Source organism: Thermobia domestica, chromosome 8 (assembly GCF_964235325.1).
Source record: "Thermobia domestica chromosome 8, izTheDome1.hap1.1, whole genome shotgun sequence".
NCBI classification, from domain to species: Eukaryota; Metazoa; Arthropoda; class Insecta; order Zygentoma; family Lepismatidae; genus Thermobia; species Thermobia domestica.
The window spans coordinates 102,141,870-102,286,048 of record NC_137461.1 but is presented as its reverse complement, the minus strand read 5'-3'; positions in this window follow the sequence as shown (position 1 = coordinate 102,286,048).

Here is a 144,179-nt window from a genome sequence, read left to right as displayed (position 1 = left end):
TATTAACTCTTTATTGAAAATAAACAGAATGTGTCCTAGCATTTTTAAAAATTCTCCTTTGTGTGTGTGTGGGGGGGGGGCGGAGGGCACTTTCTATATATGGAAAATTGGTAGTGAGTTGGTTTGTAAAAATGATCGAAAACGATCGATGTTATTTAAGAAAAAAATCAGAAACAAAAAATACAGTGCTTGGTTTCATATATCCATTGCTTTCTGCTATAATAATTGCTGAAGCTTATGTTTATTATATGGAGCGCCTACAGCACAGGGCAATCGACCCATAAAGTTCTGAGAAAAATAGGCATAAAGTTTGTACTGTGAGCTTAATTACACGGAAATTTGAAATTTGGATTGTACGCATAATTGTGTGGAAAATTTTACACATTTTTCCCTTTACGTTGGTCTACTTACTTAGATTTGGAACTTTGAAATTTCATCCTTTTTTCCACTGAAAAGTATTGATAACTCAACAAGGAAATAATTATACTATGATAATTTAATTGAAATTCATCGTAATTTGGCACATGGCAAACAGCAGTGTGGTAATTGAAGTTAAAGAAGGAGGGAAATTCCCACTCAACTCTAAACACTTTCCAGGAACCTCGTTCCCTTTCGCTTTCTAGACGGGGGAAGGAACTTGGTAATGGTATCAAACCTTCATGTGTAATTACAAAAATTAAATTTATAAACAAATAAGAAATCATCAGTTTATCAGGCTTTAATTAATAATTTATTCACAAGATTCCCTATCAAAGGCGTGGTAGATGATGGGTCGACATTGCCAACTGACATGGCCGATATGGAAAAGATGTTGTATGGTGATAGAGAGATGATGCTTCTTGCTAAGTATTTCAAACCTGACCAAGAAAAATCGTTATCAGACTTAAGTCTAACAAGTAGATTGTCGATGAGAAGTTGCAGAAATCGGGTAGAAGTATTATCAATTTCCACGACAGAGTGCGAACGGGGATTTCCCCTTATGAATTTACAGATGACTGATTTAGAAATAGACTAAGTGCTCAAACATTGTCTAACTTGTCGCTCATCAATGTTAATGGCCCACCGCTAGACATGCTCAAAGTAGACGAGCTAGTTATTTCTTGGCTGAAGGATGGACATCATTCCACTGCGGATGATTTACCGCCAAAAAGTTACCAACAGGAAATAAATCCGATTTCAGATTTGTTTTAAGGTGGAAAATTACGAGTTACGGAAAATGTATACTTGTATTACTAATGGATTATTTGTGTTATTCAACTTTGTGCCTAATATTTAGTAAGTCTCTTCTTTGCTTTAGGTAAACTACTTTGAATGAATCTTCATAGTAATTGCAATTATGCATATTTGTAACTTAAATTTAACGTGGTGTTATAGTGATTACACAAATTACAATTATGAGCATACTTTATGGAAATGCTCTCACATAGGGTACCCGAGCACCTTTATACCCTATGAACAACTGATTTTTCAAGACTTTTGTGAGAAAAATACTGTGAACTGAGAAACCGTAATCTTTTCCATATTGTACAGGGGTACTTTCCTGCGAATAGAAGTTTCTTTTGGAATGCGTTCAGAAATTAACACTTGCAAGAATACTCTCTTAGTACAAGTATATTTTAGGCACACACTAATTTCCCCCCACCTCGAACTGTTTCAGTTTCCTCACTGACAAACACTTTACCATTTTATATCGTAAAGGTCAGATCCACCGTTTTTGTAACAATGGTGCTTGAGCGATTGACTAGAAATTCAAACTCCGATTAGTGACAATTTCACTGTATTGTTTTATTACAAGTGTAAACTCTTTAGTCAGTTCAGAAGAGGCCGTGGATCGTGTTCAGAGTTGATGACGATGGATTTTGGTGAGTCAGAATAGGTCAAAGTGGATGAGAGTGTTTCATGGTGGGTGGTGGGTCAGAGTGGGTTACGGTGGGTGGTGGGTCAGAGTGGGTCATCGTGGGTGGTGGGTCATGGTGGGTCACCGTGTGTGGTTGGTCATGGTGGGTCACGGTTGGTGGTGGGTCAGTGGGTCGTGGGTCACGGTGGGTGGTGGGTCAGTAGGTCGTGTGTCACGTTTTCATTGACCCACGCCAACTCTGGGTGCTAACTCAGAACCAATTGTTTACAGCAATATGCGCCTTATTTCGTGTCCGTCTAGGAACACTTTGTTTTGTAAGTGAGATTTCAGTACTTGTGATTCCATGGCTACTAAATCAATACCAAGCATGGTGCAGCAAAATACACCAGGGCTTGTGCAGGACTGACTGCAGAAGACAAAGATGTTTCCATTTGTCTCATATATTCCATGTAATATCGGTGTAGTTCTTTTAAGTCACAGTACAGTGACACTTTTTAAAAATCTTTTTATGGACTAAAACTTTTCTGTTTGGAACTTCATCTCAACTTTGTAGGTTATCGTTTTTACATTTTATCTTTTTAACTTCATCTTGCACTTAGGTTATTCTATTCTTTGCTTCAGCCATGTTGTGTAGTAATATTTGAGTTCGTGTAATACAGACGATGTTAGCAGTTGCAAGATTTATTACAAGTTTCTAGTAGTATCGTAGACTTGGCGTAATTACCTGCACGTGTTGGTAAAGACGCCACTTTATAACACTTTTTTCTTTTACCTTGGGTACAAAATAGAAAGGAGTAGCATCATTGCCACAGTTTCTTCCACACAGAAAAGGCTACTCTGCAACGCACATGTCTTGTTCTTTGTGTTTCATGAAAATTAAAAATCCATTAAAAAAAGCCATAAAAAGCCATAAAAAATTCAACACCCTTAATACGGCGTATTTACTTGCAAGTACCTTAGACTAAGTGAAGGTCTCTATCTGTTTTTTCTTCTTTTCTGTGTGTAATTAGATACAGCCCAAGGCGAGGTTGGTGTCAGTGCTGGTGGGGTGGTCGAAGGGAGGGTGACCCTGGTTGCTGGGTGGACAAGTAACGAAAAAGGACAATAATACAGGTAGGCCTACATAGTAGATGGCCGAGAGGTCAAGAGGGTTTAATACTTTCAATCATTTACTTCCCTCCATCCAAGAAGTTCTTTCATTACAACTATGGAGATTGATATTCACAAATAAAGAAAGGTTCAAGCAACAAAGCCTGGTTTGTTCTGACGTTTGTTGACAGGCAGACGGACATAGCCATTCTACAAGGATGGTCAAACACGTTCTATCAATCCTTAGAAGAATAACTGCACAGGCGAATCCTTGAAGATATACGGATATCTTTCATTTTTGCTATCCACAAACACGGTTCATTTTCGTAGATTTTTATAAATTCTTCCAAACAGACACAACATTACTATTTACACCTATAGAGAAATGTCTGTACAATCAACACACAAGGTACGAGGAGCCTGTAAAGTACAACTTCGCAGTTTCTCAGAATAGTTTTTCACGTCGATCACATTGTTTTAAATAGTGCAACTAAACTGCGTAGTTTTCGCCCACATACGCTGCGGATATCCGCAAGGGTGCCCTTAATGTTGTGGTGATCATGAATGATTCGATCATTATGAACGAATAATGGCGTGAATCAAATGAATTATGATTCTTTCCACATATGAATTGATGCTTCCAATGAATCCTTTTTACTTTTTACTGAATTGCTTGTAGCGATTGAATTGAATTGCAAATCACAAACTGGTACCGGTAACTTGTGTAGGAGAATCGGTAGCGTTGTTTGTGCAGACGCAGTTGCTGTTTACCGGGAATGGGGAAAGAAGAAAAATACGCGTGTTCCTTTTCCTGGTTTCGTAGTTACAGAGAGAATGAGAGAAGCTGCTGCGTTGCTAGAAACTTAGTTTTTGCCTCAAGCCCTATTATGAAAGCAGGATGTAAAAATAATAACACTCTAAGTAGAGGAATAACATATTGAAACTTCATAATCGCCGCGAAGCTTGCAACGACTTTCCGAGACCCTCAGTCACCACAATGCAACACTGTCCGTGTCACGTGGCAAAGATGATACACGAATTTGCATTTCGTCACAATCCGCTTTATGCAGAGTCATTTGGCGTACGATTAGCGTCATATTAAAGGCATGACTACTGCAGGAAACATATGTTAGTCGAAGTCTTTAGTATGGCACAAATCACCCGTCAGAATGACTCTGCATAAGGCCCAATGAATTTATTAAGTCGCTCAGAAAAGAAGCGCAGTATTCCAAGCGATTCACATGATCGAATAACTCATTTGCGCAAAACAGATACTCGCAAACCTAACTGCTTCAATGAGCTAATCACTTCCAACAAATTCACTTGCGCGAAGTTATTGCGTTGAAGTCTAAACGATTCATATGAGCATATCAAATGATCGAATCATTTGAGTGAATCAGGGTAAATGAACCAATTCGCCGAAATGAATCATTTTGCCCGTCACTACTTGGCCTATAGAGTTGTTCCTCGGTGGAGATTTCCGGAACACGTGTGGCTGCTTTTAGTCGTCGCGTACTTCAGGATAGCATAGTTTAAAAGTCTAATAAAAGTCTGCTTGAATGTATGTATGTTAGAAACTCTCAGTTTGCGAAATTTCTATTGTGACAAGAGCAATCTGAGCAGTGGTTTCTATGATCTTTGTTCTCAAATATTCTCTGGTTTGAACTATTTGACAATATACCCTCACTTTTTTAGTGACTCTCAAAGTGAAAATCAATTAGTGTTACACATCTGACATATATATTGAAGTAACAAAAATCTTATGCTAATGGAAGCCTCGGATTGAGTTACCTAACTTTTTCAAGCAAGCCATCATCATATTGAATATACACACAGAAATGGAGTGGGTAAATGAGTCGATGGGCCAAGTTGGTCTGTTGACAATGGGTCAACAGGATGTGTCCCACTTCGACTCACCACCCACCGTGACCCATACTGACCCACTCTGACCCACCGACCTATTCTGCTCATTGCTTTGTAGACAGCATCTTCTGAAATACTAGTGAATTTGTCTACGTTTTATTTTCAAGGCCTTTCTTTTTCTTCTTTTTTCATTTGTTTCTATTGAAAACAAAACATTAGGCACTTTTCGATATTGCCATTTGCAATTGTAATAATAGCAATACGACTTACTACTTGGCTTTTGAGATACAGCCTGTGAGCTTTTAGAGGAGCTAACTACTGGAAAAAAAAAATATTTTTGAATCACCTGTAATATTTGAATCATGAGATATTCAATGTAACTATGTGTGCGTGATCACCCCAATTTGGACAGTCAAATGAAATAACTTTTGGTATATAGTTAGGCCCCAGTCCCAACTGGGAAATTATCATAGACATATCGCTTTCAATATAATACGCATGGTAAAGGAGAGTGGGGGTCCGATTTTGCGAGGAGAGTGGGGGTGCGAAAAATTGAGAATCTCACAAACCGTTTAACTTAAATATCTAAAATTCAGTATATTAACTGTTTATTAAAAATAAACATAATACGTGCTGGTTGGGGGGAGACTTTCTATATATAATGGAAATTGGTAGTGGGTTGATTTGTAAAAGTAATCAAAAACGATCAATATTAGTTGAAAAAGAAAATGAGAAACAAAACTTTGCATTTTATATCTACTGCTTTCTATTATAATAATTGCTGAAGCTTGTTTTTATTATATGGAGCGTTCAGAACATAAGGCAATCAAGCCATGAAGTTGTGAGAAAAATAGGCATAAAATTTGTATTATTTGTCAGGAAAGTAAATGTACACCTATTTTTCGAGTCTGGCATTCCTGCGCTCCATCCGTGGAGAGTGTGACAATTAAATCAATCAAATGTTTACTGAGGGGCAAAAAGAAAAATCTAATCTGAATAAGACATTGCAGAGGGGCACAAGCTGTAAATACGAATAGTGCATTGTGTAAATAAAGGACGACACCGAAAGAGAAAGCCAGAAACACCTGTTAAACGGAGAAAAAAGACTAAAAATTGTCGAAGCGGGAACATAAAACACAAATACAACAAATACGCAGACAACTAAACACTCACCACGCCATGATCTTGGTGTAGTGGTTAAGGTGCTGGCTTACGAATGCAACGGTTGCCAGTTCGAATCCCCACCAAGGACGTTTTTAAAATTTTTTGTTAATAATACATACAGCTCATGAGAAATGGTAAAAGAGGTTGTATTTAGTCTGTCGTAGCAATTATTATTGGTAATGTTTATTACTGATAATACTTATTGTCTTTGCGTATTGCTTTTATTCTTTTCTCCATTTCGAAAGAGAAGAATATCCGAACAAATGCCACCTAAATTCCTCTTATTTTAAATGTAAACGCCATTTGCAATTAGAAAAGAATAAAAATTGAACGTTCAGACGTAGCTCCAATAAGTAAAAAGAAAAACATGGAAGTGGAGGGGTTCGAATCCATACTCATGGTTATTAAAAATACAATTTCTACATGTCTTCACCTCTCGGCCACGTTTCTACGTTAGTAAGTAAGAGGCTCGTGTTTAGGTTAGGCTAGTCAATACATTTTGTAAAGAGGCCCGGTTTAGCTCTGACGCAGCACAGGTGCGAGAAGGGAGAAGGGAGCAAAACACTTTTTCTCTTTCCCTCTGTGTGTCTTTTTATCTATCTATCTGTATATATATAACGCTATTTGTGAATGTCATAACCACCCTAATTTTCAGCGGATTGAGACAAAACTTGGCACAAACATTAATTGTTGAAACATCTTGATGAGTTCGTTAACCAGGATAATCAGATGAAAATGTTCAAAATGGCGGCCATTCAAACTCTTAAAAAGTTCCAAGGGAACCAAATTTCGCCCATAAATAGGTATTCAGAAAGTTTGAATAACTTTTCCTCTTTTACTGAAATATTTGTGTGCAGGGAGTTATCCTCTTTTATTGAAATATTGGACCCGAATCCTGTAATCTGGAAACATGTTCCTGTAATGATATTTCCACCAAAGTGCATGCCGATGTTAATTTATTCGATGATCTGGAGACAATTTAGTGACCATTAATAAACTAAAAAAAACATACAATGGAGTAAAATTACTGAAATGATATCGTATTATACAGTAATTTCGCTGTGCAAGTTCAATAGTATAATAATAATAATAATAATAATAATAATAATAATAATAATAATAATAATAATAATAATAATAATAATAATAATTTTTCATCGGTCCTGCGCGGAAAGTGAGAATTAAATCAATCACATGTGTAGTCAAGGTAAGGAGAAAAGCCTAAACTGAATAAGACATTAAAGCGGGTCACAAGCTGGGAATAAAAATAGTGCATAGTGTAAATAAAGGACGACACCGAAAGAGAAATCCAGAAACAGCAGGTAAACGGAGAAAAAAGAATAGAAATTGTTGAAGTGGAAACATAAAATACAAATACGAATAGGGATGAGCACGAGTCGAGCCAAAATTCGACTCAACTCGAGTTCAATTCGAGTCGAGTCAAAGGTAATTTTCTTGAGTTGAGTTCCGAGCCAAGTCGCTGTTTTCGAGGTCGAGTTTCGAGTTGAATCGAGTTTGATAATGGCTCGCTCGCTCGTTCAGCTCGTTTTAACTCGTTTTGAAATAATGTCCTGATTAGACTGGAAAGCGAAAGTCATGAGAAATGTAAGCAGTAATATGGAATACTTTTAGTGTTGCTCACGACAGGGGTGCATCTCCTCTCGTAATATTAGTGCACCTCGTGGGGCAATTTTAGTGTATCTCGTATCGTCTAGATATGAGAAGACAAGAGTTTTTTTATTATTGCGAGATAGCCTTAAATGTCGTAATCAACAAAATAAGTATATACTGTAGTTCTTAAAATCAAGGCTGAGACCTGCACGGTCGAATTCTTGATCCCAAGCAGAAGACCAACCCCTGTAGTGATATCAACCGGCTCGGTTCGTATCAACTGAGCGAACAGCTCGAGTCGGCTGAGTTGGGATGAGCCGTCGGCTCGGCCTAATTGAGCCGATGACCTGAGCCGGCTCAGTTGGAACGAGTCATCGACTCAGCTCAATTGAGCTGATGGCTTGAGCATTCTCGATTGGGATGGGTTACCTACTCGGCTCATGTAAACCGGTTCGAGCCAGCTAAGTTGAAACTAGTCCGTCTTCACGGTTCGACTCAGCTCAACTAAGCCGATGGCTCAAATCGGCTCGGTTGGGTGAGCTGTTGGCTCGGCTCACTTCGCGGTCGGTTCGATAGTGAATGAGCTGTAAGCCGAGCCGCTAGAGCCGTTGAGAACCCTAAACCCGGTCCCAGCTGTTTTGAACATGTTTGACTGAAGCCTATAACTTTTAACAATTTTTGGCTCCAGCCCGAATACTTGCCCCTTCGGAACTCTAACCCAGAACGTGACCGATGTCCTTGCCTCCTGAAGACTTCTCGACGACCGAGATCGACAGTCAATTAGCTTTTACTATTCAGATACAAACCGTATATATTCTAATTATACACGGTGTTGATATAATAATAATAATAATAATAATAATAATAATAATAATAATAATAATAATAATAATAATAATAATAATAATAATAATAATGGCATTCAAAGTTTTAAACTTGCTCTAAAATTTGGCAAAACTTACTTAAAAGTAGAGATTTCGGGTAAAGGGTTCCGTACTTTGAATACACGCCTCTGCAACTACCAACATTTTAAACTAGAGCGTTCTATTGAAGTTTCATGTAGAAAGTATTCTACTGTATGTTTTAAGGAAAATAACTGTAATAAATATAACTGAATATCATCCAACAGTAAGGCATATAATAAACTAATTTTAAGGATATGCAGAGGTAAATATAAAAGCTTTGCTACAAAATACCTACACAGAACATAATTCAATAAGCTCTGAAATACAATGTAACGAAATAGCCTATGAGATTCAGTCTACAGAGCAATTGTTACTTAAAGAATGGACATTCACTATTTCGAGAATCGAGACAAGACGGGAAATGTTTACGATACTTTTCGTCTCGTCTCGATTCTCATATCCGAAGCGAGACGAAAATTTTGAGTTAGTCTTGTCCCGTCTCGAATGTAAAATGTTAATTCTCATGTTATTTTGTTTTAGAAACGAGATGAGAAATTCCTCTTCTCGTGGGCAATATTAAACCAAACAGAAATATTCTTTCCAAATGTAACGTTTCTGCTTGTAATGGTATGACCTGAGCGATAATTAGTTCCTAGCTTTTAATCTTCTATGAGATAATAATAATTATTATTAGTTTTTTATTATTATTACCATTATTATTCCTGAAGATTTGATAGTTCAAGTATTGAAACATCCGAGTATTCAAATATCTGAATATAATAAAACGTATATCATCGCCGATCAATTGCCATCAAAAATCCTAAAGTAAAAAAAAATTGCGACGATCATTTGCACAAGCATCTTGACCACTGAACTGCGATCGCTACGCGGTAAACGATTCGTCTTTAGTCTGGTTACGTTAGGTTTCTTTGTCTCCGCTTGCAAACTTGTATGTTATATTTCTTCGATTGAAAATGTCTTTCTTATTTCTTTTATGATGTCGGCAAAGTTTACATTAATAACTGGAGTTGTTCTTAAACCCTTGGTTCACAAGTTTGTTTTTTCTCCACACGAAAGTACGAATATGACAGATTGAATACTCATCTTCTCCATTTCTTTCAAAGCAGTCGCCATTACCTGGTCAAAGACTTATTTCCGCCACGATTCATATTAACCAAAATAAATTCATTTTTCGGTAGCGGAACTTTCACTTTCCGGATTTCGGAAAATTATGGCATTCAGTTAAACTCCGGAATTCAGAAGAATTCCGGAACTCGGAAAGAATCCGGAATTTAGAAAATTTCGGAATTGATAAAAACTCCGGATTTCGAAAAAATCCGAATTTTTACGAATTCCGGAACGTTAACGAAATCAAAAATTTCTAAATTCCGGATATTTCCGATTTCCGGAATTATTCCAAAACCGAAATTTTCCGAATTCCGGAATTTGTCCGGTTTTACTTTCGGCAGTCCGGAAAGTAAAAATTCCGGAATTGGCCATCCCTAGTTTATACACAACCTTTCAGAACAATAAGCAAGTAGCTGTCTACAAACAAACAAGTAATGCAAAGCATTTTGTATCCTCCAATACGTCATGTATTAAAATCCGACAGGAGTTTCAGAGCCTTATGAAGAGTCGTTTTGATGCGTGATTAGTTGCATACTAAAGAGTTCGACTAATATATGTTCCCTGCAGTAGTCAGGCTTTTAGTATGACCCTAATCATAACATCAAAACGACTCTGCATAAGGCGGTCAGTATCTAAACAGAAATTGCATGTATCTAGCTACTGGAAGCTGAGATATGAAGAATTGTATTGTGTCTTATCTTTTTGTGTCTTATGCAACCCTGCAAACCACTGAATATCTAAACGACTTTCGTTAAATCCAAGTTGTAGTACTCACAGTTACATCCATTTGTGTCCATATGACCGTGTTACTAAAGCTTACTATATGATAGCGTTAGTAAGTCTTTCTCTGCTCTTCCGTAAAGTTGTGATACGATCTACTACAGGATACAGAACCCATTATCAATTTAACCAAGTTGTTGTATTACTACACATCTGCTTCCGCCTCTGTCAACTCTCGTCAATCTCGTTGACACGACATATTTGCTTTTTTATACCTCTTTCTTCGTTTACTGAACTAAACAGTAACTATTCTGAAATATACTACTGCGCATGCCTCGTAGATAAATATTTTTGATGCCAATAGTTTCCGTTTTGTCCAAGGAATGTTCTTTTTCTTATTTCCAGCATGACCCTTTTCTTACATTATATGAAGAGCATGTAGGTCTAAATACCTCATTATATAGAATGTAGGTTTAACTCTTCCAGCAAAGAAGGAACATGTGATTATAGTATACAACCCACAGAAGTGATAGCTGGCAATACAGTGGTCGTAATCCCTAACGACAAAGGGGGTTAGCGGTGCCCTCCCCGCTGGTCTAGTGGCTAGCACGTGCGCTTTTGGTGTATGGTATCCTGGGTTCGATTCCCAGCGGGAGAGCATTTATGATTTTTAACTGTCCCCGATGTTTCTGTGTTCGTGTCTCTGTCGTTGTAAGTTATTAGGAAAAGCAAGTTAAACGAGTGAAGCAAGTAAAATTAGTAATAAGTAAGTTACTGAAACACGTTCGCAGAGTCAGTTAAAACAAAAGAAGGACAAACCATTGAATTTTCGCGCCGTCCATGCGAGTTCAAATCTATCTCGGCTTGATTTTCTATCCATTTGAGATAAAGTATTGTTTCTTTTCGCTACAGATAGTCACTCTTTTCGTATTTTTCGCCGTCCTTCACAGTTAAAGTAACTGACTATTCTTATTCTTTCTACGAATGATGGATCTTCTCTTTGGTTTCATGTCAAACATGCACACGTGATGAAAAGACGCTGTTGATAATAATAATAATAATAATAATAATAATAATAATAATAATAATAATAAATATTACTAGCTAACTCGTGTGTCTATTTCGAAAATATAATTTTATATTTTATGTGGAAATAAGTAAGGCTGGCTGGCGCCCCCCCTAATTTTTTCGATGCGCCTTAGGGGTCCACAGTGTCCAACGTTGGTCCCATGCCACTATCACCTCCTGTTCTCTCGATATAAGTTATCGACATTTTGCCTAAAGAGTGCTCTGCCGTGGCCCCATGACTCCCCATGACAATGACTCTTCGTTCATTTTGCAATGAAATCGCTTATTTTTCTGAGTACTATGAGTGCATATTGTCCAACGTTGCTCCTGTCACTCTACTATTTCCCGTTCTCTGGATTTAAATTGCTAATATTTTGTTTATAAGGGAGATATGGCGTTACAATCATTACGTTTCAAGAAGAATTGAGGAAAATATTGCCTTGCCACAAACAACACCTATTATTATTATTATTATTATTATTATTATTATTATTATTATTATTATTATTATTATTATTATTATTATTATTATTATTATTATTGTTTTGCTTACCATTAATGTTGCCTACCTTTATTTGCATTGCAATGTGTTACTAGAAAGCAAATCATATAACACTCCTCGCCATTCACGCTCCCGAACTCGAAATACATGATTTACAGTTCTCTGTGTTAGGGGAAAGCACATTTATTATATTATTCTTTCAAATAACACGTTCCCCAAGTTACTCCACTTTCAATGTGTAATTTCATATCATCACTAATAATCATCTTGTTCCGATAGGAAAATAACCCCCTCCTGCAAAAAAAAAAGGCCTGACCGTAGCGAAGGGGCATGAACCTTCTTTAGGCGATTAATCGGGTCCAATATTTCAATAAAAGATTATAAGTCCCTGCACACAAATATTTCAGTAAAAGAGGAAAACTTACTCAAACTTTCTGAATACCTATTTATGGGCGAAATTTTGGTTTCCTTGGAACTTTTTAAGAGTTTGAAGGGCCGCCATTTTGAACATTTTCATCTGATTATTCTGGTTAACGAACTCATCAAGATATTTCAACAATTAATGTTTGTGCCAAGTTTTGTCTCAATCCGCTGAAAATTAGGGTGGTTATGGCATTCACAAATAGCGTTATATATATATACAGATAGATAGATAAATGGACACACAGAGGGAAAGAGAAAAAGTGTTTTGCTCCCTTCTCCCTTCTCGCACCTGTGCTGCGTCAGAGCTAAACCGGGCCTCTTTACAAAACGTATTGACCAGCCTAACCTAAACACGAGCCTCTTACTTGCTAACGTAGAAACGTGGTCGAGAGGTGTAAGACATGTAGAAATTGTATTTTTAAAGACAAAAAGTATTATCAGTACTAAACATTACCAATAATAATTACTAAGAAAGACTAAATACGACCTCTTTTACCATTTCTCATGAGCTGTATGTATTATTAACAAAATTTTTTAAAAACGTCCTTGGTGGGGATTCGAACTGACAACCGTTGCATTTGTAAGCTAGTACCTTAACCACTACACCAAGATCATGGCGTGGTGAATGTTTAGTTGTTGGCGTATTTGTGTTTTATGTTCCCACTTCGACAATTTTTAGTCTTTTTTCTCCGTTTAACAGGTGTTTCTGGCTTTCTCTTTCGGTGTCGTCCTTTATTTACACTATGGACTATTCGTATTCACAGCTTGTGCCCCTCTGCAATGTCTTATTGAGATTAGACTTTTCTTTTTGCCCTTGAATAAACATTTGATTGATTTAATTCTCATACTCTCCACAGATGGAGCGCAGGAATGCCAGACTCGAAAAATATGTGTACATTTACTTTCTTGACAGATAATACTGTACGATTAAGTACATGTAAATTTTAAATTTGTACCGGATGCTTAATTATATGGGAAATTTTAGTTTTTTTTTCCTTTTTTCTTCTTTACGTTGGTCTACTTAACTTTAAGACTTTCAAGTTTTATCTTATTTTTCACTGAAAATTATCTGTAAGTCAACAAGAAAATAATTATATATGGATCAATGGGTCGTGGTCACGATCGGTGATGGGTCAGTAGGTCGTGGTTCAAGTTTCCATTGACCCACGCCATCTCCGTATACATAGCTACTATTGAAATATTCTTCTTCCAGTATGTAAACTGACTTTTGAATTACCCTATAGAATAATGCCCTTCTAAGATTAAAAGTAAGTTAAAAATTTTAGCCAAACAAGCCAAAGAATATTTTTGGAGGGCTTTAATCTCCCTGATCTTGCATTCTGGCTGAGGTTTCTGCAAGGTTACTCCTACGATCACTGAAACAAATGCTTTAATACAAAGAAATTAGTCTATTTTCTAGTAAAGTTCAAAGTTTCTTAAAAATAAATTTAAAAATAAAACACGTAATTTTTAAAACGTTTTAACTGGACAATTTTATTTCTGGCGAACATACATTTCTTCATGTGTCTTATGATGACAAATATCAAGTATTCTTTCTAAATATGTGCCGAAACCTTGAGTGGCAGAAGCTGTTGGGGTGTGAAGAGAAGAAGACCACTCACTCAAAAAGTTGCTGCCTTTCTTGAAAATTTGACTTATACCTTTGACACAGCTTCTTGGGGATATTTTGAATGGAGATGAGAAAATGGTGGTACATTCCAAGCCAAAACGGAGAAATAGCCATCCATTATCTCGCCGAAATGTGTTAAATCTTCATCCAGCACTGATTTTACTATGTAGTTTGCACAAATATGTTCATAATATATACATACACCAATGATAAAGCGAAATATTAAATCATACACAGTAGATCCTTTGACTGGATCTAAATTCCGTGTTCTGCAATGGGACATCTACAACATTGTTTTTGACGTGTTAGGTACGTTAAATTACATGTGTGATCCTGTTAATAATTGAGATGACCATACATGTTATACTCCATGAAGAAGCGTTTTTACTCCATAAGAGCGAACAACATCCGAAATGTAAAGGTTCAAGAAGTATCCAAAGAGTCTTAATTTTTGTTTACGGGTGAATATCGAAGATACATTCCTTCACGTTTTCTTAATGCTTGCCAACTTCGAAATCTTCTTTCTAAGCATTTATCGAAACGTCGAGTGGCGGAAGCTGCTGGGGAATGAACATAGAATACCACTCGGAACATTGAAATCTTCTCTTGATAATTTTACTCATACTTTTCTCGCAGCTTCTCTGGGTGCTTTCAACCTTGTTCAGAAAATGGTGGTCCATCCAAAGACAAAACGGTGATACAACCATCCATTTACTCGCCGAAATATTTGGGGGAAATTCACTTTTCTGATTTATTTGTATTTATATTGTCAGCGACGTAGTCAGCATATTAGGATAAAATTTCTAACGAAATACTAATAATAGCATACACAAGGGATCCGTTGGGTCAAACCTTGTGTTGTCAAGTGGAGCGCCAAACGATGACTTTGATTCTTGAGGATCAGTAACAAGAGTGATTATTATCGAAACAGAGATCAACCACACTTGATTATACGTGAAGGAATGTTTACATAACACAGCGGGAAACCAAAATATACAAAACAGAAAATTTCGTTTTTTTTTTTTTTTTTTTTTTTAAATGCTTGTAAGGCTGGTTAAATGAATGAGGGTTCCGCTAAACAGCAGTTGCCCAATGAAGCAACGCACTGCAGCATCCTCCTGATGCCATTGTAGGCTCTTCTACGTAATGTGGTTTTGGGGGGAGCTCTGTACATTTTGCCTATTTCTTTTAGTATATCATTTACAGTCTTATTCTGCTGTTTATGCCATTGCTTTACAATTCTGCATTGATTCTTTGACGTCATTATGCCATCGAAATCCGGAATCATGGACTATGCAGGACATCAATGACAGGACATCAATGACTTATCGATGGAGCGAAGGAGCCTTTCTTTTTCTATTTGAACGTTTTCACGATAAAGATTAAAGAGAGGAGGATACCAGTCATACCATGAAAGCTGATCATACAATTTTGTAGTTGTTTCCTGTACTTGTTCGTTCAGTTTGGTATAATACTTCTGGAGAAGTTAAGCTGCATCTTCGGATACCTCGAAGGACATCCCGTCAACAAGACTCGATAAAAGATGTTTTATGATGGAAGCAGGTGGAGGATCTGGATATTGTTCTAATACTCCTTTCACTTCACTACTCACATTATCTTCTGGTTTTATTACGTAGTAGTTCTCATTGCTACTTTCGCTTGTTCTTGGTTGCGAAGAAGGGACACTATACATAACTGTAGAAATGCTTAGCAATTTGTTCCAAACACCTCTTTTCGGCGTAAGCGGAAAAAGTTTATAATTTTTCTCCAAATATATGAGTATTGTTTCGTTGTTTGGATCCTTTTCTTTTGACGAGGAATCTTCATCCTTAGGTGTATTGTTATGCAGAATAAACTGACTCTTCAGTGCTTCATTTGTTTGCAAGATCCAGTCGTGCTCAGTCGGGTACATGTGAATGTATTTTTCGAAATTAGCTGATTTGTCATCTTCGCCACACAAGTCTTGTTGTGGACTTTCCCACGATCTGTACTCAGGCAACACAGATGTCGTGAATTCGTATGTGCAACGTGTCTTATCGCATAAGTCCACGCTGTAGCGAATGTAATTTTCATGCCAAGCGCCATGTTTTTGGTATACGGTATTTTGTGTTTCTTGTTCAATTGTGTGGCAAGAGATTCCAGCTAAATCCAGCATTGAACAACAGTGGTTCATTTGTTTCCTCTCAGATTCCCGAGACACATTGCTTTTGCCCGTGAAGTTTGGTGGACAGAGTGGATCATTTTGTATAGGATTTATGGTTGTTTTATGATTGTCTTGAGGTTTCAAAATAGCCGTAGGTTGAGCAGACATGGTTGTGTTGTTTGTTTCTGAAATTACGCTTGTTAAGCGATGTGATTTCACTACACGTCCGGCGATCGACTGTAAAGATCTTGGAGCTTGACTCAAGGCTGAGTTTGAACTTTTTGCACGTGATTCCATCGGTTTCTCAATTGCATCCTTTGTTAGAGATGGCACATTTTTACGTGTCGCTGCACATTCTTGTAATCTTGCAACCTCGAAATAACGGTGATGTAGCTGAGCAAATTTTGTCAGGTGACAAATTACTATTTTGTAGTTAACAATAACTTGTTGCAGTGCACTGAATGATGTTAGCTGAATTGTCTGTGGGAACCATACAACCCTACAGAAGGTTACATTGATATCAAATAAGCGAATTGAATGTTTGGAAAACACAAAAACAATGGTGCCGTCAGAAGTGTCACTGATGTGCACAGACTCCACGAGCAGACGCTCAGCCTCTGGGGCAAGATCGGTAATGTTCGCCGAAATATTCTGACGAAGACCTTCTTCTTCCGAAACCTGGTCAATTTCCTCTTTAACTATGTCTTCCATAAATCTTGTTAGGCGAAACGAGATATTAAACAGAAAAAAGATATGTGGCGTACGTAAAAACGTTGGTTGCATGTGTAAATCCTGTAACGTACAGCAAACGTATAACTGAAAAAGTATATTTTATACGTACTTTCTGTATAAGTGTTCCGAATAAACGTTATTTCCATAAGAACGAAAGAACTGCATGTAGGCGGTCAACATCTCACATACAAATGGACGTAAGTAACATATAACTGACGTATACAACATACGCATACGTGTGTAATATACGGAAGATTGTTAGATGTCAGACATCCTCCAACGACTTGATGTGACATCTAAGCAGGAAGAAGGTCAGTGCGTATGTAGGATATGGATAACATATGTTCCGTACTGATTTCTGTAGTAGACATAAGGATTCCATATATTTATACAATATTGCTGTCCGGATTATAGATTTTTCTCAGTGCGTCAAAGCGAGCTTTGTTGTAGACAAAAACAGTATATATGGGTTTTCTTGGGGTTTCCTCTTACTTTCGTTATTCTGTGATTATCAGCGAATTCATCATTATCACCTTCCTTAGCCTTGGTGCATTATTGTGTAAACTAGTACAAAGGTAATTTTCTACCTAACGATGAACTTTGAGACTTCACTCCGAAGATATATCAGTATTTTTAAAGCAGTATTGTGGGGTGGAAACGATGGCTCAGTGGTAGGGGCTTACCTCTGGTGTGGGGTCTCTGGTTCGATCGCCGGCCAATCAACCTTGTGGTGGACAACATCATGCCCGTGAGTTTCCTCAGGATACTCCCTTTTCTCCCACTTTCTCATTCCACGAATTTGTTTCATCTTCATTCATTTGCCTTAATTATCGTCCCTCTTAGCCTAAAGAGTATGATCGCCCCAGGAACAGAAGATAACTTGCATTCGTCAGTACTAACAAATACCTTGTGATGTGGCGTTCAGAGCACTGCATTTCATCTTCATCTCCTTCTCTCTATACTGCCTCCTGTACTATATTCATTCCAGTTTTGCATTCGTCTTACCTCAGCATCACATGGTAATAAATGTATTATTTTCTACAATATTGTTGTCTCATGCTTATATCATGCATTCAAACGAACTTCATTAGATGTTATTGTCACCCTTCAATCACCTCTCTGTGTATATATGTATTTAATAAATAAATAAATCTTATATACTTGTGCACCTCTTAGACCAGCCACATTAAACTGCAAACTACCTTTTCTATAAAGCACTTACCCGAAGAAAGGTCAAAACCCTTTAGCGGGACGACGGACAAAAAAAAATCTTGTGTTGAATTGACACACAAGTAACACATTAAAGTGGTAGTCATTTTGTGTTGTTTCAACACCTCAGTTTTTGCTGTGTACTCTCAAGATAAATTAAATTCTTTGTATGAGCACATAACTTCTGTTGCGAATTCTTGTGAAAATTATATAAGTTTCAGGGTGATGAAATATGATATTAAATTACCACTTCAGAAGTTCTTTATTACTTATTTAAAGAATGAGTCAGAAAAAACTTGACCAGTAACTTTGACCAAAAAAGTAGGTAAAGAAATGAAAAGAAAGGTCGTTTTAACACTTTAGTTGACTATAAAGTAAAAAAAATTAAACACACAAAAAGATATCATAAAGAACTAATTATGGAAAAATGCTCGTACATTACTTTTAATCCGCTTCATAAGAGTTCGCACATCTTCTGTTATTTGATTGGCAGCTGCAGTCCACTTGCGAGGAGAAGTTTTCAAGTCAGCCGCCTTCCCTTTTGATGTTTTCAATGTTCTTTTAATGTGGGCCCAATATTTTTCAATTGGCCTAAGTTCAATGCAATTTGGTGGATTTGCCTCTCTTCGAACTGCGACGATACCCTTTTCTTTATAACAATCAGTGGCTGCTTTAGAGTAGTGAGAGGTAGCAAGATCTGGCCAAAAGAAAACAGAGTTACTGTGTGACATCACAAATGGATACAAGCTTTTTTGTAAACACTCCTTCGTATAAATTTCGCCGTTAATTGTCCCTGTTGTGATGAACACCTTGCTTTTTTACCGCATGAACAAATAGCTTTCCAAATCAAATATTTTTTGGGATATTTGGATGCCTTCCGTTGTTTAAATTTATCCTTCACATATCCCCTCTTCAGTGCCACGTAGTACTCCTTTCCGGGAATTTGACTGAAATCAGCGACACAATAGATTTCGTCGTCCATAATGCAACATTCATGTTGAGTAAGGTATTGATCATAGTTTTCTTGCTCTGGATTTTCCCGTCAGTTGTTGCTTTTCGTCTCGGTTAGGTACCCTTTGCACTTTGAAAGATCGTAGACCTTTCCTTGCTTTAATTCTGTGTACTGTAGATTGGGACGCTTTGACCACACCAGCAACTGCTCTTTCCGATAAATTCGGATTCTGACGCAGCAATGCAGTAACCCTTTTCTCCAGCTTCAGTTGACTAGTCCCCGGTTTTCTACCTGAGCCAGGTTTTCTTTCAAACAGTTAAATCTTGTGTGTACTTTTTAATTACATTTTGCACAGTAGACCGAATCTTGTGTTGAATTAACCTTGTGAATCTTGAACCTTGTGAATGAATCTTGTGTAAAGTAGACCGAGGGTACTTTACGAGTTTGCTTAATTTATTTTAGGACATACCTGGATTTTCGAAGTATTTGTTCACAATTAGTTTTCGTTTTTATAACTGACTCATCGTTCTTTACCACACCACGCGCACTTCACAACTGACAATCTATTCGTGAGTAAGATCGGCAGTGTGTCCTTGCTTATGCACAGTGCTGCCAATGTTCATTTTATATACTAGAAAATATAGCGGGAGGAAAGCGGCCAAGTTTTTTCTGACTCATTCTTTATTTGTAGTTTGGCAGTTGTGTTCTATCCAGTTTAGTTTTGTATTGCATTATTTATAGAAATGTCGCTGTATTGATATTGGCTTATTTAATTTTATTGCATTCATCCATTCTACTTTTGTGTCTTAGTTGTTTGGAAGGTTATATTCTTTCTCCTCCGTTAGTCTCCCATAATTCAATAGTAAATTTTGGGATATGTGTGTGGTCTTTGTTAATAATTACTTTTAGAGATTATCCGGTCACGAACGGCCTTCCAGTCCGAGGAACTTGCGGTTTTATCTTGTGCTGAGTAAACGTATTCCGTAACTTACAAAAAAAAAAAAAAAAAAAAAAAAAAAGCATGATTTTGAGTTGTTCTTGTTATTGGAATCATTTTATGTGTTTGGTATTTCTGCAATATGCACATCTTGCTTCGGAAATGCATTTTATCCCACTATGTATAAGAGCTAGCATTTGTCACGCCTTGGATTCGGAATCTTTAACTGCTTTAGTCTGGTAATAGCAACAAAGCCATCTAGATTAAAAAAAAAAGCCTAATTTTTTCTGTTACTCTGATTACCATATTGTATTTTATTCTTCCTTTTCAACCTGCACAGAATCTTGGCTTCAAACTAGATTTAGCCTCCTCAAAAAGTTCATCTTAGTTTTGGTTCTACGATTTCTTCATACTCGTCATCAGCAGGGACATTATAAGCAATCGTGCGTCAGCTTTTGCTTCTTTTCTCGTTAATAATTGAATTCCTTATTTACTTGGTCTTTTTCGGATGATTTTTCTTAATTATTTGTCGTTTTCAGCTTACACTATTAAGACAATTTATGTCGTTTTCAGATATGTTAGTTTTATTATGTCTTTTCATGCGTTAACCACTTTTTGAAATTCTCCAAAATCTGTTCAGTGGTTGGATAATCCTTAAGGTTTATGAATAAAATTAGCTTTGTTAGTTCTAATTTTCCTCTGTCCTTCTTGTTTTTGATATCTTGTATCGCCCTTGGTGCCAAAATAATTGCACACTGTCAGTTCGACTGTTGTTTTTATTTTCTTCTGGATTTTGTTGATTTTCAATTTGAACACTTGCCATTCAAGTGCTATATGAAGCGGTAAGGTATGAATAACTTGTTTATAAGATGCATACGGAAATTATTAATGCAATCTTCTTCTTCTCCGGGACAGTAGTTCAATGCGAGAGTGCTCACCTCGATTTTAAATGACCCATGGGACTCCCGGGTTTGATTCCAACTCCTCCCAAGTGGATTTTGTGTTGAATAGAAACATCGTGTGCGTAGGTTTTCTCGGGATTCTTCCGTTTCCTTCTACTATCATTATTCCACCATTATCATCCATCTCATAATCACCGTCTTCGTTAACCTTAATGCATAGTCGTTGGACATTAAGCTCCAAATTTTATTAAAAACTTTCTCTACAAACAACAATTTGATGTCATCTTTTAATTTTAGTTTTTGTACATCATTGAATATTTAATTCATTATTCCGAGGTTGATTATAGTGCCTATTTCTTGAAATATAAGTGCTTATTTGCCTGTCTATCTCCTATGATTTTAGTGTCAAATGTTCGTCATAGTACTTAACATATATTTTGATTTTGATTATCATGACCACACTGGACAACAGAATATATGCATTTGCATTTCTTTTATCTACAAGAAAGCTCGCAACGCTTCTTAAACGGAAATGGTAAAACTATGTAATCTTGTGTAGATACATATTGCGCTAGAGAGTTTAATACGGTATGCGAATAGTAAGACATAACATTCTAAATTCGCAGCAAACTTAGATTGAAGAAAAACATAGATCAAAATGTAGCACTGGAAAACGAGAAATACGTTTAAAACAAAAGCCATACGTTAGCAAAATTGAAATTGTCATTACAATTGACAAAAATACAATTTTATATAAAACGTGCGTATCTACCTTCCTGCGTTAATATCTTGGAAGAACATATTTTTGAGAGACTGAACATTTCCATCTGCAGACTAAATATGACAACTCCATTTCCCTTCTGGGAAAACTGTTAAACAATTCTTTCACAGTTTCTGCTTGGAACATCTGCAAATGTCGCTACGCAATTTTTTCCCCATCTTCGAAGGACAGAGAGAAAAGCGGATTCGTCAGTCAATTTCTATTTTCCTTTTACTCGTCTTTCCACTTTTGTGTCTTTATATATATATATATTCTGTTTCCACTCCTTATACATATACAGTATAAATATGTGTTTATATCATTTCAGTTTTTTATCGTTGAAGAATGAGGAAAATAAATTCAATAGAACAATGACACAGTAAAAAAAATGATGCCTCACATACCTTATTTTGGTTGGAAATAAAACTTACAGGTAAACATGACTTTATTTTCTACTATCTTTTATAACATATCTGCATATTAATACAGTATTTAGGACAAATATCTCCACTGTTCACTTTCTCATTAACCTTTCAACAACAATCGACACAACTCCTGCAGCAAGACTCTAAATCTCAATAACTCAGCCTCTAATTAAGTAGGAATAATTAATGTATCAATGTGTTTCTGAAGGCTTAAGCTTCCCACTTATTTGCATTTTATGTATGAGGGGTACCACAAGGAGGGTTGAGGATAAAGTTTGTGTGTGTGTTTTATTTTTTATTATTATTATTATTATTATTATTTCTTGGATCAGGATCTTTTTGGAGACTATTCCCTTCTTGAAAGGTACACTAGTAAAAATTGGTATGTGAAGAAATGAAGTAGTCCACTACATGGTTATACCCTGTATGTTTACCTGTTGCTTATATGGGGGAAAGAGGGGAAGGAAAGTTGGTCAATTTTTGGGTCTTTTTTTTTTTTTTTTTTTTTACGTAAATTACATTTATTTTCAGGTCAGTTCTATATATCATTTCATTAGAAGCATAATTCTTGTTGCTGTAAATGATGTGTGAAGCAAAAATAATGTGCCTGCCTATAACGTTTTACTAATGTTGGTGGCGGACGGGGTGAATGTCGAACTCAATGAATTTTTCTTCTACGCATAACAGTTTTGAGAAAATTTCCTATATAATACGAATCGTCCATTTGGTCCACGTCGTTCTTATAAACGCATTCGTAGTATATTCCAACGCTTCATTGACGCATTTGTAGTTTCGGGAGCAGGTCGTGCGTGAATTAATGGTGCTGGGGAGAGAGAGGTATCCACTCGCAAATTTGTCCCAGGGCGTGGATCCGTAGCTAGAAACAATCCATTCAGGGACATCTTCTAACACATTCCAACCAAACTCGACAGTAATCGACGCCGTCGAGTTTGTATAGATGGCAATGTTCGTAAAAATACCTGGATGTTTTGTTCTGACTACAGTGTCCCACTCTGCGTCCCAGACTGCTATCGATGGTCCCACAGTCCCCAATAGTGGTACACTTTCTTTCTCTTTTTTTTCTATGAGTTTCATTCTTAATTTTTATCTCTGTTGCAGCAATGAGTACTATAATATTTTATATTATTGCCACATACACATGCTATGTTGCCTGCACATTAGCATAATTTTGTGAGCACGTGGTGACTGCAAGGTTTGCCAAACCCTCAAATTCTATTTGTTCATATTTTAAGGACATTTTTGTTTCTTATTTTACGAATATGGCAGGAATTGCACAGATACTGTCTCTTTGGAATCTATGCTCCATAAGCTTTCCAACGATGTATCTATCATGACTCCGTATAATTAGGGGAGTCACCAGGAATTCCAAGATGAAAGTCTACGACTTCATTCAAATCACTGGCGGTCCCAAACCAATCAATTAATAATATGTAATGCTTAGGTATACTTTTCAACATCTCAATTCAACTTATTATTCTTCTATTACCACTGCTATTATTATTAGTAGTACAGTTCTAAACAAGCATTTGGCTCCTCCGTGCTTAATTAAAAGTTCTAAAATTGTTTACTATTCGATTTTAACCCTCGCAGGACCGAGGGGGGGGGGGTTACAAAGTGCCACTGTTTCGAAATTAGACATTTTAATCGTGAATATGTGAGACCTCATACTCAATAATTTTATTTTGTGTCAACAAGTTTATAAAATATTTATTTCAACGGACAAAACTTTCTCTTCTGTTTCGTTTGTGAACAATAACAGTTCAAAAATGGTATCTCAGAATGTGCTGAGGGCTTGGTCCTGCGAGGGTTAAATAGTTTACCACATCATTCTCAAGACAATATAGCTAATAAACTGAAATTTATTTTTTTAAGTAATTTAAAAACATGCACTTACCTTTAAAAGTAAAAAAAAAAAAAAACTTGCCAGCAGTATTAATGCGAGTATAAATGATTGATTAAACATATTATAACATGCAGTCGCTGTAGGTAACCAAGTGATAGCACAGGTAGATATATATATATATATATATATATATATATATATATATATATATATATATATATATATATATATATATATATATATATATATATATATATATATATATATATTAGCGTCATTGCAAACAAGTAAGAGAAAACAAAGGTACCTGGCTAATATAATGTGACGTAGACAGTACTTTTTTCCAGTCTTCCAGTCCTTTCGATTTTGGAAAGGAGGGATTTAAAAACCTACGAGGGTGACCACATTCATTACCTACATGCTACATCTATGCCTTTTAAAAAAAATAGGACAAATTAAAGAACTTTGCTGGGCGTAACATGTATGGATAAAATATAGACGCACAGGGTGAGTGAAGAATCTCCTGTTTATAGAGATAGGATTATTAGTACAGATATTATTATATTACCAGAAACCTATTATCTGCGTTGGAACATAAAACCAGATGAAAATCTTTGTTTGTATGAATATCCGAGAGGAAACATGAAACTTGTATTATTTGTTAAATAAAGTACTAGTATACAATCAGTAGTCGAATAGTCTCTCTGTCTCCAAATAAAGTCAAATGACTTGTGAAGATTTGTTCAGTCAAGGAAATCGTGCCTTCTTTTATGGATTCTTGAGATTTTAAATACATGAATCGCAACGATATTAATAATTCGTAAGCGATTAGAATTTTTACATTTTTCTCAGTGCTAATATCTACGAGATGGTATCAATGTAGGAATACCTTACGTAACGTGGCTAATTGGTTCCAAGAAAGGTTCGCGCTATGCAGAACCGCGTTGCTCGAGGTCCTTTTACAATGGGTTTAAATTGAATTCGTTCATCATAAAAAAAATTTAGGTTAATAAACACCTTTTAAAATGGAAAGCAAAAACAAGAGCAAAATATTTTATAAAGTAAATAATACAGAAAATCCATGAAAATAATTTATAAAAGTTTCAATAAAACAAAACAAAACAAAAAAAAATTCTTGTATTGGAAATGACAAATGCATCATTTCGGTTTTCGCGCTTTATGTGACTGTTATGTTCTCTAGGCTAAATGAAACAGATGATTAATGGAGATAATGATTATGAAATGAATTGATAGAATAATGATGTGGGAGGAAACGAAAGAACCCCGAGAATACCCCATGACATGACGTTGTCCACCACAAACACAAATGCTCTAAGAATGAACCAGGGAATGCTCGCGGTATAGAGGTGAGAGTTCTAGCACTGAGTCAATGTATTAATGTTCTTCAATTATAGTTAACACCATTTTATCACAGCCCAATACTCAACTCGACTTTCCATATATGTTGTTTTATTTGGTCATTGTTTTATTTTAAAAAAGATAATTTCTACCATAACAATAGCGTTTTAACAACAAAATATTGTCCAAAAGTAAGAGAAATACCAACACATAGATCTCATTGAGCGGAACAAAATTATATTAACCCTTTAACTACCACTTTTTTAAATGTGAATATTCTTTTTTTATGTACGTGTAAGACTCCTTAAGTTGTTTTTTTCTGACATCTGTACACAGTTTTGGAAACTAAGCACAGTCTCCTAGTCACATCTGAACCGATGGGAGAACAACATGTATTTTTTTTAATTTCTAAAAAAAAGAACTCCGAACAATGTTTGAATGGGACACATGTGTCCCGTTGCTAGTCAAAGGGTTAATGTGCATAAATATTAACGCGTAATTCTCGAGAAAATCTAGACAAAATGACTTTTTGTATAACCCTAAAAATATATGTTTTACGATAGCCATGCCATCTATTAAGGCGAAACTAATACTGAACATAAATCAAGCTATTCATTATGACGTCAGCATTACGACATTAGGCCTATAGAGTAGGGTTAATAATAGATCAAAATTATGATTAACTATTAAACCTTTTCTAATTTTTTAAGTATAATATTTTCTCATATTACGCCCAACTGATTAAAAATTAATTTGTTTCATGGTTAATTACCATGGGTACTTTCCGAGGAAATCGAGAGAAATTAATTTTTATGGCGTTAAAAACTACGCTATGTTGTTCATTAGAGATACCACTCTGGTACAGTTGATAATTTTAGCTCTCGTGGAATATTTATTTATGTACTGTAAATGAAAAATATACACGGTTGTACTCTGTATTCGGAAAAAAAATATTTTCCTCTCACAAGCCAAGATCTACGAGTATTATTACCCAAAGGAGGAGTATATGTACACTCATGTCCAAAATGATTGTCGCATATCTATAACTGTCTTCTTGTAACAATATATGTAAATGATTTTGCAAGGTACGTTTAATGCTGATACTACGTGTATAATCGGGAAATGTATATTTATGGTAAGTTTCATAGCAGAAGAATTATAAATACGAAAATTAGGATGAGTCAAACAAAATGTTGCTAAATGGACAAGAAAGTGTTTTTTTCGTTCTATTGTTCTTATTTACTGCTCGTTTGGCATGAAATTTGCCACGCACATGTCTTTGGCGATTATACACATACTAACATTATAAGAAATACCGGGCGAATTCGTTAGCAAATTATATTCCTATAAAAGCATATTTATAGACATGCGACAATAATTTTGGACATGAGTGTACATCAGTCTTTTTAAAACCACTTGCTGGCAATGGAAAGTGCTAACTCTTTGCAGTAGTAGCAATGCTTGACTCATTGACAGTCTCCAAATGGCCAGTAATCCCCTCTTCACTGTTTTAATACTGATAAGAAAGGTTAGTTTAGTTTGTAATTCCACTATAAGTAACACTTTGTTTCTATATTTTGTTTGATTTTTCCTAAGAGCAACACCATACGTACTACTTGCAATTAGAATTGCGTTAGAGCAAAGCCGTCGTTGTTTAAAGTCGATCTACACATCTGCACATTCATTGTATACATTTAATCAGAGTATCTTAAAGCAGTTTAATGGAAGTGTTAAAAAAAATCTATTTGAAGGAAAGTTGGCCAAGGAATAAGGGAGTATAGTATCAGTATTCGAAATGAAATTTTATCACTAAAAGTAACCTTTTATTTTATCCATTAATACGATATAATCATTTTTGTGTATGATTACTACAGTTACAGGATTAAATAACGGCTAGGAAAATCAGGGTGATTGTAGAGATAATATTACCTCCTCTCCTCCCGGAGCTCTCAAAATATCCCATACAGACGTTCCGAAAATTTGGTTTTCATATATATTAATACCAATTAACTTAATGAGGGTGATAACAATATATACGAAAACTTGCTTTTCGGAACTCTTCCTCTCCTCCAAGGAGACCTGAAGCAATCTTCCTTCTCAGGATGAGCTTTGTCTGAAGCCAGCTCGGAGTTAAATCAAACTGTATTGTAATCTTTCTCGTTCTTTTCTTTTAAAGAAAAACCAACATCTATTAAGATATTAACGAAAATGTTAAATAATCATAACTTCTGTAATCAGAATTAATGTTTAAAGTAATAAGATTGTTGCTACCTAAGTTTACCACATCTGCTCTCCGTGACAATGAGGTACTTCAAGGTTCTATAACAGTTACTAGTTACTATTATTAATGTTACGTATTTTATTCTTTATTCTGCCTTTTCATTCTTGCTGTTGACCTTTGGGCAGCCAAGAGCTCACACAGCTGTGTAGATTGAATTATGTAAAAGATGGACCAATATAACTAATGAATAAGTGCTGCTACTATATCCACATTTAGAGATGTACGTAGTGGTGCCACTATTTCATTTATGGCGCTGAAATTTCTCTTCCAGTCACTGACGGAAATGAGAATTGTAGCTATTATATTAGAAAGGGATTTCAGATTGTCAGGGATTTTGTGACATTTATCAATTTTATATCAATGGAAACCGTGAATGATGGCCGCTTTACTCAATCGCAAAAACTGACATAATCCACGAATTTGGTTGTCACCATATGCCATGTCGAAATTACCATCTTCACCTATGGTACAGTCCTCAGTATAGAGAGCTTTGATATTTTCTACCAATTCATTGTACTTTTCAAGTACATTCCTTTCTTTCTATAATCATGTCCTACACGTAAAAGAACTAGAGGTTATCGTGCAGTTTGTTAAATTATTTGCTATACTTCTGAAGAAATGTGCGGTCTCAACTGCTTTAACATTAGACTGGCTTTTAGAAATTGATACTCATTGTTGACGTTTTCATTGCGTCTAGTACGTTTGTTAGATTGGGTCCTGAATCAGAAGTTATAGAATTATACTCTGATTGTAATTTTTATGACTGTCAACTTCAATGAGCGTTGTGTCACTGGCAATGGAATTGACAATTCGGCAATTTTGACCAAATCATTTGGAATTTGCGTTCAGGTTTATGATGAATTCTGCATTTGCTAATATTTTCTCAAATTTAAGTATTTGCACCTTTCTCTTGTTGAATCATTTGATGTTCTATCGAAATGTTCATACAGTGTAGGATAACGATTTATAACACTGTTAATTATAACACTCATAGTTGATTCCACCAATTGTATTGAGAAGATTCATCCGATTTTAAGCAAGTGTGTTTCCAGTAAAGTTGCTGTCCCCCTCAATTCATTTTAGTTTTTATGGGGATTGGTGATACAAGGAAAATAGTTTGTTTAAAAATATGTAGAAATGATTGTCTCCGGAAAGCTCTTTAAGAACATCGTTAACTGCAACTTCTAGACTGGGATCAGCACAATATCAAACAAGTAAATTGGCAAATATGTTTCTGAGGCATATCTCAACTCCCGACTCTTTACCAACCATACAGATGCTTCATCAGACACCAAAGGTAATTAATTAAGCTTTCATTCATAAAGTCTTATATGGATCCATGCTTATTCAAACATTTACGAAATTCGTCAGTAATATGTATCCTGAAGTGTTAGACAACTCTGTTACATCTAAATTAAGCGTGTATGTGTTTCCAGGGTAGTCTTCAAAAAATGTTTGAATGACTACATCTAATATAGTTTTCTACTCAATGCAATGGACTCACTAGTTAAACGTAAAAATATGTTTTGTTTATGAAGATAATACTACTACAATTTCTCCATTTCAGACGCAATGTGGATAGTGATCATGACGCAAGTCTTATCAGAATGTCCTAAATAATGCAATTCAACACCTCTAAATCTATTTCTATCAGCATATTAACGAATACCTTTGGAATATAATAATTGTGCAAACTGCTCTGAAGACTCATTCAGTTGTTAAAATTGTATGCATATTTTCAACACGGAAACAATTACTTGTATCTCAGCCTGTTTTATAATTTCAAGCGTTTTGAGATGAGCTTCGACTTTTCTATGTTGACACTTTTTTTCTTAAACTGGACTGTTGATTCGCTTTTATTTGTCCCACTAGGAACCACAGTTTCTTACTTGTCCTTGTTTAACTAATATGAGGTCTTTGTCATTGTGTACCCCTATTCCTCACTTTTCCTAGACACAGTGCAGCCTAAAGATATTTGCTGTACTATCAGCCACCAATTATTCTCTTTAAGACTATACATTTATCTTGCGTCCAGCAATCTGGAAAATAGTTATCCTCTTGTTGAAGGTGAGATCAAAATGGCAGCGATTGAATTTTTGTTTGAATTTTGTGTTTTCTATGAAACTCAGAGAAACCATGGCTATCGGTGTATTGTTTGAAACACACAGTCTCGAATCCAGTGTTCGTAGTTTGAGGGAAATTTTCCTAATCTACGGAAATTTCTTAGCTAAATTTACTATAAAGGGAAAAAGGGAACTTTTCGATAAAACATGAAAATCCAGACATTTTAGTGCTGGCTGATTGACCAAAAATGCTTAAATCTTTATTTGTTCTTCGGAAATAAACCAAGACAATAACAATAATATATATATATATATATATATATATACAGTGAAACCTGTCAACTTGGCCACCTGCTTATCTTGGCCTAGTTCGTCTTGAACCTGCATTTTCCCGTAAGACATTCGTTACTTACTACTCTATAAGTTGGCCACCTGTCTATCTCGGAAGTTGGCCACACTGAAGCAATGTTTATCGTATGATGATAATGATAAATTTACCTGTGTATCTTGGCCACGCAAAATACCGTTTTGTTGTTTTTCTTAACTCTTTCGTATTCCCATATGAGAGGCAGATATTCTGTATTTGTAACTGGAGAAAAGCAAGGATTCACGCGATTTGCTCTTGGAGGTCAATGGCCAGAAGACTATCCTGATAAAGGGGTGGTGAAGGAAGATGCGAATAAGAAAAAACACGTACAGGAATTCAGGAAATGGTTGTACGTATTTGTTTACCCTGTCTGTTTTGGTAAAACCATTAGCTATATCAGCTCCTCTTATCAGTGGGGAGCTTTAGTAAAGCCGAAAGATTCTCAAGGTTAAATCTAAGCATCTCAATTGTCAACTATTGGAGCCTGTTGGCTTGTCAAAAGATAGCGGAGTTTTTTTGAGATATGAATTCTCTCAAGATTTTCTTAAAACATCTTTTGCTCCGAGGGAAACGCTTCTAGCTCATTAACAAGAGGTAGTTAACTACAATATTAAAATGTGCATATATGCCAAAAAGAATAAAACAAATACGTCTAGAATGAACCACCATTCAGCAACAACTGAAAAGAAGTCATATAAATTGCACATGAATTTCTCAATTTATAACTTAGCTTTCCTTGTTTTCAATCTGAATAACTCAGTGTGCTATAATATCAATTTCAATAAACTGCGTACACACGCTCCTATTTCATGGTTGTTTGTGTTATTGAGTTTTCAATCCGAATAATCCAATGTTCCAGACTAGTTTTCAGGAGGAGAAAGGTATTCACATATATTAAACATACTATAGTAATATTTTCCAGTGCTGTATATTTTTATGATTACTCTATATACATTATTTATAAGTAGTTGTCGTTCGCCTGCTTATTAAAATTTTACAATCAAGGAATACTAGAAATCCTATTTTAAAAATACACCAATCACACTTGTTTTCTGTAAGTTGGCCACTTTTCCATGGAACCGATGGCGTCCAACATAGACAGGTTTCACTATATATATATATATATATATATATATATATATATATGTGTGTGTGTGTGTGTGTGTGTGTGTGTGTGTTTCTGTTCAAAGTGCATAATTTGCACATGCCATTTGTTGACTATGTGTGTTTGTGTGTATTTTTTGTTAAAGAAATAAATGAAAATATAAAGAAATACAAGCAAAAAGCAAATGAATAAAATTAATGCGGTTGGGACTTCCTTTAACATAACTAAATTATTCTTACCACATACTTTCTGTCGTAGGAATTGGACACTCAAAAAACTAGGGACAATTTGATAAGAAAAGGGAAAATTTTCCGTCAATCGACGGAAAGTTTCTTAAGGAAACCTACGAACACAGCTCGAATCACCGTCGCTGTTAGCACCCTTTTTAAGCCAAATAGAAAGGATCGTATTGTTTAAAAATTATATTTTACTCAGTAGCAACGGCATTCACACTTCGTCATTCACAAGGAAAGAACTCAAGCAAGCAAATAGCATGTCTTTGGTTTATAACGCTTCTTGCCACTATGTTATTGGTAATGGAAGAGGATGGATTCTTTTCCTTGTTACCTCTTCCCACACTTCAATATTAATAAAGGAATGGCACGCAGAAAAGTTTTTCCTTAAAAAGAACAACTCGACAATCAAGCAGCAGATTACAAGCAGACATTTGTAATATAGCATGTGCATATCTTTCAGCGTCAAGCAGGTAAACGATTGCATAGTTAGCATTATCTTATGATATTTTTAATATAAAGTGTTAGCGTGACATGCAGGCTGAAACGTTTGTCGTTTATTAGAAGATTAATAAATCCGGAACAAAATACTAGCAAAGGCAAAATAGTAACAAAGAATTTTAGGTAAGATTGCCATTTGTTCTGGAAAATCCACGGGATCGAGATCTGTGTCCCGGCGTCCCAAAAATATTTCTCGGGACGCTTAAATGTCACAGTCAGAGAAAAAGGAAAGGAAATATTATACTTTGCTTTTATCACAAGATAAGGTTTATAATTATTCTCTTCAACTTCTGAATGTGGCAATTCAAAAGTTGAAAATAAATCCCGAATATATAGAACGGATTTAATTAAATTCAGTATTACATAACTTCACGATTTAAGTTCACGAGAAAGGGGGGATGGCGTAAAATCATCAGCTCACGTTCGATAACTAGGGAGTAAAAGGCATACTAAAATGACTAAAAATGTGATTACGTAAGACTCGAACAACTCTATCTAATGGAAGAAAGTAAATTAGTATATACCACTTAATTTCATTTTAAGCATTTAAAAGATTCTTGTAATGTAGTAGCGTCCCGGATTATCATTTTTGAAATATGACAACCCTAGGTTTAGGCAACTCGTAGCTTACAACCAATCGTTAAGAATATTTTAGCACATTTTGCTCCCCTTATTGAAATTTTACACATTTATACATTTGATATTTACACATTTGATACAAATTCGTATGCAAAGAAACTCAAAAGCAAACAGTTATTCAATTATGGTTACCAGCGTTTCGCAACGCCAAGTAGGAAAACTCGGACTAAGCAAGTCTACAGGGAGAACTTTCTCCGCTAAGTTTTCTGTGTCTCTGCATAATGCGTAAGTCAAAAAGAATGTTTTTTCTCAAGCCAAATATTTCATAGTTATTGTTAACTGGCCTAGGAACAATATATACATAAAATTGTGTGCTGTTGTCTTCTGAACACAAAATTATGAAACAAAATACAGGAAAACATATATTTTTAGACAATATACACCATGTACACTTACTTTAAACAGAAATACCTACATTCACAGGAAAGATTATACCGCTTATCTTCAGCATATGTAGTATTTCTTATACATTACAAATTCCTGAAACGAAATACATACTGGTAGTTTCTTTACTCTTGAGTAGAACAGATTGTAAATGTTTATATTTATGCTGTGTAGTAAATCTCACGTTCTGACAACGCTCCTTATCTGGTATTGGTTTGTAGAATGAAATGTCCGTTTTGACGTCTATTTGGAAATTCACCTTATCAACTTAACACATATATCAACTAAAGTCACGCATTTAACATCACAAATTCTTTATAGATCCAGTAAACTGACTGGGGTGCCCAGATAGTCAGAGGCAGCGTATTGTTGAACAGAGATATATGAAAGTGCACCATGAAGAGCACACAATAGCGAATGAATTTTCTTCACGAATTCAAACTAGAACAATCTGCACAGCAAGCCTCAAAACCACTTAACAAAGAATTGGGCCAGGAAAGATGAATGACCATTCACAGCTGGTTTCATAAATTTTATTTCGAGGACACAGTTTGCAATACAAGCCCCATGCGCACTGACCAATATCACGTTAGGATGAAGTCCTTGTAGTTCTATTTTATTCGCCCGAATTATTTCCAATTATACGCGTTTGTAGACTTCCTCCCCGATTTAGCACCTTTGGCGCTCCCCGTTAAAAGAATTACAGTTGCAGAATTCTATAACAATTTATCCTAGATAAATAAGTAATGCGTAAAGTCTATAGTGCTAAAATTAGATTCTTTACGCGTTCTTGTTCCTCATCAAATACGCGTTAATAAGTTTAATATTGAGGTTCTCAGTTTGATTTCTTCCCTCACATACGATACCAGGGTTGTGCTGTTCGCGATTGGCAAATATTTTGGCGATTTAATAGCGAAGTGCGTGCTATTAAAAATTGAAAAATACATTTAGGATCTCTGTTTCACAACAGTGCGTAAACTTCATTCGTATTCAAAATGACACTTCAGAAATTATCTTAACCGACATTGCCAAAGCAAATCGCATTTGTTTTCATTAAACACTTTACAACAAACAATATCAATGACTCGGTCCGGCCATGGCTTGTCAAACGGTTGATCGTTTCAAAAACTTAGTCCCGGATATTTCTTCAAGACAATTTAAATTTTAAAATCAGTAAACTTCTATGGTTATGCCTTATGAAATGAGTCATGACCAAACAGATCATTACCAAATTTTTAATTGTATGGGGGTTTTCTCCTAATTTGAAATGATGAACTTTTATGACTATAATAGATTCTTCAATAGAGGATAGTTATTGATGAAAAGGTACCTTTTCTAAAATTGGTTAATCCCTACTTCTAACTTCTAGTTCGAGCTTGAAATCCATTAATTAACTTTACACTTTGAATTTTAAGATTATAAATGTAAGCGAAAACGCTCATTTGTTGGAAAACCGTTTATTTCTAAGGTATAATCTGATCAAGTGATCACATTCAAACCTGTGCTTAAATTTTTGCAAAAAGGTTGTTTGAAAATTTCGAATATTTTTGTTCGAAACTTTAAACTTTTAGTTCGAAAATTTTAGTTTGAAATTTTAGGTTCAAAACTTTGATTTGTAAATTTCAAGGTATAAAATTTTTAGTTTGAAAACAGGTTGAAACTTTTAATTCGAAAATTTCAGTTTTGAATTTTTTTGGTTTGAAAAATCTTGATTTTTTGCTCAAAGATTTAAGTTTCAACTTTCTAGTCCTAAAATTAGGTTTGAAATGTTTTGGTTCGAAAATTTTGATTTCATTTTTCAAAAATTTTAGTTTAAAATTCCTAGTTCAAAAATTTCAGTGTGAAATTGTTTGGTTCGAAAAAAATTGAATTCGAAAATTTTTATGTCAATTTTTTTGTTCGAAAATTATAGTTTCAACTTTCTAGTTCTAAATTTTTAAAATGTTTTGGTTCGAAAATTTTCATTTTTCGAAAATTTTAGTTTAATATCTCTAGATCAGTGTGAAATTGTTTGGTTTGAAAAATTTGAATTCGAAAATTTTGATTTTAATTTTTCTGTTCGAAATTTTGGTTTGAAAATTTTGTTTTTCAAAATTTGTTTTCGAAGATTTATAATTCGAAAATTTCAGTTTGAATTTTTGGTTTTAAAATTTGAATTCGAAAATTTTGATTTCAACTTTTTTGTTCTAAAAGTTAGTTTGATGGTTTTAATTCGAAAAATTTCAGTTTGAATATTTCTGATTTGAAACTTTTGTAATAACTGGAAATAAGTGAAGAGATAAAAATTTAATCGAATAGTTAAAAACTGTTTATTTGTCAGTCAAATAGTTAAAAACCGTTTATTTTTAATCGAACAACTAAAGGCGGATAAAGTTTGACCGTTAATCGTGAAACAATTTCCTCTTTGCACTCTGAAAATTTTTGGCACGTACTAAAATATTTTGAGATGATGATTTAAACTAAACCGTCAAAATTATTTAAGATCACACAAACTAACACCAGGACCAAGAAGGTGGCTTTAAAGTATCGTGGTTCTCTCTTACCAAAAAGCTTAAGAGGAGTGCATTAAGGTGCGTACCCTCATTATATGTAAATAAAGTGACAGCAAACTATACTTTGAAGAGGTCACACAACATCTATGTAGAGCATAAATCCTAAACAGCACAAGAATTCAAATTAATATCTAAGTCATATAAGCTCTCATCGAGAATCAAACTCATGACCTTCGTGACTAAATGTAGACCTGCATGCCTATAACGTAATAAAGAGAATACCTGAGGTTAGAAACCTTCCCAAATTTTATCTTTAGGAATTTTAGGTGATCAAATACTAAAATTAGTTCTGGAGACCATGACTTTGGTTCTGGAAAATTAATCCACAAAAAGTTGATACCAACCACGTTCGTTCATGTACCCTTGCTCTATAAAAGCCTATACTCATCCATATACTGTAATAAAGAACCAATCAAGCTTACAAATATTACACAATGTTGAGAACATGTTATTCATGAACCTAAACGACATATAACAAGCATATAACAAGTGCTGTCGAAACAGTTTTCCGGCAGCTAAGCCCCTACTAATTAGACTAAACACTGGAACGCTGAACGTTAGAAGAGTTATTACAATGAACCAATCAGATTTAAGCAAAGAGTAAATGTGACGTCATTATTATTTATCCACGAAACGAAACGAAAGGTAGTAGCTAGGTCGAATTCATCTCATTACTTCCCTCTTTTACCTTCTCTAGGAACGAATGTATTCTTTCAAAGTAAACCATTACACATGTATGTTCATGTTTTGTCATAAGAAATAACTCCTCGATGTTATCTCGTTACATAAGTATGATTAATCGTTATTACAATGAACCTATCAGATTTAAGCAAAGAATAAATGCGACGTCATTTTTTATTTTAATTCATGAACGAAAACGAGAGATACTAACTAGGTCCGATATCACCCTATCCCGCCCTCTTTTACCTTCTCAAAGAATGAATATATCTTTTCAAAGTAAACCATTACACACTACTTGACAATTAAACACCGTATATGTTTGATATGCAATAACAAACAATGCCAACGATACTAACAACGAATACATAAGCACATATAACACGATATAGCTGACATTTTCTTTTAACATATGATTATAAGCCAATACGCAAAGAAGCTTTTTTAAACTTTGACACAGTTTTATTTAATCCACAAACGAATACGATATAAATTATTGTTTTCATTTAAGTGGTACTAACCAGGTCCGGGATCGCCCCTCCCCCTCTTTTATGCGTCTCAAAAAAAATGTATGCTTTCCTGGACACACTTTCGACAATTGAATATTGTGGTTCGAGTCCCAAAAGTCCCATGAATGAAAACTAAACTTCAACCAAAAGTTAAGTATTCATCCCAATGTTTTCGATTTTCATATTAATATTAATACTAAATCATACTGTTACTGGGGGTCTACTAATTCATAATGTAATAGATCATCAAGAAAGAGATCAAAGACCTAGTTTTAGTAATTTTATACCCATAAAAGAGAACGAAACAAGCCATCATAACCTCCATGGCAAAAATCCCAGTTCAGTGTACGAACACATTAGCTCGGACCGAGTACCGCACCAGCGATAATGATCTCATCAAAGGTGATAAAACTCTCCAAATTTTATGCCATAAAAGGGAACAAAATGAAAAGCATACATAAAACCCTGCACTAATTCATAACGTAATAAATCATCAAGAAAGAGATTAAAGACCATGTTTTTAGTAATTTTATACTCATGAAAGAAACGAATAAACTGTCATAACCTTTGTTCTAAAAAACCCAATTCAATGACGTCATGCGAACGCATTAGCCGGGCCAAGGTACACTAATGTCCAAAATTATTGTCTCATGTCTATAAGTATGTTGTTTTCGGAATATAATTTGATAACAAATTCGCCCGGTATTTCTTATAATGTTGGTAAGTGTATAATGGGCATATACATGTACGTGGGAAATTTCATGTCAAAAGAGCAGTAAATAAGAATGTTAAAACAAAACTAAAATTTTCCTGTCCATTTAGCAACATTTTATTTTACTCATTCTAATTTTCGTATTTATAATTCTTTCCCTATGAAATTTACCATAAATATACATTTCCCGATTATACACATAGTATCAGTATTAAAATTACCCTGCAAAATCATTATCAAATTATATTCTTACAAGAAGACACTTATAGATATGCGACAATCATTTTGGACATAAGTGTACCTCTAACTCATTCACACCAGCGTGTATGGCCCCTGAGTAAGCATAAACAAAATTACAATAGGTGATGCAATAATCGGGCCAAACTACCTCTGACTCATTCGCACTAACGGTATGGTGCATGGACTCCCAAATTGGATAACCAACATTAAGATAGAGTAACGCCATTACTATTACCACGTCGTCTCCTGTTCGCTAGCTCATGTCGATCAACTGGAAATGTAAACTGCTCTTTCGTGTTAACTAATCCTACAACCGACACTGTTAAAAATACTTCCTTAAATCTGGGAAACCGATTTTTATCTGTGCACCGAGAATATCTTTTCTTAGAAACAAGAGTTTGAAAGTCTTATTAATGAGAAAAGAAGAAAAGTAGATGAGGTTGTATAAAGCGAAACGAGAAAATATACTGTTACTCTCCTTAGGAATGAGAACTGCAAAATCTCATTTCTAAGATAATATTATCTCGGTGCAAAGATAAAAAAGGGTGTCTCAAATTTAAGAAATTATTTTTAATAGTGAAACTAACGGCACTACAAGCCTACTACTTGTGCGCTATTATCCTGGCACTAATTGCTTGTATGCATACTCTGTCGTGCAAATTCTATGAATCTAGATACACTTGATTCCTTGGTGTTGCAACTTTCACAAACAGCATTATATTACTTACAAGCTTTCATAACAACAGACATTTCTACTTCCGCATACTTCTTGCTTCAAAATTATCAATTTTTCATTTCTAACGCAAAAATTTAGGAAGAAGTAAGAAAGTAAGAATCTTGTTTTGAATTTACATTTGTTTACACTAGTTATAAAAATTCGTTATAGTCTTAAACGTGATTCATTTAATGTGAACTTACATATGGGAGGAGGTAGTCAAAGAGTAACCGACTGAGCTGACGTATGAGCTTCTAACACAATAGTCACACATACCAAGTGCGTTGAGCTCATACCAAAAATAAATTACACTTCAAAGCACGGAGAAGCTTTCTCTCTCTCTCACACACACACACACAAAGAGTAGATCTAGTACATTAGATTTAATTATGTTGCAAGAAGAGAATAATCCTAGGAGCAACTGGTCAACTTTGTTTCCTTTTTCTTTCTTTCTTTCTTCAGTATGTAACTTTCTGAACGCTTTCACTGTTTAAGTCTAGAGAAAGTGGCAACATGCCAACCACTCAGTGCGACGGGTAAAATGGAACAAATTGTAGCAAACCGCGTAGAAGAATATTCTTAATTGAAAATAACTTGCGAACTTATTCGCCGAGTTTTATGGTTGCGAAGAGGAGTTTAATAGCTGAGAAGAAAATGCTGTCAAGATTTCTGAAACTCTGAGAATATTTAGTAGCTGAGATAAGTCAATCCATTATAAAGCTAAGTAAGTATAAATCAAATCTTGGATAGGTGTTGATTAGTAGAAGTAACTACCTTTGCACTATACCTACAGCCAGGAAAAGTAAGTGAATATCTTGATTCTGAGGAAGAACATGTATGTATAAAGAAGAGTTGAAAATTGAATCACCATGAACTTGGAATCGTGAATAAAATGCATGAATTATGATTCTGTACGTGTGCATGATCAAAGAAACTTTGAACGACACCATTCAGTACTTCAAACTTACAGTTGAAAGGAATATTGTTCAAGACACTAGAACAAGAGTCTCGAATAAAATTAAAACCATTTGTATCGTGGCGAACCTAAGTCATTGATCAGGTAATGGCGACTGCTTTGAAACAAATGCAAAGTATGAGAATTAAATCTGTCATATGTGTAGTTTCGCGTGGAGAAGAAACAAACTTGTGAACCAAATTTTAAGAACAACTCAAGTTATTAATGTAAACTTTGCCGAAGATTATTCACTTATATCATCATAAAAGAAATACGAAAGCCGTTTTGAAACGAAGAAATATAACATACAACTTTGCAAGCGGAGGCAAAGAAACCTAACGTAACCGAACTAAAGACAAATCACTTACCGCGCTCGACAGTAATTTGGAGGTTCTTGGTTCAAATCCACGCCGGGCATTTTTTTTTTTTACTTTAGGGTTTTTGATGGTGACTGATCGGCGATGACACATGCTTTATTATATTCAGATATTTGAATACTCGGATGTTTCAATACTTGAACTATCAAATCTTCAGGAATAATAATACTAATAATAATAAACTATAATAATTATTATCTCGTAGAAGATTAAAAGCTAGGAGCTAATTATTGCCCAGGTCATATAATTACATGCACAAACGTGACATTTGGCAAAGAATACTTCGGTTTTGCTTAATGTTGCCCACGAGAAGAGGAATTTCTCATCTCGTTTCTAAAACTAGCAAAATAACATGAGAATTAACATTTTACATTCGAGGCGGGACAAGGCTAACTTAAATTACCGTCTCGCTTACAAGATGAAAATCGAGACGAGATGAAAAGTATCGTAAACATTTCTCGTCTTGTCGCGATTCTCAAAATAGTGTATGTCCTTTCTTTAAGTAGCAATTGCTCTGTAGACTGAATCTTATAGGCTTTCTCTTACTTTGTATATCAGAGCTCATTGAATTATGGTCCGTGTAGTTATTTTTGTAGCAAAGCTTTTATAATTACCTCTATATATCCTAAAAATTAGTTTATTACATGCCTTACTGTTGAGCGGTATTCACTTATTTTTATTACAGTTGTTTTCCCTAAAACATAGAGTAGAATACACGTGTACTTTGTACATGAAACTTTAGTGAAACGCTTTCGCTTAAAATTTGGATAGTTGCAGAGGTGTGTCTTGAAGGTACGGAACCCCTTCCCCGAAATCCCTACGTTTAAGTAAGTTATGCCAAATTTTAGGGCAATTTTAAAACTTTTAATATCATTGCTAGTATATTATTATTATTATTATTATTATTATTATTATTATTATTAATAATAATAATATTATTATTATTGAAGTATTGTGAATTTAATGGTTCACCCTGTTCCACCCTTCCTAGTGGACATTGTGCTGGACAAACACCGTGTGTACCTTTTCTCCGGGTTCCGCTTCCTCCCACTTTCTTTATTCCAATTTTTCTTTCACTCTCATCATCGACGTCTTCTGTAGCTTAGCCAGAATAACCATTACTTACACATTTTCTTAGGGTTCCTGTAAGTTGAGTAGCACTACTTTCTACATGAAATTTGTCTGGAAACATTCCGTTTAACATTTAGATAGTTGTAGGGACATATGCAGAGGGTATATCCTGATGGTCCAATCCCGACTATTTTGTAACTTTTGACTAACGCTAGGTGCGATTTTACACATTTTATTGTCCTCATACGGAATTTGTCTTCTATGTTATTATCATTATTATTATTATTATTGAATATATGAGTCCTAAATATTACATCCTATTAAAATGGAAATAAGCATACTGAAGTTAAGAAAAATGAAAATGAATTTTTGGACCCTCTATAAGGATGGATTGTCTTATAAGACATACTTTGGAAGGGAAAGAAGGAGAAAAAGGTGTCAGCTCCTGGACAATACGAAAATCGAACCTTCGGATGCCTTATCAGAAACTAAGTAGGATTTGTCTTCATCACGATACATAGTAACGCCCTTTCTTTGGGTAAAATACTTTGGATTATGTATGCGTTATATTGATATTTTAACAAAATATGCATACAAATATAAAAAGGAATAGTTTCTATTTACAAATTTTGGTTAAACAGATATATGAAATGTGTTGGAAGTGTAAAACGAAAATATTATTATTATTTCTAGTAAGAGTGGAAGAACTTAGAAAGAATTCCACAATGAAACAATAACGTTGCAGACATTTAAGGCTTATACCTTATGTATTCATGAATTCTTTGCTAAACACGCTAAGTTCTCAGAGAGTACGAATCGTGATTGTAAACTGTGACATCATGTCAGTATTTCCCCTGTGAAGGAAGCCGTTTCAACCCTAACTTGTAAGAACGAGAGAACTTGACTATTTTTCGTGTTATTATACGTCAGAAATATCAACATTGTAAATGATAATTTTTTTCTTAACCCTATATTGCGCAACTTATTTGTTTTCGAGAAAAAATATTTTGATATTTTTCTTACTGCATTCGCGTATCTAAAACGAACTAATAACAAATTTTGTCTCGCATATTTAAAATTTGACGTCAGGAGGATTGTGTATTTGAATTAACATTGCGCAATTATGAACTTTGTTTGTTTAATTTTTCATTGATATACAACACAAAATTTCTTCTAGACGTTACAAACTTTCTTAACACATATAGTATTGTGCAGATATTCATAACGCTTTAGTAAACAATACGGTACTTTAAGGTATGCTGAAACACGTTACATTTAATCTGAACTTGCTAACATATCTTTCATGGTTACATTGAAGTCACACCTTTGGAGTGAAACACAATGCCGTAAGACATGTTATCATCAACTTGGCGAATTCTACAGGAAGAACTCCAATACAATCTTGTTCTTGGTATACGAATAATGGACATGAACCTCATTACGGTTCCTATAAATATTTCTAATTCTAACTTAGTTATTTCCAAAGGTTTATTGGGGTCCTTCTGGTTAGAATATAAATTGCTTTCATGAACGATTAACTCCAGAATATCAACACTAAAAACATTCGAAAATATTCAATTGGAGATTTTACTTCATTTGGAGAAGACAAATGGGATTTCTATTGTGGTGCCTGAAGAGGTGGATAATTTCTTGTTATCCTATTCCATTGGGGTTGACGACTGGCAGCAGCTGTAGAATGATTGGAATTGGCATTTACTGTTTCATCTGTAAAAAATGCAAACGACTCAATCAATTTATTAATCTGAAAATATCGATTTCAATGAAATCAAAGCAAAATACTCGAGTACATTAGTTTTGAACATATCTTCAGATCCTTTTGAAGTTTCAGAATTAGGACGCCGTTCTTCATTATCTGAATCTAGAACTCCTTCTAAATCATCATCGTTTGCCTGAAGTTGCTCATCCTCATTGTCGTCTGGTGGTATGTATGGCTGAGCGAGTCGTTTTTCCGAAAATATATTCTTGTTCATCTGTAAAAGTAATATAAAGTTTACACAGTCCTCAAGAATCTTTATCGAGCAATAAATCAGTAAATAATACAAAAGAGTAACAGAAAGGAAATAGAGAGAGAGAGAGGGGTTTAAAAAAAATCGAAATCAATAGAAGATGTCGGAAATGACGTTGTTACGTTTAGTAATTTTTTTCGTGTTCAGCTTCGGATTATTTTCATTCATGAGTTGGCAACATTGAAGACATACACTGCATGCAACAATGCTTTCCATGAGCCGACAATGAATTTTCAGGTCTAAGATAACAAAATTCAAAGAAAAGAAGGTAAGAAACAAACATTTCAAACTTTCCATTAGGTCTATCGAAGAAATATTTGATTCTTAGTAAAATAGGTTCGTAGTTGTTCAATGTTAATCAGAATATACAAACACATTTCGGACGATAAAATACAAAATGAAATTAGTATGATAAGTTACAACATAAACAAGAGACACTTATTTTCTAGAAAAATATTTTTTCAAGGAACAATTTCCCTGTTTTCGACTTCTTGCTTCAAAAATAAACAAAGGAATGTATCCACGTACGTTATATCCCTGCTTGCAACAGAAACTGCTGGAAAACCTCTACTTCCGCGACAGACGTAATTATGAGTGTTCATAACAGATGGTACGGCATAAAGGAAACCACCTGAAACAAGAGTGGCACCATCTATGGTATGACATTCAAAGTATCACGCTCAACATGGTTGTTAATTTGGATTAACACGGCACAATATAGGGTTAATTTCCTCAGAGGGGATCGTACCGCGGCATCTAAATTATGAAACGACCGCTTAAGCCACTAGCCTAAGACTGCTCTGTTAAGTAAGAGTCAAGGAACATTTCTGTATGTAGCAAATTGCACACCTTTACGATTCCAATATTTTATTAACAATGAGACACTGGTTTCGGCCATGATAAAATATTATAGTCCATAGAATTCAAATTTAAATTAAAAAAGACTTACAAACACGCAAGAACATGAAGGAGAAAGTGATCTTAAGAGTAATTCAAATCCTTAACTGGAACGTGGTGCCTCAGACCACTCTTTTTTTTCTGATTCATCTATGTAACTTATCTTTATTATATTCGGTTATTCTCGTTTTACAGTTATTTTCAGTAACCTTGAACGACAAGGACACGAACAAAGATACATCGAGGACATTTAATATTTCAAAGGCTCTCCCACCAGGAATCGAAACTGAGACCCCCTACTAAACTATTTTATGGGTGGGATACCTGGTTCGTTCCCATGGCAAGTAAGCTTGAGACGGACAACATCGTGCTCGTGGGTTTTCTTGGGACCCTCCCACTTTCTCATTCGACCAATTCGTCCATCATAATCCACTTGGTTTCATCATAGTCTTCCTCAATCTAAAAGGCATAATCGTGGAACATTAAACGTAAAGATTGCATTTTCAAGGTGTTAACCCAAACCAATCCGAACCGAAAAACAGTTACATTTTCTATTGTTCATTAAAGTGTTTTCACAAAAAATAGAGAAAAAACATGGAAATCGTAATTCCATTCAAAAGTGAAACAGCAGACTCATAATACCTTAATCTAAAACGAAACCATTACATATCATTTGGAACATTTCCAAAATATATACGGATATTCTGAAAAGTGGCAATATAGTGTCTGTTTTCAAAGAAAACTGAACCAAATTATGGTTCGTTTTTTGAAATGAACGGGCACATTCTGTTCCAAGCTTAAACCGAACCCAAACCAGTTAAGGGAGACGTGGGTCAATGAAAACTTGGCCGAATACCCACCGTGACCCACGACCCACTGACCCACCACCCAGCGTGACCTACTCTGACCCACCACCCATTCTTGCTGTGATTGCTGTGCTGTGAATTTAAAAAAAAATCAAAATTACCTGGCATCCTGGCATCTTTGATCACAATTCACGTGCCGCTCAGGTTGGAAGTAACTTACTAAACGGACACTCCAGAAATGATCTCCAGTCAGGGCATGGTTTATTACAGAGTTTTTTAACCTGGCGGTCGCGACCCCTAGGTGGGTTTCGAGAGGGTTTCATGGAGTCACGGAGATAGGCACAAGAGAGAAATTTAATTAGAATCTAATACCGGAAAATATTTTTAAATATTATTTTGAATTTTGTTTTGATAGGCATATTTTTATTTTTATAGAGGCTGTTAAGAACAACCAAAAAATGTTTACTAAACATTTTCAACAGGTGAGAGTTATTTCAAAATCAATTTAAATGAAATATGTACAATATGAAACTAATGAGAACTTCACATTAAAATACCAGTAAAGTACAACAAAACCTGCATATTAATATACAACTAAAATTGAAAGCTAATGAATACCTGTATTCCGTTTGTTGCAAATAACTGTACAGCACAACCCCTCAAATCCGAACTAATTGGGGCTGAAGCCTGTTCGGATTTCGGGGGGTTCGGATTACCCGGAAAATAATATTACGTATTTATTTCGTCACTGAATTGGCGGTAAAACAACGACTGAGGTTAGACAGGGTGGCCCAGTGGTCGAAACTGTCTTCTTGTAAGAATATAATTAGATAATGATTTTGAATAAGCATGAAGTCTAAAAATGTTAAAACCTTAAAGAAACTAAATTTGTGAGATTAAATCTTTTTTTTTTTTTTTCATTTTCAGCTGTAGTTATTTTTTTCTCCTGAGAACGTGTTCGGATTTGCCGGGTTTTCGGATTTCCGGGGTTCGAATTTGAGGGGTTGTACTGTATTGCGTTTGTTGATAAATCAACAATATAAAAATTATTCTGTATGCAATAAAAGAGATTACTTTAGTTTAAGAGTCTTTGTTATTCTTTGCAGAATTGTACTACATTGTATGTGAGCGAATAGTCTTTTTTTCAGCAAGGTGGCCATAATGAAGGTAGATTTTTGGTATCGAATTTTATTTGTTTCCTAAATTTTAAATGTAAACCAGTTGCTTTTAACAGCTTTTGGTGATATTGAACACATACACAACAATGTATCAAATTCACAACAATATGAGGTAACTCAAAGCAGGGGCCTCTCGAAAATTAAAATACAATTTTCAAACGGCCCCCATTTTGAAACAGTGTGACCGATTGACTTCGATATTTGTAATATGAATGAACTGACCAAATTTGGTTTTAATCCGTTCGCTTTTAGGGAAGTTACTTTATCCACTATATACAAGAAGTGGATTCTACTATTATAGAAAGAGATGGATAACGTGAGATCTCCTCAATAGGTATATATTAAAAATCCCACATAAGCTTATTACATCCTAGAAATTATAAAGGGATCGCTGGTAAGAGGATGTGATAAAAATGGGGTTTGTGATAGGAATTAGGTTCAGATCCACTGGTTTATTATATCGTTCTATGTTCCTTCACATGCAGTTTAGAAATTCATCTAGTATCTATTGAATGACTATCTGAGAAACTACAGGATAAACACGGTTATAGCATGTCTTCTGTGGACGATATTGTTTCTTCCGAGTGGGAAAAATATCTTACCCTCATTTTTTACTATTTACAAATATAATACATCTTAATATTTATAAAGTGCGTGGGGTCTTGGTTCGATCCCAGCCTGCACCAAGTGGGTTTTGTGGTGGACAAGCCGTGTGCGTGGATTCTCTCTGGGTTCTCCCCTTTTCTCCCACTTTCTTCTTTCCACCATATCATTCATTCTCATCATCACCATCTCCTTTAACCTACATGACATAACCATGGGATGTAAAACTGGAAAATTTCATTCTATTAATATTTACCAAGTCTATATCAACCATTCATCTTAATCGTTCATATGATAGATATGTGATTTGTGATATTATTCTTATCTTAGTTGAAATTTGCGTATAATTTGATTTGGTACTGCTGTCAGAATTTGTTGATAACTCTTTGCAGATTATCATTTAGAAGATAGTCAAACTCTTTGCTAAAACTTTAAACGGATATTAACACATTCAAGGTCAAGAGCGTGATATACAGGCGCAAGTTGTAGTCTCAATGTATCGTGCAATACTTGTTAAACTAGTACACATACCACAAAGGTAAAGAAATTTTCTTTATTTTGACGTATAAAATTTTTGTACGAGAAAATATTATTTTTCATTTTTTTTTAAATGATAGCGCTAAAAATGACTTTGTTTTCGAGTTATTGTCGATTTAAACACCTTAGGAATAAATGCGTTAAACATGAAAATAAAATGCAACGCAAGTCCCTCTTTTTACTTTTCTTTCTTCTTCTTATTTGTCATTGTTTTTCCTTTCAAAGTTACTAGAAAGCAAGAAACTTCACGAAACATGCGAACATTTTGAACTTCAAATCAGCATTCGGTAGTTTACTCAAGAACTAAACTGGGAATAAACATGAGTTCAAATCAAAATATAAACATATATTCCTACCTACTACAAGTACATGATTTGATTAACATGCATTAAGCTATCTAAAGACATTTCCACGTCTGCTTAAATTTAACTTGAACTCGGAATGCTTGTACGAAAATGCATTTGCTTAGGTTTCCCCGAAGAATTACAGTGGGTTGAATCAGTAAGCAAGGCGTAGATTAAAAGTAAACACTCTGTGAACACATCACGTATTTTATGATGGAAAGACTGAAGTTACCGTAGAACTAAGAGGGAAAGGAAATGCATGTTACAAGAGTATACACGCTCATGAGATTAAACCAATTCACATGTATTACATGGGAAGTTGTAAATAAAGGGTTAGCACTTTTGTTTCGTAAACAATGTATCCTGAGTTGGAATAGGGTACCATATAGCAGACTTAAAAAGAAGACACTTTTAGTTTTCGACCAATCTCTCAGTACAATAATAAGGAAATGTATAATAATCTATACAACTAAACTTTTACAATGCTGATTAATGAACATATTGAGCCCTATGCACACTCGTTTTCAGAGTGTATATAGTCTGTTTCCTAACATATGTAAGGAAGAAATAAATCAATTTTTGGGAGTAACAAAAAACCTGTATCGATAAAATTTCAAAGAATACATCAGGGTCGGCATCCTTTCGATAACAAGTGGAAAACTTTTGCTCATGGTTAGAAGACGCATCAAAACTTTCATTGCTGATTAATTTCCTTAAACTTTCTTGCTCCTTTCCATTATGTTTCGAGTATGTATAACTTTTATTTTGATACTTTGTTTATAAAGAAAAGTCTGAAATAAAATTTCTGTACGCAATAGATAAGGAAAATAGAGCATATATATCAAGGCAGTAAATATTTTTGACCATGAATTAAAGCGATATTTAATCATGCAGGGTGTTTCAAAACAACACCGACAACGTTAGGAAGGTGATTCCTGACACGAATATAAGACGAGAAGTTTAGAGTAACCTGGGTGCACAGATGCTTCCTTTTGGAGTTACAGGCTACTGAAAACATGAAGAAATGAACTTTAAAGGTCCATAGCTCCAATACTATGGGAACTACCGTAATCGGGTCAAGACTTTATTCAAGAACTAGTATGTGCCCTATCCAAATATCCATGTTCCAGTATCCTGCGGAACATCGACAAAGTTTTTATAGAGGTAGTTGGTGAGTACTTCAAATTATATGCCCGTAACCAAACTCTCTCTATAAAAATTGTTGCATGAGTATCTTAGGAATCTGAAACGTGTATTTTTGAATAGCGGACATATTAATTCCTAAGTGAAGTCTTGACCCGATCATGGTAGGTCCCATAGTATTGGGGCTATGGACCTTTAAATTTCATTTGTTCATGTTTTCTTCAGCCTGTAACTTCGAATGGAAGCATTTGTGCACCCAGGTTGATCTATACTTTTCGTCTTATCTTGGTGTCAGGGATTACCGGTACCTCCCACACGACAAGTATTAAGAGCTTGACTAACTTGTGATGTTTACTTTCGTATTTAGAAACACGTTAGTGAAGTTAACAAAAATTATATAGAAAAAGGTCAGCTACGATGTGCCCTTGTAGGGCAAATCTTCATACTTATTGACTTTTCCTATTTCCGAATTGGCCCAGGTACTAGCTTCTTGGTACTAGATTCCTGATTGTAGTATCCCCTGGTTTTCAGTTAGTCCTGCCATACAAATTTTGGAGTGAAGAATGTACAGGGAGTCCATAAATCCTGTAGGAAACTAAAACTCCAAAACTTTGAAACCGTTACGTTTAAGTGTATAATTTTTTGGGGTTGGAAGAAGGGAAGTTTAAAGTTTTGTTCTGGCTACAATCTCGATTACGTTTGCGCTGGTAATCACGTGACTTACGATGGTGTCCATTAAAGAAAAGGCACGATATGTTTTATGGTTTGCGGAATTAAAATCTTGCATTTCAGTGCAGAGAAAGTTCCAAACAACGTATGGGAAACACCTCCAGCAGAAACAAGTATCAAGAGGTGGTACGAGAAGTTCAAAGAAATGGGAAGTGTGTCAGATTTACCATGCAGTGGAAGGCCAGGAACGAGTGACGATGTGATTCACACGTTGCAGGACAGCGTAGTCAGGAGTCCAATGAAGTCACTTGAACGTAGGTCATTGGAACTGGGAATACCGAAATCAACTTACACAAGATCGTACGCAAGAATTTGAAGGTCCGGTCCTATAAGTTAAAATTTGTACACAAGCTGATCGAGGAAGACACTGACATGAAAATGGAATTCTGTGAGTCAATGCTTACCCGCTTACATGAAGATGGATACCTTCTGCCTCGATTTCTGTTTACAGATGAGGCTACATTTCATGTGTCGGGGAAAGTGAACAGGCACAACTGCCGAATTTAGGGGGTGGAAAATCCACGTCAATTCGAGGAGCACAAGCGGGGTAGTCCCGAAATCAATGTGTTGTGTACTGTTTCAATGGACCAGATTATCGACCCTTTTTCTTCGAGGAAGAGAATACAGCTAATCTTTACAATCTCAAGAACAAAATAACTGATGTGATTTTGAACATCCCAGACGAGCACCGCCAACACGCAATTCTTGGTTTCCCGAAAAGACTGCAAGTGTGTTTGGACGTGAATGGTGCACAATTGGAAGTTTGGCGATGAACCTTAACTAGCTGAAACAAAACTTTGAACCTTTCTGTAAGCACACCAAAAAATATTTGTTAATCCATTACGTAGTTTCCAAGTTATAGAGTTTTACATTCCTGCAGGACTTTATGGACTCCCAGTAGATTGAGAAACTTCGCGCTTAACTTAAATCTCACCTTGCGTTCTCGACCATTTAAAATAGTTGTTCTCAACATTGGTGTTAATGTCCTTAGAGAACATTAAAACAGAAACGGGGTGATAGATTATTTATGCAGCGTTAGAGATTTCATGATCTCTTAGCCTTGTATGTTTCTAGTGGATGAAATCCATTATGAATTCTACAAATTATCTAAAGTTCAAACTTTTTTAAAAATACAGATAATAATATAGATTCATCAAGGGTGATTTTAAGAATTGAAACCTTCTTCTGGTTTCTAGATTGATTCGTGCAAAGGGTTCATTCCGTACCAGACTTTGCAAAATTCTGTCTACATAAAAAGCAACGCGAAAAAAGTGCAAAAATTCATTATAACTGCTTTCTGTCTATCGCAAACTAAATCGAAAGTTTTGCGTCGCGGTGACTGAGCGGCAGCGTCGCACACCGAAACTCCTTGCTGTCTCCGTCCCCTCTTCTCAGCGTTAGAACCACACACAAGTAAGTAAAACTGTGTAGCAGTAGTGTAAAAAAAATATAGGCTATAACTTTAATATTAAGTGTTTTTTACATACTCTAAAATATAAAATATATGGCGGTAAAGTAGAAAGTTTTAACGTTAAAAACCCGATTTCTCTACATACTTTCTTAAAATAAAAAGAAATACTTAAATTTAACGTGAATATGAAGAGAGCCAATATTGAAGCCCATTTAATAGCAAAAGAACAAACGAATGTTGAATTTGATTCGATCATTAATATCAGAGATAATGACTGTTCCGTAAATATTCACATTTTGAACCTTTGAGATATGGGGCTTGAGGAAAGTTCCAGGGGGATTTTGGGGATTTTGGGAACTTGTAGAACTTTATTCTGGTAGTAGTCTATCAATAGGGTAAAATTGAGCTTTACCCTAATTATTTCCGAAGTCTGATGTTTCGGGTCTTTATTGACTGGGCTACAATATGTGTAGTGGGCAGCGTATGATCCGCAGTATCTCCACCCAACCATGAAACATGACGGTGGCTCTGTAATACTGTGAGCCACAATATCTTGGTTTTCGATGGATCCTTCGCTTCACTGTCCCATGAATATGTCATCACTTTTAGAAACAAGACAATGTTAAGTTATTGAAACTATTATAAATTATTTTAGTTTTGACAAATACGTGTATTACTCTGATCAGAAATTTTTCAATGAACTTTAAAAGTTCGTTACTGAATTCTCTATGTATGTATGTATGTATGTCTGTCTGTTATTTGCGAATTTTTCAATTTCGAGCTCTCCATTCGATAGAGTATCAAAAACAATCTGAAAGAAATGATGGAACCTTTCGCGTCATCTTACCGTTCCCGAGATATTGGCCAAAAAGTTCCGATTTCGTGAGACTTAAGGAGACATGCTCGGGATCCGTGAGTCATAGGGAGATCATATTAGGTTGACCAATATCTAAGAGGATGGTGAACATTTTGGTACCAAATAGTAACCAGTGGCCACTGGCCAACTGGCCACCTTTTCTCGGATATTGACCAAGAATTTCGGGTTTCGGGTTCGGATTTCGGGAGTCATAGAAAGATGATATTTTGCAAATTTTTCAATTTTGAGCATGTGTTTTCGTAAAACAACATATCGTAGAACCTTTTAACAGAACTCTTAAAGAAAATATGTGGAAAAAATTTAGTACTCAAGGAAATTACAAACGGATAGCTGTATTACAAGAATTGTTTAATGAGTATAATAATAAATACATAGAACAGTTAGTATAAAGCCTGTAGAAATTAATTAAAAAATTCATTTTTTCCAAGTTCGTTCTGGCAATGCTCATGGAGCATTCTCAACTGGTTATTTATAAAATTCAAATAGTAAATGCAGATATAATTATCAGCAGAGCCGTAGGTAGAGATTCCGGCGCCCGGGGCGAAGTAGAATTCGGCACCCCCTACACTCACCACACCAAGCTTTATCTTCTTTCTTTTCCGTATAAGAGAAGCAGCTTTTGTTATTTTTTTATTAAGCTGCTTGGACAGACCATTGCAACAGCCAAAAACCGATCATTATGTATTCTTTTACAAATAAGAGCTGTTTTCAAGAGGCTTATTTTGGACTTTTTGTTCAATTTGACAAAAGTACCTTTGGTTGGATACAGATCCACTTGGAGGTCAGTTATGAAAATTTACGGTACAGTTATTTGTATCGTTTCATACAATCGATAACAAATGAAATTTCAATGCATTAGAATCTATGTGCTTTTAAAATGTTCGAAATGAGTGACAGCATTAATTTCCGGAAATAATTGTAAACTTTTTTAATTTTATTCTGTATGTGACCACACAAATAACATTTCGATAATTTCGATTGTTTTAATATCAGCAATTAAAAGAGTTGAATTTGTTAATGATAAACTTTCTTTTATTACTCTTAAGGGTTGGTGGTGTGATATTGTTTAAAATGTACATGCCCCAACAGAAGATAAGGATGACGATATAGAGGATACGTTTTGAGAACAAGTATCACGGGTATTCGACCAAGTCCTGCGATACCATATGAAAATTGTATTTGAGGATTTGATGCAAAGGTAGGGCGACAGGATATTTTCAAACCGGTTATAGGGAAAGAATTACAACGGTTTGCATAAGGAAATTAATGACAACGGCGCTAGTTTCGTGAATTTTGGAACATCCAAAAACCTTATCGTGAAGAGTACAAAATTCCCACATCGCGACGTTCATGAATACACATGGACCTCGCCAGATGGAAGAATACACAATCAAATTGATCACGTTTTAGTATAAAGAAGAAGACAATCTATTATAATTGATGTTCGCTCGTTCAGAGGACCCGACTGTGACACTGATTACTATCTGGCAGCAGCGATAACAAGAGAGAGAGATTATCGTTGAATAAAGAGAAAATTCCACATCTGAAAACGGATAGGTTTAGTTTAAAGAAATTAGAGGAGAATCAAGCGAGAGGGAAATACCAGATCGAAGTGTAATAGATTTTCATTTTTAGAAGGTTTTGAGAGCACTAATGTTGAGGATACTTGGGTTCAAATTAGGGATAGCATTAAAATTTGAGCAAGAGATAAATTGAGTCACGCGGAAATACGTAGGAACAAATCATAGTTCGACCAGCAATGCACCGAACTAACGGAGAAGGGAAAATAGGCGAAACTGCTTAGCTACAAAATCCGAACGATATAACTACACTAAATTTCATTGACATCAGAGGAGAAACTTCCAAAATGTTTAGAAAAGATAAACGTAATTTTTTGAAGCTTAAATTAATGAACAAGAAAAAAAATCGAGACATGTTCGAGGGCATCAACGAATTTAAGAAAGAGTATCAATCTCACGCTAATATATTAAAGAGAGAGGACGGAACAATTCTCATTGATAGAGATAGCATCTTGAATAGATGGAAAGATTTCTTCGACGATTTGTTTAACACGCAGTCAAAAACTAATGTTCGTGGGGAAAGGGAATTGTACAGCAGAACCATAAATTTCAGAGCCTAGCCGAACAGAAGTAGAAATTGCTATTAAAAAATTAGAGAAACACAAATCTCCAGGTGTAAACAAAATTTTGGATGAGTTAATTTTAGCTAGAAGGAAAAATTGTGGAACAAGATACACAAACTCATTCTCCTTATTTGGAACAAGGAGGAATTACCACAGAAAATGAAATGAAATGAAATTTTAGAGTTTTACGTCCCAGGATTATGTCGGGTAGGCTAAAGAAGACGGTGATGATGAGAAATGAATTAAATGGTGGAATGAAGAAATTGGGAAGAAACGGGAGAACCCTGAGGAAATCCACGCACACGGTGTTGAATTATCACAAGAGTGGAAAGAATCAATCATTTTTCCAATTCACAAGAAATGCGACAAAGCGGATTGTAATAATTATTGAGACATTTCTCTTCTGTCAACATCCTATAAAATCCTCTGAAACATTTTATTAGCAAGATGGATTCCATACGCGGATTAAATTATTGGAGATTATCAGTGTGGATTTAGACGTAATCAATCAACTATGGACCAGATATTTACCATTCGACAAATACTCGTAAAGAAATGGGAATATAATACCCTAGTATATCTATTATTTATTGTTAGGAGAGAAACATTATACAACATTCTTTCAGAATTTGGAATACTGCAAAAGATAGATTAATTAAGGTATGTTTACATGAATCCCAAAATAAAGTTCGAGTAGGAAAATTCTTGTTCACGAGTTTCCTCGTCGAGAATGCCCTGAAACAAGGAGATGCGTTGTGGATATTATTATTCAACTTTGTTCTGGAGTAGACTATAAGGAAAATCAAAGATAGCAACCAGGCCCTAGAGTCTGATGATGTAAATTTAATAGGAAATGATAGGAGAACAATAGAGAGAAATGCAGTGACATTATTAAATGCTTGCAGGTTTAGAAGTGAATGCAGAAAAACTAAATACACGGAAGTTCACTGGGATCGTAACACTGCAAATTATGGATGCGTCAAAGTATCAAATAATATTTTCGATAAAGTAGATACATTCAAATATCTAGTATCAATATTAACAGACCAAAATCATATACATCTAAAAATTAAATGTCGACTGAAAGCAGGGAATTCGTGTTATAATTCAGTTCAAAATCTTTTGTCGTCGCGAATTCTGTCGAGGAGTTTGAAGCTCAAAATATAAAGAACGATAATCATGCCTGTTGTTCTGTATGGTTGAGAAACATAGTCGATTATTTTAAGAGAAGAACGCAGACTGAAAGTATTTGAGAACAAAATCCTGAGACGAATATTCGGACCCAAGAAGAATGGCAATCGGGAATGGTAGGAACTTCATAACGAGGAACTAAATAATTCATACCGCTTACCGAACATTGTTAGAATCATCGAGTCTAGGAGACTCAGTTAGGCAGGTCATGTGAGAGTGAAAGACAGTAGGGACACATTCAAAGTTTTGACTGAAAATGTAATTGGAAAACGTTCATTAAGAAGACTTGGACGCAGATGGAAGGACAATATTAAGATTAACCTCGCAGAAACAGGAATACAAATTAGAAAATGGATTCAGTTGGGTAAGGACAGAAGTCATTTGGAACGCGGCATTGAACCTCCGGGTTCTATAGGCCATAAAGTGAGTGAGTTAGTTCTTTTACGGTAAATATATATATTGTGAAATATAACGGAAATTCAGAAGGTTTATATTCTGTCTGTATATAGATATATAAAACAGAGCACAACTGATACGTATGCACAGAAAACATATCCTGGCGTTACTAGTTGGTGGAGAAATGATCCCAATAAATTCCTAGAAATTGGAATTCATATGTCAATGGAATTAGAGAAATCACTGGTAGTGATTAGTCTTTGAAGAAAAATATACGAAATTCGTTGGATTGCGTTCTGGCCCTTTTCGCTCTTACTCTATGATTTCGAATATATTATTTTTACCCTTGTTTACCTTCATTTTTAGCCGCACAAACAGCAGCTTGCGTGTGTCTCTTCAATCCTCGAATTTTCGTGCCTTCATTCTCACCATTGTGATTAATCCGATTGGGCAGAAAACCGTGATTAAGTAAGCAAACTCACCACCATCATAACGCTGAACACGTATTTCAGACTTAGACCGTTCCGATTTTGAAAACGTTCCTGCGTATACTACAAGTCATTACTCGACATCTTGTATATCACATCTTCATTAACAAATCATATGTAATAACTTTCTTTAAGTAATAAGTAAAAACTTGTGAATCTTATTGAAAAGTTCGGGTTGCGAGCGGAGTGAGCAAAAAAATTTTTAACAAATGTATTTCTTTGCAAACCAACAACAATATTGTTTTAATAGGGCGCCTATTCTTTTACGGTGCGCGTCGTGTACTCTTTTCCTACATCTTTTCTTTCTTCTTGCTCGTTCGGCGCCCCCTTGCTATCAGCGCCCGGGGCAACCACCCGCTCGCCCTCCCCTTAGTTACAGCTCTGATTATCAGGGACCGAACTTCCGATCTAGAGAGCCTACAAAGGATTTTTTAAAAACTGAAAATGGAGACCTCGCTCCGAAGGATCTGTGAAACCTTCAAGCAATGACCATTTCGTTTATTAATAGTATTATGCAACGAATACCTAATGTAGTCTTCATGCGAGAACTTAGTACCACTACTACACCAAACAAGAAAGAAACAGCATACTCCCGAAATAGGCGAGTTTCCTTCTGTTATATGAAAAAATCCGTTTTCGTGGGTTATTTTGTTTCCATTAAGTTACGAAAATAACTTCCAAAACTTTGACTTTTGCTACCAAGCAAGAAATTACGTAGGTGTAGAACCAAAAGTTTGGCTTCTTGATTAGGAAGTTCACAACATTTTCTTAAGAAAATGTCTTTTCGCTTTTATAGACATATCCTAGTCAACAACTGACAAAAATCCTTGCCTAACTCAGAACTTCGTAAGTACACATATAAAATGCACTGAAGCAATTACCTACAGTACCTAGTACACTCACATATATGCATAAAGTTACTATACATACTACGTCACTTTTCTCTTTCTCCCCTTCTTCGTGTATAATTTGTTTCGTCGTCACAGAGGAACAGAGCGATAGAACTTTCAGACGAATTTCCATCTCCTCCAGTGGAGCAGGTCACGCATTGGTCAAGTACTGCATATACGCTTCTCGTGCGTGTTTGTGGTTGAGCTACCACGCACGTAATTCAACCCTTTGCAGAAATTCAATCTAGCAACCGTTCCTCCCGAGAGTTCCGCTGGAATTTTCTCCAAAATAAGAAAATCCACTGCTACTACCATCACCATCTCACATTGTGATGTAAATGATTTTTTTAGTTGTTTTAGTTTTCCATTGGGCTTTAAAGACTTTTATTCAATGGTCTCTTTAATCTTTTCAGTGTGTTAGTTAGGCTTCCACAAAATCGAACTTCACTGAAGAGTAATATGAAAAAGTAAATAAATAAATGATTAACGATATTGTATCACTCCATACTCTTCACAGGCGTGTTCAGATTTGTTGGAATGGCTATGAAAACAATCATACTTATTTTTCTACTTTCTATAGGACAGAAGAAAGTAAAATGGTTGTAAAAATAAAACCTAATTGGAAACTTACAACGCATTTACAAGTTTTATAAACCCCACCCCCAGAAAAAGTGGTTTCTGAATATCCGTTTAACAAGGGAAGTGAGGAAGATTATATATTGAAGTGGAAGATGGCTTATACACCAATCGAAAGAACTAATGACGCCTATTACGAAACTGCAATAAAAATTTTCCGAATGAATACACTGTGTGAGTTATACAAATATACAGGGTGTCCAGAAAATCCGTTTCCACTTCTAGAATTGCAAACGTTGAAACAGATGCCAAAACAGGAAAACACGTATTTGATCATTTTAAAGGTACAACGTATCAAAGCAAAAAGTGTTGTTTCAGGGGCAACCGTAGGATTCCAGGCGGGGTCCAACTCAAAAATTGCAAATGATAAGAGAGTCGAGTAGCATATCGCTGCAAACGTGTTGGAAATGGAAAAAACGAAGCAAGTCTCGACTCTCTAAAATTACCCTATGCAAAATGGCGGCCAGTCAAAATATACATCCTCATTTCGATTCTCCGAAACCATTCCATTTTGCAATCGGACTTGTCATTGTGAGACATTTGCCCGTATTCGCTGTTCCTGGTGCAAGATTTTTTTTTTTTTTTTGTTTGAATCATTTTATACCTGATAATTCACACAAAGAGCGTAAGTATCACGATACTGTACCAGGCCCGTAGCTAGGAGGGGGCGAGGGGGGGCTGAGCCCCCCCTGTGGCTACCTTCAGCTCCCCCTGAAACTTTCACCAGTGTTTTAAATGCTTCTATATAAAGAAACGAGCAATGCATGGAAACATTGTTTTTGTTTTATCGTATTCAGACTTTGGCCACAAACTAAAGTTATGAGAAATACTTTGTCGGAAGCAACATTTCATTTATTTTACCAACTACACTCCTTCAGTATTTTTATAAAAATAAACCAGAATAAACCAGATGGTTTTGTCTTCTTATTCTGTTTCAACCCGATTGCAGTTGGTATACAAAGAACGCCGTTGTCGGGCCTGGTGGCTTGTGCCATAAATAAGTCATCTTCGAATTCAAAGAGGAAGGTTAGGTCCCCTTCATTCGCATCCACTGAGTGGAAACACTGAGTTGCGCCACTGCTTATGAAAAGACGAGCAACTGACAGCAGGTACCAAGACTTCTTGTTATTTTCTATTTCCCCACCCCTTTTATTGTCCATGTTATGAATGGTGTTGCCAGGACACATAGAAATACAACGAACACGCAGAAGCGCACATATAGCTATTCATGGTTCGAGATTTCAGTGTCCATTCGGCGACTATCCGGTTCATATAGTTCGTAGAAGCATTTCCACTGTCTCAAGTTATTCCACTTTGAGAAATAGCTGTTAATAGTAAGCAAGCACTTCTTCTTATTTTGCTGCTCAAAAAGAAGAAACGTAGAGGAAAAAAAAAAACGAATGTCCGTGCATCCTATGCTATTAACGAGATTGCAAACTGGCCTGTATCATACTTTGTATCGTGATCTCTGTGCAGACAAAATGAAGTTCTTTAACTACTTCCGTATGTCGAAAATTTTTAGATATTTAGAACTAAATCCTTTTCATTGAGTGAGTTCCCTGGTTTTTGAAGATGCTGACATGAAGGGGAATATTTTAGATTCCCCGGATGACAGTTGGCCTGAACTAGCTTGAATGAGGTTCCTGAGAATTCACAGGACGGCTCTCTTTCTGCTAAGAGATTTGCCTTAGAGGAGGATTTGCATGAGAGCAATCCTGTCATTAGGACTATATACATATGCATATTATTTCCATACTTTTTTTTTTGGGGGGGGGGTGTTGCAGCTCCAAAGTCAACATAAACTTTGTAATTAATTTCTCAATTTATATTCTTTTGTTAGACGCAGGTAATACTCTTCCACTTACCTATATTTTTGTTTATATATTTTTATTACTTACTCCGGTGCTTGTGGTCCCTAGTTCGATCCCAGCTCGCGCCGTGTGGACTTTGTGGTGGACAAACACCGTGCTCGTAGGTTTTCTCGGGGTTTCCCGTTTCCTCCACTTTCTTCATTCCATCATTTCACTCATTTCTCATCATCACCGTCTCCTTTAGCCTAACCGGCATATTCGTGGGACGTAAAACTTAAAAATTTCATTTCATTTTTCATTTTTATTACTTAGAGTTCAACTTCATTTCAACACGTACGCTACTAGGCTACATGGGACGTAGATCTACAAACCCCAGTACCTGCCACCGGAAATCGAACCCGACTCCTGCAAGGGTGCAAGTTCCAAGCATTTAGCCACAAAGAATCCCATAAATATATATTTGGTTTTGTCAACAACATATTTCCGTCCTTTACTTCTTTCCTTGATGATTTAATATTATTATTATTATTATTATTAATAATAATAATAATAATAATAATAATAATAATAATAATAATACATAATTCTGTAAAGACAATAAAGTGGAGCGTGCCAATATTTTTTTCAAATTAGTCTGGAAACCAAAAATGGTACATGTGTACCAGGTTTGGTTTTAGTAAACAGATTAGAGTCGAGATGGAATATTATTCTTGGGACACAATTGATTACAGAAAACCGCTTCTCCCTACCTATTACTGTTTTTACCTTATAGTAATCAACGTTTAAACCGGAAGTAGTTGATTTATGCCTTTTCTGATTTAAATAGAAGGCTAAGAGGGGAGATAGTACATTTGAAATGCTAAATTGATTACAAAAACACTTTTCGCTATCTATTATCGTTTTTATTCTATGGCGATCAACACTAAAAGCGGAAATGGTTGATTTCTGCCACTACCGGTACCGATTTGAATAAAGTGTTAAAAGAGAAAATGCGAACTATTCTTAGAACGCTAAGTCGATTCCAAGGAAATCGAACTTGTTCTCTTATCGGTTTTCTTTATATAGATTAATATTGAAACCGGAAGTCGTACTGGATTTCTACCACTTCCGGTTTTAATACAGTATTAAGGATGGACATGGAAGATATTCTTGGAACACTTTGATGGATTGGATTGGAACACTTCAATCAAAGTGATTGGAACACTTGGATCGATTTGAGAAAAACCCCTTCTCGCTATCTATTATGGCTTTCGCTCTATAATGGCAACGTTAAAACCGGAAATGGTTGATTTTTACCACGTCCGGTTGATTAATCGTCTCCATTAACGAACTCGGACGAGATACCATAATCGCTCCATATATCTATTGCAAAAACAGAATATAACAATTTGGCATTTGTCCAAGAGTTATCGTAGGAGTAACGGACGGACGGACTAAGAATACAATATTATAAGTCCCGTTACGTGATAATAATAATAGTTATAAACGTATCCGGAAATGATTCATTTGGCATAAGGGGTGGCTGCTAATCTGGTGATGAATGACTAATACCCAAAGAACAAAACATAATAAACGACTAGGCAGAGTTGGATTTACCACTAGGCCCGGGGCGCAACGTTTTGAGGGGAGCACTTTGAATAAAAATTTAATTAGCAAGACGAAGAAAAGTGCAAAAATATAATAATAATAATAATAATAATAATAATAATAATAATAATAATAATAATAATAATAATAATAATAGAAGTCAAACAGTTTCCAAATAATAATTGATTTAGGAAGTCTATTGGCGTTAATCATTGGTCGTCGAAGCTAAATAGAATTTTAACATTCTACTTGCAGTAGACAGTAGCGAAGAGGCGGGTAATTATGGTGTACTGCACTTCCCTCGCAACCCGGTTTTATCAATTTGTGTGGCAGTTGTGATTATTTCTGCATGTGGGAGTTTTGTCCATTTGTGTGGGGGTTTTGTCCATTTATGTGGGGATTGTGACCGTTGCTATGTGTGGCTGTTTTGTCCATTTGTGTGGGAGTTATGACCGTTGGAGGTTATGACCGACTACCAGTGTGGGGTTTTTTTGCTGTGGGGGTTATGACCGTTCGTGTATTTGGAAGATTTGTCCATTTGTGTGGGGGTTATGACCGATCGTGTGGGCGTTTTGACATTTCTTGAGTGTGGGGGTTTTGACCGGTTCCCGCGATCACCCCACCTTGCCCCTCCTGATGGTCGCCCTTGCAATCCGATTATTTTATTTCCTTTAATGAAATTCTTAGTGTTGGAATATTCAAATTATTACGGGCGAAAATTCAAAACGAATTTATTTCATTATTGCGCCAACGCATATCGTAAAACTCATCATTCTCTGTAACTATTTCAAACAACAAGAAAAGATTGTGAATTTATAGTAATTAAAGTCTTTCTTCACAACATATGTAAAATGAAAATTCATTAAAATTTCTACTAAAATGAAATAAAGGTATGCATAAAATAAGTTTTTCATTATTATTTTCTATTGTGTTAAAAATTTCCCCCATCGGGGAGGGGTAGTAAACCCGCGACTAGGGCAGGCACGGAAAGATCAAGTGTGCATGTTTCGTCTGATCAGCACCTTTTCTTCTTTTCTTTCTTCCCTTTTTTTTAAAAAAAAAAAAACAACATATACATACATTGGCATCGAGATACACTGGCAACCTTGTGCGGTGACCGCCACTTCAGTGTCCCCGTACGAAGACTACAATTTAAAGCAATGCTTTTCCTCAAGTGGAAGACACTGAGAGTTGCTCGAGACAGTTGCGCGAGAGCGGTCGGTGGCGGCAACCGTTTTAGTGGAAGCAACTGCAGTGGAAGCAAACGAAGGCAGCAATTTAAAGCAATGCTTCACAAGCAGTTGCTCCACCGAGTTGCGCCACTGCAGTGGATAAATATGAAGAGGGACTTAGGGATGGAGAGTTGCTGTTGTAAAATTAGTTGGGGTGGGGGAGAGAAGCCACCAAACGAAAAGAGAATGAGAGGAAATGTTTTGTCTTTTTCCCCATCTCGCCAATTTTCATCGGCCTACAACAGAGGTTTGAAAATATAGATTTTTCATTGCAGTACAGTCAATCTTCTTCTACGATCCACAAGTACTTTCGTATGTAGGGTCAGTATAGTAGGCGGAGTGGCTTTTTTATTGCCCCTTCTACTGCCTCTCTGGGTGCCAGTCGGTAGCCATCAGATTTTCTTCGACATCAATAGATAACATTTGTTCATACGCGTAGTTCGTGTGCGTGCGTTAGAGAAGTCAATGTTCCGCAATGGTGGGTGTTTGTGCTTTAGTGCCGCTCGGAGATACGCATAAGTTTGTGTCTTGGTGGAAGCTGTTTGGGTTTTCAGTGCATTAATGACTAATGACTTTTATAGTAATTAAGCGTCTGTTTTAACTGATTGCGTGCACATCGTGATGTGTTTTGCGTTCTTTCTGCAAGCACAGCGAGTTTTTTTTTTTTTTTTTTAAATTAAGATTTCAGTGTAAACATGGATACATTTATAATACGTACGAAAGTCACTAGTGACCCCGTTGTTTCCGTTCCATCATCAGCGAATGACAAAAAAAAAAAGAATATCAGTACTATACCACAAGATATTTCAAAACCGGGGGAAAATATTAAACAAATAAAACTGGAATCTTATCCTCGGAATAAAGACGGACGATGCTTTGTTTCAGAGACGGAATGGTTTCAGAGATTTACGTGGTTGGAATATTCGCAATCCCGGGATGCTGCGTTGTTACGCATGCAGACAGTTTCAACCTTATGGATGTAAAGAAGTAGCCTTTACATCTAAAGGTTTTAGTAACTGGAAGGCCGCTCTTGAAAAATCAAAAGCAGGTTTAATAAAACATGCCTCAACAACCACACATATCGTTGCGATGAATATGTGGGCAAAGAAACAAAAGCGCACAGCTGTAGGGAAACCAGTGTCACTTTTAGTAAATGAAAGTGAAAAAAATCAGTATTATGTAAAGAGCATCGCGGAAATTATTCAGTTCCTAGCTGTGAATGAAATACCAATGAGAGGGACTTATAGCTAATGTTGAAGAACACGAGGAACAGAGCCTCTTCCGAACTATGTTTGAATATACACTAAGAAAGGACGAGAAACTGGCCGATTGTTACAAACAAATTCCCCAAAAATGCTTCCTATTTATCTCCGGAAATCCAGAATGATATAATTCAAGTGATGACAGATAGTGTTCGAGAAAATATTGTTGATGACATTAACAGTGCAGATGTGCCATGGTTCACTCTATTGGAGGATGGAACACGTGACAAAAACAATCGAGAAAATGTGGCTATCGGTATTCGATATGTGACGGACGGAAAAGTTCGTGAGTCTATTTTAAGCATAGAAACTCTGCCATCTCTTAGTGCCGATTCCTTTGCCGATCTCACACTTAATGTTCTTCGGGACTATGGTTTAGATTGTTACGATGGGGCTTCTGTGATGAGCGGGAAGAAGGATGGAGTGCAAGCAATAATACAGCAACGACTAGGACGTGATATTCCTTACATACATTGTTTCAATCACAGATTGCATTTAGTAGTAATTAAATGTGTGAACGATATTCCTCTTGTCAAACAACATTTTGATCAGTGTGTCATGCTTTATACCGGTACTTCCTTAAAAGAAGTAAAATTGCTACTTTGTATGAAGGTCGGAATCTTGCTCGTCTTTTAGAACACCGTTGGTCAGGATATTTACGGGTAATACAAATAATTCGCGAAAATTATATGGAAATATTGGAGGTGCTAAAGTTGGTTAAGAACGGGAATTTTAATGGGGAAGAATTAGTAGAAAGTACTGGACTTATTCTGACTGTTGGGAAATTGCAGTTCCGATTTTGTTTATTATTGATGAAAAAATACTTGAAATTCTTCATCCTGTTGATAAAATTCTCCAGTCGCATGAAGCAAGTTTGAGTACCGCACGAAATCTGGTTGATACTGCTGTGAAAACATTGAACAATATTCGAAATGATGAAACGTTTCGAGATATTGTAGGTGAAGCAAATCGCATGATAGAAGATACCCACATTGAAGAAGCTTGTCAACGCCTTTCAAGGAAAAGAAAAATAAGTACGTCACTACAGGATTTTGTTGTAGCAGAAACAACTGGTGCAGGGAATACAGAAGTTGAGTGTTTGCGACAGGTGTTCTACGAGTCGACTGATTTAGTTCTTATAGAAATTAACAGACGATTCCACAGTAACAATGTTTTGTTGGACGCAGTTACTTCAGCAGAAAATCTCGAGCTTCCGAAAACAGACTACTTATCTTCATTAGGAATTACCATACCGTCTAAAGAAGAACTTGCTGTTGCAAAGGCGTATGTTAGCAAATGTAATTCTTCTGACGCCTTCAGTGAAATCTATAAGGTTAAAATGGCTTATGAAGATACTTATGCTCTACTTGCTTCTATCCGAACATTTGTATGCAGTACCGCGTTATGTGAATCTTCGTTTTCTGTGTTGACCCGCATAAATAGCCCAGAAAGACTTTCCATGAGTCAGAAACGATTGGCCAACCTGGTGTTTCTTGCGTTTGAAAAGAAACGAACTGCAAACATAGACATCATGAAAGTTCTGCAGAAGTTCAACGCAATGAAGAATAGGCGATTGCAGCTTTTTTAAGTCAAGTAAGTAGACGCATTTTTTTTTTTTTAAGAATCTTTGAGTTTTACGGGCCACGGTTATGCCGAATAGGCTAAAGGGGACGGTGATGATGAGAATAAATGAATGAGCTAGTGGAATAAAGAAAGTGGAAGGAAACGGGAGAACCCGAGAAAACCACGCACACGGTGTGTATCCACCACAAACTTCACTTGGCGTGAGCAGTACCATCATTTCAGATTTTGCTTGGGGGGGGGAGGCAAGACCTCTTGATATATGTAAAATTTCGCGATTTTCACTGATTACTACTAGTCCATTGATAAAATCTATATAAATCTCAAACTCAGGGAGAGGGCAATTGCCCCTCCCTGCCCTCCCCAAATAATGCCCCTGGGCGTGAGCTGGGATCGAACCAGCGTGAACGCTCTAACACTGAGCCACTGTTGTCTCCCTCCTATTGTTTTATTCACAAGAAAAATAAATTGATGAATCAGCTATACATTCATTATTTGTTATTGGCTTTGATCATTTAGGTAAAATTTTAAACTTTTATACACACAGTACAGAATTATAGAGGAGTACAGATTGTCCAAATTGTAACTATAGTATAGCTTATTCATCTATTTTATTTCTGTATTAATTCCTTCATATGAATGCTTTATATCTTACTTCAAACAATTACATATCATTGTTTATTCAGTTTTCAATGTAATTCAATTTATACAAACTCTTAGAGTTAATTTTTCTCCAAATTTGTCTTAGAAAAAAAAATGCATTTAATATGTAGTGAAAAGATTCTGAATACGCAGTGTGCAAATTACTAGGGGAATGATGGAGAAATTCCTCTCTGTTAAGCTGGATGTCTCCCATAAATTTTGAATTTCCCCATGATAATTTTCAAATGTTCACTTTATTCCCCTTGTAAAATGTTCTTTAATTCACACATTGGAAATACGGATCTATAAATGTAAAATAGATGGGGGTATGGGGATATTTTTAAATAGCAAGCTGGTCATTTGATATAAAGTACATAATGCATTATACAGTATGTTTCACATTACTGACCTTTAATTATTTTCTGTGTAGTTTTCGATTATTTCTACTCTGAATTCTTGTTTGGGAATACAATGATCGTAAGTTAACCTTTAAACGCCAAAGGGCGCATCTGCTGCGTTGGACTTTAAACCTTAATAACTCAGCCCCTAATTAAGCTATAGCACGGCCAACAAGAGATGGTCTCTGACGTTTCTTCCCACATGCGGTGGGACATTGCAGCCCTACTTTCATACCAGTGTTACCAACCACGATCACTCTGTCTTATACCATTAATTAAATTGCCACTACAGTTGCACCGAAAAAAACCTTGACACGCGGGTAGTGGCAATGTCATTGCGAGCTGTCAGAGACGTTCTCTTACTGGACGCACTATAGGAAGATAATTTTGGTATCAAAGTCTTCATGAAAGATGAAGCTTGTCGCCGATATGCATTTTATGTATGTGGGGAGTACCACGGCGGAGACGAGAAAGGTAAATTTCGTTGTTTTTTTTTCGTTAATTTTTCGGGGGGCATTCTCCATTGGGGGTACAGTCATAAAAATTGCACGCTAATACCCTGCAAAAGTACTTGTTACTTATATGAGGAAAGTAGGAAAGGGCAAGGTTGGCCAAGTTTTTAAGTATTTTTTTCTTTTCTTTTCTTTTTTCTTTTCTTTTTTTTTTAGTAAATTACATTTATTTTCTGGACTTCCATATAAGACGAGATATTTTTTCACTGAATTGGTCTAGAAGCATAACTCTTGTTGCCTCGTTGCAATCTGTGTTCCATAACATATCCAACGTTGTTTCAATCATGATTAGAGGGGTCACCAAGGCCGCCAACGCAAATTTCTGTAACAGCCCTTCGAAAATTATATACAGGGCGCTTTATAAGATTTTTTCTGAATTTTTCTCTCGCTTTGCATTGCAGCAATTGCTACCATTTTTTAAAGTGCTATTATAACAAGTGTATTGCATATACATTATCATCGTTTTGTCAGCATTGGGTGTTTGTATGGGTTGCAAGGGTCCCCAAGTTCTAATTTTTTCGTATTTTAAAAAAGTTTTATGACCTTTCTTCTTCTACGATTAGGGTGGGAATTCCACAAGTGATACCTCGTTGGAATCAGTGTTCCGTAAGCTTTCCAACGAGCTATACATAAGGGGGAATTTGTAATTAGGGGGTCCCCTAGGTCCCCAGCGTGAGAGCCTACGATTTCGTTCAAATTCTTGCCAAGTGTATAAAGGTTAAATAGCAACAATAGATATGAAAACGTGGAGTCAGGTTGGGCCCCCCCAGAAGTGCTCTCGGCCCCCCCCTGCTTTCGAGTTTTGGCTACGGGCCTGTACTGTACACTACTGTATATGTTACGTAGTCAGTTCTATACTCAAAGATGTAAAATGTTATTTCTTTTCTTTATTTCTCAATTTTATTTTATTATTATATTTCTTTGTTTATTTACTCATTTGGACATTACTGGACCCAAACAGCAGAATCTCTCAATAGGAGCATTTCCTTTCTTTCCGTTGAGCACAAGAATTTGTGAAAACAAACAAAACCCGACTACAGAAAGAAGAACTAAAAAGAAAGATGTTTGCACAGTGTTGTCGTAGAGCGTCCAGACTTATTTCATCTACTTTCATTTAACAACAGCTTTCCAATTATATGCTACTTGATCCACCTTGCCATTTGAAAATTTTGAGTAGGACCCCATCTGGGACCCTGTGGAGGACTCTGGGACAAATATTTTTACTTTCAATCATTTTACTTTTGAAATGATGACACACGTGTTTTCCTGTTTTGACATCTGTCTCACCGTTTCAGGTTTTTTTTGGGAGGGGGGTGACCATAAACTTTACAATGACGCTTTTGCTTACATTTTAACCGGCTACCGTTTTGCACACCTTAATTTTAGAGTGCAGACTTGTTCCGTCTCCTGTGAGACAACACTTTTTGCTTTAATATGTTGTACCTTTAAAATGATCAAGCACGTGTTCTCCTATTTTGGCATCTGTCTCACCGTTTGCGATTCTAGAAGTGGAAATGTATTTTCTGGACACCCTGCATATTCATATAACTCGCACGTATATGGATTCGGAAAATTTTTTATTGCAGTTTCGTAATAGGTGCCATTAGTTCTTTCGATTGGTGTATAAGCCATCTTCCACTTCGATATATAACTTCCCTCTCTTCCCTTTTACAGACATTATTGGTATGTACTTTTCATAATGGTGGATATATGCTCTTTATAATACTTGAGGTCATAATGAGAGGAAAACTGTTATATATATTTGAATGAAGAAAGGAATGAACGTAGATATTGTAAAATATCTTTCAATACCTTTTATATTTTTTCTCGAGATTTCCTCATAGTTTATTAAAATACGGTTACTAATATATATCCTTATTTTATTGTACAGAATGTTGCCAGTTAACGGTGTCTCCCGCGTTCCCTCTCACTTTTACCCCTGCTTTCGCCCCGAGTACTTTTTCCCGGCCCGTTTTGACTTGTGCTTTTTGTCCTCGTCCTTTTGCCCGGACCCTTCTCATAAGAAATTAGTAAGAGAGCTCTCATCGTTGTGCTGTAATTTTATGCAACATTTGGTATTTACGTGAAAGTGCATTTTCTATTATGACTAATACCAGAGGAGTTCAACATGCAAGTATGAGCATGTTAGATGAGGAAATGAAAGTAATTTTTTTCTACATCCGACCTGAAATAAATTAAATGTACCTAGGTATAACTCTCGTAAAGCCAAAACTTTGATTTTCCTTAAACTATTACATGATTATGAAACTTTTCAAGATTATTGTGAACGTGTCAATGTAAAGATATGCATCTGTGGAAAAGGCGTTTAACGTATACTTATTATTTTTGAAAAGTTTCCTAAAGAAAATTAATATTTGTTTAAAATAAACCGGGTCATCATAAGGAATCATGTGTTAAAGTGAGCCATCAACCATTGTTACAATATGTATGTTTTATAATTAATATCAGTGAATTGTGTTGTGTATAATGTTGTGTACTAACAGGATGTCATCATAATTGAAAGGTTGGGAAGTACTACTTTGGGGAGTCGATACTTACCGATTCAAGTAAACGAAGGTGCAGTTAGGCAGCACCACCGGCTCGTTTCTTTCTGTTTGCAGTTACTTATGAGAGTCCGTTAAGCCGGTAGGAATCCTGAAGTCGGGCGTTGTAAGGCTTCTTCTATGCACACGGCTGCTTGGCCGCTATGGATCCGCTAGTGCTCTTTCCAAACTGCGGCTGTATCTGAGGACTGGCAATGATAGGGCAGTACGTAAAGTACAGTTCTACCAAACCCATGCATATATTTTTTTCTAACCAAATTGAAACAAATATCAATAAGATTTTCGAAATACTTTCTTATTTCCATATTTTATTTAGATCATACAAGATGAAATACATATTTTGTACACCGCTACCCACGAGGCCACGACAGCTTCTTAAACTTCCTATTTTTGTAATCTCCCGAAATCGTATTTCAGATACATGGTATTGCCTTGATTCCGTCAGTGAAACGTTCTGCTTTGAAGTCATTCATGTTTAGATTCGTCCTATTTAGATAACAACAAGCAACTGAAAATGTGGCTATGACTGTGGGAGTTGACAACACTGCCGGTGGATAGTGAACCGAGCCACTGTTGATAAATGGTCCCATAAGACACAATGTAAGTAGAAACCGCACAACAACGGTGGACGGCAACTAACAGCGGTCGGATTTTCATATGCGTTGGTTGCAGATCCGCGAGGCCGTTGGATAAAAAGAATCATTTGATTCAACGTACGTAGTTAGAAAGCGCAGTAACTGAGCAACGGGTACCGCAAGTGCGTGCATAAAAGAGGCCTAAGTGCGTTTGCACACGGCAACGATAATATCGGTGGAAGCCCCGATAATATCGGTGTCGGTGTCGGCGTACTTTGCACACGTCGCCGACAATATCGGTGGAAGCCCCGACAATATCGGTGTCGGCGATAGTTTGCACACGTGGCCGATAATGTCGGCGCTGAGACTAGTATTGGACAGGACGTGAAAGAGAGAAGATGAGTCCAGCTATCAACAAGAGATATCTTCTTGCCTTGTTGTACTTAAGACGTAGAAACAGGAAATGTAGATCGCGAAAGCTTTGGGTTCATCCATTATTGACTGTGCGTTATGTAGAAGGTGCTTTTTATACACTATATGAGAAATTACGCGAAGACGATGCAAATTTTTTTAATTACTATCGCATGTCCACACAAACTTTTGATTTTTTAATAGAAAGAATTGGAAACCATATTCAGCGCCAGCATACAGAAATGAGACCCTGTATTCCACCCATAGAAATGTTGGCAGTTGCAATAAGTCTATTATTATTATTATTATTATTATTAATATTATTATTATTATTATTATTATTATTATTATTATTATTATTATTATTAAAAAGATTTTAAAATATTCGAGAGTGGGTATAGGTTATGGCAATAATTTGTAGAATATCACTTTCAATGGAAAAGAACGTTTTTTCCCGTCGACGGGCTTTAACTCTGACGAATAATTATACAAACAAGCGTTTTATCCAGCCAGGGATTCCGCCACCCCCTCCCCCCGATAGGGAGTGTCACCCCTAAACTTCGAGTAACACCCTCCAAACTTCTGCCTTGATCCGAGCCTGAATAGGCGATTTTTCACAATTATTTCATGTTTTGTGCGAAGAAGTGCTATTTGAATATAGAACTCTCAAACGATTGAAAGAATAGCTTTCTTCAAGGGATTTCTAATGAAGCTTTCCTGTGAAGAATGTAAACGCATTATATTTAATAATTTATCAGCTCTAGCAACAAAACCTGTGCTTCTTCCAATCGGTACCGTTTCAGTGGAGAGATCATCTTCAACAATGAATAGAATTTTAACTTCAGAACGGTGCCGTCTCACTCCAGAACACGTTAATAATTTGAAGGTGTCCTGGGAAGAACCTTGTTTACTGATGTTTGAAGTGAAAATAAAAGTGTTGAGGCTGATTTTGAAAATTTTATAGGTTGTGCACAGGCCCATCCGCCCGTATCTAAGGAGGTCTAGGGGGCGGCCCCCTAAATTTTTGCTGCCCCCTCCTAAAATTTTCACGGTAGGGTTGCAAATGACCTATAATATGGTTGGATCGGGCCATCCCTAACTTCTGTCTCTTCCCCCCTACATTTTTGGGTTGGCTACCGGCCTGGTTGTGCATACGGGAAAGGGTTCAGAAGTCCTATACGAGTGACATCGGTTAAGTTGGACCATGAGTGAATCAAAATAAATGAACTTGCGTTTCAAAGAACATTAAAGAACTTGGAACAGTGATCTTCAATCTTGTAAGACTGCGCCGCGGTTCACAAATATGCTTGTAAATATACTTCCAATACTTTTTTTTTTTTCATTCATTAGGATCACAAAGAGCATTTAACTTGCTTAGTAAACAAACCCGCATAAGGCATGTATAAGTTATAAAGTGGTGTTACAATGTGTGAAAATGTGAAGAAGCGTAATAATGACGGTTCAGAGGAGAGTTTGTCAAAATATGCATACGGTAGTCATCAAGACTATTAATACATTCGTGAATATATGAGTCATATTGGTAAAAAATTACAAAATTACAAATTACAAAATTACATTGGCTATAAATTTAAGCGAATTTAGTTACCTACAATGTTGCGATAAAGGTACACTCATGTCCAAAATTATTGTCGCATGTCTATAAATATGTTGATGTAGGAATATAATTTGATAACGATTTCTACAGGTATTTATTATAATGTTAGTATGTGTATAATTTGCAAAGACATGTATGTGGAAAATTTCATGTCAAAAGACCAGTAATAAGAACAATAAAACGAAAATAAAACTTTCTTGTCCATTTAGCAACATTTTGTTTTACTCATTCTAATTTTCGTATTTATAATTCTTTTCCTACGAAATTTACCACAAATATACAATTCCCGATTATACACATAGTATCGGTATTAAAAGTACCCTGCATACTCATTACCAAATTATATTCGTACAAGAAGACAGTTATAGATATACGGCAATCATTTTGGACATGAGTGTACAATATCTGCAATTAGCAATAAACGTTCTAGTATATCATGTTGTAGTTTTAGCACTTCAGATATCAGATCGAGTTCATCTAACCTAACCTAACCACTGACGGATCTCAGTCGCGAAAACGTTTCCATTTTAGGCAGAGCAAACAGAAAAAGAACGAGAAGAGAAATGATAAATTTAGAACATCCGACGTGTATTTGTCCATGCATACATTAATCGAGAAAACTACGATGGATTTTAGTTCAACATCACATCAGTCAAGTGAATTAATTCGTTAATACTATAACTTACCTTGATTGTAATGGGTATTCACACAAAATAAAACCAAATAAATAACAAGGATTTTAGGAATGAACCAAAAAATGGATCAAAAGATTGCGATCATGGCCAAGAATTTTAGGAATGATAAAAAAAAGAAAGAAAAAAAAAAGAAACGCATCAAAAGATTGCGACCTTGGTCACTAATTAGCTTTTGGATCAGATGCCACAAAATTTTTAAACGGTCCCTAAATCGAGTTTACGTATTTTTTACGTAATAAGCACATCATATTGAGTTAAGTGATACTTTTGGTTTCACTACACTATACGTAGTTCTCCAAATATGGGGCGTACAAGAAAATATTTGATTGAATGAAATATATTGGATATTTTGGATCAAGGGCCACAAAATTTTTGAACCGCCCCTATATCGAGTTTTTGTATTTTTTTTACGGAGTAAGTACATCATAGTGAGTTAAGTGATAGTTGGGTTTGGTTACACTATATGTAGTTCTCCAGATATAAGGCCTACATTTTTTTTATTGGCTGAAATATATTGGGTCTTTTGATACAAAACACGAAATGAAGGTCACTGCAACATTTTCTACTTTGTTGAAATTAGGATTGCAGTGGAAAGGTGTCATTTTTTGTGCTATTGCAGAATTTTAGGATAAGACGAGAAAGGTCTATAAGTTTTCTAAAAGTCAAGCACAAACACCCCCTTAAATTTTTGAACACTCTCCTGATTTTGAAATCCTGGCGGAAATCCTGTATCCAGTCCAGTCAGGGGCGGATCCAGGACGGACTTATGGGGGGGCAGTGGGTTGTAATGCTGCTATTTAGACCTAGTTTTAAGAGCTCCAAACTCTGGGATTAGTTTTTTTATTTATATATAAAATAAGAAAATTTCCCCTTACTGGGGGGGGGGGCGATCGCACCGATCGCCCCCCCCCCCGGATCCGCCCCTGAGTCCAGTGGGTGTAGAGTGAAGTCTTAGCAGGTGTGTTCTAGAGAACTTCTAAAGCACAACTGCAAAATTAAACCTCTAATTGCTGTAAATAAAAACACAACTTTGCAATAATTATTAAGTTTCTGTAATTCGGGCTTATTTGATTATCACACGAGCTTGGGTCTAAATGCTATAACATATTTCGTACTCGGGTCTTTGTTTCCATTTGCCATTCCACAAATTCTTTTAAAAAATGGGGTTAGCGTTGGAAGTTAGAGAAAAGATGTGCGACAAGTGAAGCGTGGAGTCACATCCCTGTTTTTGAGATCACAATCAAGAGAATGCCAAATGAGTCACTTGTCCTCGGGAGCTTTGAAAAGAACGTTTGATTATCCTAGGTTCGTTTCAAAATAATAATAATAATAATTCTACTTGTCAATAAATATTCTATTCAATCATTGCTTATCAAGTGAGACCGAGAAAATTGTGTGCACACAATTCTGATGTAAATAAAAGAAAGTAATAATAATCAGGATTTTTCCATATGCTTATGTTCACAGAGTATCAAACTTTGAAAATTACGCTTGAATTAATTTCCAGAATATAATAAAACTTAAAAGCATTAGTAGATTTAAAAAGATACAATCAAAGAGAGAGAGAGAGAGAGAAAAAAAAAGGGAGTAGAAAATAATCAACGGAAATTGGTTATGTAAATTTCCTATATTCTATTTGATAACTATTTAGAGGGAAATCAGTACTCTTCAGACTTCCCACATTTTATATTAATTTAATAAAGGGAATTAGCTACTCCAAAACAGAGACTGTAAAAAAAATAATAAGCTGTTCCAAAGTTGTTTATAGGACAAGATAATAATAATATTATACAATTGTAATAGAAAAAATGGAAAAACAACAAAATTCCAAAGAAAAGAAAAAAACAAAAATACACAGCGCCTTGTCACTCTCTTCATCTAACCCGCTGGCCGGCCGACATTATCGGTGGCGTGTGCATCCAATCATAAGAAAACATTGCCCCCGACAAAATCGGTGTCGGTGGTACCGCCGACAGTATCGGGGGCTTGGCCGACAGCATCTGTTTGTCGGAGGAACGGACGATAATATCGGTTGCGTGTGCAAGCTACGATTTGAATACATTGAAGTCGATTTCACCGCCGACATTATCGGTGGGACCACCGATATTATCGTTGTCGTGTGCAAACGCACTAATAATTCAGAAATATTTTCTCCTTTTTGAGAAAGAAAGGACAATTCCTTTGCTCAGTCAAAGTTCAGTCTTTCATTACCATGCATTGTTCTACTTCATGTTCAACATAACATGGTTATCTGTTGTTTGAAAGAAAAGTATTTATGAAAAAGAAATGACAAATAATAATGTGAAGAAAATACAAATATTGGTATTAGGTGCACAACTTTACGGAAGACATATGAACAAATTTGAAAATATATGACCATATTATAAATGTAGTACAATGATAAATATACGTTTATACCATTTTGGAACAAATTAGACATCAGTATCAAAAAAAATATAGTAGAATATGACCACCGAAAACAGTGCTATCGAGCTCAGAAAAGCAAAAGATGTGTTTAAACACCTTCGTCAAGAAAAGTACCTGCGGCAATATACATTGAGTATACATACGCTTAGTATGCATACCTAGATGTATATGTAGACTACGTACCTACATCATAAAAGTCCGACGCCTTGTTATAAGAGACAGTAGTCCAATACCAAATAGTGTCACTTCTAGTTTTAAATTCCCCTTAAAGAAGCAGAGTAGACGTTGTGGTTAAAGCGAATGCAGGTTCTTCAGAAGAGGGGACATAGAGCGAGCGACCAATTAATGGTCTCCACTCTCTTAATTATTTACGTACAGCCATCCAGGAAGAAGACTTCCCCTGTGATTTAGTGAAGCTGAAGTCTTAAGCTTTCTTTTCTCTTTCCTTCCCTTCATTGTTGTTCTTACTCACCCGACGGTCAATTAGTTCCTCCACTTCATCTGCTCCCTTTTCTAACCCCCTTCCATAAACCATTGTTTCTATTCGCCTTCTCATTCCTTCCTTCACACCCGCCTTCTCTCTCTCCTTGTCTCTCCTTCTCTTTGTCTTCTGAGACTCAAAGAATATTGACGAGTCAGCATCGTATATCACAGTAATTTGATGAGCAAAACACTAAATTCCTTTAATTTGTCATTTCGTAATTTCTCCTGTATATTAATTAGTAAAAACACATAAAATTTCCGAGCTCCTTCGGTACGGGAAGCCCGAATTCGATTTCCGGTTGGGGGTTTGTGTGGTTCAGATCTCACGTAAGAATGTAGACCCATATCTCACATAGGCTAGATGCTGAAGAAAATGGAACGTTAAACACAAATTAGCCAAAGAACATGTAATATATATATAAACTACGTAAGAAGGAAGCACTATCAGTAACGTCAGTAACGGTACCGCAGACTCAGTGTCACTAGGGGTTCCCTCAAATTATGAAACTTTATTCGTATAGGGCTTACATTCTTGTTCTTCATACAGGGATTGATAGAGCAAAGTCAGTTTCTTCGCCAATTTGTACAACGTAGTATAAAGCAAAGCCTGAATGAACCACTTTGCACTCCTTTTCATGCTACAGAAGGATTTTTATTTAATTTCCAGTTCAATATTCCTTTCAGTAGCGAGACTATGTGAGATGTAGACCTACAGTTTCACGTGGGAACAGAATCAGATGAGCTCCCGTCAGGAATCGAACCCGGGGTTCCCATGATAGAGAAGGAAAACTGAAATGAAATACTTCACTTTAACGTAACACATTTTTGTCCTTTAGAAAAAGAGAAAGATGATGAAGGCAAGTGAATGATGATAGAAGAATTGTGGGAATGAGAACATCGGAGGAAACGGGAGAACCGCCAGAAAGCCCACCGACACGATGTTGTCCACCACAAACTCATTTGACCAGTGATCGAACCAGGGATCCCATGCACCGGAGGCAGCAGTCTACCACTGAACTATCGTGCTCCTATGCTATAAAAAGAGCATCAACTATTATTATCATTATTATTATCATTATTATTATTATTATTATACGTATTTTATTACTTTTTTACAGAAATTTTGACCATACAATGTTCCAAGAGCGAACAAGTGCAGCAGAGATGGAGTGGGTCAGTGGGTCAAGTGAGTCAAGTTTTCTGGGTGGGTCAGTGGGTCGTGGGTCAACAGCATGTGACCCACCACCCACCGTGAACCACTGCGACCCACCACCCACCATGAACCACTGTGACCCACCACTCACCATGACCCACTGTGACCCACCACCCACCATGACCCACTGCGACCCATCACCCACCGTGACTCACTGCGACCCACCGACTCAGTATGATCTACCGACCCTCTCTGCTCACTGCATTGTAGACAGTATCTTCTGAAGACTGGTAAATTTGTCTCCGTTTTACTTTCAAGACCTTCATTTCCCTTTCTTTTCCACTTGTTTGTCTACTTACCTGAGGTGAGTATATCTAACCAAGTGAAAAAACAACTTCAGGCACTTTTGCATATTGATATTTTTAATAGTAATAATAGCAATAGGACTTACACTACTACTTGGTTTTCGAGACCTGTGAGTTTTTAGAGCTAACTACTGGAAAAAATACATTTTTGTATCACTGTAATATATAAATTATTATATAAAAAATTGAATGTAACTATGTGTGCTTGATCATCACGGTCAAATTGCAGTCAAATAAAATTACTTTTGGTATATAGTTAGGCCTTAATCCAAACTGGGATGTTATATTGCTTTTATTATAATGCATAATATAATAAGTAGGTAGTGAGGATCCGAATTTTTGCGGGGAAAAAATGAGTATCTCGCAAGCCGTTAAACTTACGGAGATGAAATTCAGTGTATTAACTCTTTATTGAAAATAAACAGAATGTATCCTAGCATTTTTTAAAATTCTCCTTTATGTGTGTGTGGGGAGGGGAACTTTCTGTATATGGAAAATTGGTAGTGAGTTGGTTTGTAAAAATGATCGAAAACGATCGATGTTATTTAAGAAAAAAAAAGAAACAAAAAATACAGTGCTTGGCTTCATATATCCATTGCTTTCTGCTATAATAATTGCTGAAGCTTATGTTTATTATTTGGAGCGCTTACAGCACAGGGCAATCAACCCATAAAGTTGTGAGAAAAATAGGCATAAAATTTGTACTGCAAGCTTAATTACACGGAAATTTGAAGTTTGGATTGTACGCATAACTGTATGGAAAATTTTACACTTTTTCTCCCTTTACGTTGGTCTACTTACTTTGATTTGGAACTTTGAAATTTCATCCTTTTTTCCACTGAAAAGTGTTGATAATTCAACAAAGAAATAATTATACTATGATAATTTAATTGAAATTCATCGTAATTTGGCACATGGCAAACAGCAGTGTGGTAATTGAAAGTGAAGAAGGAGGGAAATTCCCATTCAACTCTGAACACTTTCCAGAAACCTCGTTCACTTTCGCTTTCTAGACGGGGGAGGGAACTTGGTAATGGTATCAAACCTTCATGTGTAATTACAAAAATTAAATTTATAAACAAATAAGAAATCATCAGTTTATCAGGCTTTAATTGATAATTTATTCACAAGATTCCCTGTCAAAGGTGTGGTAGATAAAGTTTCTGTTCTACATGGGTCGACATTACCAACTGACATGGTCGATATGGAAAAGATGTTGTATGGTGATAGAGAGATGATACTTCTTGCTGAGTATTTCAAACCTAACCAAGAAAAATCGTTATCAGACTTAAGTCTAATAAGTAGATTGTCGATGAGAAGTTGCAGAAATCGGGTAGAAATCTTATCAATTTCCACGACAGAGTGCGAACGGGAATTTCCCCTTATGAATTTACAGATGACTAATATTAGAAATACACTAAGTGCTCAAACATTGTCTAACTTGTTGCTCATCAATATTAATGGCCCACCGCTAGACAAGCTCAAAGTAGACGAGCTAGTTATTTCTTGGCTGAAGGATGGACATCATTCCACTGCGGATGATTTACCGCCAAAAAGTTACCAACAGGAAATAAATCCGATTTCAGATTTTTTTAAGGTGGAAAATTACGTGTTACGGAAAATGTATACTTGTATTACTAATGGCTTATTTGTGTTATTCAACTTTTTGTACCTAATTTTTAGTAAGTCTCTTCTTTGCTTTAGGTAAACTACTTTGAATAAATATTCATAATAATTGCAATTATGCATATTTGTAACTTAAATTTAACATGATGTTTTAGTGATTACAGAAATTACAATTATGAGCATACTTTATGGAGATGCTCTCACAGAGGGTAACCGAGCACCTTTATACCCTATGAACAACTGATTTTTCAAGTCTTTTGTGAGAAAAATACTGTGAACTGAGAAACCATAACCTTTTCCATATTGTACAGGGGTATTTTCCTGCGAATAGAAGTTTCTTGTGGAATGCATTCAGAAATTAACACTTGAAAAAATATTCTCTTAGTACAAGTATATTTTAGGCACACACTAATTTCCCCCACCTCAAACTGTTTCAATTTCCTCACTGACAAACACTTTACCATTTTATATCGTAAAGGTCAGATTCACTGTTATTGTAACAGAGTAGTGCTTGAGCGATTGACTAGAAATTCAAACTCCGATTAGTGACAATTTCACAGTCTTTTTTTATTACAAGTGTAAACTCTTTAGTCAGTTTAGAAGAGGCCGTGAATCGTATTCAGAGTTGATGATGATGGATTTTGGTGAGTCAGAGTAGGTCAAAGTGGATGAGAGTGGTTCATGGTGGGTGGTGGGTCAGAGTGGATCACCGTGAGTGGTGGGTCAGAGTGGGTCACCGTGGGTGGTGGTTCATGGTGGGTGGTGGGTCAGAGTGGATCACGGTGGGTCGTGGGTCAAGTTTTCATTGACCCACGCCAACTCTGAGCAGACATCCTTGAACTCCTGCCAGCTAGCTATTGAGCAAACAAAAAACTACGAGACGAATGAAAACCAGTCAGCCGAGACGAGACATTGGAGTGCAAATTATGGCAAATTCCAATTTCGTTTTACAATCAACATAGGAGCGCAAGGAGTTGATAAAATACCAAAGCTTTGAAGTTAATTGAAAAAAAAAATCACAAAAATTCCATAATAATAATAATAATAATAATAATAATAATAATAATAATATTTATAATAATAATAATAATAATAATAATAATAATAATAATAATTATTATTATTATTATTATTATTATTATTATAAATATTATTATTATTATTATTATTATTATTATTATTATTATTATTATTATTATTATTATTATTATTATTATTATTATTACACTACTGGCAGTTTATCTGCCGCAAACTAAGAACTTGGGTAGACCCTTTGTCTTGACATAACAATTATTAGTTTTAATAACGTCCACCACTTCTTGCAGATCTGGTTTTTGAGAACCGGTTCCGGAAACGGTTAAAGACCTGAAACCGAAGAACCGGTTCCGGAACTGAATCTTCTAGAACCGGATCCGTTCAGACCCGAAAACCGGTTCCACCAGGAACCGGTTCTGGCCATCCCTAGTTTTTATTTCTTCATCCAGCTAATTTTCTCAGCTCGTCTTCACTTCTGTATTTCGGGAACAACTAGCATTATTGTCATTTTTCCAGTGCCCTTGTTTCTTATATGTACAAGGTGCACACCAAGAGTTCATGCCGGTTTGTTCTGAAGTCCACATTTTTTTTGTCATTATAGGAAATCGGATGTGCGACATCGCGGATCAGTGGCGGTTCAAGAAGGTAAAAACTGAGGGAGTCAGACTCCAAACTATTATAGGTATATCATGAGTTTACTATACACTTTTAAAAATATATAAATAATAGCTTAAATTATATTTGTCATTCAAAAACTGGGGTCTAGGTCCCCGGCCCCGGGCTAGAACTGTTACTCCTAAGAGTGCAGATTTTGTTTACTACGTGGCAGTAGTTGAGTTACAGTTCTTGAACGAGTAAGGCGTGTTTCTGATATTGCCTAGCAACATGGAATTTTCGGCTGAAGAGCAACGGATACTTGCTAAATTCGTCATTGCAACTAGACGTTGTGTAGCCGATATTTGTCGCCAATTGGAGGGTGTGTGTGATGATAGCGCTCTTCCAGGAAACATTGTTAGGAAATTCATGTGTGAGTCCAAAGCAGTGCGAACGAGTGTGAAAGATGACATGAGTCGAAACGTCCAAAAACAACATCAATTGACACTAACATTGCCGAGTTGAAACTTTCATCATGGAAAATAGACACACCACCATGCAGGAGATTATATAATACACTGGAACTAACAATGGGATTAGTAGAACGAATAATTACAAACGAACTAGGCCTCACCAAAATTTCTTCTCCCTAGGTTCCACAAATGCTTACAGGCAGATTAAAAAGAGACAAGGATTCGATATCGCTTCAGAAGAGAAGGACATAATTTCTTTGAAAATGTTATGGCAATGGATGGATCACAAATTCCATTATTAATCCCAGAAACAAAAATGCAGTGAAAACACACAGATTCATCGCCACCTCCCAAAATGTCAGATGGAATCCAATTAGAAGGTTCTGTACGCTATCTTCTGGAATTTCCAGGGAGTTATATTGTTCCAGAAGGTAATACGATTACGAGAAAGTATTTTCGTACACTTTTGGATACAGAATTTTTGCCAAAATTGACTGAGAAACTATCACAACTGACAAAGGGTAATTTCATCCTCCACGTGGATAATGCACCGACACACCGTGCTAATGTTGTGACTTCATTCGCGGCCGACCACGGTATTGAACTTCTCCCACACGTACTCTATTAACCAGATTTAGCCTCCAGTGACTTCTGGCTGTTTCCAAATCTAAAATATTTTTTTCGTGGACGCTAGTTTGAGAGCATATCATCTCTGGGAAGTGCTATTTTCCAATATCTGGAACATACCCCCAGTGTGGTAATTGAAGAAGGGAAAGGGAGGAAATTCCCAGACACCTCTGAACACTTCCCGGAACCTCGTACCCTTTGTGCATACTAGGGAGGGAGGAACTTGTAATGACATCAGACTTTCATGTGTAATTACTAAAATTAAATTTATAAACAAATAAGAAACTATCAGTTTTCCAACTTAAAAGGAATCTGTATCGAAATGTAATTTATTCTGAGAAGACGGAGTGCAAAGTTTTAGTACAGTGAGGTTATCCGAAACGCTAAAAAGTAACATCTCCTGAACAATGAACAGGTTAAGGTGTGTATAATATTGCTTTTCTAAAGTAGAAGATAAAATACTTTGAATAAATATTCATGCATACCAGTATTTGTAACAAATTTAATGTGGTATGTTAGTGATTACACAAATTACAATTATGAGCATACATTATGGAGACGCTCTCACAGAGGGTACCCAAGCACATTGTATGCTATGTACACTCATGTCCAAAATGATTGTCGCATATCTTTAACTGTCTTCTTGTAAGAATATAATTTGATAATGATTTTGCAAGGTACTTTTAATACTGATACTATGTGTATAATCGGGAAATGTATATTTGTGGTAAATTTCATAGGAAAATAATTATAAATACGAATATTAGAATATGTAAAACAAAAAGTTTCTAAATGGTCAGGAAAGCTTTATTTCCGTTTTATTGTTCTTATTTACTGCTCTTTTGACATTAAATTTGTCATATACATGTCTTTGCCGATTATACACATACTAACATTATAAGAAATACCGGGCGAATTCATTATCAAATTATATTCCTACGACAACATATTTGTAGACATACAACAATAATTTTGGATATGAGTGTACATTGGAGAAATTGATTTTTCAAGTCTTTTGTGCGAAAAATAGTGTGAGCTGAGAAATTATAACCTTTTCCATAGTGTACAGAGGTATTTTCCCCTGCGAGTTTCTTTTGGAATATATTGAAATATTAACACTTAGAATGCAAGATTATTGTCATAATATAAGTCTATTCTAGGCACAAACTAACTTCCCTCCAATGCGAAGTGCTTCAATTTCCACACTGAACACTCCTAAATATGACAATGCCACCTGCTATACAAAATGGACGAGTCATGCCATCTATGTGTTAATAGAGGGAGCTTGTTGAGAATTAGAAGCAAGTTAGTTTCCTGTATGTTCTTGTTCTTGGAAATTAGAACGAAATGGCACGTACCTTTTATGTGCACCCTGTAGAGTACATACTTCACTTGAAACATTTCATTAATCTTTTTCTTCTTAACTTTATTGATAGACCAACAAAATATGCTATTACTCTTCACAAGCATTTCGTTTCGCATTGTTTCTATTTCTTGTTCGCACTTAATAGCTTCTTCAATAATACTTCCTAGGCAACGGAAACTACTCACTTGTTCTACTTTTTTTTATCCCATATTTTTATGTTTGACACACAATGTTTCATTGCAATAAGTATTGCTTTTGTCTTCATAACAGTTTCTTTTATATTATATTCTACGCAAATTTTCTCAAGTTTTCTACTAAATAAATAAATTTCGGTTGAGACTCTACAATGACCTCTGTATCACCTACAAAACGTAAACAAGAAATCGTAGTACATTCTACTGAAATACTCCGTAGAACTTCTTCACTATATCTTCAAGATATATATGAGTGGCTCGGGGAAACATACAGTATGATACACCTAACATCTAACTTTCGAGAAAACTGGAAAAAAATTAAAATAAACAGTTGAACATTCCCATGCAATTCAATGCAATGACATACTAAGCCAGCTTTTCCTGCCACGGTTTTCCTTTAACCGTGTATATCCGACGATAACCGTTTGGGATCAGATAAAATGCATTCGCTATGTAATTTTATTACAAATGACGCGCGTCTATTTACTTTATTTCATAGTTCTCCCATATTCATTTTCTAATGATCGGCGACAGTAGCCTACTAAATTCATACAATTATACGCACTCATCTCAAGATTTGTTACTTCATGATGTAGAGGCGGGGGTTACTCTTGACCCCCGGAGCTCACTTTAGGAACAATTCGTCAACAAAAAGTAAAATATAATAATAACCACATGCACATGACTGGTGATAGTTCGTGTTGGTCTCTTCGTGGTTCTCTGAGACGAACCGAAGAAGCGCGGACCAAAATGAAGCTCTCACAGTTCTCTCACGTGGTGGTAACTTCAACAGCCCGACTCTAGATATATGTTTCGACTCGACTAACTCCTGAGACCAGTAGCATACTAGTGGCAATCCTTCGGCTTGTTGCTATAGCGGCGAAAGACATTTACCGGCAAGCAAGCCACTGGGTACTGGCGACGTTTACGGCATGGAGTAATTAAACATTTCTTTCAGAATTTGTCCATATTAAAACAATTTATTAGCATATGTAACTTACATTGTAAGAAATTTACAATGTAATTGTTGGGAATTTGTGTTCATGCAACAGACAAATTGCAAAGAATGGAATCTACCATTCAAATGTAACCCGTGTCCGCATGTGCGTTTGATATGAAGTTTAATTGTAAGGAGTGAGGAATAAAACCAATAAAGAGAATTGTGTAGTTTCATGCAAATAATAGTAATGAAAAGAGCTTTTATTATTATTATTATTATTATTATTATTATTATTATTATTATTATTATTATTATTATTATTATTATTATTATTATTATCATTATTATTATTATTATATGTGATTTAACCAAAATTAACAGACGGATTGCTCACAAAATTCAAAAAACATGCACAATGTGGTCTTAAAAGCATCCCATATCAGGAGTTGAATCAAACTTATTCTAAGCTTTGGATTTAGAATCCCCCTACATTTCCGATTGTACCGTACAATGTCACAGTGGGACTGTTATAATTTGTTACCTTGTAATACTTACTCTAAAGTCCGTAATAGATCTAAACGTTGGAGATGAACAGAGAACAGAAAAGATAAAAGCATTATATAAATGTTTTGTATTACATTTATATAATTGTAAAACGTTTACAATTGTAAAACGTTGTATTGAATAATAATTGTAAAGTAGATCAGTGTGCACCTTTTCTTATATTTAATATTGATTTGAGAAAGAAGTAAGAAGAAAAAACGTTATAGTTTACTTTCCCGTAATGTCTTCATTTATATGACTAGACTTTCGTTCAAAAATGCTACTTTTAAGCTATTTCAACGTGTTCTTCCCAGTCACAGGTAAGTAGAATAAACTTCCGTCCAGTGAATCTTGACGGAGGTGCCATGAAGTAGGGAAAGGCCTGTTTGAAATCTAGTTGATACTTATGAAACTATTCTGTATTCCCTATTTATATTAAGAATTATAAGCAATGATATTCTACCTTCACAGTAAAAATAGTAACAGAAAAAAATTTCGCTTTTTCCATCTCAACCACCCTGATAAAAATAATAAATAAAGCTGTATACTAAAGTAATCATTCGTAATTAAATATAATTTATATCTTTTACAAGCCATATAGAAGAATTTTTCGCACGCTCTCCTCCTCAGCTCAGTGTGAGATGAACGTAATTCATATTAAGTATGTAGTGAAAACTTAGGAAAAAGATAAGTAAAACCTCTAGGTTTCATACTAAAAAATAGCATTGTATATCTTATATATATATATATATATATATATATATATATATATATATATATATATATATATATATATATATATATAATAACGCAGTAGCTGAAATGCGTGCGGCAGAGGTGCAGTATGAGTAAATCGATGATAGATCGATCAAGGCCGCAGTAAAACTATTTTCGTCACTAGTTCCAAGGCATCCTCTTAATTCCATTTGAGAGCATTCGTGTCCAAATTCAAGTAAAGGCATAGGAGACCCGAATTCGATCCCCGATAGAAGCTCATGTGGTTTGGATTCCATGTTAATCAACAGGTCCACGTCTCATATAGCCTCGCTACTGAAAGTGGCGTTAAACAAAATCAACTCAAGTCAACTCAACCTAAGTTAAAAGAATGAGAATGTTTTTAACTGTTTTGGCGTATGCAATTCTACGTTAAAGAAAACTCTATATTTGATAACGGAAGCATCGTCGTAAATACAGTATCCATTAGAGCAAACCTTTCGAGGAGGATTCTGTCTCAAGATCAATACACTTATTGAAATAGTTGATGGTGCGTATTGCAGAAATGCTATTTTATCGCGTGTGGACTTGAGGTTTCTGACATGGGAATTGTCACCCATGTAGTATGTGCTAATGTAATTCGTGATTTAAAAAGTCTTTTAAAAAAGTAAGGAGTGAGGCGGATTCGAACTGCCGCGCAGAACACATATAATTTACTAACTCGCTTCGCTACTCACTCTGCCATACACTTAGGTTAAACTATTCACATTTTATGTTATTTTTTTCATTTTATCGAAAGTATAGGCTAATCTTAAATTCGCATTGCCGATTCGGGTTTTCTAACGAGAATTATTATGTTGCAACTTAATTTGGATGTAAAATCCTGACTTAATTAGCATTTACGGAATTTGCAGTACTATGTGAATTAAAATTAAAACAGAAATATTGTGAAATGTTGGTTTCAAATTTTACGTCTACCTTGATTCCAAATACCTGTGCTCTCATTTCTTTGTTCACTCAATGTTTATAGGAGCCGAAAGTTGCTATTGATTTCCATTTTTCGCTTATACCATCTTTGTTTCCCAATATTTGTGCATAAAATTTTAAAGAAATGTTAGTTACTAACTTCTTTCTTCCATGAACACACAAAGAAAAAATAATACATTACTAAATCACAGTTATTGGGTAAAATTGTAAGTTACAGTATACGCGCCATTTCTTTTAACATGGTGGTACATCGTTTTCGCGAAGAGCACTTTCATTCTGATCGTGTAATGCCATCAGTAAGGCACGGAGACGGTAGCGTCACTGTTTGGGGATGATTTACATCCTTGGAAGTTGATAATTTAGTTTGAATTTATGGAATAGTGGACAAAAATGAGTTTCACAAGATTTAAGTGTTACATGAAATTCCATCAGAAATGGGGATTTGGGACAGTAACTTTGTACTACAACAGGGTTAATATCCCAATCATTCTTCCAATATATGCAGTAAATATCCGCAATGCGATGTAGAGTCTTACATCATCAACAAATAGAATAGTCAACACAGTCAGCGCATTTGTTAATCATCGTTCTCTTGTAGCATGGACTTGACAGGACAGTCTATACAGAGAGGCCAGCAAATACTGAAGGTCTTTATAAGGCTCTTCAGAGCTACTGTAGTATAGCAACGCAAAAGTTGGATAAATTAATCAAGCAAATGCCTGGAATTTGTAAAACTATTAATGAAGGTTAAGAGTCGGCACTTCATTGAACGCAAGAATAATAAACCTGTCTCAGTGGGAACAGGACCATATATTTAAATTTCTTTATATGAGCAGTGATGTTTATTTTACAGAACAAGTCCAACAAATTTGATTTTGTATGAATACATCTTATTTTTTCGGGGGAGGGGGTCTGAAAAATCAGTAGTGTACTCAGACTTTTGACAATGACTATATATATGATAGTGGTTACATGCTTCTGGAAGAAGGAAGTCAGATCGACAATCGCGGATAAACCGGCTTTTTCTTTAGGAGTTATTGAAATTGGAGCAACGCTGCGCCAAATGTGTTGACCTTCGCGGAGAATAAGTTGATAAGTTGAATAACCTGAAACTTTCCTGCCAGTATCTAAAGTCCTTGTGTGTCGAACCGAGAACTTATCAGTTCCCTCATTTCAAAACGAACTGGCGCTTTTTATTTGACATCTAAATAAAACCAAAAGTATCAAAGTCCAGTGTAATAATACATAGTATTTTTCTCTTCCGAAATTTTATAACACAAGAAGATTTCTTGCATATAAGGTTCTGACTGACATACAGTTAGCCTCTTCTTTAAGTTCTCACTCTTTGCAGTGTCGTAGACCAAATTTAAATATTCAGACCATATTGAAAATATGGTAGAATTTATGGAATAACAACCTGTGCATTAAAATAATTAGAATTTAAGCTGTTTTGCATTTAATTCCAGACGAAAATAAATAGTTTATATATATATATATATATATATATATATATATATATATATATATATATATATATATATATATATATATATATATATATATATATATATATATATATATATATATATATACTAAGATGTTAAGTGCATTGACGTGATACACTATATTCAATTTTTGACATTTCGACGGGAATAAATTTCAGCACCATCCATGAAAGGAAAATGTTCTCATGTTTCAAGATTTTCGACATCTTCTTTAATATAAGTAGGCTTACGATGATTTTATTTTACGCTTAAAAGAACTACATTAATATATAGAGCGAAAATTTATAGCGTTGAAAGTGAGTCTGAAAATGTGTCCCTTGAATAGTGCCTCTTTATCATATACTGCATCTGTATATACACTGCATTTTGATCTTGATATTTCTGGAAATTTCGTAAGAAGATTTGTCATGTGTGTAATATAAGAGGAAAACTGTATGTAAGTAGGATAGAGTAAAGAAGGGCGCTTCAAAACATATTTTACAAGCAAACGAGTGACTAAGTACCATTTTCGTGTACATGACATATTTCTACTTGTAAACACGAAAATGCATTAGTCTTGAATCTCTCTCTGTCAGTTCCTATTTCCACGTTTCTTCATCATCATTTTGCACTTAGATACCAGCAACTCTCTCACTAACCTTTCGCCTCGTTTCTAACCCTCCAAAGAAACGAAAAAAAAAAGATGAAAAAAGTGAAGTAAAATAAAAGAAAAACCATGACGTCACATGCAATCCAGTCATCAATGTAGTGGAAACTTTCTGCTTCAAGTGAGCAGCTCGAGTGGAGCGGAATCAAGACCCCTCCCATCCACAACCCAGCAGCATTAATAAGGCAAGAGATGTCATCCCTCTTCCAGCATTCAAATTAATCCTGTCACTCAGTGGGATGTTGACACAAATTACATTATGTGTACGAAGTAAAACACGGTATACCACTTCACGATAGTTTCATACGGAATTACATTAAAAGGAAGGAAGGGGGGATCTACATGTATTTTCTCCAGACGACCTTCTTCTGTACCATGGATCCCATACCATCACTCGTCAGGTACTACCCACCCACCTACCAACTACATCTTTTTTAAATAAAATCTCTTCTCCTTGGTTTAAGGATAATACGTGGCGTGTGCTTCACATAAAAAAGAGCGAAAAGGATGATGAACTGTGGTGGGTAAAATGCTCTTACATTATCCTTTTTCCTTCTTTTCTCCTTTATATAAAGACTGGAACAAAGGAATGTCTGGAAAGCAAGGAAAGAGGGAATTCGGTGGGAGTTAACTAGGTCAAAATCTCTTGAAGGCGAAATTGGCTTCAAAACAGAATCTTCCCATCACAAAAAGATTTTTTTTCTTTTTTAATGTTTTCAAGGATACTTATGGGGCTCTAAAAGCATGAATCTCTTATGTGTTTACGTAACAATATTCTGGAAAATATTATTTTTTTTCTTTTCTTTTACAAAATCCCTCTTTTAGTAACAATTTTACCTCTTTAATGCATCATGCTTTTGCCTGTTTTGTTTTCATAATGATAATACTTTTGGGATTTCACTAATGTAAATATTTTAATGAAAGTAAAATTGGCTTAAAATACTTTTAAAATAGACTTTCGAAATTATTTGTGATGTAAGAGAGAACATTTTTTATTTTAATTCTTTAATGCGTCAGGTATTAAAATTGAGGTGCTATCCTAGTTTAGGCTCCCATACACGAATTCATGATTCATACAGGCATTTTTTTTTTAAATCATGAAATGCACTCTTACTGATTAATGAATTGTTTACTATGGGAAAAGTTGCATTCTTGGCTACAAATTCACTTTAGGAGAGCTTAACTGTCATAGATGTAAATACAGCGTGCGGAAATAAACAATAAAATAACAGTGCAAAAAACACCAATCAACCTGCTAGGTGCCTCCTAAAACACGAATTGTATCTAACTCGACTAAGGGTATGGCGTAGTTGGTGGGATCTACAGGATTGGCGGGATTACAGGATTGAATCCATAGGCAGCAGGCTCATCGGTCACGGTGGTTATGCACGAAGCGAGGCTAGTGGAAACAAACTGTGTTCCTCATGTTACTAGACGTTTATGTGTTGTAGATTTATTGTTGCATATCATGACTTAACACACTGCATTGACATAGGAATTCAGTTCATCATGGTTTACGTATGGACTACATGGTTATAAGCAGGGATATATTGGATGTGAAAAGGTAAGGGGATGGTAGGTAGCAGCATGACGTCATTCCGTTCCCCTGCCTATCTTTGCCCATTGTAATTTTTTAGGAGCTAGGGGAGGCAATACATATTTTTTGGAGGTGGGAGGACGGCGTCCCCCCGCGTTTAGCCTCACTTTTACCCCTGGTTATAAGCATACAGTTTGAATTACATTTTCCAACATTATTCGGGATATATATATTTTGAATACTTATACATTCCTCTTCTGAAATAACATTAGATATTTCTTCTGTATCCCTTTCAGCACGGGAACTTTTTAACATTTTTATAAATCCCCACCAAACTTCAACTGCAAACAAAAGAAATACGGACTTTCGTATCGGATTAACGCATCTACACGACTCATGTAACCCTCAAAATTGCAGCGAGCCGTTCCCAGCAGAAGAAATAAAATGCAACACAAAATTATATAGTGATTGTAGGTAGTATCCGCACAACCCGCACAATCGTGCTGGTACGTCGCAAAAGGAGTATATTTTTAAATTTATGGTTGCCTAAACTAGGAGAGCACCGAGAGTGATTTGCTGATAACTGAAACTACACCTATACAGGGAACTGAAATAAATTTGTTTTATAAGCATCGATTGCTATTCTTGCTTTAATAACAAATATAATCCAGTAATCCACTTTATTCAGTAATTAGTTTAACTAATATTGTATTCATTCATTGAAGAGTTAAAATCCTTAGAGAATCGGTATCTTAGGATGTAGTATATATTTGAACTTCTAGATTTATAACTTTAGATTCGTTGACGTGTTGGATCTTTTAAAGCAGTGATAGCCAACTGTTGTCCCCGAGCCGGCCTAAACCGCGAGTATGTTCCATCCGAGCCACGAATAAAAATGAATAACGTATGATTGATTTCATTTTTGACTGCAGGCCTAACAGGAAATGTGTAGCTGACTATCATATAATATACCGAATCGAGACTTGGGGCCACGGTAGCTCAGTTATAGAGTTCCATGTGCGACATATCATGTGAGCATACAAATTTAGAGAAACAGATATATCCAGTGTTCCATAAAGAAAGTTTAAATATGTATATGGCCTTGTACTTTCTCTTGAAATATTGGCCACTTGGATACCAAGTTGCCTAAGTTTAAAAAATGGAAAATACAAAGCCTTCGCCCACTTCTAAACTTGGATACTTTTTTAAAAACTGTTTGTAAACAGAAAATTATAATACAATAAACTATATAATTATGTTATTGGTTGCCAAAATTAACATATATATATATATTAATTGTTCATGAAGTGTTGAATTTCAAACTTTCTCTTCTAGATAATTTCAAATTTGGATTCCAATCACTCCATGTGTCCTTGGAAGTTGTCTGATAGATGAATGTAAACGGAGGATCTTAAGCTTCCTCATGTAGTATTGATGGTGAAACTTGATATTAATATGTAATATCTGAAATCACATACTGTACCCAATGCCGCATAGCAACTCATACCTACAGTTTGGCCGATATGCCCTCGACAATGCAGTCTGTCAGATCGTGATCACTACAATGCGTTCATGATAATATACCATGGGAAAACACCTTTACCGATCAGATAGAACAAAGTAGCTTGAGAAGGTCTATCATTTCAACTATCTGGGAAATGAAATTGGAATCTGGGAACTATCTGGGACTAACGAAGAAGCTAGTCAATTGCTGTAAATGGAACGTTGGACTGTGCTGTTTCATAAGTTTGGAAATGAAATGACTTTTTCTTAGTTAGCTCCCCACAATATCCCCTTTAGGCTAAATGATATGGATGATTAATGAAAATGAATGATTATAAAATTATTTTTGTGTTCTCCCACCGAGAATCGAACCCGAGACCACGTGCTAGCTACTCAGTGGTGTAGTCAAGGGGCGGCATCGGGGCCAGACCCCCCAAATGACCAGCTTTTAAAACATCATAGTAAAATTATCTCGCTTCATTCATTTAAAAGTAACAAAGTTTATTGACAATTAATAATTTATGGTAAAATAGTATGGAGAAATATTGTTTTTCCATACCGATCGAAAAATAGTATAGTATCTCTTCCTTATACCGATCGAAAAAGGGATACTTTTTGTGACAGCAGATTACACAATTTACTGCGATTTATATTTGACAGTTTGAAGACAAACGTTTTAACAAGGTACTACAAATACAGGCATAAAACAAAGGTATAAACTGTATTGTAAGTACTATATATTTTTATATGCTTTAACAAGTGTTTTAAAAGACATAGAGGATGAAAAATTTTGTGAGAAACGATGTTTTTATTCAGTTTGGATTTCATTCGCTCTCTCTTTTATTTCTACTCAGTGTAATAAAATAACTGTTTTTCTTAGTCGCGAATAATAAATAAATATTTTTGTCAGGAAACCTAAAGAAATCAAGTGAAATTTCAAAGAAAATCAATCTTGTGTAGATAGGTTCTGTATACAATGTCTTAAATTTAAATATAAAGGTAACCAAGAAAAGTTTAGTTGTTTTTTCACCCACCACCTTCGAACATTGATATGTCACCTAAGACATACCTGGAAGATCAAAAATAGTCCCCATCAGCATCGACGACCTTCTGCCAACGTTCTGAAAGGCCATGGAATCCATTGCGGTAGAACTTGGTGAGACGTGAAACGAAGAAGGTATCAGGTGCATTTTGCATTTTACTAGGGATTTGAACTGGTGTCCTCTAAGATGATTGTCCAAAGAATGGAACAAGTGATAATCGGACCGTGCAATACCCGGGGAATATAGGGGTTGCAATATTGTTTCCCACCCAAGGCGTAGAATGGTGTCGTGAGTCATCCTAACCCCGTGGGACTTAGCGTTGTCCCGTAAACGAGGGCCCGTTTGTGATTCAGAAGTAATAGCTCCAGAGTTTTGAGTTTTTCTTGAACACAGCTCAACTGCTGACACTACACAGTTGCATTGATACTCTGACCAGCTGCTAGCAGTTTCCGATGCATGATGCACCAAACACACAGAAGGACCTTCTTCTGGTGCAGTGCTGGTTTCGGCTGTTTTGAAATCGGTTCATGGGATGCTAACCAATGATGACGGTGTCGTGGAGCTTCGTATAGGACCCACTTTTTATCACATGTCAACACCCTGTCCAGAAATGGCTCCAAAATAATAAATAAACACAGGCGACTGCCGCATTGCCTTCTGGCCCGGAGTCAAAACATGTGGGACCCATCGACCCAACTTGTAGTGCTTTCCAAATTGATGGAGGTGCTGCCGAATGGTTTCTCCACTCACACTGAATTGTAGTCCCAGTTCCTCACATGTCTGCCACTGTTCGACTCAATTGCTGCCTGAAGATGTTTATTTTGTACATGTGTTGGTCTTCCGGCACGCGGTGTTTTTGAATTTCGTCATCATCCTTAAACTTGTTAAACCATTGCTGCACTGTCCGCGTCGTCACGATACCCTCACCAAAGGCCTGGTATATCTTCTGTCCCGCTACAGCGGCGTTTGACCTGTATTTGAACTCGTTCATCATACATGCCTTTATGACGCTGTGTGGATGTCCCATGTTTCCTCTGTCCTTATGCAAGTTCACGGTGTATCTGAATTGCCACAACCAAGGTAGTATGTTGGATATACCCACACTAACAACTCAACTTCGCCTTATCTCCACTCGCATTTAACTCACGGTGTGAGGTCTAATTGAACACAGACCTCCACGAAAAGGGACAGAACTGTCTTGGTTACCTTTATAGTTAAGCACAAAAGTATAGCGTTTGGTCCCGGGCAGTAGTTCTTGGTTAAGCATACTAAAAAATACCCTGAATATAATTTATGGAGAAATAATAATAATAGGAAGAAGAAGAAGAAGGAGGAGGAGAAGAAGAAGAAGAAGAAGAAGAAGAAGAAGCTAAAATAATGTTTTTAGTTTTCCAGAAGGAAACCAAAATTTTCATTTTTTTCAGGCCTCAAAAACTCTAGCAGCAAATTTTTTTGGGCTTTGTACATTGTAGCTGCCCCCCCTCAAAAACGACGAGCCCCTCCTACATAAACTTGCTGGCTACACCCCTGTAGCTACTAGCCCAGCGTGAAAAGCTCAGAGACTTGGACATTACGACATTTAGAAAATAAACATTTCCTTGCTTCAAAATGCTGTGTTGGAGGAAGATGTAGAAGATAAAAAAAATGGACGAAGGGACAATGTTTGAAAACAAATAGGAGAGAAGAGGTCGCTTCTGTCCAGCATTCTTCGTAGGGGGACCAGTTGAATTGGACATATCTTGAAAATAAATTGTCTTCTTCATAATGCCATAGAAGGAAAGATGAAAGGAAAGCAATGGGGAAGAAGAAGAAGAAGAAGAAGAAGAAGAAGAAGAACACAGCTGATCAATGATCTGGAAAACAGAAGAAAATACTGGAAGTTTAAGGAGGAAGCTGGAGATCAAGAAACGTGGAAGAAACTTTTCCAGTCCAAAACCTAGGGATAAAAAAAAAAAATGCTCTTTCCTATTAGTTCATGCATCTACCGATAGGCAGAATACTTATTAATAATTATACGATATTGTCAATGACATATGGAGCCATCACTGTATGATAATTTGAAGGAGGACTCTTCCAAAAACACGACCTTCTGGCAATGAGCATGTCAGCGACGATGTTTACTTGCTCGCTGTGATTCTTGTTCAAACATGCATCATCTTACCGTGCACAAAAGATGGTAAATCATAAAGAAGAATTTCGTCCATGAGAAAATGTAATGTAAAATAATCTTGTAACCTCTCTTGATCTATCTAGCAGTTAAAGAGCATATTTCCATGTGCACAGAGGCTTTAAGAATATGACGAAGAAACTGGAGAATAACATACGTAATAAAATATCTTATTAGATATATAAAGAAAAAGAAGAATGAAAAGAAAATAAGGTTTTGGGTTAAATTGAGTTCTTTACAATGATGTAAACATATACTGATATTTCTTATATCCTTGAGGCTATCTCCCGAGTTTCTTTCATTATTATTGTTATTTGTTACTTTCTATTTCCAACTTTTATTTCCAGGGCAAAACTGGTTATTGATTTCTTCCATAATTTCATTACAAGAAAGATCAACACACACACATACACAGAATATATATAGGGGAGAGGGGGGGACATTGGTAACAAACAAACATCGTGAGGCACAGTTGATGGATGGACGCAGCGTTCTTTTCTCTGTGCAGAAAAAAAAAGTTAACTTCTTAGAGCAAAAGTAAAATTTCACTTATGTCTTTGTATGCTTATATTTGTAATAAACACTGGATAATTGAAAACTTATGTATGTTGCATGAAAGTGTAATTCTTTACAAATAATTTCATTTATGTTCAATTGCCTTGCGTGGATTAATTTCTCAGTTATAGGAATTAATGATCCTGAAGTTCGGTAGGGGCACATTAGTACACATGCATGAGGGGTGGATTGGTACGGACCAATGTGCCCCCACTCCTCTGTACAAATCTACCCCTTCCATTTGTAATTATAAGGGTAGACTACTTATTGTGCATTTCTCATGTGTTACAGTTTTCATTGTGATTAACATCAAGTAGAAAAAGTTACTAATAGTATAGGCTATCTCTTGTGTGATCACTTGATTTCCATAATCAAAGCATAAAAATAAATTAACCAAAATAATATGAAAAACTTTCCTATTATTATATTTTCGACTTTCCGGAACTATAGGTATAGCGGATAGGTACACAAACTTTCGAATGGAAAATTGTTTAACCATTTAGGGACCATGATATCAAAAATGTGAAGATTCTTTCCCTCAGGTCATAACATGCGAGTGATTTTAATAGGCACATGTCTAACAAAGTCAACCTCAAATATATATTTGTACATAGACGCTAAAAGCAGCGTCTAGTAAGCTTCATATTTATTCGACTTTCAGTAACCTATTCGAAAGTTATTCGGCGAAGTTCTTGAAACTTTAATGTTATAAAGGTAACCAAGAAAGTTTTGTCGCTTTTTGTGGAGGTCTGTGCTCAATTGGCCCTCACACCGTGAGTTGAATGCGAATGGAGATAAGGCGAAAGTCAGTTGTTGGTGTGGATATACAAAACATACTACCTGATTGTGACAGTTCAGTTACACAGTGAACTTGCGTAAGGACAGAGTGAATATGGGACATTCACAGAGAGCCCTAAGGGCGAGTATGGTGTAGGAGTTAAAACTGGCGTCAAACGCTGCTGTAGTAAGGGAGAAGATATGCCAGGCCTTTTGTGAGAGTGTCGTGACTACGCGGACACTGCAACGGCGATTTAAGAAGTTCAAAAACGGTAACGAAACACTGGAAGACGCACCATGTGCCGGAAGACCAATGCATGTACAAAAAACGATCTTTAGACAGCAATTAAGGCGAAGAGTGGCCAGACATGTTGAGGAACTGAGTGAAGAAACCGTGACTGAGTGAATTCATTGTGAGTGAAGAAACCGTTCGGTAGCACCTCCATCAACTTGGGAAGTAGCCCAGTAAATAAAGGACCGCGAGCTGAAATAATTTAGAAAAAGCTGAAAATTTCAGGATTTGTTTTTCATGTGATCTTAAATGAAATATCAAAAGTCCCCTAAACTCCCGTGTGCGCTTCATCCTCAAAATGGCGGCCGTCCGGAATGCGCATGTCTCCCGATTTTAGCTTGTAACTCTGAGACTATTTAAGATATTCCAATTCTGTAAAAGCACTTTTATTCTAGAAGCTCTAATCTATAACTTTTCTTAACACTTCTTTCTCGTAGTTTGACACAAAACCACCATTTTTCATTAAAGTATAAGGTGATATATTTTGAAAGTCCTGTTCTTGGATTGGTTGTAGAAAATCTCCAAAACCGTTAGGAATTCGCAAACAATGCTCGGAATAGTTTAGATTGAACATTTAATTAGCTTTGTTTTTAAAAAAAGAATCCTCCAAATCGGAATACAATTAGTCGAGAAATTCGACGTTTTTGAAAATATAGGGGGGCAGAGCTGCTTTCTTGTCACCCAATTGTCCATGCTGTGTTCATTTAAATCTCCCTTTTTTTCCTTTTAGTAGCAGAAATAAAGTATATATATATATATATATATATATATATATATATATATATATATATATATATATATATATATATATATATATATTCAGTAGACTCACCCTTAACATCATTGGCGTAACAGCTGGTAGTCTATATATTATTATATTCTAAACATACATAAATTTTAAGCTAATGTGGTTCATAGTGGTATGAAAGTAAACAGCAAACCCCTGCCTTCTTATCTCAAAGAATGAAGCAAACAAGAAAAGAAAAGCAGATCATGTCTAAAAATAGAAGCATCAACAATGCATTCGTATCGCGTCAACCTTGAAAGAAGCAATTCCTTCATTGGAAAAAGTTACTCCCGAGGATCCACAATTATTAACATTTTTTGTTGAAAATGTACCTAGAAGTAAGAAAGGTGATTCAAATATGTTATCTCGGACCGGGCGGGATATTGGCTGGCCCGGTCTTATCTTTTCCAATTACAATGGAAGTGATTGAAGCCTTAAAAAAGCTTCTGTGAAAAATGGTCGTCAGTGTCTGAACAGCATATAGAAACTAGACCTTTCGGTCAGGAGACAGATGATCAAGACATCAGAAAACTTTCTGATTGGCTTAGTCTTTACAACCCGTTTGAACAGTCCTATCAAAAAGACCTTCTAGTCAACATTGCAACTATCTTAGTAACTGGTAAGAAAGTTAACTGTGATAGGGCGAAAAAGATGGGGTCAAAAGAAAAGAGAAGGTTGTGTGTCTGCGACAAGCAATACAATTAATATTAGGAAGGAAGTTGTTAGCATCAACTCTCTTTGGTTGTTCAGCCGAATTGCTGCGGTATTGCAATCATATGAATAGATGCATGATTTTTTTTTTTAAATATAAACTAGCATCTTATCCTCCCTCTTTGTTTGATGAAATTTCAGTTAGAAAAACTAGAAAATCTGTACTTGTGGACATTGTAGGACCTATAGAACCCTGTATGGAAACTCTATCAGAATTGAGTTACGTTGTAGACGGTGGTTTCTTACTTCATGCGGTTGTTTGTCCGATATTAACACATATGCAAATACTTCTGAAAAATATATACGATATATACAGAAACACATTTCACCGTGCAGAGTTGCAGTTTTTGATGGCTATGCAACAGACAAAAATGTTGAATGACAGAGAAGAGCAATGTCAAAGATGTCTCTACAATCGCATTTGATGAAAATACTAAAGTAACTACTGAGCAAGCACCCTTTTTAGTGAACTCTGAAAATAAAAGACGTTTGATTGATTTCTTCAAAACCCACTTTAACTCTTCAAGCATTACAGTGTACGAAGCTGAAGGAGATGCAGATGCTATGATTATCAGCACAGCCATTAATCTAAGCTCATGAGTCCATGCCTTGTGGTCTGTGCACCACTGGATACGCCGCTTCGTATTTACTGCTGTGACCAGGGGTTTGGCGATTAGGGGTGCGCACGAGACGCGAGTCGAGACAAAGCTCTTCTAATAGAAAAATATACATTTATCGAGTCGAGACCACTTTTACAGCACATTTTCGAGTCGAGACAGCCCCAAATCTTGTCTCGTGCGCATTCCTATTGGCGATAGCGGCCCTGCCATGAATTTTCATTTTATGAAGTTTCCGTCGCACTGTTTTCAATGAAACCGGGTTCTGTAGGCCGGAATTGAGTTCAGGCGTAATTTTCATTGCAGTGGTCATCATTTTAGCTGCTACAATCCGTTTTAATGCCTTCCGGTCCCTATCTGACAGGATTGTCTTTCGACCACTGTTGTGCTTTGCAGACGTCGCTTGCTCATGAATTGTGTATGCCCTCGTGACATTGAACGCAGTGCTTTTCGATACCCCCACAATGTTCGCCACTGTTGCCACTGAAGCTCCAACCAGACGGGCACCAACGATCATGCCTCTTTGGAAGTCTGTCAGGTCGCCCATTTTACCGTACCACTTTCACACCACGACACTCACAGGTGAACTGGTTACTGCTGACGGAAGAGGAAGGTCCACATGACACATTGAAAACAAAAAAAAAACTATCGGCAACCGCAACAAGTGTTGTACAGTGGAGGGCCAAACTTACGTTTCCTGTATGATGTGTTTTTAGATTTTTTGTCCATCCCCTGTATATATATATATATATATATATATATATATATATATATATATATAGGGTATTTCAGATAAAACGTCCAGTGCATATAAATCCGAAACGGCTGAGAATAAAAGGATGAAACAAAAACTGAGATAGGAAAATGTCATAGGGCACAACACATGGTGCATTTGTGGTGACACCCAGGGCCCTCCTTCAAGGGGGCCCAGGGGCCAACTACAAATTTTCAAATGAGAACATGTATTGAATCATGCCTCATTCAATAATCCTTGAAAAACGAAACAACTTTTGTAGGAAAAAATTTTTGATTTGGGCCACCGTTTTCAAATGGCCACAAAAAGTGTGTCCTGTATCAGATAAAACGTCCGGTGCTTATAAATCCGAAATGGCTGAGAATAAAAGGATGAAACAAAAACTGAGATAGGAAAATGTCATAGGCCACAACACATGGTGCATTTGTGGTGACACCCAGGGTCCTCCTTCAAGGGGCCCCAAGGGCCAACTTCAAATTTTCAAATGGGAACATGTATTGAATCATACGTCATTCAATAGTCCTTGAAAAACGAAACAACGTTTGTAGGAAACTATTTTCGATTTGGGCCACCGTTTTCAAACTGGCCGCAAAAAGCCCTGTATCAGTTTGAAGTTGGCACCTGGGCCCCCTTCACGGAGTTCCCTGAGGGTCACCACAACAACACCACTTGATATGCTTTATCATCGTTCCTATCTCAGTTTTTGATTCATCTCTCTATTCTCAGCCGTTTCTCATTTAGGCCTATAAGCACTGGACTTTTATCTGATACGGGACCCACTTTTTGCGGCATTTTCAAAACAGTGGACCAAATCGAAAATTGTTTCCTACAAAAGTTGTTTCGTTTTTCAAATGCTATTGAATGACGTATGACTCAATACATGTTCCCATTTGAAAATTTGTAGTTGGCCCCTGGACCCCCTTGAAGGAGGGCCCTGGGTGTCACCACAACAACACCATGTGATGTGCCGTATGACTTTCTTTATCTCAGTTTTTGTTTCATCTTTTTATTCTCAGCCATTTCGGATTTATGAGCACTGGACGTTTTATCTGATACAGGACCCAGTTTTTGTTGCCATTTCGAAAACGGTGGCCCAAATCGAAAGTTGTTTCCTACAAAAGTTGTTTCGTTTTTCTAGGACTATTGAATGAGGTATGATTCAATACATGTTCCCATTTGAAAATTTGTAGTTGGCCCCTTGACCCCCTTGAAGGAGGGCCCTGGAGGTCACCACAACAACACCATGTGATGTAGCCTATGACATTTTCCTATCTCAGTTTTTGTTTCATCTTTTTATTCTCAGCCGTTTCGGATTTATAAGCACTGGACGTTTTGTCTGAAACACCCTGTATATATATATATATATATATATATATATATATATATATATATATATATCAGTAGCGTAGCGTGATATTCCGAAATGGGGATGCCAAAGTTAGTCATTTGTGCGATATAGTACTACTGCAAGCAGCAATACATAGCTATTCCGAATGGAAATATAGAGTTATACAAAATTTAGGAGGAAGCCCCCCTAATTGGAGGTCTAGTGGGGCATAGAGAAGCGAATGCGTGGATTACGTTAGAATTTAATAACCAAATGTCTCAGCTCCTTCTTGTCACTACCGTTGTGACGAGAAAACTAGACCCCACTTTTGTATGAACATTGTTTCCAGTATCGTTCCCTTCATTTCTTTCTCGTGGGCGGCTTTTTTCTCCACATACCACACGTCAATCTCGTTCTTTCAAAAAAAATATCGCCCCTAAAAATTTGTCATCTTGGGTCCGGAACTCAGACGCCCGTTCGTGAATATGGGCCTGAGTGTATATATCATTTGAAGATATAAATACAAAGTACTTAAACCAACTCTGGGGGCCTGGGGCCCAGATACTGAAGTCAAGGGCGCAAATCTGTCTTCAACGTTCGTGGGATGGTAAGACTGTTCCCATAATCCTTTCCTTTTTTTTTAACGATGTTCAAAATATTTATGAAGTTGAAAAAAATGCTGTGGAGGATTAGGGGAGCAGAGTTGTCAATAACATCGGCAGGAGGCCACATTTTAAGGCTTATTGTGGGGGAGGGGAGAAAAAAGACTCATATTACAGTAGATGAATCAGATTTCTGAGGTAAACCTGTTGTACTCGTATATTATATACAAGTGATGTAGATGAAACAGTGGTACATAGCATTATTACAACTCAGTGCCGTGAGCACATTCTGAAATTTGAATATATGCATAATAATAATTGACATGTTTCTACTTACGCATCCACAATGATCCACATTAAAATTTTAGGACATTTGTTTTATAACAATACAAATAATGACTTCCCCAAAACTATGAAAGAAAATCAATCAGGCCTATATTTGGCGCAACAATACTCTTATCTGTGCAAAATTTTGATTACCACAATAGCATTATAGGAATTGTTACAGGAATTAAACAAATTGTTGAAAATAGACTACTAATAATTAATGACAATGAAATATTAAAGAATACGATTCTTTTTTAAAAATGAAACAAGTCAAAGGACATCAGTTTCCTTTGTGGCAGTCGGATAGAAATCATCATCATCACAATCTCAAATCGGATTATTGGGGGGGGACAAGATTGTAGGGGACATGTTCCCCTTATGTCCCCGAGATTTGTGCCAGGGCCCTTCAGTCACTGGCACAATCTTTGCGAGTGACGGGGAGTGGTGGCTCCCTTGTCCTACCAGATCGGTGACCGTAATTCTACAGAATGCTTTAAATTTATGCCTGTGTCTGTGAGCTCCTTTACGATGAAGATTACAATTACGATGCATTTAGTTACGATTAAGGCATAACTATTTTAATACTATTATTTACATAACCGGCATGCTTCAAAAATGCGATGAACTAACCATTTCCGTTTTGTTCTATTTCCTTTATATTAGGGCTCGTACGTTCTGTTCAGAAACTATAGCTTAGTGCAAAATATATACAGTTGGAAATACTTGAATATGCCAGCGTATATCTACAGCGAATATAGGGTTGCAAGGGATGAGGACGAGTGAGAAGGGAAATATTGCGCATGCGCATTCAACAGAAAGCAGACGAAAACCCCGGTGCTTTCAGTAGGCCTGGAAGCCCGAGGAAAATAGCATACGACAGGAGGAAAGACAGCAAATGTGCATCTGAGCGACGCGCATGCGTAGGTTCCTCTTGTCAAAGTGGACAGAGCGCGCCAGAAGATTGCAGTGGAAATAATTGTGATGATTACAAGCAGACAATTTATATATAATGAAACACATACTCTTTCTTATTAACAGGGGATGCCGGGCATACCGGCGTTCCGTTACGCTACGCCGCTGATATATATATATATATATATATATATATATATATATATATATATATATATATATATATATATATAATTCTGAGCTCAGCTGCAGGCAGAAAAAGTAATAAATGTGAAAGACTTAATGAAAATTTCAAGTTCATTTACACTTTGATGACACCTATGTGTTGCTAAAGTTCTTTTCCGATACTTATCCGTTCGTCTTTCCATATATGCAAAAAAATAGTACAGATCACATTGCTCAACGTGTAATGATCAAAGTTTTAAACTTGGCCTATGTTTGCTTTAGGATACTACAAAGGTTTCATGTTCATTTTGCATACATTCAAAGGGAAGGCCTGTTTAGAAGTATTCAGAAATCAAAAACTCTAATCATAACCCCCCCCCAAAAAAAATTAGTCTCTATTTTGTTTTTCTAATATATAAAACAGAAAGTGATCTTTGTGATAGAATTACGAGAAAATGGTTGGGCAGTATGAAATATTTTTTAGATATAGTTATCAACCACTTTGAACTAGGTTTTTATCATGTTAGTTTGATTAAAATGCGTATCCTAAGGTAGGGAGCGGGTGATTCATAATTTAACCAAAGAAATTAATATGTCACCATTACATCAAGTTAGGAAGATGAAACTCGATATGTTAACTTCTAATTAACAATAAGAGGACACATATTCAGTCGGTTTTCAAAATTTTAGTTTTAAGAGGAAGGAGCATTTTCTATATAAATAAAAAAATGAAATGTAAGAACATTTGATGTCAACTCCTCTTAGATCGCTCCATCGAATTTGATAATTGTTGGTATATGAGTGGACCGTGGTCGAACCTACGTTTTATCGAATTATCGGCATGGAAACAAGACGTGCTGAGAGAGATGGGGTGTGAAGAAAGTGATGTACAAATAATATGAAACGGCCGATAGTGTGAAGTTAGGTTAGAAAACAAATTACGAGTAATATTTTTTACATTTATATGGTAAAAGCATCAGCAATTTAAGGGTTTATTTCAGCACTTAGAGATTACTACCTAGGTACATTCTTTGTTCAACGCATGCATCAAGCTATGCACTTATCAGCCAAAACGTTATGACCATCTATCTAATATCTGGCATGTCCACTTTGATTGGTAGGATGGCAACAATGTAGTTTGGCATGGAAGCAATTATGCCTTCGTAGGTGGATGAAGGCATATCGCACCACATAGGTCACTTAATTCTTGTAAATTTCGGAGTTCAGTTAGCTTGGTGACGTAAAATGAAATCGCTAAAGTGTTCAATTAAGTTAAGATTGGAAGAGGCTGGGGGTCGTTGCAGCAATTGAAATTCACTGTTATGTTACTCGAACCCAGGACAAGCCTTGTGACAAGGAGTGTTGTCCTGCTAAAAGATATGATTACCAACCGGAAATATGCCTGACATAAAGGGGTGTACACGATCAGTAATGATCTGCCCATAGTTTGAAGCAATCATGCTGCCCACTACTGAGTTCATGGATGACCATATGAAAGTATCATGATGGAGCCGCCATCGGCTTGTCATAGCTCTACTGAGCATGTCTCGACCAGTTGTTTCCCTCGAAAATGACAGTTCTAACTTGGCTATCAACATAATAAAGGAGCATCGTGATTGAAAATACCATGTCACGGTGTGCCATTGCTCGACAGTCCAATGACTGTGGACATGTGCACATTCCAGTTGTAATCAACGATGCTATGCGGTTAACATTGGTAAACGTGTGGGATGTCAGCTGCGGAGGTTCATATTTAGCAATATACAGTGAACTGTGAGTTCAGATGTACATTGTGCAGACAGACTAGGATGTCTGGGCATTCCTACTCCTTGTGTCTTGCAGCTGATTTAACCATTTCTTTCCCATCTTTGGAAGACACTAACCACAAAAGGTTGCGAACACCCGACAAGTTGCTGTTTCCAAGATGTTCATTGCCAACCGTCTAGCAATAACAAGCTGGCCGTTAGCGAATTCTGATATATCACTGGCCTTCCTAATTTAATCATAAGCACCACACTGAATGATCAAGTGAGATCCTTATCATCGCCCGGTAAACAGTTTTGCTATGTTCCGTGTCTCATATCAGCCGAAGGATTTCGTTGAAAAAGTAGCTGGTGGCCATAACGATTTGGATATTATTTTCTGACTTACCAGATTCTGTGAAACGGATGGTGTTCAAGAAAATTTAAGTTTGAGAAGCAATATTGAATATTTTATTTATTTTACTTAAACAGGGGCGGATTCAGAATGGACTCGTAGGGTGGTGAGAAGGGTGCAGTTTTCTCTCTCTCTCCGGGCTTTCGCAGCACTAGTGCCTCTGCCGCGGGAGCGGAGCTAATGATCCTTCTCCTCAGAATCAACCTATGTACTTAAAAAAAATAAAGTTCTACTTATAATTGAGAAAAATATCTATATCGGTAACTCATCTGATATATGGTAACAGTATAATTTTGTAGTATATGTTATGCTCTAATCAATTAGAAAATTTGTAAATAATAACAGACCGATTATTTAATAGACCCACTGGAACATGAAGAGATACATATATGTTCCCAGTTTTTTACTTCTAGAAATTCATCAATTTTGCCTTGAATTTGAGACTACATTTGGTCCTTAGTTCGCAGTAGACTTCCCTTACTTTGCAATAGGCTTGCCTAATTTCGCAACATTATCTCTTTGTTATCGATTCTGCACTATATGTTATGTTGCATATATCTTATAAAATTAGTAATAACTTAACACATATATAAAGTTCCAAGACTTCCAGGTTTAGATAGAATAGTTCTGAATTTGTATCTTTGCCTCCCTCCCCTAAGAAATTATTCAGATTTCCAAATGTCTCTGTTTTACTACAACATATAAATCAATATTATTCATATGATATTTTGAAATTACCATTTTATTAGTCATCGATACACAATTAATAGGAATAATATTTTCTCTGTTATTCCCTTGTGTCGAGTGTTTGCATATTATGTAATTAATTGTGACATTTTGAGTCAGATATGAACAAATAAACTGATATAAATGTCTGTCTTTTTCATAGTATTCCTATCGTCTTCACCTTACAGAACTATGAAATGTCATAGCTATAACTGTAATAACTACATACAGCCCTACGTGCAAGATTTACACTGTAAATGTAAGTAGCTTTTCAAGTTTTACAACGTGAACTCATGACTGCCTTTTCTAAATGTTATCCCCTCTTTCACATAGCAAAACTGTAAAAATATCCTATTAATAATAATTTCAAATATTTACAAGTGTTTGTAGAGCTTAAATTTCTAAAATAAAAAGTCTAACAATGGCATGTGCTACATTTGACAACGTTACTTACGAAAGATTTTATCACCAAAACCCTGCCTGCCTTTACCGTACCGGGGCTGAAAAGAACTTACCGAAATTGAGCCTATAATGGGCTTTCAAGTATAGCTAAGGACATCTTGAGTATACATTTACAATATTCGTCATTTCTTTTGTACATTTACATACAAATGATGTACCGGTACTCCAACATTTATGTTACCTAAGTCTAGTGGAATTAAGGATCGTAATTCAGGTTCTAATGTACCACAAAAATCACACATTTCTTATATTTCATCTAGTTTCTTGAAAATTTTCCAGTTGACAGAGAAGATTTTCCTTCACATGATGGAATATATGTCCTCAATTATTGGTGATAAGAACTAATACATTTCCGAAACTTTTTCCAAGTTTGCAACATTTCAGTTTGTAAGATACTGCGAAATTGAAGATTGACTGTAAAATTAGTCATATTTCGAATATGCCTATTTTGTTGCCAATCTAAAATGAATTTGCGGATTGCAATTAAATTTTCAATCTATCAAACTGCGACGATGTATTGAAATTAGATAACATCACAATTAAATATTAAAATAAATCTATTTCTTTAAAAAAGGTAGCTGTTTGGGATTAAAGCCAGAAAAGGTTATAGTCGCCCTCTACAGTATTTAGTTGAACAACATGTAGTAAGCATATTGACTTCTATCGCCATTCAACTTCTCAATTTCTATGATCATAATTCGATACCTGTTGATGTAATTGCTTCTAGAGGTTATGTAGACATTGGGAATTAGGTACTCACACCGAGAATTGAATCAGGTACTATGTGAATCAATCAGACTTGCAATAATCATTCAGTTACATATAAGCAATAAATATATTTTTAAAAATCAATAATAGTCACCTATCTCTCAAAGTTCATAACATTAGTCTTTCTTAATTTTACACTCAATTGAAAATTAATTTATATTCTAAAAATTAAATTTTCTGCTTATACGTATTGAATATCCCAAGCAGTTCACTCTTAGCCGTTTAATTTCTATATTTGATGCTCAAATGTTGTTCTGGCTCATAAGCAGTAAACACCAACATGAATACAGAGATATTTATTATTATTATTATTATTATTATTATTATTATTATTATTATTATTATTATTACAAACGAGCATACATAGACACTTATATTTTAATGTAAGAAGTGTTTTGAGTGAGTAACAACATGGTTTCTGTAAGGGTGAGTTAGATTTGAACATGTACTAAAATATTTTATTAGAGTATTATCTTTAAAATGAAAATGAATCACTATTCTAATAGTAATCAGCATTGGAATAACTCTCGGGATTTAGATTGACTTACAAACAGAATAAAAACTTATGATAAGTTTTCAATTTAAGAAAAAGGTACTTTGGAAATATATTTTACAGTGGATATTATTTACATAACCTTGGCTACAAAGTTTCAAACTACAGTATAGCCTAAGAACTAATACAATTCTAATTTCCGCTACAATGGAAATGTGGAATTTTAACAAAGTTTACTATTTTTTTCTACGTGATTTGACTGTTTTAGTGTGTTGACTAGCAACATTCCACAAGATGTAATTTTAAAAGACTTCCTTGAGTTTTTTTTCGTCTATTCGTTTGTAAGCGTATTGAATATAAAGGGTTTGAATATTATAACAACGTGACAAGGAATGTACCTTCATTTTTCATCATATATTGTTAGTTTTCTCTATTTTTCTTTTCTCCTTTATAATGGTACTACACATGTTCATATCTCGATACCATACAAAATACTATATTTTTGCTCAAATTTGTTATTAACGCTAGAAAAATATTATTATTATTATTATTATTATTATTATTATTATTATTATTATTATTATTATTATTATTATTATTACCTAGTGTTATATTTTTCTAGTCTGTATCTATATATATCTCGATGATCCAATCCTGCACGAGAACTTAATCTGTACGTATTATATGTTAATAATTTCTCTCAATTTTTTGCGCCATCAGTTACCATTTCATTGTAAAATAAACTGTCGTATCAAACGAATGTTGGCGAATACAAAATAGAATCTCACAAGAATCTTCATAAGCGTGATTTAGATTCAGGTTGATTGCTAAAAATAGAAACTTTCTGCCTATAGTTAACAATGATTTCCACCCATAACCCCAATCCACTACTATTGTAGCTTCAGTACTGAAACGGAAATAATAGAAATAGAAAGAGAGAGAGGCGAGGTCGGTTGGGGCCAGCGGAAGGTGAAGGGTGAAGAGGGCGAGTGATACAGAATGAAAGAGAGCCTAATGGTAAATTGGAAAGCCCCAGCCAGCGGAAATTACAGTGGTACCCCAACGTTTTTACATGCGATTTTATTAAAGAGAAGTTCCACGGCATGGCAATTGGAAGGGAGCAAAAACCCAAGCGAGGGAAAGCGGACCAGTAGTAACCTAAAGCACACACGAATATGAGTGATGGCTTGAGCTCATATAGAGAATATGAGGATTCAAAATGACTTAGATAAATTTTTACACATATTACATGTAGCTTATGTACACCAAAGTCTGCTAAATATATGACCTCCATATATATATATATATATATATATATATATATATATATATATATATATATATATATATATATATATATATATAATGCATATGGTGAAAGAAGAAGAAGAAAAAACGACTGGCAGCATACGCACCAATATATTGTCATATCAGAAAATGGAAATCTAATAACACGTTGTATGGAAAATATAAGTGTCCTATACACATCAGGTAGGGGTGGGTTGCATTTGCAAGTGACTGGTAAAACATCGATGAAATGAGAAGATGAACTGCAGCCAATAAATATCGCCTATAAATCATATTTTCCCTCGAAAACCACTACGTTAACTCATTGCATTTGTGCCAATATGGCTTTTTTTGTTAGTATTGTTATTCATTTCCATATTTTAAAATAACTTTGGCACTTGATTTATCAGTTTTGTTTTAGCCTATCCACATGGTAGAGGTAGAACAAATAATATAATTTCATATATTTCATGCTAACGAATATTAATTGGGTATTTATGATTCTCAGCAGTCGTACGTCATTATCAGCTGCAGAACAAATATTGAAAACATTTGACTACCTTTGACTTCGAAAGTATTGCTTGCTTTTTATTTGACTTTAGGCATGTCTCATATGGACTGTGTGCTTACAACTAATGCGCTCCATATGGCTGTTAAGTCATGCAATCAAGATTAAATATTATTATTCAATGTTTATTGCTACGTTGTCAGCTTTTCAAATGTTTTCAAAACATACAGGATGATTTTCACATTTTATCATAGTTATCAGCCATGGTTATCAATTGATTTTGGGAGGCAGAGTGAGACTCCAGCTTCTCCCTTGTGTTTTGTTTATTAAGTCTTATTTTATATGTTTGATCTTTCTAACTCTCCAATGTGAGATTTAGGGTATTTGATAATTTCTTGACAATATTTTCTCTCAAGAAAAAATCCGTTAATAAAACTCGGCGAACTGGACGTTTGTCTGACATGAATTGGTTCTGTTCTATCAACATTACTATCCTGAGAGCATCATGTCAGAAAAAAACAGTGGCTCAGCAGTACCATATTTACTCTTAGAGTACAGTGTTTTGTGTTTCCTACTTCATATCTTAGTAATGGTAATTCTGTTAACATGATAAACGTCTATATATGTTTTCTTACTTTCGTTTAACTATACCATACCATCAATTATTTCAAATTAAGATACTACTAAAGGAATGCAATTATATAGAAGATATATTTGTTTAAACAAAGACTATTGCGTGTCAAAGAGGATTCGTAAATAATTTGAAGATGTTTACTTAAGTACTTAACTAAGTTTGCGATGAATAGATGTTCTCTATTATAAAGAAAGGAGGAGAAAAAGCATTATTAAGTAATGATATTTAGTGAAACCCAGTTTTCATGTAGGTTCGAGTGATTTAGCTAGGTTTCACCACAAATAGGTAGCCAGATGGCGCAACTGTTTGTTTCGTCGTCAGTATTATGATTTCATTACTATAGTAATGATATCTACTCAATTAGATGTTTTTCGTTCAAAATAATGAAATATTTGGTTTTATTTTCTTGAAATTTTGTACAAATAGACACCATCTGTACTTGAGGATCTGAGAATGTAAAGAAATAATTTCTTTGTTAATTCATTAAAATGTGTACCATCCTGCCTCTTCTTTCTTTCTCTATCGAACTAAGGTTAGATTGTCTTTTCCTAGCCCCACCTTGTATATCCAACCCATTATTCTATAATAACACTCAGTCAGTTTATGCATTGTGTAGCCACAAATAATGGTAACATACTTTCCTATTATTTCTCAGAAAAATGTTGCTACGCAGTAAATGTAACAGGTATATATAATACTCATATTTTCAAAATTTCACTTTCCAACTAAAAAACCTTTTTTTGGACGAAAGTATAGTAACAAACTTGTTCTGAGTTATACAGATACATAATAGGTCTACAAAAGATACAAACTTTCCTGAACAACACCAAGTTCTTTACATAAGAACACAAAATGGCATGGTCAAATTATACCACGTGATAATACATACAAGATTATTGCGGAGGTGGAAGCTAGGGGTTGAGTTCTGGGGGTTCGAAACCCCTAAAGTCTCGAATTTCTGTACATTTAGTCTAATTATTTAGTTTTTTTTTTTTTTTTTTTTTTTTTTTACAAATTGTAATATAATTTACAGTTATATTGACTTTGGAACCCTAAAAACTTTGGATTCCTCCTGAAATAAATTCCTGAGTACGTGCCAGGCAGAAGGAAGGTCTTTGTTTGGAAGGAAGGTCCATGCTTAAAAACTGTTATATATCCGTATTTTACAACCAGATGAATTATCGTTATTAGGGTCTCCTCTCCACGAAGAAGGATATGATCTCCATTTCGAGAAACATATGGGTAGTTTCAAAGTTTACCTGAGAGACTAAAAAGTTTACCAAATCACATATCTTATTATCTTCTCAAAAATTGTTTCGGCATTGCAAAGCTAAGGAACTTTTTAAGAACTGTTCCAACATGGAGAAGACCATCTAAAGTTTTACAGATAGATAATTACTTGAAAAAGGCATTAAAGCTAATAATCAACTATTCCCTAAACGAAACCCAATGGACACAAGCAAGCTTTCCAGTCCGCCTAGGAGGTCTAAATATACGGAAAGCATCGGACTTGAGCCTACCAGCCTTCCTTTCCTCTTGCCATGGGGTGCGTCTACTTGTCTCCAATATTTTAAATAGTTTAGTTGACAACGTGGATATACATCACATGGATGAGGCTTTGGAAATTTGGAAGGGGATCTACAACAGTAAAATTCTTGAGACAAAAGAATTACAAAAAAGTTGGGATGCAATATTATTATAGGAAGTAATAGATAATGAAGTAATTCCTGAAAGTATGACTAACACTGTGCTTATAAAAGCTTTAAATAAAAAAAATAGACCAAGCCACGCCACCTAAAACAATTGGTACCTTTTTAGATAACAAAGTTTTTCAAATATGTGTTGCTTTGCGTCTGGGGGTAAATATCTGCCATACATTTACTTGTACATGCCAAAGCAGAATGGATGAAAAAGGGTTACACGCACTAAGTTGTACTAAAAGTGGAGAAAGATTAGTACGCCATGGTGAACTGAACAACATAATAAAACGAACACTAATGAGCATTGATTTTACAAGCATTTTGGAACCACCAGGAATGTTTCGAGAAGATGAAAAGCAGCCAGATGGAATTATTCTAACTCCATGGAAAATGGGTCAACGGTTGATGTGGGATGTCACATGCGTGGATACATTAGCACCATCTTATTTGCCATCAACACAAAACGAAGCAGGCAGTGCAGCTGAAGTGGCCTGGAAGAGAAAACACTCCAAATATTCTAAACTGAAAGAAGAGGATCTTTTCGTTGCTTTTGCAGCTGAAACTATGGGGGTTTTCAGCAAAGAAGCTCACAAATTTTTGAAAGAACTGAGTTCCAATTTGATTACTAAATCAGGCGACGCCAGAAGCCAAAAATTTTTAGTACAACGCATTAGCCTAGCTATACAAAGAGGTAATGCGATTAGCATCTTAAGCTCCTTCCCTTTACACAAGTTAGAAGAAATCGTTTATCTTAATTAAACATGAAATCTATTTCGAATTTATAACAATACAGTATATAATTTATTACGTACTATTTTCTGTTACGATAACATCTGTGTGACTGCTTCAATATTTATGAATATGTGTGATGGCTTCATGAAGACTCTTCACAACTTCTATGGTACATTCTAAACTACTGTATTAGATTTTTAATGACTTAGCTGGTAGAGGCCCAAAGAGCTATCAAAACAGACTTGACAAAGAAGAAGGAACATCACTGTAAGAAGCGGGATGAGGCAGAAACTGAGTGACTTACATTCACAAGACTTTTAAAAATTTCTTTCTTCGTGTGTATAAAAATAAAAAAAAAACTCTTCAAGAATTATTAAGTAAGAAATGCCATAGAAAAGAAATAACAAAAAACTTTATTGTTACTGCGCAGTTTTAAAAGTGTTGTGTTAAGGTTGTAATATTCTTGTGCTAATACGACATTAGCCGGTTAGAAGTGATAAAAAGAAGTTAGGAACTGTCTAAAGTATTTTTCAGTATTATGTATTCTAAGACTATTACAACTATTATATATATATATATATATATATATATATATATATATATATATATATATATATATATATATATATATATATATATATATGTATTTGTTTTAATATAAAACCATACAAACTGGTTATTCCATGCAATCCCGATTTAATAAGTAATCTAGAGTACCATAACCAAGAAATGCAGTTGTAATATAAATTATTGCTTGTGATTCTACAGATGGTGATTACGCAACGGCATGTAAGAAATATAATTTTAGTAATAAAATGAAATGAACTGATACTAATCTGTTTCCTTACACAATACGACTCAGTGTTGGTTCCTATAAAATTTTATCCTTTGGACATTTCTTCCTATCTTTTTCCCATAAAACACATTGATCCACGAAATAATTTTGAAAATATACGAGGTCTCACGGAAATATTTCTAAACTAGTTTTGTACATGACAACAAAGGGCAGCACAAGGCTGCATGTGTAGTCCGAGAGTTAAGAGCGTTCAGTATATGTTAGTGAGCTAAGGAATGTCTTCCTATATTTAATGGAAACTTTGTATCTGGTGCTACTCTGATCACATATGTAACCACCACGTCTGCTATTTAAACATGAATATACGTCTCATATAGCCTCGCTGCTGAAAAGGGACGTTAAACTCAAAATCAACTCAACTCAAACATGAACATCAAGTGACCAGACTGTCAATAGTAACTTCTACTTCCAGATCTTAGAATATCTGAAGAAGGAAAGAGTGGTTTTGTGACATGTTAAAAACTCGATATTTCACGATGGACAATGTGTTCTGTTACCAGCTCTTCCCATGCATGAGTTTCTCCTCAGGAACATGCGCAGCGCTCTACCGACTCCACAGCGTTTTGTTAATATGATAATATCTTTACTTATGTTTCTTACTTTTTAAATATACAGTTGCCGTTGTAATTGTGTGCAGCATTAACGTATTACGATGTTCCATAGATCTTCGTTTCATTCAACAACTGATAAATCTCATGATAGTATCCTTCTTGAGGAATATTGGCGCAAATCTCGTCAAGAAACCTGGAAAACTCCTCGAGAAGTGAGCCAAGTTTTTGCCCTTGTCAACAGCTTGCCATTCTCCCTGGATAACACAAAAAGGGAAAAAATTCAGATTCTTGCAGAGATGCTTATGTCAAGGGAAACTATAGTCACAACGTCCGTTCTCTCTCTCTCTACACACACACACACACACACACACACACACATATATATATATATATATATATATATATATATATATATATATATATATATATATATATATATATATATGTGTGTGTGTGTGTGTGTGTGTGTGTGGACCAAAGGATTGTGATTATTCAAATTCATTTGAAACAACTTATGAGAAACTTCAATAGCATAAAATTGGATTGAGAACAAGTAACGAAAATTGTTACAAACGGCTGGACTGGATCACTAAGATATTTACAAAATTTCAATTCATAATTAATCACGAGCTTCATAATATTCATGCAATAATTTCACTAGTGTTTTATTCGGATAACAGGTCCTTATTCATTGAATAAAGTCACACAGATTATTCCGCTGAATCCAGTTGTAATTCATCATGTTTTGGGTCATCATGGTTTAGTTTTAGTTTTAAACGTGAGTTAAGTCATTTCATCAAAAGGTAAGTATATAGGTTGGGTTCTCTCAGTATAACGTATATATATATATGTATATATCTTAGGTTAGATTATTTTAGTATAGTAGTTTAGTTTTGAGAATTTCTAATCATATATGTTCTTCCTTTTCAGTTTTCCATGGTTCGACGTAGTTATAGAAGAAGATACGTTCCACGGTAAGACAAGTATTTGTATTCTCTGTATTATAAATTGTATATAACTTTATTTTGTCATAATTAAAATTATAAATGTAATTATTTATCTGATTTATTATTATTCATTTATATGTAATCTTACCTGTAATTACTTTCAATTAAGTGGAAATACTCCATTTTACCCATAAGATTCAATAACTTTCTTTCAATTATTCTTTTTTTACTAATTATTAATAACCATATACTCCCTTATTTTCAAAATACGACGTTGTAATCCATATCATGAACTTCTTCGTTGGTACAAGACTACGATAACTAAGAGTCAGTTAATAGCCTGCATAATCTTACTGGTATAATCTTCCTTCATAATAAGATTAAGATTAATTCTGAATATATTCCGTAACCATAATAATGTTTGCCTCCCTGCCCCTTGCATTATACTTTAGATTACAATATTTTAATTCCATGACGATAGGTTATCAACAACTTAACTAGATTTTATCAGTTTCTTATATTCAAATATACTGCATATATAATTCAGTATTAAAGAAACAAAGTGGTAATTAAGCTGATAGTTTAAGTAAAGTAATTTCAGAACACTTAGGAACAACCAAAATGCAGTATATGACATAAACCGTACGAAAATCATTACTTATAATTTAGATAGAAAGCTGACTTATCAATTGAACTAATTAGACATTTTGCTTAAGGTGGCGAGGAGAATTAACTTGCGAAATAAATTACCACTGCATATTTATAACCAAAACTTCCGCCAAAACGAACATACTGTAAGTTATACGCCCAATTTACTTTCACCTTTATTCTGCTTCCATGCACATATTCCACCGAATTCCACTTCACTAATTAGTTCTAAACTCAGTTAATAATTTTACTTTTCGTTTTCTTAAGAAAATCAATCAATAGAAGCGGCGAGTTTCGTAAAATTATACTTTTTTCTTTTTTTTTTTTTTTTTGCAAACTTTCATTACATTGTAAAAAGGTTTTATTTCTTCTTTCAGGAAGGGCAAAAGTTTTCGGTATAGCCTTCTGTCCCAGTTGCCTATTACTATTACGCTCATAGCAGCAAAATGCAAATGCTAACAAACAAATAGTGATAAGATCTAAACAATAACAAAACAAGGCTTGATTTTTGCACCAAACCTACTCGCTAAACTTGGTTTCTGTGGAGTTTGCTTTCTCCTCGAAGATAAAGATCCAACTCTAGGATGGCCATTTGGCACCAATGTTGAGAACCAGCGCAAATACATTGCAAGCTTGATGGGGACCTGGGGCCTTTCCCAAAATTGTACCCAAATTGTATCAAATTGGACCCCGCATCTCTTAAAATCGAGGGTTCGATTCCCGGCGGGAGCTCATGTGGTTCGGATTCCACGTTAATCAGTAGGTCCACGTCTCATATAGCCTCGCTGCTGAAAGGGACGCTAAACTAAAATCAACTCAACTCAACTCTTAAAATCGACCCTGACTAACACGTATCAAGTATTTAAAAAATCAGAGATAGCAAGAAATCATTTTGTGATGTGGATTAAACGTCAAAAATAGGTTTCGACTCTGTCAGTATTACTCTATTCCAATTGAATGTGGAGCTCCCTCGTGGCTAAGCGGTTAGCGTACGCGCCTTTGGCGTGGGAGACCCGGGTTCGATTCCCGGCGGGAACTCATGTGGTTCGGATTCCACGTTAATCAGTAGGTCTACGTCTCATATAGCCTCGCTGCTGGACGGGACGCTAAACTAAAATCAACAACAACAACCAATTGAATGTGGTAGAAACCTGTCAATTCTGATTGCAATGTTAAACTCAAGTTAAACGCAAAGTTAATAAAGAGAAACATTTTTGGATACAGATTCAGGATCTCAAGAATATAGCATTTGTCTGATTTTATTACTGTACTAAAACTGGAAATGGTTGGTACCAAGTGTGGTTTCAATCTTGATTTTTATAGAGGACGACGGGGATAAAGAGTAAGAAGTGGTTTCTTTTCATGAATTTAGCGTACCAAAAATATTTTCAATCTATCTTCTAACCAGTCTGTTATAACTGAAAGTGGCTGACATTTATCATTTTGATTTGAAGAACGATCTCTGTAAAAGAAGAACGATACGAGATGGTGAAAAATTTTTTCGTTCACAATATGGATTGAAAATGTGAAATATAGATACATTCTACGTTCTCTTAATCTTTTACTGAAACCAGAAGTGGTAGACGGCTTCTTTCAATATCTATTTTCACTATTCCTCTTCATAGAACAAAAACGGAAATACCAAGGCAGATATCGTGGAGCGGTTATTGGTACGAATTTACTGTTTCAAAGGCGAGTTCAATCTAGGATCTTATGCCTCTATTGAAACAAGAAGTAGTATAAATTTAGATCACACCCGGTTTCAATATTTATAGAGCAAGAATTGTGATATATAGTGAGGGATACCTTTTTAGTATGAATTTAACGTTGCAAGAATTGACTCAATCTTCTAATCTGTTAATTCTTGTTTTGAAATCAGATTTGTACAAGGCTGTCACTTCCTCTTCCAACCGGAAAGATTTATGGAGAAATTGTTTTGTTGCTATAGGTTACTCATCTTCATTCATCTCCGTATTTAAACCTTAATTGACAACTCTATTATTGAAGCTTAAAATATTGGATCTACCTGTATATTCCTAGGTAGTTGAGTTGAGAAGTATATCTTTACAATGTGAAATAAAACTCACTTGTCTTTACTGAACGAATTGGTAATATTGCATGAATATTTGACTTTAAAACACTATATCACTTATGCATGATAGAGGATACACACACACACACATATATATATATATATACTTAAGCGTATATGGATGTAACCTAAATCTTGGTATATGGCTGCAAAGAAAAATATTCCCATAAAACTGTTTCAAAACGAATATTCTATTTTTTTTATTTTTGAAAAACCAAACAATTTCCTCTTGTTATTCTTTCTGCCTGAGCTTCATTCCTATCAAGAAGTGGTGTTTGCATAAAATAGAATATTTTCATGCCGCTTTAATTTGATTCGTTATTGGAAAATTAAAAACCGCTACACGATATCTTCTCTTCTGCGTTTCCCCCTCGACAGACAGTTCGTGATGAAGTTGTTCTGGAAAGGCAAGCAGACGTCAGACAGAATAGATAAAGAAAGAGAGAGAGCTCCCACTCATCGACAAGAAACCAAAAAATTCAAATTGAAATTGAGAGAACATGCAAAATCTAAATTACAGCACGCAAAGCGATAACTAGAGTAAACAAGAGTTCGTTCTAATCATGCCATTTTGACGTCTACAATTACGCAAGACAATTCATAAACAATCCTTATTGGTTTGCCGTTGACGGATAAGGAAGGGAAGCTTTGGAGTGGAGGTGGTTTTAACCAGGGATCTTTCATGGCGTCAACAAGGCTTTTTCAGGCAATTTTCTGATATATATATATAATGAAAACATTACAGGAACTTTGTACATATTCATTAGTCGATTAAAAATGGAATAAACTTGAAGCATACCTTTAAATGAGCAATACATTTCAACTATTTCGTATCTTTTTTAAATTAGAGACGAAATATTATCATTAATTAATGCATGTTTCTGATCTTCGACAGATCGTAAAATGGTGAAATAATAGAGTATATATTCAATTTAACGTTCTACGTAATTTATATATTCATTGTAAAGCAAAGTAATGGATGATTAATGAAAGTGAACGATTACCGAAGAATCAGTGAAATGAGAATGTAAGAGGAAACGAGAGAACCTGTGGAAAACCTAAGGTTATTCACCGCAAACTCGCATGCTCTAGAATCGAACTACAATACATCGTGAACTGGATAGAATTATCAGATTTAAGTCTAATGGAAACTATCAAAAGTGGTACAATATTGCCAAAGCAATTCGGAACATGCTTATAATTCTTTAATTTACTGTTTTTCTTTTGTACTATACTTTTTATTCTTGGTGTGAGTTCATGTATTTTCGATCTCTCGATGTTATGCTGTATGTTCACGTTGACACTGGCCTCGGTACCGTAAAGGAAACTTAAACTCCAAATTAACCACTAACTAATCTCTTCATCTATTTTTTTTCTTATTCCATTGCTGAGTACTTTAAATAAAGTTACTTCTAGGGTTGGTACCAAAAGTGAGGTCTGATGTGCTGTCACTTATCAAAAAATGGGTTAACCTACCATAATTTCAACACTTAGTTCACAAGTACATAAAACCTTATAAGCTATGCTGTATGACGACATATGCAATGACTAAGAACATCTCATTCATCTCAGCAATTTTTAACCCTTGTTCTAATAATCAAGAATCAACGTTACACACTGATCAAAACAAAGAAAATAACTCCGTTAAATTCTACAGAGGATAACTATACCAATTATTCTCACTTTACTGTACCGATGCAACCATATGGGTAACTTCATCTTCTATAACTTCATACAGAACCAAAAGATTAGATTTGTATTACCAGAAACACTAATAATAATAATACAATAAATAAGTGCACAGATTACGATTCTCTAAAGTATCTACACTGTCTCACATAGAACGATATACTGCATAAGATATGGATAACATCACTTACCGACATAATGTTGATAGTGAATGTGTTTTTATTAAATCTCTTTTCACTAGTCTTTATGGGTTTTCGGCATGGTTTTACATTCTCACATCGTAGATATCTAAAACACTTAGATTTCTGTAAGCAATAAAGGGTTATCACTGAAACTGTAAAGAGGAGATACTGCATTTCTCAACGTTCTATCCAGTAAACTTCTTGTTTCAGTAAAACATAGGGCTATTTTAGTTTAAAAAATGCATTTGCATCTTGTAGAACATAACATTGCCTATGGCCTACTTTTAATATTAGTGACCAACTAGCACGAACGAAAGTTTACATAAACAATCAAAGTGGTTCTTACTGATAATCTTACTATTCATGTAGAAAAGGTCTTTGAGAATGTGTTACATCCTCCTTTAAATCTTAAACTAAAATGTATCTACTTCCAAGTATTCATTTCAGATTCATTTTCAATCTAACCACAGTCCAGGGTTCGATTCCCGGCGGCGGCTGATGTGGTTCGGATTCCACGTTAATCAGTTGGTCCACGTCTCATATAGCCTTGCTGCTGAAAGGGACGCTAAACTAAAATCAACTCAACTTAACTCAATCTAACCACTTCTCAGTCTGCTTAATGGATACTTTAATCACTAGCGATCAGGATTTAATACAAACCACTTACGGATCCGGAAGGGTCATTTAGAGGAGCAGATCGCTTCTTAAGCGACTATCGTAGGCTTAAAAATATATGCAGAGTCGTTTTGAAGTATGATTAGCGTTATGCTAAAGGCCTGACTACTGCAAAAAACATATCTTAGTCGAACTCGTTAGTATGGCACTAATCACATCTCAGAACGACTCTGCATAAGGCCCACAGAGTTTTGCATCAAATCAGAATAAAGTAGTGCAATTTTATATAAAGACATATGAAAGGGCAGTCTTTTGGAAAGCAATCACCTCTCTGCCCACTCCGTGGATCTGACAATGATGCAAACTGCAATTGCTATCAATATTTACCCTGAATAGAGAAGGTCAGCCAATATACGTGTAAAAGCCAGGTAATAATTTTTCTACTATTACTATACAACTTAATTCCGCAGCAAATTGCAGATGAATCTAGGACCAACTTTACGTATTTCTGTTTACACATTTATACTACAAAAATCATAAAATGTCTTGGAGTAAATATGTCAACCATCTAATCTCGGTTTTCACGCCTCAATACAATATTACCTTCTCGAACGTCCAGGTGACATCATCTGAAGATTCCAGCGTAAAAAAAAAAAAAAAAAAAAAAAGCTCTCAACACGTACTAAATATTGTAGATGCTATTTAACTTCTAGCCTTACTTCAAAAACCGGAGTTCTAGCCGTTTGGGGATCCCATGGTACAATTTGTACCATACGGGGTGTTTCATGGTACATTGCGTTATAACTCTCCTATTTGAGCTTTTTCGTCCGGGTATTTTTGTTTTTCAAGTCCAGAGGCATTGCAGAAGACATTACGTATGGTTTCACACCTTCCTGTGTCGAGACATAGGAGGTGATGACGTCATAAGTCTAAAATTTATATTTTCGTGTAATACTTTTTTGGGGGGGGTTATGTAAAGTATTTTTGGCGGGCTTATTTTTGCGCGTAGAAGATTGAAATTTTGCACAAACATGCAGTCCACCGAGTAGTATTTACCAGATTTTTTTCAGATTTCTGCGTTAAAACAGGGGGGGATCCAGAGGGTCAAAAAGTTGAAAAAAGGGATGTTTTTACCCAAAAATCCCGTTTTTCCTCATTTTCCCGCCTTAGATACATGATGGAGACAAGTGAATGGTACCGCCTGAAAGGCAGTTCTATTCTGAAGAGAATGATGTGCGACACATGGCCCTAGGGTAATTAGGGAAGTGACAGGGAATTTTTATCAAAATATACTTCTGTATAGGGGAATTTTGGACATTTTCGGTACTATTTTTGTGCTGGCTTATTTTTGCACCTAGAAGATTGAAATTGTGCACAAACATTCAGTCCACCGAGTAGTATTTACCAGATTTTTTTCAGATTTCTGCGTTAAAACAAGGGGGTACAGAGGGGCTAAACGTTGAAAAAGGGAAATTTTTACCAAAAAATCCCTTTCACGGGGTTTTCCCACCTTAGATACATAATGGGAACAAGTGAATGGTACCGCCTGAAAGGCAGTTCTGTTCTGAAGAGAATGATGGGCGAAACATGACCCTAGGGTAATTAGGGAATTCTCAGAGAATGTTTAAAAATTTCCTTCTGTATACGGGAATATGGGACATTGTCGGTATTTTTTTTTTTTTTTTTTTTGGCGGGCTTACTTTTGCACCTGGAAAATTGGAATTCTGCATAAACATTCAGCCCACCGAGTAGTATTTACCAGATTTTTTTTTCAGATCTCTGCGTTAAAACAGGGAGGATCCAGGGAGGCTAAAAGTTGAAAAAAGAATATTTAGACCCAAAAAATCCCGTTTTTCCTCATTTTCCTGCCTTAGATACATGATGGAGACACGTGAGTCATACCGCCTGAAAGGCAGTTCTATTATGAAGAGAATGATGGACGAGACATGACGCTAGGGTAATTAGGGATGCCTCAGGAATTTTTTTACCTGAAATCATGGTGTTTTACGGTAATTTGGGGCATGGTGGGAATTCCTGATAAAATTTCTCCCGCCCTTGGTATTCAAGATAGAAACTTGAAATTTGGCACACACATTCAGTATACCAAGTACTATTTATCAGAGTTTTTTTTTAGATGGCTACGTTCACACAGAATCGCTCCAGGGGGGCCCAAAATGCCAGAAAAAAATTTTCTCTCCGAAATTTTCCCTTTTAACATCATTTTTCCCGCTCCTGGTATATGATATGAGCATGCAAGTGGTATTATTTGAAAGCCAGCTCCATTCTGAAGAGAATGAGGTATGAACCATGATCCTAGGATAAATAGTGACGATGCAGTAGCTGCTTGACTGAAAGTCTAAAAAATAGCCCAAAAACACCGGATCTCTTAAGGGCTAGAAGGGTTTATCTTCCTATCCTACATTACATTCAAACCATACAGGAGAGCTTTACGCATAATCATTTTCTTCATACTCTTTTACGAATCGAAACATTTCGCTTTTTGTACTATATATTACTTGAACTCACCATTGTGGCAAAGATACGTCAGATACTTACAAAGAGTTAACGATCATACCAATAGAAAAAATGCCCAAGCTTGGCTAAATTTCTCGTTATGATTTTTATACTAATTTGGAACAAACATTTCTAAGCAGAGATCGAAAATTAAAAAAAAAAAAAAAAACTCAGTAGCCCCAGAACCTGCCGAAATTCAGAATACTTAATAATAATAATAATAATAATAATAATAATAATAATAATAATAATAATAATAATAATAATAATAATAATAATAATAATTTGATGACGCTGTATCTAACGAAACTATTATTAAACAAACACGTTCACAGGATGCCTAATACGAGGGTCATTTAACTCGAACTGGCAACACTGCTACGTTTGGAATGTCGTGTGGGCAGGAGACAAATCATGAACTTAGTGTATTCCGTGGATGTGCACTAGTCAGTTCAAAGCTGCTGTAGTCCCATATTACGGTGTGTGTGGCGAGTAGACATTGTTAAAGATTGTTGTGTGAAATACCGCCCTAACGCAATGTTCACGCGTGCAGAACAGGGTTTATTAAATTCGAGGTGGCACGAGGGCTAAATGATAGGACGATTCACAGAGGATTAGTAGAGGCCTGTGGTGAAGCTGCTCTTCCCTATCGGACAGTAGCGAGATGGGTTGCAGCATTTCAGGCGAGACGACAGTCAACAGACAAAATGTACGGTGGAGGACATGTGCGAACGGCTACGGACGAAATTCATCTTGCAACACTACAACACTGCTTGATGGTGATCAACGCTGGACTTGTAGTGAATTGGCGCAGGAGCTGAACATTTCGTCGGAATCAGTGTTCCACATGCTAACACAAGATATGGCGGAAAATTTCAACCAGATGGGCACCCCATGCTTTGACCGAGGTTCAAAAGTGGCATAGGTGGTCATGTGTTTGCCTACATCTTCAACGTTACAATGAGGAAGATGATGACTTCTTGAACCACTATAACGATTCCTTAATTATTGAGCCATTAAAAATACACCAATTTATCCTTTTAATACTCTTCATTTAATAATTATATACGAGAAGCGCCCAGATTACTTACTACACACTTTTCAAGATGTCTGTCTTCTTAACTGAATAATTCTATTTATTATATGTTGTCATGACGACGACTTCAAGATTAGATTACATAACAACATTTTGAATATCTTTATATATTAACATTAAAACTAATTTATTTCTCTTTCTTTCTCTTCTTCTGATAACAGAATCAACCTAGTATATATTTAAAATACATCATGGCCCGAAATTACAAGCAAATATTAATAATTTACAAGTGAAATAATAAGTAAAAAATATACAACATACTGTTGTATATTATGGCGCTCGACGGACTTTTCTTTTTATTCAATTATTCAATAAAAAGAAAAAGAACTTTAGACTGTTAACCTTTACACTCTTTTTAAGTGCCGCTCATATATATATAATCCCTCATATCATAGTATACACGTATTTCCTTAGTTTTACACAAAAATATTATTAATAATTATATTGTTTTATAATTAACTCCATAGTCGACGATTACATGGCACGTTACAAAAAAAATACGGTCAATATCTTAATACAAGTCCATTATAGGCCATAAAGGAAAAAAGTTAAAAATAATATATGAATTTAAATTTAAAGTTCTTGAAAAAACGTATAAATTTGATTTTCATTACTAGTAATTTTTCCATAAAATATGTGACATCAATTTTACATAACTGTCATTACTTTCTTACGTTTCCATTAAAAATATTATCTTTTATTCTTTAACATTTATATTATTTGCGGAAAATTCAAATAGAACAAGAACACAAAAACAAGAAGTGCTTAAATACGAATTCCTTAGAGAAAACATAAAATATTAATTTTAATATATTCTTGCATTGCTTTCAAATATACTCTATAACATGAAACACGAATAATGCAATCGATATTGCGTTCTGCAATCATATAAAAACGCACGAATATTATGAAATACGAATATCAAATAATACACAACATTAAGGCATTTGTTGACAAAAATTGAATAACTACGATAGATATAAACTCAAACATTAAATAACATAAAGTAAAATACATTAAACCAACTCACATATCGATAAAATACTTCATTTTTCTCCTTTGAAGACTAAGTTTCCTCTGTACAATCTAGTTTAAATTACGTTGACTCATAGCTTCAGTTAAATTACATTGTATCCCACAATCTTGAGTACTTTCTTGGCGATTATGCACAGTTACAGCATTCGGATTCCTATCAATGTAATTTCTGTCATCTGTAAATCGATTTTGCGAAAACAGGCAATGATTATTGTTCCTATTAAAATTCCAATTCCAATTTCTAAAGTTCCTGTTTCCATATCTGCGATTAGGTTGCGTCTGATTACCGGTAATATTGTGACTATTTATTCTACTATTAAAACGATATGAGTTGGAAGTATTTTCTGGTTGTACATTTAAGTTGCGAACAGAAGCATACTGTATATGATTACGACCAGAATTACCGTGATCTCTATCCTGCCCTCTATTACCATTTTGTACTGCAGATTGACTCTCATAATTTTGAATAAGCATAATCAAATGATTGAAATTGATACATTGTGCAGACATTAATAACTGTTGTAACCTAAAAGGTAATAGAATTCGAATAGAAGCAATAATTCGGGATTCCGGATGACTTGGATTTAATGACCTTAATTCATTATAGGTAGAAACCACAAATTCAGTAATGCTTCTATGGACCTTAGGATTAAATGGTTTCGTTCTCAATAAAGCATCCCTATTTGCAATCATAAATTCATTCTCATAGTTGGATAATAAGGCATTCTTAAAATCAGAATAGGTATGAAGACTACTCCTAATGGCCTTGAACCATGTTAAACAAGGTGGCAATAATATATGTGGTAGTGATTTTAAAAATTGAGACTCGTCTACGCCCATTAGTTTGCATTCATCCTCAGATTTTTCAAGAAACCCTCGCGCAGGTATGTCTTCCGGTACACCACTAAATTTAGTAAGTGCTTTTACTTCACTAAACCGTAATGATTTACCTGTATTGGCCTTCAAATACCTGTGGTGATTACATTTCTGTCTGGATGATTGCCTCGTTCTCCTTTCTCCTTCGGTATTATCTTCATTACAGCTTGAAGATTCATTACATTCAAACGTTGCTCTGGGATGACGTGTAGATTCCCAACCGATGGATGTAGGGTGCACAGTATTCGTGTGCCCACCATTTCGCACTGCACTCTCGTGAATACACTTTTCTTTAATGAAGTTCACTTCATCCTGCAACTGCTTAATTTGATTGGCATGTTCATTTAACACTGTTTCTATAATATCTACAGAGTCCTGAACCTCAGCGCATCTCTGTACTACCTTTTCCATATTTTCATCATAGCGTCCAAATTTGGCTGCAATTTGCTGGTTCACCTGATTTAATTGTTCTTGTATTTGGTCCCATTTGCCGTCGTTACGTTGTTGCAATTGCTCCAGCTTTTCGTCAAAATGTTGTGCTTGTAGATTATAACTTCTGTGCTTGTAGATTCATTTTTTGGTCTAACTGTTCAAACTGTTGAGCTTGATCCCGAGCTTGGTCCTTTATTTGTTGTGATATTTCCCTTAAAATATCAATCATGCTCTCTGGAGAATTTATTACTATAGGAATAGTTTGATTATCAGTTGCTCCACCATCTGTAGCACTCATAATATTTCTGTTTATTATTTTGCCACTTCTCAAAATAGTGAAATTGATGTTGGGCTCAATGTTGATCGTTTCTACTATACTTCTAAACGATACAACTTTTCTCTCACTCTCGGCGTTTCGGCACAAATTTATAACGGTTCCTTAATTATTGAGCCATTAAAAATACACCAATTTATCCTTTTAATACTCTTCATTTAATAATTACATAAGAGAAGCGTACAGATTACTTACTACACACTTTTTCAAGAAGTCTGTCTTCTTAACTGAATTATTCTATTTATTATATGTTGTCATGACGACGACCTCAAGATTAGATTACATAACAACATTTTGAATATCTTTATATATTAACATTATAACTATTTTATTTCTCTTTCTTTCTCTTCTTCTAATAACAGAATCAGCCTACTATATATTTAAAATACATCATGGCCCAAAATTACAAGCAAATAATAATTTACAAGTGAAATAACAAGTAAAAAATATAAAACATACTGTTGTACCACATTATTGTAAATGACGTAACATGGGGAAGATTCTACGAGCCTGAATTGAAACGTCAGTCGAGTGAATTGCGCCAACCATAATCTCCACGACCGAGAAAGCTTAGGCAAGGGGCAGCAAATGTGAAGGTGATGATGATAATGTCATACGACCATGAAGGCATTATCCTGTCACATCAAGTTCTACGAGGTGTTACCGTCAATGCTGCAGCTATGCTTCATACCTGAGTCGCAATTTGCGACCAGCATTGCGCCGCAAACGTCCACACATTCCTGGAGTCTGGACCAATTCTCCTACACGACAATGTCAGATGCCATACAGCCAATCCAGTGCAGGCTCTGTTACGACGATGGGGTTGGGAGGTACTGAAGCACCAACCACACTCCCCGGATATGAGCCTCTGCGATTTTGATCTTTTCCCAAAAATAAAGAACCTCTCAAGGGCAAACGTTTCAGAGACATTCCCAGCACTTTTCGTGCCTTAGGGTGCACTGTCAACACCCTCTCATAAAGTGGGGGTGACGAAGGGTTCAACAGGCTGGCGGATACTAAGGCCTATATTTAAAAACACTCCTTAAGGCTACCTTAACTCAAGGATTCCTTGAGAAGCCTCCCTTGACTGAAATCGGTATTTATAATCCATCCTTGATATCAAGGAACCCTTGAGTTCAAGGAAGCCTTAAGGAAAATCTCTCCTTGACTCAAGGTAGCTATCAACCAACCTTAAGCCTTCCTTGAGTTCTTTAACAGCATAGACATTCGTTTACTGGCATGGAAGTAAATGATTTTGTTGAATGTGTCATTATGTGGAAGAACAAATATTTTAAAAAATATATTACTTTGCGATGACTATTGATGCGTCAAGACATACGAGGCACATGGAACATCCACTGGAGCTGTATAACGATAATCAATTCTTTGATAGATACAGGTAAGTCAACTATGCATCTTGATTTTAACTTTTATGCTAATTTTAATAAAAGTAACATTGTGGCAAAAATAACAAATATTCATAGTACATACAGTATGAGTAGTTCCACTCATTTTCCTTTACTTTTCTGGTAGTTTTTACAGTTGTATTCTCTATGGATCGTAGATCCTATTCTCGTTGGGCACTTTTCTCTTCGGACCTTTCGTTTTAACTATTTTGTCATATTTTTTTGAACCAGGAGACATTCACTTCATGGCGTTCTATTCCATGTTTAAATTGCTCTAATCATAATTTTCATTTAGCCATGTGTAAAAAAAAAAAATCCAAATATAATTTATAGTTTCAAGTTTACAGCAAACTTCTTAACACAATACCTACGTATTATTTTAAAAATTAACTGCAATAACAAAATAGGTTAGGATGGTTTAGGTTAGAATAACTTAATTTATTAATTTTCACAGTAGATCCTTGTAATACATTTAGTGCAAGATACAATAACATAAGAACCATGCGCATGGGTGCTGCACAAGATTAAGACAGAAGATCATGCAATTCACCAAGGAACATGAAGAGAAAGGGAAGTAGAGCCTTATATATAGTCTATTACCAAAATTCATTACTTGTGTAAACAAATCTTATACTTGATAATGGTTTGTGTTTGTGTAAAATTATATTGGCAGAAGAAAATTATTTATGTGCTCAACTTGTATCTCAGTATATCGGCACGTTCGTATCATTAGATTAAGAATGTAGTGTTTTGTTCTCTTTAGGCAAAAAGTATAATGCAATTGTGTTACAGAAGGGAAACAGACACTAATTACATAAAATGTAAAATATTTACTATTTGCTACCGAAGTAGACACAAGATTAGGTTAGGTAGGCATTAATTGTACACAATGTAAAATTTTCACAATTTGGTATTATTTCAGATTAAGTATACATGTTTGAATTCATTAATTATGACTTCTTTGGGTCAGGAAATGGATCTTGTAAATTGTTTCTTATGGAGGGAATTGCATTCATATGTGTAGATTAACTTTAGAGGGACTTAAACATTATATGGCATACCTTGTGCAGACATGCCGTAAGAACGACAGTTCAAAAATCAAAAATCAATTTGTGCTAGATAGCCTTTAAAAAGCACGAATGCTATCTAAATGAGTCAGGACAGGGCGAAACTAATGGCCTCGCTCTGTGGCACGGGGCTACGTCCGAATGGAGCAGGCGCGTCAGTGACGGTTGGTAGTTTTTGAAGCTTTGGTTTGCTCCATACCCTTGTACGTCACATATACGCTGCTCGTCTTAAGTGTCATTTACCATTGTAATATTCCTCGTTTTTCATGAAATTTTCAGCAGAGATACAGGACCTTCACAGAATACACCTGTGTAGGAGTAATGTTACGGAAATTATGAGGGGCGGAAATTATATATAAATGCCTATTCGGTTTTCCATATCTCCGCGCCTGGTTATTTCCGTAACATCTCTCCTGCACATGTGTTTTGTACAAAGGTTCATGTACTCAAAAACCGGTCTCGCTTCCATTGTTCATATATTCGCTCTGGCCATTTCTGTAGTATGACTTCTACGCAGAAGTAGAATTTCATTTTGAAGTTTGAAATAAAACTACAGTAACCTAACCTAACTACTAACACCACACGTACTTTCCTGCTCCAAACTGGTCATGGCCTGTCTTCCACCTTTAAAGTCCGCGAACACGCTCATTTGATTTTCAAGTATTAACTGGAAATGTTTAGGTTAGGCTTTATTTCTGTAGATCATAGGTTTATTACACAAAGTGTGTCGATTTTGGTTTTAGTTTCAAACTGTATTTATTTCTCGTTTCAGGTTTTCGTTTTAAGCTGTATTCTTTTCTCGTTCCAGGTTTTCGAAAGTAACATTTCTGAGATAAATTTTTCCATTACTGGAAGACGATTTAGAAAATATTATTTTGCCGGTACGTTCACTACCAGCAATTCTGAAAGTACTCAAGGTTTTAAGATTCTATGTGAATGGGAACTATCAGGTAGGCGCTATTTTCTTTGAAGCACATAACATGTGAATTAAAAAAATGTAGTCTGCCATTTTCACTATGTTTTCTTCAAGAACTAGTTTAATATTTTATTGCTCAATATTACCAGTAGTAAAATCATGTTTCTCTTTCATTATTTTCAGACCATACTACTATATACTGGGTTACACTTCGTATAATAGAAAATATAGAACTTTGTAGTCCCCAATAAAATGTTACATCACCAAACACACGATACAATTTCGATTATTTAATGGTGTTGAACATTTCACAGCAAAATTTTATTTGTCACATAAACAGTAGGTACCAGCGATTATGTGATTCTATTTTAATGGCGAATTATACAAAAAAGGTTTATGTTCTTATCTTTGTCTTATCTTTCCTAATAATCAACATTTCATTCTTTTCCATAATTTTCTTGAAAGTTTTGCAGCTGAAAACCACGATTCAGTGGTAGATATCAAAGTTTATCTCTGATGAATCAATCGCATAATTCGCAATACTCTTTGTTCATATGAAAGTCACTTTCGTAATTAATTTATATCATACTTTTAGAAAACAGTTCAGAACAAAAATAACAACAGAATAAATCAACTTATTCATGGTTCCATGATTTTCAACAACATAAAGAACTATACAAGTTGTTAAAGAAAAGAATATGCACGTAGGTACAGATGGTGATCAGAAAAATGGAAACACCTATAGTTGGCAACACGTCAGGTGTATGGGTTGGCAGTGGTGTCATGGCGCCCGCAGCGCCGAACCGCTGGTGGTGGTGTGTTAGGTAGGTCTCCATACTACGTCAGGCGCAGTGAAATAGCAGTGTCCAGTGGCTGCAGCAGACGGAGGTAGTGTAAAATGGGAGACCTCTCAGATTTTCAAAGGGGGCAAATTGTTGGTGCGCGGTTATGTGGAGTGAGTGTGACGGCAGTTTCTATTGTGTTAGGTGTGTCGCGTGGGACAGTGTCGAAGGTGATGACAGCCTACACAACACACGGGAAAACCACATCGGGGAAGCGGAACAGTGGGCGGAAGAAAATCATTCATGAGTGACAGGTCACGCCGGGTATAAAAGCGCATTGTCACGCAGAACCGTCGTGCCACTGTGGAGCAAGTGACGGAGGAACTCAATCAGCACCTCCCCCACCCTGTTTGGACAATCACAGTGCGCCGCGAATTACATGACATGAACTTACGGGGTCGTGTTGCACGGGCCAAACCGCTCATTAGGAACCATAACGCTTTCGCACGCCGCAAATGGTGCCGCGACCATGCAACTTGGACCCGTTGAGGACTGGAAACGTGTGATATGGTCGGATGAGTCATCCTTCACCCTATTCCCAACCACGGGCCGTGTTTAAGTGTGGAGAACGCCCAAAGAAGCTTATGATCTGCAGTGTCTCCGCCCAACTGTGAAACATGGCGGCGGCTCGGTGATGCTGTGGGCCGCAATATCATGGTTTTCATTTGATCATGTGGTCACACTTAGCGGACGAATCACTGTCAACGATTATGTCGCAATTTTAGGAGACCACTTGCATCCTATGGTCCGGATGTTGTTCCGGGACAATGAAGCCATTTTCCAGGATGATAATGCACCCAGTCACACAGCTGAGGTTGTTGCAGCGTGGTTTGAGGAACATCGGGTTGAAGTTCAACACCTCCCCTGGCCCGCCCAATCCCCAGATCTCAACATAATTGAACATATGTGGTCCGTCTTGGAAACACGACTCCGACGACGATCTCCACCTCCATCCTCTCGCACAGAACTAGTGGATGCCCTGCACGAGGAATGGTGTAAAATTCCATTTGCTACCATTCACAACCTCTATGCCTCCATCCCACGTCGCATCAAGACTGTTCTGAAGGCCAAAGGTGGCCCGACACCATATTAATCTGGTAAGTTGCAATTTTGTTCAGGTGTTTCCATTTTTCTGATCACCATCTGTATTTCTTCCTATCAACAATCCCCGAAATGATGTCAAGATTATACCTTCGGGTTCTTGTTCGGATTTTAGCAAACTCTCTTTCTAGAATAATAAAACTAGTTTACTCTCCCATTGCATCTTCATAATTGATAATTGATAAAATTATGTAGGTGAGTCTTAGCTACAGCATTTGGTGTAAAATAATATAAGAAAGTTAATTATTATTTTCATTTTGTGATTAATTTAATTTAAGACAGATAATAAACAAAACAACTGTAAATTAGGGTTGTTAAACTTAACGGCAGTGAGGCTGCTCCAAAAGGGATTTTATTGAAAATTAGCTGAACTTTTACAATTTTTCATCTCATTCCTACAATCAAAAGTAAAGACAAATGTGACTTTCCATAATTATAGGTAGCGTTGTTTCACACGGGAAAGGTGCATCTGAATAATTTTGTTTTACCTTCTGAATAAATTTTGAAGTCGATAAATTAGCAAAAAAGATTCCAATAAGAATATTCCTGATTTTTTTTAATGTAACGTATTTCTATGCTTGTTTTACAGATACATATTGAAGATAACCAATTTCATGAGCCACTCAACAATTTGCCAGATTGTGAGGAAAGTATCATCAGTTTTTGCTCGTCGCCTGATATACGTGATTAATTCCCCATTCCTGATTGTTTGAGGACAGTTCAAGTTCAATTTCATCAAATGGCTAGTTTTCCTATAGTTATAGGATATATTGACTGTAGATATATTCCAAAACGAAATCCTCGCAGGAAAAGCACTGAAACATTTAGAATCAAGAAATGCATCTTTAGTGTTAACGTACAAGTGGTGAGTGGCCCAAATAAAATGGACAACAGAAAATATTACTTAAGAAGAAATATTGGAAACGGTTAGCTGTTCTTACACAGAGACCAAAACGTTTAGAACAGAGGAGTGTCCATGTGTATGTGTCATACAAAGGCTTCAACATATTGATGTTTGTACGTGAGTATTATGTAAAAACCAGGAACGTTCTCTGTCACCGGATCCACCTCGTGACAATGATTCTTCTAATGACTGATCAGTTTGTATTACTAATTTGATTGTAGCCTTATTCCATCTTTATCCCTGTGTATTCATACTATGATAACTATTTTGAAAGTAAGCATAGAGCAAATATCTGTGATATTGCAGCGCCAAATATTCTAACAAACAATGTGAAGTTTTAATATCGGTTGTTGATTACTATATTCTTAAGAAATTTACCACAGTAAATAAACTTCTCTCAGTATATTTATAACTATTTGTTGTTCGAAAGTTTATTTTTTATAACTTCATGCAGAGCAAACATTGTCGTACAAACCATTGCTACTCACAATGTCCATGCTTGGTTACTCGGCGCCCATATTTTTTTTTTTTTTTTTTTTAATGATTGTCAGACGTTTTCATAGGACGATAATATATATGTTCAATACCTTTTCAATATTGCTTTCACTGCAATCAATTGTAAAATCTATTCTTTAAAAATTGCAAAGTAGGCTTCATTGTAACCAAACGTCACAAACTTTAACATTTTGTTCTACTGTATACGGCCAAAAAAACAGAACTGAAATGACATCGTTGACATTTATTTATTTATTGTACAACATAATGAAACATAAGAAAGGTTGGCAAATGGATGTCAACTAAATGTTACTCAACACATAAATTTACAAGGAAGCATTTTTGTACATCGTGTGTTCAAAATGTTGAACATTATGTCGCACATATGTTTTATAGCGGTCCTGTAGATCGAAGAACATGTTGGTGAACACGGTTTGGTGTAATGACAAAGCAAATGACCGAATCTTTTCTCTTAACTCCGGTATAGTGGTAAGAAGTCATCTGTTAGGAAAATTGAATCCTTCAGTATACCCCGTATGTACGCATCTCGAGTCATGAGGTGAGGGGAGTGGGAAGGATATGAAAAATCCGTTCCACAGGAAATCAAACGATGTCCAAACACTTTTGAGCAGAAGGGTAAGTGACTCACTTGCAGTGTGGGCAATAGCTTCGTCTTGTTGCATCAATTGTTGTTAAAGACAGATTTTTCGTGTGGTAAAAGCCGCACAAATCGTGCAAGACAGGGTCAATAATCAACTGTCGATTGATGTGGCAATCAAAGTACATGGCTCTTCATCACTGAACCATATGTTACTTATGAAATCTTCATCTTCATATGCCATAGGTAACACTCCAGAGCAATACAGTAGACGTCCACGCTAATCTCTTACAGTGAAACGCTGCCTCACACCTTATGAGCGGAAATATTGCTCGAAACTAAGTACCTTCTCCTCTGTTGTGAGCAACATTATCTTCGCACCAATTGCAAACTACGCTAGTCCACACACAACAGAGCACACACAGCTCATACCACATTGCATCTGAGCGCCACCCGTACGCGAATTTCAGTACTGTTTATTTTGCCGCATACTATACATAAAATGAACCAGTTCCCTGAGTTTCAAAGTGAGGGAAATACTATTATTATAATTTAGTTAGAAAAGTGAGATTCTACTCAATAACGTTTACTTCTAGGTGTTTTTACCTTATTTCTAATAGTTTAAGTTATCCGTCACAAAGCAAGTATAATGACACCATGTTTAAAGATGGCGACACTATATAAAATTTGTACTAACCAAAGATACTTTTGTCATTCATTATAGTTTGATCAGAATGAGGTTTCTATCTCAATTCTGTGAGGAGTTATAATTGTTGAAATTTCATATCATTAACCTTAAAGAATTCCGAAATGTGGACATCTGAGTATAAGAAATTAAAAAGCCCCACTCCTTTTTCTTCTCCCTTCTTTTCTTCTCTTCTACGACAAATATGAAAAAAAAAATAACACCTATTTAGTTATTTTGAATGATGGGTCCATACACTCAATTTCATGTCTATACCATTAAAGGAATCCGAGATATCTTTCCCATCTCTCTTTTTTTCCTCCCAGGACAAATACGAAAAAGCGCTGAAACATGTAATAAAGTATTTTAAATAAAAAGTCCAAATACCAAACTTTATGCCTTTAACGTTAAGGGACTCCGAGACATGGCCATCTTATCATAATATGGAACTTTTATGATAGTAATTGTAATCCCACAGGTTTTGTTTCTTGTTCACTTCATTTTCTTCCTTTCTAGGTGAAATATTAAAAGAAAAATGCTAAAGCACATGACTTATTATTTTAAGTGAGAAGTGCAAATACTAAATTTTATGTCCCTAACCTTAATAGATTCGAGTTATGGATTCCTTATAATAATTATAATCCCCATTCCTTTTTATTCCCAACCTCTTTTCTATTTTTCTAAATCAAATATGGAAAAAAGAAAACACTGAAACGCGTATCTAGTTATTTAAAGTGAAGTCCAAATACAAAATTTCAGGCCTCTAATCTTAAGAGATTCTGAGATATGGGCTTGGGCATATTATTACTGCGTCATCCCATAAGCAATGTCATATATTTGCACCGTGTGGAAAACAACGATAACACTACCGTTAGTTAGGAAAATAGTCTCCATCGGACTCCACAACACTCTGCCACCTGTCAACCGGTTGTTGAATCCACCGCTGAAAGAAATCACCAGTCCTGGAGGCAAATAACTGGGTCACAGTTCGTCGCATGCCATCCTTATCTAGCAATGTTCACCTGAAAGGTGGTTTTACAGGCTGCTAAAGAGATAGTTGTTTGTTGGTGCAAGATGTGGTGAAAACGCCGCATGGGGATTTTCTTCCAAACACATTTCTCGATCTTATCACAGTCTTCCTTGCCGTGAGTGGGCGTGGAAGAGCACACCTTGCCAAGAACCGGAGTAATACGTTTCTTCAACAATGCAGTCCTTATGGGTTCAAGTTGCTGACACTAGTCACCTGCATTGATTGGATCTTATTACGTGGCAATAACTCAAAATGGATTATATCATGGATATCCCACCAAACATTCAATATTACTTCACAGGGATGGAGGTCCTGTTTTGGCCCAGTTCCTGTGGCCATCCCCTCTTTAGGTACTCACTGACGTTTACGTGTAATGTTAAGGTGAGGCCTAACTTTTTATTCCCTGTCACAATTCTGTCCAGAAATGGCTCATGTCTTTGACAGATGAAAAGGAACTGTAAATGTCACTAACTGCTGCTTCTGTTGAGGCGTTAGTGCATGGCATACTCATTTACCGAGTTTTCACACGTACTTAAGGTCCTGCAGATGGCGATGAACGGTCGAAATAGGTAACATGGAGTTCCCTTCCCAGTTGTACAACAGTATACATTGAATTTGCCTTCACTGCTGTTCGCAAGGATTCTTGCTCAGCTGCACAGATGTCCCTTCTCGTTGCTCATCGTTGATATCCCCAGATTAATCTGGTACTTCCGCATATCCAAACAATGCTAACTATATACAAAATTGATGTTTCGTGTCGCTACGCTGACTGATATCCCTAGTGTAATTCATCCAACATAATATGCCGCATGTGATCCGGTCCTCCGACGCTGCCATAATCAAACACAAGCAACAAATCGTTCTTCTTCTGGATGCTTGCCGTCGGTGGGGTGCTGACTGCCACGGGTGCTGACTGTCACAGCCAATCATTGGTGCTGATTGCCACGACTGGCGCTAATTGCCAATATCAAGGTGCTGACTGCCACGATGGCGTGCTGACTACCACGAGCCTGAGAGAAAGTTGCTAGACGTAACATTACCAGACGCCAAGAAGCATGAAAGAAACTAGATGATCCTTAGGATCGTATTGTTCAGACCAACACCTAACAAAGGTAAACAGGTCTCTGTATGTACACTCATGTCCAAAATTATTATCACATGATTATAAATATGTTGTTCTAGTAATATAATTTGATAACGAATTCGCCCGGTATTTATTATAATGTTAGTATGTGTATAATCGGCAAAGACAAGTATGTGGTAAATTTCATGTCAAAAGAGCAGTAAATAAGAAATAAAACGAATTTCTTGTCCATTTAGTTACATTTTATTTTACTCTATGATTTTCGTATTTATAATTCTTTTCCTATGAAATTTATTACAAATATAAATTTCCTGATTATACACATAATATAAGTATTAAAAGTGCTCTGCAAAATTATCAAATTATATTCTTACAAGAAGACAGTTATAGATATGCGACAATAATTTTGGACATGAGTGTAAGTACTTTCAGTATTGTCAGGGAGCGGTGCGTACAAAATTGGTACGATTTATGTGTTCTCACTTGAACTCCCTATGTCAGCATAAACTGTGTACAGCTGTGCAAATTGTTTCGAGCAGCTCTTGAAAGTTCCATTAAAAAAAAAAAAAAAACTGCTAGCTGTACCTCACAAGGGAAGTTCAGGAGAAAGCACTCGCCTGCAGAGAAACTAAGTATGCCATTTGAAGTCCCAATTCATGCTGATTATAACAAGCTAATAAAATTCCTGTACGGTTGAGAACGGTTCGAGATATTCAACTTGGAAGTTTATATGAGAAAATTAGGATATACGCATTTATACGCATTAAGTACAACATATTAGTAACGAATATTGACATACGAATTGAAAGCTATCGGAAGTAACAGAAAAAAAGTTTCGCAATAACTAACGGGTTTGTTAGATACAATTAGACATTACATTGTTCACAATAATCAAAGATTAGAGATGAAAATTGATCACTGTTGTTCTTCTGTTTTATGAAGAAATGACGCAGGTAAAATACTCCCTTGCACCATGAACATTTTATATGTGCAATTGTTGCATCTGTCAAGAGAACAGTTCGCAGAACCAAAGCGAAAAGCAAATTCGACAAGTGATTCAAAAGTTATAGGCCTATAATTTGTTCGTAACCTGCCTTGCAGAACGCAAACTGAAACAATCCAATGTATCACGGTGTCGGAAGTGATTCGTATGGACACGAACTTTATTTGATTGTTTCGTTGGTACATTATAACGTCCAGATGAAGAAGTTTCATACTATGTACAAATCTCTTGCCATAATCTTTGATTGATCGGAATCAAAACACATCAAATGGTTGCACAAATCGTGTGCAATTCTTTGGTATCTTTTCAACCATGAGGTCTTTGCCATCCGTCATGCAACTCGTAATGGACAATTTGTCTGTGAATGGACCCCAGTGATCAAGCAATAGCAAGTTCAAACCATCAGGCTTCGCCATGGGTGAGAATACTTAACGCATTGAAACGTGCATACACTCATTTTCTCATATAAATTTCCAAGCTGAATATCTCGAACAGTTCTCAACGTACAGGAGTTTTATTACCTGTTCTAATCAGCATGAATTGGTCCTTCAAATGACATGCTTATTTCTCTGCAGGCGAGTGCTTCTCCCAAACTTCTCTTGTCAGTTGGCTTCAGACCATCATATCCATTAAATAATACAATAAAACAATTAATATAAACAATGAAGTGTGCAAATTGTACATATAACAGAAAAGGCAATTCCTTTATAAACATCCAAGTGTATGTCGTTCCACTTAGTGAGCAACTTTGTAACTTATAGGATGCCACATAGATTTGCTGTGATGATTACTAAATTAATTAATAGTCATAAATTTAGTATGAGGGATTAATTCCTCTCTTTCCAAATACAGTTTCTCCCAGGCTCGTGGCAGTCAGCACCTTCATATTTGCAATCAGCGGCAATCGTGGCAGTCAGCACCAATAATTGGCTGTGGCAGTCAGCACCCGTGGCAACCAGCACCTAACCCTTGCCGTCATTTCACGTGCCGTCTACTTTACTAGCCACATGCCGTCTACTTCACTAGTCTGTCGTCAGATGGCGTTATTATAGCAGTCATCGAAAACACGACATTATTTATGGGACAAGCTGTTAAAATAATTGTAATTCTCGTCGTTTTTCCTTCTCAACCATTTACTTCCCTTCTAGGTCAAACCTTAAACATGTGAGTAATTATTTTCAATAAAAGTTCGTATGACAAATTTCATGTCACTAAACTTCAGAGATTTCTTGATATGGGATCTTATTTCAAAAATTGTAATTCCTAAATCTTTTTCGTTCTCAGCACTTTATTTTCCCTTCTAGATAAAATATCAAACAAATCTGAAACACGTGTCTAATTATTTTAAATGAGAAGTTCACATAGCAAATTTTATGTTTCTAACCTTCAGATATTGCAAGATGTTTTAGTATCATTTCTTTACTCTATTTCTCCCTCTTTTTATCGAATTTTCAAAAATTTTGCCTTATCGGTACCGTATGTCACATGTATATACCCGGGGCACGGTGGCTCAGGGGTAGAGCACTCGCTTAACTCTGGTGCGTGTGGTTCCTGGTTCCTGGTTCGACTCCCTGCCAATTAAGATTGTAAAGAAAAACATCGTTTTAATAAGTTTTTTCACGGTGCTCCCGTTTCCTCCTGTATTCTCATCCCACCAATTCTTCTATCATCATTCATTTGCCTTTATTATCCCTCTCCCTTAGCCTAAAGGGTATAATCGTGGAACGTTAAACTGAAAGATTTCATTTCACTGTCATTTCTATGCACTCTGAAAATTGGAAGTTTCGAGGTTAAGCGGTTTGGCCTGGGTGTTGATTAGTCAGTCTGTAGCTCAGGATTACTTGTTATACAAGGTGATACTTTATAGGGTTTAAAACTTCAATCAGTTATAATTTTGTATTGGAAATGAAATGAAATCTTTGAGTTTTACGTCCCACGGCATAATGCCGGTTAGGCTAAAGGAGACGGTGATGATGAGAGATGAGTGAAATGGTGGAATGAAGAAAGTGGGAGGAAACGGGAGAACACCGAGAAAACCCACGAGCACGGTGTTTGTCCACCACAAAGTTCACTTGGCGGGGGCTGGAATCGAACCCGAGACCCCAAGCACCAGAGGTGAACGCTCTACCACTGAGCCACCGCGCCCCCCTAATTTTGTATTGGAACCACAAACAGACTTAGTTTATATGTCATTATACTGCAAAACACTTCAAGTTTTTTTTTTTTTTTTTTTTTTTTTTTTTTTTTTTTACATCCATTTTGGCTCAATGTGTGCACCTGCGGTCATCCTGGACACATTCCAACCAAAGTCGCTTTCCTGCCATATAGTAGCTAGCATTTCGGGAGTAACGTCCGCGATGGTTGTTGTGATGCGATGTTTCAGTTCATTAACATTATCAGGTAGGGGAGGGGTGTACATTAGGGTGGAACGAAAATGGCCTTTTTTTAATTTTTATTTTTTTAAGTTTTGTAATAGTGCGGAAAAGTTGCCTTTTAGGTTCAAAAAGAAGAAAAAGAAATTTGGTTGTTATACTGCAACATCTTGAGGTGCCGCAAAGAGCTTGAAGTTTGTAAAAAGAAATTAAAAATTGAAAAGTTATAAACTTTGGCAAATTATATTTTATGGTTTTCTCGTACATATAATGCTACAAAAGATAGTTGTAAATTCATATATAAGTATTAAAATTAGAAAAAAATATTAATTACAAAATATAATTTAAAAACATTATTGTGAAAAGGTTTGTATTTTTGCTGATTTTGAAGTTTTTGGGAACTATTTTTACTGTAACAAATAGTAGTAAATGAGGTTGAAATAAATGCTCGTGTGGAATCAATTACATATATTTTTATTAGAATACACGTAACAAAATATCATAATACACTTTTAAAGACAATGAAAGTTCATTTTTTATCGTTTAAAATACCCACAATGATTACAAATGTTACAGCTGCAAAATGTTTGTTTCTACTTCATTGACACATTAAACTTCTTTTAAAAATAAAATTTTGGCATGTTCTCAGGTCGGGGAAAGTCGATAAGCAGGTCCACTTGACTATTCGGTTGAGCTTCAGATGTCTTCCGTATAAAGTCTTTGAGAGAAATACTGGGAACATGTTTTACCAAGGGGGGTTCAGTTACGTCATTTTCAGTCCTTGATATCATGTCGATAAAACCTTTGCGTCAAAGTTTATCTGTGGAACTTTAAACTTCCTGAATCCGCCTCTATTTCCTGTTCTTGCTTTTGAAACGTCGTAAACCTAGTTCTCTTACATTTTTGCACTCATCACATAGCATGGACAAAAGAAGATTTTCTGCAGCAGCAAAGTACCCATTTCTTTGAATAACTGGATCTAGAACGTTCTTGAAATCATCAGAGAGATAGCGTGAATATGAGATAAGCTTAAATAGATATTTGGAACTATAAGTACAAGGTGCATATACTTTTACAATGTATTCAACTAGAGTCTTAAGGTTCTCAGTTGCCACATACAATCTAAGTATACGGTTTGTTAATGTAAGCCACCTGGAGTGAACAAATCTCCCAGGGTTTCTTAAACATAAATCTAGCGAACAATTTCCACTTGATACAGCGATACACATATCCAACAAATACTTTCGATCCGTACTTGAAATCATTTATGTTCTCCAAAAGAGGAAGGTTATTTTTAATTGGCAAGAAAGTAACCACAGCAAGATTAGTACAGTTTTGCAGCTGATGACCTATTTCGCCTTTAAATTCATTGGGTCCCTTCCCTTCGTTTTACCATCTAAATGATAGAAAAGATGTCAGAAATGCAGCTCATTTCCGTGGAAGAAACAAACAATTATAAAGATGTTCTTATTTTATTTTCCATGGAAGAAATCACATCGTTACTATGTTCAGTATTTACAACGGTTCCATCACACCTAATAACGGTACAGTTCAAAAGTTGTTCGTTGTATTCTCTATCCTCAGACAAGTCCAGTATACTGTCGTCTATGTCCTTTCCAGTGCCAGATTTAGGTGTTACGTGACCTAAAACTTTGAGCTTGGTTCCTCTGTTAGTGAAACGTGCTCTTCTGAAATACGTTTTTGTATAACTTAGTTCCTTTCTTTCCTTGAACAATTAATTTGTCTTTTCTTTAATCAAAAAACAATCCTCATTTTCAATTATCTGATAAAGATTATCATTGATGACATTTCTTTGATTTTTTAAATCTTGCTCGTCTAATTTTCATCCTGTCTATTACTTTGGTTTTGTCTTCCCCTGTGATTAAACCCAAGTCCTGTAAAGCAGCACTAGTTATAGCTTCAGCAGCTCTATCTGATAATTCGGTACGGTCACAAATGGAAGCTACAGGTGGCAGTTTCATACGAATTTGAGTGCTTATGTTTTTATATTTTTTGAGTTTAAAAGGGCGGTAGCTGCTCTTCAAAAGTCAGGTCTATTTGGTCTTCAGTGCTTTCAATTTTGTCAGTAACCGTTTCTGTTACACTACTACTTTGTCTACGTTCTTAATTAAACTTAACTGTTTTCTGTATTTCTTTACTTTTTCTTGCTTCTTTCTTCTTCAAAGTGCTTGTGATGGCTCTATCAACATTACTCATAACCATTTTCCTGGTAGAGCGTTGATCTTTTTGAAAGTCTTGTTCTAAAACGCGGCTTTTATTTCTTCTATAGAACTACAAGTATCAAAGTTTTGACACTTGCAGGCAGCAATATCAAATAAACGTTTAGCTTCTCTAAATTTTAAGAGGATCGAGTCAAACTTATCTGACCCTTTTCTACTTTTAGACCTATATTTAGCATGACTAACTTTTATCAATTGTGAAATTCTAAGGTTAGAAACAGCAGGAATAGAAGCTCTTGACCATATTTGTTGTATTTTAGGAACTAAAGTCTCACGTATTTCATTTACAGTAGGATACTTCTCTGACGCAACTTTGAAGTTATGTCTAATAAAACAGTAGCACTTCATTACATCTTCGTACGTAGGCAGTACAACTTCACACAAATCACTAAATCTTCAAAAAAATAGGACATTCCGACATTGGTCTTGTATTCACTTGTTTAAACTAAGCCATTTTAACTCACAACAATAAAGTAGTACATAAACTAACAAATATTACGTTGTTCTGTTACACAATAGACGCCAATTTAACTGAGCTCGGCAAAGCTACTGACGCCTAATCTGAGTTTTTCACCATACGGAAACACTGTTGCCAACTCCTATTGGCAAAATGTCACTAAATTTAGCTCCTAAAGTGTGTTTTTACAAAATTTTATTGGTCTTGCGGCACCTCAAGACTTAATCCAAAAAGATAAAATATATATGAATGTGTGTCTTTTTGACATAAAGTTGCTTATTTGACAGTATTTGAAATTAAAAAAATATGACAACTTCTTTTTTTAAAAAAAAATTAAAATGTAGCAAAAATTGCAATTTTATGAAACTTTATCGTCCTTGCGGCACCTCAAGACGTGCTCCAATATTTTTCATATTTCATTTTTATCTTATCTACACCAAAAGGCAACTTTTCCGTGCTATTACAAATTAAAAATCAAAACTTGTTTTTTTCGTTCCACCCTAGTGTACATTTTATCTTTCACAAACCCCCACAGAAAGAAGTCAAGTGGCGTTTAATCTATAGACCGTGGCGGCCAGGCAATTGATCCACTACGACCTATACACTGATCTGGGAAACGCTGATCAAGAAATTCTCTTATGTCTATCAGGTAGTGCGGCGGGGCGCCATCTTGTTGCCACCATAAGCGGCCATCGTGGTCATTTTCATCTAACTGTGGAACAACGAAGTTCTGGAGCATATCAAGATAGGCGATGCCGGTGATGGTGCACTCAGCAAAGAAGAATGGTCCATACACCTTTGCTCTGGACACAGCGCAAAACACGTCACACTTTAGCGCTCAAACACGAAGCAGCTCCACGTGCGCGTGCGGATTTTTCGTGGCCCAAATACGACAATTGTGTGTGTTAACTCGGCCGGAAAGGTGAAAAGTTGATTCATCACTGAATACCACATTGTTCAAGAATGACTTATCACCATTAATGCGATCCAACATGGTAACACAGAATTCATGTCGGGTATGTTTATCCCCTTCACTCAGTGCTTGAACCAAGGACAGTGTGTATGACTTCATGGACAAACGTCTACGCAATACGAGCCAAACAGTGGTCTGAGGGATATCAGTTTCTTGTAATGCACATCGTGTAGATTTTCGAGGACTGTGGACAAAACTGCTTCTACCACATCGTCAGTGACGGGTGAGCGCCCTGGAGCCTTTGTGTGTCGCACAGAACAACGTGTTTCAACAAATGTCTGGTGCCATTTGTACACTGTTGGTCTGCTGGGTGGTTCCTTGCTATATTGTATGCGAAACGTACGCTGTACACTCGTTGCTGACTTCGTTCCTTCAAACCAAAATACGCATTTAGCTCACCAGCGAAAGTCTCCATTTTCAACGACTGACCAGTGGCGCCGCGTGTGGTCACCTCCGCAACTACTCATATAGCCTCGCTGTTCAAAGGGACGTTAAACTCAAAATCAACTCAACCACTTATTTTCAGGGGTAAGGGAACCTGTGTCCACCCTGTATATTTTGATAATGATTTGTTTGCAGTGCGGATATATAACTTATTTATATGTGATGATGTTCATGTGCAGTTAGGCCTATCTAGTAAGCCTAACCGAACACGGGAAGTCCCTGTTTAAATATTTACTCCAGCACACATAAGAAATTTGATAGTTGTAATACCATATTATATACAACTGAAAACACGGGAAAACATATTGCATATGGTTTTTAAAAACTTTAGAATGAAAAAAAAAAACACGGAGAACGAACCTCTGAACAACAAAACCAGTTTTCAACTATTTTATTAACATGTTACTTATTTTCGAGTTATTTACGGCAAACTGCAAGATTTGCGGTAGTTTGATTTTGTCGGGAAAAATCTTTTTAAATATGTAACAGTGTTCGCTTTACTAGGTCTCTACTTATTTAAATATTAGGTTGGGCTGCCAAACTCCAATTGTAGATGCACATATTGTTGTTGTTGATATTAAACAAGAATGGAAAGTTGCAAGCAACAAATCATTGAGGAAACATAGTAGTTTGAAAGGAATAATTTACAAAATGCGAATTTCGTACTTCTTTTATTTTATGAATGCTCATTGGCTGTTGGCTATGACCTCATCACTTCTATGACGTCTTTCCTTGAGTCTACCTTGAAATCAACCTTCGATAAGGAACAGTCGAGGAAGGTTCATAAATGTGAATTTTTTTCAAGTGGTCCTTGAACTTCAAGGAGCACTTATCCGAGGAAGCCTTAAAGTCAAGTCAAGGAACAGTTCAAGGAGTGTTTATAAATATGGGCTTAAAGGACTGTAAGCTTCTTGAGGTGAGTTATTCACTACACTCCATTTCACAACTATGTTGCCACTACGAGTTAAATGACATTCGCAAGTTACCTCAACTTTTATGAATAAGTAAATTTAAATATCCGAACTTTGAAGTAGTTTTTCACCAAGGATCAAACGTCAGTTCGAGCTGAAAATGTGTTATTTGCGACATTTTTGTGCAATATAATTATCAGTGAGTACGAATATAAATTAGAAATGATACACATGTCGACAGAGACGATGAAGAAAATGTGACAGCTCAGGAAGACACCTATGATAGCAGTTCTGAACAGGAACAAGGCAGTAATGAAAACGAATACGACGTTATCTCCAGCACGAAAACTGAAAAGAACAGATTTTTTTATCGTAGTTTAGGGACGAGGAACAGAAGTATCTACAATGATTATCATGAAGGAGGATACAACTCGTATAGGAAGCTTCTGGCATGACACAAGAAAATTATTTCGTTAAGTAACTGCAAACCTTTTTTGGATTATGGACACGCGCTGTCTACGAACTCCGCTTCATGCAAAGGAAATCGGGAAATGAAATTCCAAACAATGAAATGTAAACTCATCAGATTATTTGACGAAACGCAAGCACATGGAGTATCAATGCATTACTGGCATTTACAGTACCAGGCTCTCCAAGTGGCAAAAGAAATTGGCTTATCGGATTTCAAAGTGTCGCCGACTTTCATTGAAAATCTCATACAAGTAGGAACGATTACAACCTTTTCAACAAAAAGGA